Below are 117,244 nucleotides of genomic sequence, written 5' to 3'. Positions count from 1 at the left end.
GGGGGGGGTGAGGGCGAGCGGGGAGGGGGGGTGAGGGCGAGCGGGGAGGGGGGTGAGGGCGAGCGGGGAGGGGGGTGAGGGCGAGCGGGGAGGGGGGTGAGGGCGAGCGGGGAGGGGGGTGAGGGCGAGCGGGGAGGGGGGTGAGGGCGAGCGGGGAGGGGGGTGAGGGCGAGCGGGGAGGGGGGTGAGGGCGAGCGGGGAGGGGGGTGAGGGCGAGCGGGGAGGGGGGTGAGGGCGAGCGGGGAGGGGGGTGAGGGCGAGCGGGGAGGGGGGTGAGGGCGAGCGGGGAGGGGGGTGAGGGCGAGCGGGGAGGGGGGTGAGGGCGAGCGGGGAGGGGGGTGAGGGCGAGCGGGGAGGGGGGTGAGGGCGAGCGGGGAGGGGGGTGAGGGCGAGCGGGGAGGGGGTGAGGGCGAGCGGGGAGGGGGGTGAGGGCGAGCGGGGAGGGGGGGTGAGGGCGAGCGGGGAGGGGGGTGAGGGCGAGCGGGGAGGGGGTGAGGGCGAGCGGGGAGGGGGGTGAGGGCGAGCGGGGAGGGGGGTGAGGGCGAGCGGGGAGGGGGGTGAGGGAGAGCGGGGAGGGGGGTGAGGGAGAGCGGGGAGGGGGGTGAGGGAGAGCGGGGAGGGGGGGTGAGGGAGAGCGGGGAGGGGGGTGAGGGAGAGCGGGGAGGGGGGTGAGGGAGAGCGGGGAGGGGGGTGAGGGAGAGCGGGGAGGGGGGTGAGGGAGAGCGGGGAGGGGGGTGAGGGAGAGCGGGGAGGGGGGTGAGGGAGAGCGGGGAGGGGGGTGAGGGAGAGCGGGGAGGGGGGTGAGGGAGAGCGGGGAGGGGGGTGAGGGAGAGCGGGGAGGGGGGTGAGGGAGAGCGGGGAGGGGGGTGAGGGAGAGAGTGGGGGGGGTTAGAGAGAGAGTGGGGGGGGTTAGAGAGAGAGTGGGGAGGGAGGGGGGTTAGAGAGAGAGTGGGGAGGGAGGGGGGTTAGAGAGAGTGGGGGGGGGTTAGAGAGAGTGGGAGGGGTTAGAGAGAGAGTGGGGAGGGAGGGGGGTTAGAGAGAGTGGGGGGGTTTAGAGAGAGAGTGGGGAGGGAGGGGGGTTAGAGAGAGAGTGGGGAGGGAGGGGGGTTAGAGAGAGTGGGGGGGGGTTAGAGAGAGTGGGGGGGGGGTTAGAGAGAGTGGGGGGGGGTTAGAGAGAGAGTGGGGAGGGAGGGGGGTTAGAGAGAGAGTGGGGAGGGAGGGGGGTTAGAGAGAGAGTGGGGAGGGAGGGGGGTTAGAGAGAGAGTGGGGAGGGAGGGGGGTTAGAGAGAGTGGGGGGGGGGTTAGAGAGAGAGTGGGGAGGGAGGGGGGTTAGAGAGAGAGTGGGGAGGGAGGGGGGTTAGAGAGAGAGTGGGGAGGGAGGGGGGTTAGAGAGAGAGTGGGGGGGGAGGGGGGTTAGAGAGAGAGTGGGGAGGGAGGGGGGTTAGAGAGAGAGTGGGGGGGGGTTAGAGAGAGAGTGGGGAGGGAGGGGGGTTAGAGAGAGTGGGGGGGGGTTAGAGAGAGAGTGGGGAGGGAGGGGGGTTAGAGAGAGTGGGGGGGGGTTAGAGAGAGAGTGGGGAGGGAGGGGGGTTAGAGAGAGAGTGGGGAGGGAGGGGGGTTAGAGAGAGAGTGGGGGGGGGTTAGAGAGAGAGTGGGGAGGGAGGGGGGTTAGAGAGAGTGGGGGGGGGTTAGAGAGAGTGGGGGGGGGTTAGAGAGAGTGGGGGGGGGGTTAGAGAGAGAGTGGGGAGGGAGGGGGGTTAGAGAGAGTGGGGGGGGGGTTAGAGAGAGAGTGGGGAGGGAGGGGGGTTAGAGAGAGTGGGGGGGGGTTAGAGAGAGAGTGGGGTTAGAGAGAGTGGGGGGGGGTTAGAGAGAGAGTGGGGAGGGAGGGGGGTTAGAGAGAGTGGGGGGGGGGGTTAGAGAGAGAGTGGGGAGGGAGGGGGGTTAGAGAGAGTGGGGGGGGTTAGAGAGAGAGTGGGGAGGGAGGGGGGTTAGAGAGAGTGGGGGGGGGTTAGAGAGAGAGTGGGGAGGGAGGGGGGTTAGAGAGAGTGGGGGGGGGTTAGAGAGAGAGTGGGGTTAGAGAGAGTGGGGGGGGTTAGAGAGAGAGTGGGGTTAGAGAGAGTGGGGGGGGGTTAGAGAGAGAGTGGGGAGGGAGGGGGGTTAGAGAGAGAGTGGGGGGGGGGTTAGAGAGAGAGTGGGGAGGGAGGGGGGTTAGAGAGAGAGTGGGGGGGGGTTAGAGAGAGAGTGGGGAGGGAGGGGGGTTAGAGAGAGAGTGGGGGGGGGGTTAGAGAGAGAGTGGGGAGGGAGGGGGGTTAGAGAGAGAGTGGGGAGGGAGGGGGGTTAGAGAGAGAGTGGGGAGGGAGGGGGTTAGAGAGAGAGTGGGGGGGGGGTTAGAGAGAGAGTGGGGAGGGAGGGGGGTTAGAGAGAGTGGGGTTAGAGAGAGTGGGGGGGGTTAGAGAGAGAGTGGGGAGGGGGGGGTTAGAGAGAGAGTGGGGAGGGAGGGGGGTTAGAGAGAGAGTGGGGGAGGGAGGGGGGGTTAGAGAGAGAGTGGGGGGGGGGGTTAGAGAGAGAGTGGGGGGGGGGGTTAGAGAGAGAGTGGGGAGGGAGGGGGGTTAGAGAGAGAGTGGGGAGGGAGGGGGGTTAGAGAGAGAGTGGGGAGGGAGGGGGGTTAGAGAGAGTGGGGAGGGAGGGGGGTTAGAGAGAGTGGGGAGGGGGTTAGAGAGAGTGGGGGAGACCAAGGCGGGGGAGAGGGGTTTAGGAGACCAGTAGATATGGTGAGGGGGTTGGGGGGGGGGCTCTCTCCCACCCCCCAGCCCCCCCACCCGGCTTCAGGCGGCCTCACCTCCAGTCAGTGCCCCGCGGCCTCTCTTTCCGCCGCTTAAACCTCCCGGGCGGCTGGAGGCGCGGGGCCTAGTGGCCGCGGGGCCCGGAACGGGCCTCCCCAGGCGGAGGGGGATCGGAGTTCCCCGGCGCCGGTTGACTCCCGGCCTCCCCCCCAACCACCCCCTCTGCATCCCGCCCGCGGGCCGGGTGCTCCCTCCCTCCATCCCTCCCTCTCCCCGGGCCCTGTACCCACCTCCGACCCGGTACATGTTGGCTGCCATCCTGCTGAGGGGGGGGTGGGGGGGGGGGGGGTGGGGGGCGGTGGAGGAGGGAGGCCCTGGCGCTCCGGCTCCGGCTCCGGCTCCTCGGTGTCGCTGAGTGAGTGGCTCCCGCTCGGCAATCTCCGCCCGCACTCGGCTCCGGGGCTCGGGGTGTGAAGGGATGAGGGAGGGGGGGAGGTGGGGATGAGGTAGGTAGTTGGTGGGGGTGGGGGGGGTGGTGGTGGGGAAATCCCTCTCAGAAACTCCGCCTCTCAGCCCCCCGGGGGTGTTGGGGGGGGAAACAGGCCTCGACCTCGAGTAGCGGCCACACCCGGCCTGCTGCACCCCGCCACCCGCCTGCCTCTCGGCGCGACGCCCTGGCTCCCGTGCGGCCTAGCGGTACCCTCGGAGCCTCCGCCGCCGCCTCGCTCTCTCTTCAGCCGCCGCCGCCGCCGCCGCCTCTCCCGCTTCCCGTCTCCATGGAGACCCCGCCTGGCGGCACCCGGCCGCCACCTTAAAGCCGCAACGCCCCCTCGCCCATTAACGGTTGTACAACCATAATTCAGGCATGCGAGGGAGAGCTCGGGTACACTCAAATACCAGCTCAGAGAGGCAATCCCCTGGGTGCCCTCTTTGGGGAAACAGGGTCAAGAGGGAATTGGATTATTGTTATTACCATTGCCAAGTCACTGAACATATTTAAGAAGGGAGTAGACAGATTTCTGGACTCTAAAAGCATTGGAGGGGAGAGCACAGGAGTACAACGTCGACATAGAGTATCAGCCATGATCACATTGAGCAGGCTCGAAGGGCCGAATGACCTAAGCTTGCGGCTATTTGCTATGTTTCAATTATCCCAAAAGGGAGAATGTGCAGAACGGGACATGGGTGCCGGCCGCTGGCTCGGCTCGCAGTTTTATTGCCCGTCCCCAGTTCCCCTTGGGAAGGTGGAGAGAGAAACAGAGTTCATGTTTCGAGCCGAATATAACTCCTCTCCAGAACTTCGGAAGAATGTGCAAGGTTAGTTGGGGGGATGGCACTGGGTGATTTTATCATTCAGAGAACCAACGCAAACATGACGGGTCAAATGGCCTCCTTCTCTGCTGGAACAATGCTATGATTGGTAGAAGTAGTTCCTTTCAACTCCTCTTTCATAATAGAATGGTTTATGGCACAGGAGGAGGCTATTCAGCCCATCATAGCCATGCCTGCTCTCAGCAAGACCATCTTTTTTTCCCTTCAAGTATTTATTTGTCTCTCTCTCCGTTACCCCCATCCTTACTCTGACGTCCCTATTAACCTTCAAGCTTGCACATTCCACCCTATTCAAGTTGCAGCACGTTATAGAGCATGATCTAAAATCTCCATTTCTCTGTTGCATCTTACGGAATCATAAAATGGTTACAGCACAGAGGGAGGGCGACTCAGCCTGTTGTTTCCATGACAGCTCTCTGCAAGAGCAACTCACCTCATCCTACCAGCCCCCATGCTTTCCCCATAGCCCTCCAAATTTTTCTCTTCAGGTGCTTATCCAGTTCCCTTTTGAAAGGGTGATTGAATCTGCCTCCAACTCACTCTCGGGCAGTGTATTCCAGATTCTAAAACAAAAACAGAATTACCTGGAAAAACTCAGCAGGTCTGGCAGCATCGGCGGAGAAGAAAAGAGTTGACGTTTCGAGTCCTCATGACCCTTCGACAGAACTATTTTCTTTGTTCCAGATTCTAACCGCTTGCTGTCTAAAATAAGCTTTTCGTCCTGTGGCTGTTACTCGTTTTGCGATTTGCCTCTAATCTGTATCCTCTGGTTCTCAATCCTTCCACCAGTGAGAGCAGTTTCTCCCACCAGTGAGAGCAGTTTCTCCCTATCTGCTCCATCTCAACCCCTCATGATTTTAACACCTCTATCAAATCCCATCTCAACCTTCTCTTCTCCTAGGAGAACAGCCCAGCTTCTCCAATCTATCCACATAACTGAAGTCACTCATCTCTGAAACCATTCTTGTGAATCTTTTCTGCACTTTCTCTAATGCCTTCACATCCTTCCTAAAGTGCGGTGCTCAGGATTGGACAAACTATTCCAGTTGAAGCCAAATCAATGTTTTAGAAAGCTTCATCATAACTTCCTTGCTTTTGTTCTCTATGCCTCGAATAATAAAGCCCAGGATCTCATATGCCTTTTTAACCACTTGGTGTCAACTTGCCTTGCCACTTTCAATGCACATATACCCCAGGTCTCTTTATTCCTGAACCCCCCTTTAGGATTGCACCCTTTATTTTATATTGCCTTTCCTCACTCTTCCTACCAAAATGAATCACTTTACACTGCTGCGTTAAATTTCATCTGCCACATATCAGCCCACTCCACTAGCCTGTCTATGAATTCTTGAAGTCAATCACTATCCTCCTCACAGTTCACAGTTCTTCCAATTTTTGCGTCATCTACAAATTAACTTGAATTAATTTGGGTTGTGCAATTGAAATTCTGCAAGTCCAACCACCTGCACGCTGGGATACTGTATTTTAATATTTCTATATCTTCATGTCTATGTACAATTATCAGTCGAGTTTACAGCATCAAATTGTAAACTGTAATTAACCAGAAACTCAATTGGACCAGCCACATAATAACGTGGCTACAAGAGCAGGCGAATATTCTGCGTTGAGTAACTCGCCATCTGAGTTGCCAAAGTCTGTCCACCATCTACAAGGCACAAGTCAGGAGTGTGATGGAATACCCTCCACTTGCTTGGATGAGTGCAGCTCCCACAGCACTCAAGAAGCTTGACACCATTCAGGACAAAGCAGCCCGCTTGATTAGATGCACTGCAGGAATTCACCAAGGCTCCTTAGACAGCAGCTTCCAAAACCCATGACCACTACCATCTAGAAGGACAAGGGCAGCAGATGCATGAGAACACCACCACCTGGAAGTTCCCCTCCAAGTTACTCACCATCCTGACTTGGAAATATATTGCCATTCCTTAACTGTTGCCGAGTCAAAACCCAGGAACTCTCCCTAATAGCACTGTGGGTGCTCCTACATCACATGGGCTGCAGCGGTTCAAGAAGGCAGCTCACCACCACCTTCTCAAGGGCAAATAGGGATGGACAATAAATGCTGGCCCAGACAACGAAGCCCACATCCTGTGAATGGATTTTTAAAAAGCCTCACCCACCACTTTAAACATTTGCTCCCCTCATCACCGATGCACCACGACTATATAATATCTGAAGGATTAAATGCAGTAACTGACCCAGGCTTCTTTGAAATCTAAAGAATGCCAAAGATTGCAAAATGTTTTAATGATTTAAACACCAAGTCCTAAATTATATCTGTCTCATTCTGTATCCTCGTATACCTTAAATATTTTGTATTCATATCTGAATTTATCACTCTCTGCAGTTGCTTTACAATAATCTGAATCATTTACTTTTATGTCAAACCAATTAAAGCGGCAAGTTTTTAAGAATGCAGAATGAACATGGGCCTCTTGCAAGTTCTGTCGAAGGGTCATGAGGACTCGAAACGTCAACTCTTTTCTTCTCCGCCGATGCTGCCAGACCTGCTGAGTTTTTCCAGGTAATTCTGTTTTTGTTATGGGCCATGTTTAGCCTATTACTTAAATTCATAAGGAAGTAAGCTGGTTGATACCAAAGCTCACCCTTTGGCAGGACTAACTGAAGAGGCACGTTCGCATGTTCCTAAGTTCCTTTAATACTCCAATTTTCCCACTAAAGTTCATCCCTCCAGTATCCTCGTTTATTCCCAACAACAACCATCCCTCCGATGCCTTGACTCACCCACTGAAACTTCTAAACCCTCCTACTTGCTGCATTGATCTCAGCCCTCTCTGATTTTTACACATCCCTAGCATTGTGTGATGAGCAGGGCTGGACAACTGAGTCCTGACCCATGTACGGTATGAGTTCAGAATGCCCTTGCAATCCTTTGCTTGCAACGTTGTGCTTGTACATCCCAGGATTTTCATACTCACAGCCACTGTACCCCCACCCATGGTACACAAACCCATGGTACCCACGGATAGGGTACCAAGGTACTGTACTCCCACCCACTCCACTCTATCCCACCCACTGTATCCCCACACATGGTACTCTAACCCAATGTACCCTCCACACTTTACTTCCCTACTTCTACCCACAGTACCCCCACACACTCCAATCCACATTACCCCCACATACTGTACGCCCACACACTCCAATCCACATTACCCCCACACACTGTATTCCCACACACTGTACCCCCACAGACTGTACTCCAATCCACATTCCCCCCACACACTGTACCCCCACCAACTATACCTGCACACATTGTACTCCAACCCACAGTACCCCCACACACTGTACTCCTACCCAAAATATCCCCACACACTGTACTCCAACCCACAGTACCCCACCATACACACAATCCCCAAACACTGTACTCCCAACCACAGTATCCCCGCCCACTGTACCCTGACACACTGTACTGCAACCCACAGTATCCCTGCCCACTGTACCCTGACACACTGTACTGCAACCCACAGTATCCCCGCCCACTGTACCCCGACACACTGTACTGCAACCCACAGTTCTGTCGAAGGGTCATGAGGACTCGAAACGTCAACTCTTTTCTTCTCCGCCGATGCTGCCAGACCTGCTGAGTTTTTCCAGGTAATTCTGTTTTTGTTTTGGATTTCCAGCATCCGCAGTTTTTTTGTTCTTACCACAGTATCCCTGCCCACTGTACCCCGACACACTGTACTGCAACCCACAGTATCCCCGCCCACTGTACCCCGACACACTGTACTGCAACCCACAACATCCCCGCCCACTGTACCCCGACACACTGTACTGCAACCCACAGTATCTCCACACAATGTACTCTGACACACTGTAACTCCACACATTGTATTCCAACCCACAGTATCCCCACACACTGTACCCTCACCCATTATCCCCACACACTGTACCCCCACACACTGTACCCTCACCCATTATCCCCACACGCTATACACCCACCGACTATACCCCCACACACTGTACTCCCACACAAAGTATCCCCACACACAGTACCCCCACATACTGTACTCAAATCCACATTACCCCCACACATTGTACCCCCACGGACTGTACTCCAATCCACATTACCCCCACACACTGTATCCCCACACATTGTACCCTGGCACGCTGCACTCCAACCCACAGCATCCCCACCCACTGCATTGACATCCACTGTACCCCCACCCACTATAACCATTAGCACACACAAACTTAACACTCCTTTAGCTCACTACCGCAATTCACATTCATAATCTCACTTGCAAACCTCACCTGCAATTGCATTCTGGGGTGTAGAAGAACAGGAAGTAAAACTAGTGTGGGTGGAGATTAGGAATAACGATGGCCAGAAAACGTTGCTGGTGGTAGGCCCCCTAACAGAGCATTAAATAAGAACTAATTGGAGCTTGTAATGACTTTAATATTGATCTGGTCTGGATCAATCAAATTATAAAGGTGGCCTGGAAGGCGAGTTTATAGAATGCTTTTGAGGCAGTTTCCTACAATAATACATTGTGGAACCAACTAGGGATACAGCCACTTTGAATCTGGTATTGTGCAATGAGGCAAGGTTAGTTAGTAAAGTCATAGTCAAAGAACATGGGGGGGAAAAGTCATCATAATACAAGATAAAAACAGAAAATGCACAATAAAAACAGATTACTCCTCTTCAGACTCTTCTTCAGTCATCTGAACCCGAAACGTTAACTCTGTTTCTCTCTCCACAGATGCCGTCAGACCTGCTGAGTTTTTCCAGCATTTTCCGTTTTATTTCAGATTTCCAGCATCCGCAGTACTTTGCTTCTGTCATCGTAATACAACTGAATTACATCGGCGAGTGACATGCTCAAGTCCAAAACAAGAACCTTAGGCCAGAATTTTACGCCGGTTGTGCGGGTGCGCGCCCAACCGGACGGCGTGTGAAGTCACATGAGAAGATGTCGGGCGTGCGTCCCGCTGTCATCGCACACCCGCGCGATATTTCACTCAGTGGGCGCGCGCAGCGGTCAAGAGTTGCGCCCGCCGACAATTAAGCCCATTAAGGAAGCAACTGAAATCAATTTTATGTGGGCCATCACCTTTACGGTTAGCAGACGGGCCAATTGGCCAGGCAGCCTTTACATTTTTGCTGAAACCTCGGTCCAGGGCAGGATGAAATGTCCGGGTTGAAATATAATGAAGGAAAGATACCTGGGGACTGATGTTTTTGGGAGCTCAGCTGTCAGGTGCTTGAATGTGCTGCATAGACGCAGTTTGGTGCATTTTTTCCTTGTCATTTAATCTGTCCAGATCTGCAGCTCCCCGAGGCAGCTGCACAGCAGCTGTCTGCCTTCAGGGAGCTCGCTAGAAGTGCCAGCCCGCACCCTCACTTTTGTCAGGGCCTGCCCTCTTCGTGCCCCTCCCCCCACCCCCAACCACAGCAGCTGAGGCTTTCTCAACGCGGGTTTCACGCTGACTGGCCGTTAACTGGCCAGCCGGCGTGAAATTGGTTCGGGGGCCGAACACAGGCTGAAGCTCATTTCGCGTCTGCTTCCAGGCCCACCGATCGCACGCGCCTGAACGAACGTTAAGATTCAGGCCTTAAACTTAAAAGACCAATTACGTAGATATGAGAGGTGAGCTGGCCAACTTTGATAGGATAAATAGCCTGAAAGGTTAAATTACTAGTGAGAAAAGAAATGATTCACAATCTTCAACAATGAAACATCCATTAAAAAGGTAAAAGTATAATGTTGCAAAGATTAGTGGTAGGCCTGATGATTAGGAGAGTTTTAGAAACCAGAAAATGTTGGTAAAAAGGAAAATAATAACATTAAACTGGCCATATATATATATATATAAAAACACAGGTTGTAAAAGCTTTTACAAGTATATAAAAGGATGAGAGTAGCTAAAGTAAACATTGGTCCTTCAGAGGCAGCAACAGGAGAAATTATCATGGGGAATGAGGAAATGGCAGAGGCGTTGAACAAATATTTTGTGTCTGTCTTTGCAGTAGAAAACACAAGTTACATACCAAAAATAGGGGTAACTGAGAGTCTGAAGACAACGAGGAACTGAAAGTAATAAATATCAACAGGAGATCAGTACTGGAGCAATTATTGGAAATAAAACCAAACAGACCCCGAAGACCTGATGGCCTACATCCTCATGTTCTAAAAGAGGTAGCTGCAAAGATGATGGATGCCCTGATTATGATTTTCCAAAATTCCCTAGGTTCTAGAATGACACCGGCAAATTGGAAGTTAGAAAATGTAACATTCCTATTCAAGAAAGGAGGGAGGGTCAAAATAGAGAACGACAGGCCAGTTAGCCTGACATCAGTCATCATGGAAAAGGCTAGAATCTATTATTAAGGAAGTCTTAGCAAAGCACTTGGAAAACCATAATAGGATTAGACCAAGTCATCGTGGTTTTTATAAAAAGGAAATCATGTTTGAGAGATTTATTAGAGTTTTTTGAGGATGTAACAAGTAAAAGAAAAAAAAATCAGTTTATATACTTCTTTCACAATCACCGGGTATCTCAAAGTGCTTTACAACCAATACAGTACTTTTTTCCCCAATCCCAACTCTAAACATATTCAATGATGGAGCATCCACAATGCTCTGGGATAGAGAATTCCAAAGATTCACAACCTCTGAGTGAAGAAATTTCTCCTCATCCCAGTCCTAAATGATCCTGCGACCATGCCCCTGTGTTCTGGATTTTCTAGTCAGAGAAAACAACCTCTCAGTGTCTACCCTGTCAAGCCATTTTTGACAGATTTTTGGTCTCTTAGGGAATCAAGGGCTATGGGGCATGGGAGTTGAAGCTCAAGATCAACCATGATCTTACTGAATGACAGAGCAGGCTCGACAGTTCGTATGGTCTACTGTTCCTACTGTGTTTTTAAACACAGATGCATGACCACACACATATAAACATTAACACAGATATACCCTATTTCAACATAAACACAGATATGGTTCACATATATAAGCAGTTGTATAGGAAAATATACATAAACATAGGTTTATATATATTAAGAGACATAAGCACATATAGGTCAGCATAAACACAGATATAGTGCCACATACATCAATATAAACCCAGATATGTACATAAACACATGTACACATCGATTTACATAGACTGTGATATACATTTACACATATATATGTACGCATACATAAACACTTTATTATATGTATTTCATTTTCACTCTTCCTTCCCTTAACCTCCCATACCTTCAGTCACCCCTCCCTCAGTCTCATTCTCACTCTGTCTCCCCCTCCCTCAGACTCCTGTGTTAATCTCCCTTCCCTCTGTCTCTCCTCCATTACTCCGCCTTCCTCAATTTTCATCCCTGAGTCTCCCCTTCCTTCAGTCTATCTTCCAACAGTCTTGTTTCTCCCATCCTCCTTTTGCCTCTCCCTCAGTCTCTCTCTGCCTGATTCTCCCTTTGTTTTACTCCCCTCTATCTCAGTCTCCATAAGTCTCCACCTCCCTCTCACTCCCCTTCTTTCAGTCTCCTTCCCCCATCTTCTTCCCCTCTCTATTACCTCAGTCTTCTCCCTCAGTCTCCCTCTCTCTCGGTTTCTGCTTCTTTCAATCTTCCTTCCCTCAGATTCTCTCTCTCTCTCCCTTCCATCAGCCTCCCCTCCCTCATTATCCATGTCCCTAAGTCTCCCTGCCCTCAGAAACTAGCTCCATCAGTTTCCATTTCCTTCAATCTTCCCTCCTTCAGTCCCCCCTCCCTGATTCCCTCTCCCTCATTTTCTCCCTCCTTAATTCTCTCCCTCAGTCTCCCACTCTCTCAGTCTCCCCTCCCTCAATCTCTCACTCCCTCAGTCTCCCCTCCCTATAGGTGACATATACAAAAATATTGATATTTCCCTGTATATGTGTGTTGATGTATATGCAAATATATGTACATATATGTACATATATCTGTATTTAGGTTTAAGTGTGTGTGGTTGCATTATTGTGTTTATACATCCCTGTTATGAAGCCATGCTTTATAAAAGTAAAGACTTTATGAACTTACTGGCTGGAAACCACTAATTGAACTTTTAAAAAGCCTAAAGCAACTTTCCAATGACTTGAAATCACAAAAATGGCTGCATGTTTACATCGCTATACCTTCTATATTCCAAAGCCATTGAAATGACGACAACCTGTCTGCAAAGCCTCACCAGAAACAATAACCCTGAGAGAGGATGAATGGGTGCCATTTTTACCCCATTCACAAAGTTTCCTGACAATCACCTGGATACTCAACTGGGTGGGGACAAACCATCGGACATGATCACTTGGCATATGGGAATCTGGCTATGAAAGGAATGTGCCCAGATGTTATGTAAGCATGTAAGCCAGGTAACTGGAATCCAATAGAGATGACCATATTTGCATCACTGGGCAGTTGGGGGGGTGAGGGTTGTCAGCTTTTTTTTCTGCAGACATACAAGCAAGTGAAATGCTGAGAAAGACCCTGAAGTTGGTTCCCCCTCTCTCTCTCCCCCTCCATTCAACTTGCCAGTTTTGAACCCTGTCTGCTGTTTTTGACTATACATTTGCTGTAGGCAGAGACCTTTTCAAAGAATTCAACCCAGCAGCTGTTATCTTCCAAAGAACAGATAGGTCATCCATCTATATCTTTAAAACGCATCAATGCTAAACTCAGAGGGACCACCAAGTTCAGCCTGACGCCAGCCAAGTCACCAAACTTCAATTCCATATACCCTCCGTAATCTATTTGTGTGTGTGTGAACTTCGAGGTCGGAATTTTACCCTCGGGATGCACTCGAAGTCGGCGAAGCCAGAAGCGGATGTAAAACCCGCTCCTGGCTGAACTCACGCCGTGACCGCGATTTTACACTGGCTGGCCAATTTATGGCCAGCCGGCGTGAAACATGCCTAGTGAAAGGCTCAGAATTGCTGGTGCGGGTGAGAAGAGGGTGGGCACCGATATCATGCCGGGTGCTGGTGAGCACTTCCATTGAGCTCCCTGAAGGCAGACAGATGCCTCAGGGAGCTGCAGACCTCCAAATGACAAAAGAAAGCACAAAAATGCTGCAAAAAATGTCCATGCGGCACAGTCAATCACCCGAAAGCATTCTTCATAAAAACAAAACAGCCCCCAGATATTTATTTTAATTTTAAATCCTAACAGAGATTTCATCCTGCCCTTGGAAGAGGTTTCATTAAAAATGTGAAGCCCGCCTGGTCCAACTTCAGGGTCTTTCTCAGCATTTCACTTGCTTGTATGTCTGCAGAAAAAAAAGCTGACAACCCTCACCCCCCAACTGCCCAGTGATGCAAATATGGTCATGTCTATTGGATTCCAGTTACCTGGCTTACATGATTACATAACATCTGGGCACATTCCTTTCATAGCCAGATTCCCATATGCCAAGTGATCATGTCCGATGGTTTGTCCCCACCCAATTGAGTATCCAGGAGATTGTCAGGAAACTTTGCGAATGGGGTAAAAATGGCACCCATTCATCCTCTCTCAGGGTTATTATTTCTGGTGAGGCTTTGCAGACAGGTTGTCGCCATTTCAATGGCTTTGGAATGTAGAAGCTATAGCGATGCAAACATGCAGCCATTTTTGTGATTTCAAGTCATTGGAAAGTTGCTTTAGGCTTTTTAAAAGTTCAGTTAGTGGTTTCCAGCCAGTAAGTTCATAAAGTCTTTACTTTTATAAAGCATGGCTTCATAACAACTGTAAGGTTGGACGGGCCATGAGAAATCGCTTACAATTGGGCTGTTAATGAGCTTAATCAAAAATAATAATAATAATAGTAATAATAATAATAGATTTTCAGATTTCCAGCATCTGCAGTATTTTGCTTTTATGTTAATGAGCTTAATTGCCCGCTTAACTGTCGGCAGGCGCTCTTCCGACTCTTGAGCGTGCCCGCCCAGTGAAATATCGCACAAGTGTGTGATGATGTCAGGATGCTCGCCCGACGTCATCTCGCGCAATTTTACGCCCGTTCGGGTCAGACGCACGCCCGGATGTAAAATTTCAGCCCGTGTGTGTGTGTGTGAGCATGTGAAAGTTGGAGCGTTTTTATTATTTTTCTTAGATCGGGTTAAGTACAATAAATAAAACTGTATTCTTGATCTTTTTCAAAACATCTCAAGGAAACCTATCAGTTTGCGTCTCTTATAGTCATTGCATATAAGTAGTAAAACACTCATTGAATTTGCAAGCACATCCAATAAAAATCTTGTTGCAGTCAAACAAGGAGAGGGGAAAGAGAGAGAAGTCATCCTTATCTTACTCAAATGGTCGTAACAATCCCAGCATGTAACTGTATGTAAGATTTATGTTTCTGTGTGTGTATTGTGGGTGTGAAACCTCTATCTCTGTGAGTATATAGCTGGTGTAAGGTTTGCATACACAGGTGAAGGATGTGAATGTAAGTGAGACCAGAAGGTAAATTGATCTTGAGACCACAAAAAGTTTTCTCATATCTTGTCCAAATGTGAAGGGTTTGGAATTTCCCCAGATATGGGAATACTATTCAACTCTTGGACAGACTTGAGCTGTATAGAGAGTTGGGAATTGTTGAAAATCAAAGAAGTATTTATCTTGAAAGGAAACCAGGTTTCTTGTCTGCAGTCCTACTCAAGAAGACAAGAAATAGGAGTAGGAGTAGGCACGTGGCCCATCGAACCTGCTCGGTGATTCAGTACGATCATGGCTGATCTTGGGCTTCAACTCCATTTTCCTGTCTGCTCCCCATATCCCTTAATTCTCTGAGAGACCAAAAATCTATCTGTCCCAGTCTTAAATGTATTCAGTGACAGAGCATCCACAACCCACCAGGGCAGAGAATTCCAAAGATTCACAACCCTTTAAGTGAAGAAATTTCTCCTCATCTCAGTCCTAAATGATTGGCCTCTTTATCCTGAGACTGGGCCCCCATGTTTTAGATTCTCCAACCAGCAGAAACAATCTCTCAATGTCCACCTTTTCAAGCCATTTTTGACAGAATTTTGTAGGTGTCAATGAGATCGCCTCTCATTCTTCTAAACTCCAGAGAGTATAAGCCCAATTTACTCAGCCTCTCATCATAGAACAATCCCCTCATCCCAGGGACCAATTTAGTGTAAGTTCGATGTGCCGCCTCCAATGCAAGTATATCCTTTATTAAAAATTAATTCCATTTGAGCTCATGAGCAATGGTGAGAACAAGAACATCAACAGATGGAGACAGGACTAAACCATGGGATATTGATAAGTGATATTGCTGGTTGCCCCAAGTGTGTTTGTATATATTTCTTGTCTTAGTTGTTGGGTGCTGAACAATGAGTGTTATACATTCCTGTGTAACCCCTGGCCAAACAGAGAGAAAGTTTCCAATTGTGGAAAAGAGCATAACTAGAGACCATCAATATAAGATAGTCAGCAAGAAATCCAATAGGGAACTTAGAAGAAACTTCTTTACCAAAAGAGAATATGGAACTCGTTACCACAGGGAGTGGTTGAAGTGAATGGTACAAATGCATGCAAGGGGAAGCTAGACAAACACATGAGGGAGAAGGCAATGGAGGGTTACGACGGATTTAGATAAGAAAAGATGGGAAGAGGCTTGTGTGGAGCATAAACACTGGCATGGACTGGTTGGGCCAAATGGCCTGTTTCTGTGCACATATCCATTGTAATCCTAGCATAGCCTTCTTCAGAAACTAAACATCCTTTGAATTGGCAATTGTCAGTGAAGCACTGGCAATCAATTTTGGCCAACATACTTTCCACTGGTCACTCATATGTCAGACTTGCCTTTCTGGAGTTCTCCGTTCTCGGTAACAGTGTAAGTGATGTTAGATAATGGGACTCTATTTCAATCAGTGTGACGAAGCTATGTACTGCTCATCTTTTCTTATATTCGATCAGGGTTGTGTATATCTACCAGAGTGTATAGCTACATTTTGTCTCAATGTGTGTCTGTATACTCCCTTTCTCAGCATCTCAAACCTGTGGAACTCCTTACCTGCCCCCATCTACCTCTCCTGCACTTTACAAACTTTAAAAACCCAAACTTAACGTCATTGATACCTCATCTTCTTTCTTATTGTTTTCACCCTTGAGCTATCATCCGCGATACCCATAAGACTGGGCTGTCATCCCCTATATCCATTGGACACTTTCATCCCCTATAACTATCATACTGAGCTATCATCCCCTATAACTATCAGATTGAGTTACAGCCCTCCACACGCTTGTCAAGCTGAATTGGACAATTTGTGCGACATGACCGACAGGTTGTCCTCAGTGTCCCACCCACCTTCTGCTGTGGCACCAAATACTGTCAGACATAGAATAATCCCGGGCGACTGATGTTCAGACACTCACTGGTGTCACCACTTCAAAACTAAATATGTTGTCAGTACTCACTGAGACAGATTTTATGGTGCAGTGGGTAGCATCCCTATCTCTGATCTAGAAGCCCTGGGTTTGAGTCCTACTCCAGGACTTGATGGCCAAGGAAGGTGTGCTCATAATGTGACCGAACAGGTTGATTATCAAATCCTTCTAACATATGCCAATGGCAGGCAGTAAGAGCAGCAGGGATTCCTGGTCAGTCATGAGATTCAAAGAAATTTGGAGCCTCTCCCATCACTACCTATAGCTCTGCAACATGCATGTAAAAGTTCATGTTGCTACAGCAACGTGGACTCCCAGAATGAACCGTAAGACACACTCACTGAGAAATGCCTACAGCACAGAACAGGCCTATGGTCTCACGCTCCATGTTTATCATCCTTCCATCCAGCTTCATATCACTTTATCAGAACATCCTTCTCTACCTTTCTCTTTCATGAACTTATCTAACTTCCTCTTAAATGCATCTGTACTATTCACTTCAACTACTCCCTATGGCAGTAAGTTCCACGTCACCACTCTCTGGGTAAAGAAGTTTCTTCTGAATTCCCTGTTGAATTTAACGGTGATTATCTTTTGTTTATGACCCTCAGTTCTGGTCTCCCTCACAACTGGAAATAACTTTATTGGGGCAGAATTTTAAACTCTGGACCCGCAGGGGAAGCTTGCAGCATGTCGGGAAAACTAGAGATGGTGGAGCAGGCTTTGCCGTAGATCTTGAAGTCAACCAGAGCATCACGATCCTGCACTTGGGCTTCCTGCCCAGTCGGAGCAGGCGGGCGTGATCATGACAAAACTTAAGGGGATTCCGGCAGAGGTTGGAATTGGCCCATTTTGCAGCACTGCAGAAACCCACCAAGGCTCCTTCGACAGCACCTTCCAAACCCACGACCACTACCACCTAGAAAGATTAGGTCAGCAGACAGATGCGAACACCACCACCTGGAAGTTCCCCTCCAAGTCACTCACCATCCTGACTTGGAAATATGTCACCATTCCTTCACTGTCGCTGGGTCAAAATCCTGGAACTACACCCCGCCCACCCCCTACCCCGCCCCTAACAGCCCCACACCACCCCTAACAGCACTATGGGTGTATTGACACCACCTAGACTGCAGCTGTTCAAGAGGGCAGCTCACCACTACCTTCTCAAGGGCAATTAGGGATGGGAATAAATGCTGGCCCAGCCAGCGACGCCCACATCCCGTAAATGAATAAAGAAAAAATATTGCCAGGACAAAGACAGAAACATTCCCGATGGTGTTTCAAAATGGCAAAGTTGCCCCATGCCTCCTTCTCTAGAGCTCTGAGGGATCCCTTGGACTGTAAGGGCCTGCAGAGTAATATTAATCCTGGTGGAGGGGAGGAAGAGGCCAATATCTGAGTGCAATTATGGAAGTTAGGGAGGAGGTGAACATCGGGTGTTTGGTCCCCTGCTCATGGTTACGGTCGCGCAAGAATTTCAATAACCTGATCACTGTAGGAAAGGTAAGCAACATGCCACTTTCAAGTGCACAACACTTCTCAAACCAACACACATATGGTTCCAGCCTTTCCTCCCTCCCAAGGCATCTCCTCAAATTCCCATGGGAACAGTCACCACTGATAGGCATCTTCATCAGACTGACTCTTCACTCAGCCTCATCCTCCATAAATGTTCCCATTCAATTCTCTCCACACTTTGCAGTTCTCACACTCCTAACTCTCTGCTTTTCAGGAGAAGAGGGTGCACAACTCCAGAGAGAGAAGGGAGGAGGGGGATGGCCCTCCAGTCATTACCATCCAGACCGTTGTGTAGGAAATAGCCATGACAATCTGCAGAGTTTCAGAATTGATAGCTATTTGAGATGGAGAGACAAGGCTTCCCAGATACCTGGTGAGGGAATTAGATATTGCACTGCCACACGGCACATACCACCTAGAAGGACAAGGGCAGCAGATGCATGGAAACACCACCACCTTCAAGTTGCTCTCCAAGCCACACATCATCCTGGCTTGGAAGTATGTCACCATACCTTCACTGTCACTGGGTCAAAATCCTGGAACTCCCTCCCTAATAGCACTGTGGGTGTACCTACACCACATGGACTGCTGAAGTTCAAGACGTTGGCTCCCCTTCTCAAGGGCAGTTAGGGATGGGCAATAAATGCTGGCCTAACCAGCGATGCCCACATCCTGTGAACAAATAAATTAAAAAACTCATGTTGACTTGATCTCACCAGTAACTGAACACCAGTATCTGCACAATGATAACTCCGAATCCATTCTCCTTGTCAGTTTGAATTCATGGCTTTGATCTCAGGTCTTTTAAGCATGATGCAGGAGCTGAAGCAGGGGCAGATGGAGAAGCCCTCACAGCAGGTTTTGCCCACAGGAGGCACCGTCACACAACTCACACACCCCCTCCACCAGCTCAGATCCGCACCTCAGTGGGGCCTCCAAGGCAGGTAGTTGGGTGGTTACATGGTGAGCAGGAACATGGGTGGTGGTGAAGAGTTCCTGTAGAGGGCATAGAATTCTCCAAGCTCTACTCAGCTGGAAGCAGATGCTGTGCCTTGGGGTGGGGAGGTGGGGTGGGGGGGCTGGTGGTGGTGGGGGGGGTGGTGTGGGTGCGGTGGGGGGGGGTTGCACAGGGGCAGGGGTTAGAATCATCCATGAGGAGGACTGTTCTGGAGCAATACCAAAAAATGTGTGTGTGGTCCTGTCGGCACTTCAAGAGACAGCACACATCCTTGGAGCAGCCCATCTTTAGCGCGACTGCCATGGTGTCTTGGGCCTTTGCACTGATGTTCATCTCCTGGGAAAGAGTGGACCACCTGAAAACAGCATTCAGGCTCAGGCCAGTGATTGTGGGCTGGCTCAATCCAATGGCCTCCACATTCAGTCTACCTGTTCAAATAGGACAGAGAAAAGCCTCACGTTGGCCATTCAGCCCCCTCACTGAAGTGCAGCCAAGAGCTCTCCAACGCGTGGCAAGCCAGGAAGTGCTAGTGAACCATAGGAGGGAGGATGGACACAGTTGAGTGGCTGCAGGAACCCTGGTCACATCAGGCTTCTCCTCCGAGGATGTAGAATGGTCGTCACCTTCCTCCTCCTGTAGCTCCAATCCTCTCTACTGCATTATGTTATGCAAGGCACAGCACAGCACTATCATTCTGGACGCCCTCACTGGTACATACTGAAGCCACCCTGGCACCTGAATCACATCTTCAGCAGCGCAGTAGCTTGCTCACTGACCACTCTCACGCTCATGCGGCTTCTGTTCTACCTCCGGTAGTCGGGCTCCTCACAGGTGTCATCAGCCACATCTTTAGAAGGTAGACTTATTTTCAAGGAGCGACCCACTGCCTCTGTTTGAAGGTGCGAAGATCTGTGCCAGGCTTCACTGCCGCAGAATGAAGGCACCATGACAGCTTCCTCAATATCTTGCACTGAGGTGGAATAAAATAGAATCATAGATTGGTTACAGCACAGAAGGAGGCCAATCAGCCCATTGTGTCTGTGTGAACTCTCTGCAAGAGCTGCTCGATAAGTCCCATGCCACCGCCATTTCCCCATAGCCTTGCAGTTTTTTTTTCTATTCAGATAATTTTCCAATTCCCTTTTTGCAAGACACAACTGAATGCACATGAATGTCTTTTGGTGGTTACATACCATTTGAACATTGATGGAGTGGAATCCTTGTCCATTGACAAATATACCAGGACGATCTGAGGGTCCCTTGATTGCTACATGTTTGCAGCCTATGACTCCCTGGACCCGTGGCAATCCAGGCATTACAGCAAATCTGAGGGCCCCCTCATTCTGACTGGCCTCATCATGGTGGACAATAACTGGCAACCCTGGCGATCATGGCGCCTGTCACCTGGGAGATGCACTTGCGGGCAGCATCCTTTAGGTGTCACCAGTAGGTCCCTGGAAGGTACCGGAGGTGAAGAAATTCAGGGCTGCGGTGACCTTGACAGCCACTGGTAATGTGTATCCACCCGGTGCACTGGGAAGGAAGTCTTGTTCCAGGAAGCCACAGATGTCAGCAGTGACCTGCCTTGAGTGTTTGAGTCTCCCAAGGCACTGGTGCTCAGTCAAGTCTGGAAAGCTGATCCTCTTGCCTGTAGATCCTGTGCTGGAGGCATTGCTTCTTTGGTGGAGCTCTGGTCCTGTTGAGCAGCTGGTGGCTGAGGCAAGGTGGTTGCAGCTGCTGATTTTGCTCTTGCTGCCGCTAATGTAGCTGCTCCTTTTGTTCATCATCAAAGGTCCAAGGTCGAGCTACTCCAATGCTGCAGTGAAGGCTGACAGGTGGGAAATGTTGGTCAAAGTCATGGAATAAAAGCAAAATACTGCCAATGCTGGAAATCAGAAATAAAAATAGAAAGCGTTGGGAAAACTCATAGGTCTGGCAGTATCTGTGGAGAGAGAAACGGAGTTAACATTTAATGTCCACCATGACTCTCCTGTGGAACAGTCATACCGACTCGAAATGTTAACTGTTTCTCTCTCCACAGATGTTGCCAGACCCCTGAGTTTTTCCAGCATTTTCTGTTTGTATTTCAAAGTCAAAAAAGCCAGAAATCACCTCCACAGTCTTGGAAATCACCTCCAAAGTAGTGAAAGCCACATACTCAGAACATGTGTCGCCTTTCACTTATGCAATAAGTCAGCTGTCATCACTCCATATGTAAAGACTTCCCAGCCTGTCAGTTCCACAGCCTGTCAATCCCCTCTGTCCTCTCGCCTTGTTGACCCTGGCAAGTTTCTGACAGTCCAGAAAAAACACCTGCCTTGACATGAAAGTCTGAATCCAGAGTTAAGTCCTCAGTCAATTGGATTTTGCACATTTAAATTGCAAACACATCAGCCCCGCAAATGTTTCTCATGGACTTCGATATCTGCCCCAGTTAAATGTATAACCCAGTGAGTTCTTACTGGTTTCCTGACTCAACACCACTTTTTGAGGATTTAACCCTGTAAACACATGGATACTTACCCCCCACCCCCCCCCCCACCCCAAACCTTGGGGATTAAAATTCCTTCCTTATGATGACTGCCCTATCTACAGAACAAGTGGTGGCTCTTTTCTCCAGAAGGCTGAGAGGTGAGGTGATATTTTGTTGGAAAATTTAAATTTTATAAGGTTTTAAGCAGAAGGGGGAATAAGATCAGGGCGTACTGAACAACATTATTTAAAAAAAATACTTTAAGGCCTAGGTCATCAGTGTTCACGGCTCTGCACAGTGAGGGACATTTTTACAAAACATACTAAACTCAGGAACAGGAGAGGCTTCACGAGATTAATCCAATCACATAGTGAACAACTTTACACCTCTCCATGTCAAGCCTTTCAGCAAATTAATATTTTTTATTCTCTCATGGGATGTTGGCATCACTGGCAAGGCCAATATTTGCTGCTGATCCCTAATTGCCCTTGAACTGAGCAGCTTGTTAGGATCACTTCAGAGGGGCAGTTAAGAGCCAACCCCTTTGCAGTGGGCCTGGACTCACATGGAGGACCAGGCCAGGTAAGGATGGCAGATTTCCTTCCCTGAAAGTTTTTACAACAATTGATGATAGTTTCATAGTCACCATTACTGGGACTAGCTTTCAATTCCAGACTTTGCCTGTTGTGGTGGGATTTGAACCCATATCCCCAGAGCATCAAGCCTCCAGGTTTCTAGTCTAGTGACATTACCACTAAACCACCCCCCCCCCTTTCATTTATATAGCACCTTTCACAACACAGGAAGTCCCAAAGCCCTGTACAGCTAATTTTTGAACTGCAGCCACTGTTATAATGCAGTAAAAGCGGCAGCCAATTTGCACAGAGCAAGATCCCACAAACAACAACGTGATAATGACCCAGGCCATCTGTTTTAGTGATGTTGGTCGAGGGATGAACATTGGCCAATACACTGGAGGGGGGGGGGTAATTTCCCTTGCTCTCTTCAAAATAGTGCCTGCCTGAGAGGGCAGGAGGGGTCTCAGTTTAATGCCTTACCTGAAAGACGGCCCCTCTGACAAAGCAGCGCCCTCCTCAGTACTTCAGTGGGAGTGTCAACCTGAAATATGAGCTCAAGTGCCTGCAGTGGGACTTGAACCTCTGACCACCAGAGGTGAACAGTGGTTCCCAATGAGAGACAAGTGAGAAATAGATTGCAAGGAAAAAAAGTTTTGGATGCTTTTCACTGTTTGCATCTTCCCAAACAGAAGTTTTGCACTGAGATGTGGTTGTACCATGTTACAGGTACCTTAATGTTTACAGGGGAGGGGGTAGTAAGTGCAGTTTGAGGGGTTGAAAGGGAATGAATCTAAAAGGAACAGAAGTCTTGCAGAAACGTTGCAAAGAGAAGGAGGCACGTTTGGAACTTTTGCATTGCACCAAGGTGGGTGGTGGGGTACAGCTTTAAATCTGGGGTGCAAAGGGTTAATCCCAATCCTGCAGTTTTCCTGGATGCAGACGTCACCAATAGAGGTGAGGTCAGATCTGTGGGACAAACACTTAACTTGACGAATGCACCGTGAGAAATAGTTAAAAACACGGTCAGTGCAATTGCAGTCCGTGCATTGCACCTAATGCAACATCCCACAGCAGCAACTGGCTTTCCAGGACATGTGTAAGGAGCAAAAAATCAATTAAACAGAACAAAGATAATCAGGGGATGAGGAGCGCTACATATTTAGAAACAAAGGTTGTTGGGTCCTCCTGCACGCAGAGTGGCTGATCACTCCGCCTTCAAAGTCAAGTCCCTCTTCTCTTGGCACTTTGTCAGCACCATCCAGGGAAAGGACTTGAACGAACTTCCTGTGCCTGGATGGAGCTGCAGTGTTAATGTTATCCCTCACTGGGAGACGGAGGCAGTTGACTGCACCCCCACCCCCTGCAGAGCATCCCACAGTCACAGCCAAGTTCAACACCCCTTTTCCACAAAACATTCACATCGATTAGGCTGAAAACTTGCAACTTGTGTCAAAACTTTCAGGCTGACTGCTTTCCACCCCCCACCCCCTTCACATTCCTATGGAATTACCTGAATCCAGTGGAAGGCAGCCTCTCCATGACATGTGCAAGGTTTCTGACTCCTGGAGTATTTGTTTTCCTTGGGATTCAATATTTGTTTTGTTTTCTAGGCTTTTGAGGTTCATTCTCTTAACTTTTGGTGTTCATTTTTACTTATTTTCCATGTTTGTTTATTCAATATTGTGATGTTTTATTTTTCCTGCCTTTTAGTACTTGTTCCCCACCCCCCCCCCCCCCCTTCACGCCTTCACTGGATTTTGGTGTCCGTTTTTCCTGAATTTCAGTGTTTAATTTTACCTGGAGTTTCGGAGTTTAATTTGTACTACTTCTGGTGTTTATTTTTTCAATTTTCAGTGTGAGTTTCAGTGTATATTTTCCGAGTCTCAGGGTTTATTTTTCCTGAATTTCAGTGTTCATTCACTTATTCCACCCCCCAACAATTTCCAGTTTGGGTGAGGGATCCAGACCAAGCACAGAATCGACTCAGAAAACCTGGCAGCTGTCAGCTCCAGAGAGTGAGCACATTTTGCAGCACTCATTGTGGGCCAGGAAGGACAGACAGCATTAGCTACCCAAACAGCCCCTCAAAGCAAACCACTACCTATCGCGCCTCTCTGTGCCCCCACCGCAGTCAGGTACGGCCTTCACCTGAATGTGAAGCCTGTCCCTGCTGCGTGAACAAGACTGACGGGGAGCATTCCCGAAGGCTGCTGGTTTCCCTGCTCGGCAGCCTGTCAGTCTGCCTGCACATGCACGGAAAACAGAAGGGAAAAAATGATAATGAGGTGCTGCTGTTGGATCTCCGCAGCCCCACTTTTTGCTGGGTCCCACCTCCTGAAACCCCCCTGCTTCCCTTTACAGACTGGGGCCAACATGTTTAATGTAGTCCTGTCTGAGAAAATGTCAGGAACAGGTATGGGAAGTAATCAAAAAGGCTAATGGAAAGCTGGGCTTTATATCTCGACCAGATTACAAAGGGGTAGAATTCATGCTTCAGCTATACCAAGCCCTGGTTAGACCACACCTGGGGAACTGTGAGCAGTTCTGGGCACCACGCCTTAAGGCGGGTATAATGATCTCAGACGGAGCGCAGTGTAAAATTACCAGAATTACCTGGACTCCAAGGGTTAAATTACGAGGAGAGATTCCATAAACTAGGGGTGTATTCTGTGGAATTTAGGAGGTTAAGGAGTGATTAGATTGACATGTCACACTCAGTGCAAGCAGGAATATATTGGATATGATGGTCTGTAAGATTGTACTTTGTGAAAAAGGTAACAGACACCATTAAGATGGCTGCAACTTAACATGTGACTAAGGACATTTAAATTGCAGACAGCTTTCAATTCTGTGGCCAAAACTTAGTTAAACATGGATCTGAATAAGGATACTTCAGAGCCATCTGTGAAATTTGCACGTCTCATTGTTTAAGGATGAACCTGCGCTTGTGGAATATGGGATCTCTGTGTTGGTTTTTAAGTGCCGCGTTTAACAAAGGAGAATATTTGAGCTCAAGTTGGGTCAGAGATAAGAATGAATTCCATTGTCAACTGCTATTGTGTCATGGTGGTCTGAATCCCAGAAGTGTTAATCTTGCAGACTGAAACTAACTTTCAGGGACTGTAATATGATACAACCTGAACAAATAAAATCTGGCAGTGAGAAACACCTGAAACAGCTTGAACCATCATAAAGACTGAATTATGAATTACATTTTTTTATTTACGGTTTTAATTTAATCCGTATCTAGTCTTTCCGTGTGCGATAGTGTGATTGAAATGTTGCATTTTAAACATCTGGGCCAAATGTGTGCTAATAAATAACCTTCTTTATTTTCAAACACCACCAAAAAGCCTGCTACTGGAATTTGTTTTAAATTAGGAAAAATCACTTTGAGACTAAGGAAATGAACACACCCTTACAAAAATATACCCTGCTTATGGACTGGAAGGGATCACACAAATTCCATCTATAGCAGAAGTGTTCAAGATATTAAGGGGAACAGTTAGGGTTGACACAGAGAAACAATTTTCACTGGCTGTGGAGTCCAGGACTTGAGCCAGATCTTTCAGGAGAGAAATTAGGGAGCACTTCTTCAGCCAAAGGTTTTTTTGTTAAGTTGTGGGATGTGAGCATCACATCACAGGCTAGGCCAGAGTTTATTGCCCTTTGTTCATAGGGCATTTAAGAGTCATTTCTCACATTGCTGTGGGTCTGGAGTCACGTGAAGGCCAGACCAGATATGGACATCAGATTTCCCTCCCTAAAGGGCATTAATGAGCCAGATGGGGTTTTTAACAACAATTTTACTTTTAATTCCAGATTTTTTTTTCAATTTAAACTTCACCATCTGCTATGATGGGATTTGAACCCAGGTCCCCAGAGGATTACCTTGCGTCACTAGAATACTAGTCTAGTGACTATGCCACCACCACCTCCCTCTCTTCTATAAATGGCAAATGAAGCTAGAAATATTACATTTTAAACATTGATAGATTATCATTGGCCAAGTGGTATTAAGGAATATGGGTCAAAGGCCGGTATCTGGGGTTAGCTCACAGATCAGCCATGATCTCATTGAATGGTATAACAGGCTTGTCCACTCCTGTTCCTATGCTCCTATGGAGGTAAAAGTAGGCAATCTTTGTAGGATAGCAGATAAGTGGTCAGAAGGTGTCCCATAATACAGAGACAGTAGCAGTGTAGAGAGAGAGGTGGTGGTTGGATCGAGCTGGGTATCATAAGAACATATGAAGTAGGAGCAGGAACTCGGCCCTTTGAGACCACTCCACCATTCAAAAAGACCATGCCCATGGCTGACTTGACTGTAACCTCAACTCCACATTCTCACCTACGCCCGATAACCTTTCACCTCCTTGCTTATCAAGAATCTATCTACCTCTGGCTTAAAGATATTCAAAGACTCTGCTTCCACTGCCTTTTGAGGAAGAGAGTTCCAAAGACCCAAGACCTTCTGAGAGAAAAAGATTCTCCTCGTCTCTCCCTTAAATGGGCGTCCCCTTATTTTTAAACAGTGACCCCACAGTCAACGACGTACATGTGAAAACTCACCCCAGGTCTCAGAACAAGTTTGCGTAGCGGCAACAGAGCATGTAGCTCTCTGAGGTGCCTCACTACACTTACAATTGCAGCTTGTATTTACAATATTCATACCATGTCAAACAGACATGGGGGGGTTTACACAGATTACCCATCAAGTCACCCATGCTGGAAAGTGCATATGTGTGGATACTGGATGTCAACAGGAGCAGGCTTGTTTGGATGTCCTTCACAAATAGTCTACTGACAATGTCCAGATTTTACACTCGGACAAGATCCGTAGCAGGGCTAGATTGGAGAATGCTTTGCATGCGCCACTGTTACCAACACGGACCAGTTTCTAGGGTGAGTCTTATTAACATGTTTCAGGCACGGCTCCACCTGTCAGAAACAGCTGATTTGGGGTATTCCCATTGGGAAATAGAGAGTGATGCATTGCTGTAAAGGGCTGCAGCAGCTTAGAGGGCTCAGCTCAAAAACAGGTTCTCAGCAAGCGCTAAGTTCAATTCAGGTCAAGCCGGAAGAGTATCAGCTGCAGTGGGGGAAGGGCCACAATCAAAGGCAGGCAGAGAGGGGAGGCCCTGATTGGCACAGCACTGGGACAATGGAAGGAAGTGACCAGGGTGGTCACTGGGGGAGACAGCATCAAGGTGGTTTAGTGGGGAGTCAGGGTGTGGGGACGAGGTGGTCAGTGTGGGGGGGCAGCGAGCATGGTCAGTGGGAGGGCAGGGTTGTCAGTGGGAGAGAAGGGTGGTCAATGTGTGGGGTCAGGATGGTCAGTGGAGAAGGCAGAGTCAGGGTGATCAGTGGGGAGTCAGTGCCAGGCAGTGAGTTTGGGCCGATGAATTGCTTATTGTTTCGTCAGTTGGTAAAACTACCTCTCATATACGAAATTACCATCCAGTCATTGAGTCGGCTATTCTGTTTAAATGTGCGAGAATACGCTTGACTTGAAAATACGATAAAAAATTATTTTTCCTTTCAAATCTGCCTGAGGGGAAACGATCAAAAAAGCAATACCCAAAATCCTGATTAACCTTCACAAGCTGGGATTTGCTGGTTTTCCACCAATGAGAAGCCCACTGGACATGTCTTAACACCACAGAGTGCTGCATTTCCATTGGAGGAGCCAGTGATGTAAACTCTGTAAAATGGGTTTAATCTGCTGGGTTCCTTGGAGATTGAGGGGAGGTCTGATTGAGATGTACATGACAGGTTTGGATAAGGTAGACATAGAAAAGCTGTTTCCATTGGCTGATGGTACAAGGACGAGGGATCACAGATTTAAGGTTTTCAGTGAGAGATGCAAGGGGAAATGTGAGGAAGAACTTTTTTTAGGCAGCGAGTGGTCATGACCTGGAACTCGCTGCCCACGAGGGTGGTGGAAACGGAGACGATTAATGATTTCAAAAGAAAATTGGATGGGCACCTGAGGGAAATAAACCTGCAGGGCTATGGAGATAGAGCTGTGGCATGGGACTGACTCAAGAGCCGGAATGGACTTGATGGGCCAAATAGCTTCCTTCTGTGCTGTGATGACTTTAAGGCTGAATGGAAATTGAGAACAGCTTTGAAAAAGGCAGTCCTGGTGGTATTTTCCAGCATTAGGGTTTGAGCAGCAGGTATAGAAGGCACTAGGTTGCATTGAGCTAGACAAGGTTAGGCCTGGTTGGACTGAACTGTGCTGAACCTCTCTACCAAGTCTCATCAATCCATTTGAGAATGCCAGACACAGAAGCAGGCGGCACAGGGAGTGAAACCAGGGACCAGCACCTGGCACTCACAAAGGATTTTCACCGACTCTGACCTGCATGGAGGAAGGTTATGTCTGGAGAGAGATGGTTGTGAGTCTGTGGCCGAGGACCTGTCAATTGGAAGGTGGGGGGCATTGACAGTGAGCGCCAACTCTCTCACCCCCTGAATGATCTCAAGGTGTTAAACAATCTCAACAGGACAGGCAAGATGACCCACAGGCCACTCTTTCTTGGTTACTTGTCCATCCTGGAGGGCAGAATCGTCCCAGCTTTGCACAAAAGTGGCGTAGTGAGCGGGATAAATGTCATTTTACTCACTGGCTGCAATGGCGCATCTAGCGCCGTATTGTCCCATTCCCATCTCACTAATTATGTAGCCTCAGGAAACAGAAAACCTTGCTGGCAGGCGGCCTCTGATTTGCCCGCCATGCTGTCACCTCACCGCTTCATCACGCAGGGCGCCATATTTTTAGGAACTAGAGATAGTATAACTAAGTTGTATTTGTATTTGTGTGTGTTAGGAATGAGTTTTATATATTTCTATATTTGCATGTTAAGAAAAGGGGAACTGGAGTTTTAGTTTCACTTTAAAAGATTCCCATGTTTTAATGAGGTCTTATGACTCTTGAAGGGGAGTTAAAACAAACACATGGCAGAAAATAAACTGTGCTGTTGCCGAGCAACAGAGGTACAGAGAGAGGGGCCTCACACAGACACAAAGAAACCAAAAGCTGTTGGAGTTCAGTTGGTCATTCTGCTCTAAGATGAAGGGAGCAGATTAACTCTCCCAAAACAAAAACAGAATTACCTGGAAAAACTCAGCAGGTCTGGCAGCATCGGCGGAGAAGAAAAGAGTTGACGTTTCGAGTCCTCATGACCCTTCGACAGAACTTGCGTTCGAGTCCAGGAAAGAGCTGAAATATATGCTGGTTTAAGGTGTGTGTGTGGGGGGCGGAGAGATAGAGAGACAGAGAGGTGGAGGGGGGGGGTGTGGTTGTAGGGACAAACAAGCAGTGATAGAAGCAGATCATCAAAAGATGTCAACGACAATAGTACAATAGAACACATAGGTGTTAAAGTTAAAGTTGGTGATATTATCTAAACGAATGTGCTAATTAAGAATGGATGGTAGGGCACTCAATGTATAGCTCTAGTGGGGTTTTTTTTATAATGGAAATAGGTGGGAAAAGGAAAATCTTTATAATTTATTGGAAAAAAAAGGAAGGGGGAAACAGAAAGGGGGTGGGGATGGGGGAGGGAGCTCACGACCTAAAGTTGTTGAATTCAATATTCAGTCCGGAAGGCTGTAAAGTCCCTAGTCGGAAGATGAGGTGTTGTTCCTCCAGTTTGCGTTGGGCTTCACTGGAACAATGCAGCAAGCCAAGGACAGACATGTGGGCAAGAGAGCAGGGTGGAGTGTTAAAATGGCAAGAGACAGGGAGGTTTGGGTCATTCTTGCGGACAGACCGCAGGTGTTCTGCAAAGCGGTCGCCCAGTTTACGTTTGGTCTCTCCAATGTAGAGGAGACCACATTGGGGGAGATTAACTCTCCCTCTACCTGACTACTGAGGAAAATAAGTCTAAGAATCTTAGATGAGTTGCTCTAAAGTTAAAGTAAAGGTGAATGTCATGTGAGTTCTGGATCTCAAGGGCGATACCAAGTTGTCAGCAGTCTACTGGGAGAGGAAACTGCAGGAAGCAGGTCCTAAAGAAAAAAGAGAAAGCCCCAAGAAGCTCTTTAAGTTAAGTCAAAGGACAAGGACAGGAATCTGGAAAAGTTCCTGTAAAGTGAAGTCAAGAGTGAGGAGCAGAGAAAGGCTCCAAGCTTAAAGGGAGAAAACTGCAGGATGCAGACTTGAAGCAAAACAGGCTTCGAGAAGCCAGAAGATCCAAGGAGACAGCTGAAGGTCTGCAACTCTATTATGGGCATGTGAAGCAGTGGTGTTCTGTTGGCACAGCTGAGCATTTGAGAGAGAGCGTGTGGAAGGCAAAGCTTGAATGCACGTGGAGATCCAGTGGGGAGGAACATCGGAAAGAAATTTCAAAACCCTGGAGGTGGACCCTCGTGGAAGATGTCTGAGAGAAAGTGTCATTTGGGAGAAGATTCCAAAGCGAGTTCTTGGAGAATGGAGATTGGAAACTCCATGTGAAACACGGAGTTCAGTGAGACTGGTTGGCTCATGGTGTGATAAACATCTGGGTAGAGTTGATAAGAGATCCATAGCATCTGTTTGGGGTGGCATCTGTCACTTGGTTTCAGGGAGTGTGGTGTGCCTGGCCACAGATTGGCTTACATGGACTGTGTACTTACTATGAACATTGGGGTATAAAATAGCTTTTGTAATTTGTGTTATCCTTATGAATCTATATATTATCTGTAAAGGTATAATTGTGGGTGAGGGCGTACTGTAATATAGTTAATCTTTCAATAAATGCTTTATTATTTCGTTAAAAGCTTATCAGCTGACTCCTGTGACTCTGTTCAGTAGCCACCATCCACGTTTCTAAACAAAAAATAAAAGTTAGGATCTGTCAAGCTGGGTTCCAGCCTGGGATCGGGCTTGTCCAATAGCAAAACAGCTGGGATCATAACAATATTTATACTGCAGGTGCACGTACACTTCTCAATTCTTGCAGCCCATGACTACTCCAGTGAAGATATGGTGCTAAAAGCCAAGAAGACTGCAGCCCCCCGATTCAGTGATACATCCCTGGGATGCCTTCTGGACATCGTGGAGGCCCACCATGATATCCTCTACCCCTGCTCTGGCTGCAGGAGGCCCAGCAGTCTCACCAGTCTGGCTTGGGAGGCGGTGGCAGGGATGGTCAGCGCCAACACTGCACACAAGAGGTTAGCCATCCAGTGCAGAAAATGGATGAATGATCTCATCGGTGCTGCCAGGGTAAGGCAACCATCTCATCACTCTAAACTCTCACACTCACAAGCCCATCACACATTCACTGGCATCTCACTCGCTGCCAGCTCAAGGGACATCACCACTCACTCTCACACACACACCCTCACATCTCCATCTGGCCTCATCTCCTCTGGAGACAACCTCCTCAGCCCTCACCCTCTTGAAGCCACTTGCACAGGTCAGCATGTGCCCCACACACACCCTGGGATACCCCCTTCCCCAGTACAGCCCTCACCCTGCAGCCTCTTCCCTTTCCTGAGGCCACTTCTCCCCCTTCCCCAAGCAAGCCCTAGCCCTGCAGCCATTGAAAAGCCACCGCCTGCCTAATGGCTGGTCTGGTGGGTAGAGACCTGCCCGTGAGCCCCTCTAAAAGTGATGTGGTGCTGCCTGTGAAGCCTGGCGCTGATGATCGTGAAGCAAGGTAGGCAAACAAACCTCAAAGTCCCGAGTGAATTGCAGCTCGCCAGGTGCGTGTTACTTATGTCTGGTTGTGAAACCCGTCAGCGTGTAATCACACTGACGTGCCTGGATGCTCCAGCGTGGTGGGGGGGGGGATGATTCTGGTGAGCAGGGCTTATAATGAGATGTTAAAGTATTGAAATTAGGTTCCCGATGTGCAGCGGTGGGAAACATGGCCCAGCATTGACGGCTGGAGCGGACGATCACAAACCGGTTTCACGACAGCATGAAACTGATTTTTGGCCTTCCCACCATATTTCTCCCACTCTAACTACCTGCCATGATGCCCGACATCAATGGGGCCGGGAAATTCCGGCCCAAGACTCTTCCCTATCTTAAATTTGCACAACTATCCCTTCAGAATGCTCTCTTTTTAAAGGGAGAGATCCTGCATTATGGCTACCCATCTCCCCGAACAGCAGTTCCATCTGTCCTTAAAGCCCCTTACTACACCGGATCAGACTGACCTCTCCACATCTCTAACATTAGCTCTCCCACCTCACTGGGCACACAAGCCATTACCAAGAGCCCTCACCTCAACATTGCTGGTGTAGGAGAGATTGGTGAAGTATGCCAAACTTCAGACAGTTTGGAACCTCTGAAAAGGGTATAGACATCATTACAAAGCTCTCTGTTGCTGTTGTGAGAGATGGGAAAATGGGGAGTTGATTGCCAGCGCAATTTAGTGACTGAACAAGAAAATTGTCACCCTGGCATTCCTGGACTTGTGCCCAACTGAGATTCAGTACATTTTTACCCCAGTGAGAGTCAGTGTGTGTGGAACCCATACCCCAGTGAGAGTCAGTGTGTATTGAGCCCATACCGTTGTGAGAACTGGTGTTTGCGGAAGCCGTACCCCAGTGAGAGTCAGTGTGTGTTGAACCCACACCCCAGAGAGAGTCAGTGTTTGCGGAACATCTATCCCAGTGAGAGACAGTGCCTGTGGAACCTGTACCCTAGTGAGAGTCATTGTGTGTGGAACCCGTACCCGAGTGAGAGTCAGAGTGTGTGGACACCCCAGTGAGAGTTAGTGTGTGTGGAATCCATACCCTAGTGAGAGTCAGTGTGTGTGGAACCCATGGCCCAGTGAGAATCAGTATGTGTGGAACCCATACCCCAGTAAGAGTCAGTGTGTGTGTGGAACCTTTTCCCAATGAGAGTCAGTGTGTGTGGGACCTACACCCCAGTGAGAGTCAGTGTGTGTGAAACCCGTACCCCAGTGAGAATCAGTGTGTGTGGAACCCATAACCCCAGTGAGAGTCAGTGTGTGTGGAACCCATACCCCAGTGAGTGTCAGTGTGTGTGGAACCCATATCCCAGTGAGAGTCAGTGTATGTGGAACCCGTACCCTAGTGAGAGTCAGTGTGTGTGGAACCCATATCCCAGTGACAGTCAGTGTATGTGGAACCCGTACCCTAGTGAGAGTCAGTGTGTGTGGAACCCGTACCCCAGTGAGAGTCAGTGTGTGTGGAACCCGTACCCCAGTGAGAGTCAGTGTGTGTGGAACCCGTACAAACAAAAAACTGTGGATTCTGGAAATCTAAAACAAAAACAGAAACAGAAATACCTGGAAAAACTCAGCAGGTCTGGCAGCATGAGGACTCGAAACGTTAACTCTTTTCTTCTCCGCCGATGCTGCCAGACCTGCTGAGTTTTTCCAGGTATTTCTGTTTCTGTTTTTGTGTGGAACCCATACCCCAGTGAGAGTCAGTGTGTGTGTAACTCATACCCCAGTGAGAGTCAGTGTGTGTGGAACCCATGGCCCAATGAGAGTCAGTGTGTGTGGAACCCATACCCCAGTGAGAGTCAATGTGTGTGGAACCTGTACCCCAGTGAAAGTCAGTGTGTGTGGAACCCGTATCCCAGTGAGAGTCATTGTGTGTGGAACCCATCCCCGAGTGAGAGTCAGAGTGTGTGGACACCCCAGTGAGAGTTAGTGTGTGTGGAATCCATACCCTAGTGAGAGTCAGTGTGTGTGGAACCCATGGCCCAGTGAGAATCAGTATGTGTGGAACCCATACCCCAGTAAGAGTCAGTGTGTGTGTGGAACCTTTTCCCAATGAGAGTCAGTGTGTGTGGAACCTACACCCCAGTGAGAGTCAGTGTGTGTGAAACCCGTACCCCAGTGAGAATCAGTGTGTGTGGAACCCATAACCCCAGTGAGAGTCAGTGTGTGTGGAACCCATACCCCAGTGAGTGTCAGTGTGTGTGGAACCCATATCCCAGTGAGAGTCAGTGTATGTGGAACCCGTACCCTAGTGAGAGTCAGTGTGTGTGGAACCCATATCCCAGTGACAGTCAGTGTATGTGGAACCCGTACCCTAGTGAGAGTCAGTGTGTGTGGAACCCGTACCCCAGTGAGAGTCAGTGTGTGTGGAACCCGTACCCCAGTGAGAGTCAGTGTGTGTGGAACCCGTACAAACAAAAAACTGTGGATTCTGGAAATCTAAAACAAAAACAGAAACAGAAATACCTGGAAAAACTCAGCAGGTCTGGCAGCATGAGGACTCGAAACGTTAACTCTTTTCTTCTCCGCCGATGCTGCCAGACCTGCTGAGTTTTTCCAGGTATTTCTGTTTCTGTTTTTGTGTGGAACCCATACCCCAGTGAGAGTCAGTGTGTGTGTAACTCATACCCCAGTGAGAGTCAGTGTGTGTGGAACCCATGGCCCAATGAGAGTCAGTGTGTGTGGAACCCATACCCCAGTGAGAGTCAGTGTGTATCTAAACATGAATGAATCCTTGGCCTCCTGCCAGGGAGCTCCCCGTTTTGCTAAACAAGATGGAGGGGTTTGTGCAGCGGGTGGAAATGTCTACCTCAATAATCAGATGTCAGGTGAAGACACGATTAGGCTGGCTGTGATGCTGTCTGTGGTTGAGTAGCCCATCACTGCATGCTATCTGTACTCACTCAGGATGAACGGTCACTTAATGTGTCAGTGGAGACAGAACAGGAAAAGTGATTCCATACTTAGAGTCATTGATCAACAAAAATACATACAATTCAATTAGTTTACTGAGCTGACACTGAATTTCAATCATAGAACTGACCAGACAGGGCCAAATTGGGTTGAAAAGGGCTAAACTGGGTCAGACAGAGCCAAACTGAGTCAGATAGGGCCAAACGGACCAGATTTGGCCAAACTGGGTCAGACAGAGCCAAACTTGATTAGATAAGGCCAAGCCAGGTTAGGTAGGGACAAACTGGGTTAAACGGGGCCAAACCGGATCCGATAAGGCCAAACTGGGTCAGACAGGGTCAGATAGTGTCATACTGGGCCAAACTGTGTCGGATAGGGCCAATCTGAATTAGTCAGAGTCAAACAGGGTCAGGTAGTGTTGGACAGGGCCAAATTTGGGCAAGCAGAACCAGGCAAGGGAAAGGTGGTCCAGACAGAGCCAGGCAAGGACAAGAAGGTTAAACAGGGCCAAGGTGGTCAAAGCACACCAGACAGAACCAAACAAGAAGAGATAGACCAAGACAGGGCCTAACAGAACCAAAGGAACCAGTCAAGGATGGACAGGGTCAGATAGAGCTGGGCTTTATGAGTCAGACAGTCAGGCAGAGCTGATAAAAAGCAGACAGAAGAGGCAGATCAGCAGAAACAAATGAAAGGGCCATGTTTCACCTCACCCTCATCGCCCAGCGTGGGACTGGGCCAGTGGAGAATTATGAAGCAGATGATGAGTCCAGAGGTGCATTGGATGGGGGTTGGTCGGCCGTCCGTGGGATTCACCAACTTAATTATCTGTCACAATGGGGAGATGGTAGGAGATGGATAGAAATCAGGGGAGGCCCCACCTCAGCTGCTGTAGCAAACTGGGATCACCGAGGGATCTGCCCTTGATCTTTTCATTGAGAACTGTCGGCGTGACAGCGGCCAACTCAATTTCTCTGCCCCTCTCACCCACTCTAACCTGTCTCCTTCTGAACTTGCTGCACTCTATTCTCTCAGGTCCAACTCTGACTTTGTTATCAAGCCTGCCGACAAAGGTGATGCTGTTGCTGTCTGGCGCACTGACCTCTGCCTCGCAGAGGCTGAGTATCAACTTTCAGACACTTCCTCCTACCTCCCCCTGGACCATGACCCCACCACCGAACATCAAGCCATTGTTACCAGGATTGTCACTGACCTCATCTCCTCTGGAGATCTTCCCTCCACAGCTTCCAACCTCATAGTCTCCCAATCTCAGACGGCCCGCTTCTACCTTCTACCCAAAATCCACAAACAGGACTGTCCAAGTAGACTGATCATGGCAGCCTATGCCTGCCCTATGGAACTCATTTCTTCCTGCCTTGACTCCATTCTCTCTCCTCTTGGCCAGTCTCTTCCCATGTACATCTGCAATTCCTCTGATACCCTACATCATATCAGCAATTTCCAGTCCCCTGGCCCTAACTGCCTCATCTTCATCATGGGCATCCAATCCCTCTACACCTCCATCCCCCACCAGGATGGTCTGAGGGCTCTCCACTTCTTCCTTGAACAAAGGCCCAAACAATCCCCAACCACCATCACTCCCCTCTGTCTGGTTGAACTTGGTCTCTCACTGAACAATTTCTCCTTTAACTTGTCTCACTTCCTCCAAATAAAAGGTGTGGCTATGGGTACCCACATGGGCCCCAATTATGCCTGTCTCTTTATGAGATATGTGGAACATACCTTGTTCCAGTCCTACTCAGGCCTCCTCCCACAACTCTCTTTTTTGGTACATCGATGACTGTTTCATGCTCTCGTCTGGACTTGGGAAAATTGATCAATTTTGCTTCCAATTTCCACCCCTCCATCACTTTCACATGGTCCATCTTCAACACTTCCCTTCCCTTCCTTGACCTCTCTGTCTCAATTTCTGGTGATAGACTGTCCACCAATATTCATTACAAGCCCACCAATGCCGACAGCTAACTCAACTACAGCTCCTCACACAAGAAGAACAAAAAAACCTGGAAAAACTCAGCAGGTCTGGCAGCATTTGCGGAGAGGAACACAGTTAACATTTCGAGTCTGAATGACCCTTCAACAGAACTAAGGAAAAATAGAAGAGAGGTGAAATATAAGCTGGTTTAAGGGGGGGTTGGACAAGTAGAGCTGGATAAAGGGCCAGTGATAGATGGAGATAATCAAAAGATGTCACAGACAAAAGGACAAAGAGGTATTGAAGGTGGTGATATTATCTAAGGAATGTGCTAATTAAGGGTAGAAAGCAGGACAAGCAAGATACAGATAGCCCTAGTGGGGGTGGGGTGGGGTGAAGGAATCAAAAAAGGCTAAAAGGTAGAGATAAAACAATGGATGGAAATACATTTAAAAATAATGGAAGTAGGTGGGAAAAGAAAAATCTACATAAATTACTGGAAAGAAAAGGGGGGGGAATCGGAAAGGGGGTGGGGATGGAGGAGAGAATTCACGATCTAAAATTGTTGAACTCAATATTCAGTCCGGAAGGCTGTAAAGTGCCTAGTCGGAAGATGAGGTGCTGTTCCTCCAGTTTGTGTTGAGCTTCACTGGAACATTGCAGCAGGCCAAGGACGGACTTGTGGGCATGAGAGCAGGGTGGTGTGTTGAAATGGTGAGCGACAGGGAGGTCTGGGTAATACTTGTGGACAGACTGAAGGTGTTCTGCAAAGTGGTCACCCAGTCTGCGTTTGGTCTCTCCAACGTAGAGGAAACTGCATTGGGAGCAATGAATGCAGTAGACTAAATTGAGGGAAGTGCAAGTGAAATGCTGCTTCACTTGAAAGGAGTGTTTGGGCCCTTGGACGGTAGGAGAGGGGAAGTAAAGGGGCAGGTGTTGCACCTTCTGCAGTTGCATGGGAAGGTGCTGTGGAGAGGGTTGAGGTGTGGGGGTGATGGAGGAGTGGACCAGGGTGTCCCGGAGGGAACAATCCTTGCGGAATGCCGCCGGGGGGGTGAAGGGAAGATGTGTTTGGTGTGGCATCATGCTGGAGTTGGCGGAATCATGATCATGAACTCTCTCCTCCATCCCCACCCCCTTTTTGATTCCCCCGCCCCCTTTTTTTCCAATAATTTATATAGATTTTTCTTTTCCCACCTACTTCCATTATTTTTAAATGTATTTCCATCCATTATTTTATCTCTACCTTTTAGCCTTTTTTGATTCTTTCCCCCCACCCCATCCCCACTAGGGCTATCTGTACCTTGCTTGTCTTGCTTTCTACCCTTAATTAGCACATTCCTTAAATAATATCACCACCTTCAACACCTCTTTGTCCTTTTGTCTGTGACATCTTTTGGTATCTCCACCTATCAATGGCCCTCTATCCAGCTCTACTTGTCCCACCCCCCCCCCCCTTAAACCAGCTTATATTTCACCTCTCTTCTATTTTTACTTAGTTCTGTTGAAGGGTCATTCGGACTCGAAACATTAACTGTGTTCCACTCTGCAGATGCTGCCAGACCTGCTGAGATTTTTCAGGTATTTTTGTTTTTGTTTTGGATTTCCAGCATCCGCAGTTTTTTGCTTTAATCTACAGCTCCTCACACCCTGCTTCCTGTAAGTTCCTTCACCTCTGTCGCATCTGTTCTGATGATGCCACTTTCCAAAACAGTGCTTATGACATGTCTTCCTTCTTCCTTAACCAAGGTTTCCCACCCACAATGGTTGACAGGGCCCTCAACCGTGTCCAACCTATCTCCTGTGCCTCTGCCCTCACACCTTCCTCTCCCTCCCAGAATCATGATAGGGCCCCCCTTGTCCTTACTTTTCACCCCACCAGCCTCCACATTCAAAGGATCATCCTCCGCCATTTCCGCCAACTCCAGCATGATGCCACCACCAAACACATCTTCCCTTCACCCCCTCCCTGTCGGCATTCTGTAGGGATCGTTCCCTCCGGGACACCCTGGTCCACTCATCCATCACCCGCTACACCTCAACCCGCTCCCACGGCACCTTCCTATGCAATCGCAGAAGGTGCAATACCTGTCCCTTTACTTCCCCTCTCCTCACCATCCAAGGGCCCAAATGTTCCTTTCAAGTGAAGCAGCATTTCACTTGCACCTCCCTCAATTTAGTCTACTGCATTTGCTGCTCCCAATGCGGTTTCCTCTACATTGGAGAGACCAAACGCAGACTGGGTGACCGCTTTGCAGAATACCTTCGGTCTGCCGCAAGCGTTACCCAGACCTCCCTGTCGCTTGCCATTTCAACACTCCACCCTGCTCTCATGCCCACATGTCCATCCTTGGCCTGCTGCAATGTTCCAGTGAAGCTCAACCCAAACTGGAGGAACAGCACCTCATCTTTCGACTAGGCACTTTACAGCCTTCCAGACTTAACACTGAGTTCAACAACTTCAGACCATGAACTCTCTCTTCCATCCCCTTTTTGATCCCCTTTTTCTATATTCATTTCTATTTTTTCATTTTTATGTATTTCTTTCCACTTATTTCCATTATTATTATTTTTTAAATTTATTTCCATTTTTATTCATTGTTTTATCCCCAGTTTTAAGCCTATTTTCGATTTTTTTTCCCATCACCGTCCCCTCTCCCCACAACACCCCCACTTGGGTCATCAGTCACTTTCTAGAGTGTTTACCCTGGTCTGGCCATTATCACATTCTGCTTTCCACTCTTAATGTCACCATTAGCACCTCCTTTAGCCAGTACCACCACTATTAACAACCCTTTGACCTTTCGTTTATGACATCTTTTGCAATCTCTCCTTTGCCTCCACCTATCGCTTCTATCCAGTTTCACCGTTTCCACCTCGCTTAAACAGTATATATTTCACCACATTTCTACTTCCCTTTAGCTCTGAAGAAGAGACATATGTACTCGAAACGTTAACTCTGTCTTTCTTTCCACAGAGGCTGTCAGACCTGCTGAGCTTTTCCAGCATGTTTTGTTTTTGTTTCAGATTTCCAGCATCTGCAGTATTTTGCCTTTGTCACCAAGGGGCGGGGAATAGCTTCCTGCTCTAAAATTGATCCACAGGCAAATTCTTCAATGTTTTTGACTCCTCCCTGAAGTGTTGAGTTCCCAGTCCTTTCATTTGCATATATTATAATGAGGGACAATGACATTGCAGCTCCCAGTTTCCCAATCACAACACATTTGGTGTAACTTAGGCCAAGAATTGTTGCCAGGGTGAGAGGGAGGAAACTGCCAATCTTACTTGTAATTTCTGCAGCTGTGAACAATTTTCTATTGCCGTTGCAGAAAGGGAAACTTGCATCAATATAGCGCCACTCATCTTCAGGATGTCCCAAAGTGCTTTGCATCTAGTGAAGTACTTTTGAAGCCACTTTTGTTACAAATGTGGGATTTTATAAGACAGTTATGTTTTAAAATGTTGTTTAATTTAATATGAAACAGAATGTTCTGAATGGGGAAATGGTGGTCATACAGCTGGAGACAGGCCCATGTGATCTGGTTGTCATGAGGAAAGAAACCCAAACCAAAACCTATTGAAAATCAAGTGCCAGTTTTCAAATCTTGACAAAGAATGTGGGAAAGTTGCTTTTTGGAGACAGAGAGAGAGAAAGAAGCAGCTATTGTATTAGTTGCCCAGCAAGGAACATTTAGTCTATGTTGATTTTAGTTTGTTTGTTACAGTAAAAATCTTAAAATGTGAATTCTTGTCCTTCAGTTATCTCCATTGGGCACTGGCAAATTCATCTCTTTGAGGAAAAAAGATCAGTCTGTACGGGGATTGTAACAGTGTTGTAATGTAGAAAATGCAGCATCCAATTATGCACAGCAAGCTCCCACTAAAAACAACGTGATTATGACCAGAGACTTTTGGTTGAGGGATGAATTATGAACTCCCCTGCTTTTCTTCAAATTAGTGCCATGCTCCTTTTACATGCCCTGTACCAGTCATACGCACCTCTCAGGAACTCCTGACCTCCTCCCCAGGCACCCTGTCATAAGCCTTCTCCAGATCGATGAATATTGTTATTGTTACAGTCTTATTGTTGTCTTGGCCTTTTGGATAGTTCTCCATCACTTGTCTCAAAACAAAAATGGCATTGATTGTGCTTCCTCTGAGCATGAATCTGAATTGACCTTCATGGATTTCCACTATTTTTCTCAATCTCTGGTCCATAAATCTCCCCGATAACTTGAAGGTATGTGGTAGGAGTTTAATTCTTTGGTGGTTTTTTGCAATCTTGAATGTCCTTCTTTCTTGTGAATATTGTTGCTTTGCCTCCATGCTTTTGGGATTTCCTCTCTTATCAGAACACAGTTGAGTAGCTTGACCAGGACCTGGACCCAATATTCACGTAGGCAGGTCCATACTTTCTCTGGTATCTAATCCGGTCCGACTGCTTCGCCATTTTTAGTTCCTTTCGGTGGTATTCTGATTGCTTCCAGATTGATGCTCGCTGTCATTCCTTGATTTGCAACTATCTCTTCTTGTCTTTATTCTTGGGTTTTCTGCATTGATAAGCCAGTTAATGTATTGGCCTGACCTGTCTTTGATTTCATCCTCTTTCACTAAGGTTATGCCACCTGCATACTTGATTGTATATACATTTCCCACACCTTTTGTTCACCTTTTTCGAGTAGCTCAAATTCTGAAGATAAATTTTTGTCCCTCATTGACTTTCATGTATTTATTTCATAGTCACATGCACTTTCTTTGCATTCCTTTTGGCCTCTTTGTAAGGTTCTTTATCTTCTTTGAGACGTACATACGAATATTACAGGACCTGTACAAGGAGTGCGAGACAAGACTTAGAAGCAGGGTAGGGGAGTTTCAAAGTCAAACTTGGATAGCACCAAGGATCAGCACTGAGTCCCTTCCTCTTCCTAATTGTCATGGATATTTTAACTGAACGATTGAGATGGGAAGTGCCATGGTCAGTGACATTTGCAGATGACATTGAGCTCTGTGGTGGGGATGATGAGAACATGGCTGAATATCTGGAGAATTAGAGAAAAGCACTGGGAGACAGGAGTATGAAGATCGGGAGACCAAACACCCAATTTATGGACAGCCTAGGGAAGAGGATCTGCGTGAAGGTGTAAAGATTATGGGTGAAGACTTGGAGAAAGTGAGTAGCTTCAAGTATCTGGGGTCAGTGGTGACAAGAGATGGAAGTATGGGAATGGAAATTAATCAATTGGTTAGCTCTGGGCGGAGTAATTGGAAGAAGTGCTCTGGTGTGTTGTGTGATAGGAAAGGTACCACTGAAACTGAAAGGAAGAATCTACAAGACAGTTGTGAGACTGGCCTAGTTATAAAGTGCAGAAACCTGGGCAACATCAAGAAGAGACGACCAACAACTGGACACTAATGAGATGCAAGTGCTGAGTTGGATGTGTGGAGTAAACAGAAAGGACAAGATTAGGAACCAGCAAGTCAGTGAAGATAGTGGGAGCTTTGAAGAGCTGAGAAGAGATTGAGGGGAAATGTGGTGAGGGGAGTGATGGAGATGGGCCTGCCAGGAAGGAGGAGAAGAGGAAGGCCTAAGACCAGATGGATAGATGTGGTGGCGAGAGACTTAAACATAATAGGATTGGAAAGGGAATGGGTGACTTACAGAAGGAGATGGAGAAGGGTGATGAATCAGTAAAATAGGAAAAGCTGAAAGAAGATGAGTGCCATGGAATCTTCTACATTCACCTGAGACAACAAATGGGCCTCAGTTTAATTTCTCATCCAAAAGATGGCACTTCTGACAGTCTAGCAGATACTCAGTGTTCTATTCCAGAAAGCCAGCTAGCGAAAGATAGTACTGGAGTTTATTTACAGAGTTAAATATTACAAGCACACACCTCCCCTAACACCATCACATCACAGGTTTAATAAGTTTCTCCTTATATATGCTCAAATGAAACCCCAATCAATGCCATACATCTGCCAATAATTAAATACAATTAATATATAATTATCACTCAGTACTGAACCGAGGAGTGTCAGCCTAGTCTTGTGCTCAAGTCTAACTAAGGAAAAGGTAGGGACCATTAGGGATGTACATGGTAACTTGCCTTTGGTGCAGAAGATGTGGGAGGGGTTCTCAATGAATACTTTGTCTCTGTTTTCACTAAGGAGAGTTCTAGTTAAAGAGGAGGAGTGTAAAATATTAGATACAATAAACTGGGGGTGCTGGCATTCTTGAAGAGGGATAAATCACCAGGGCCAGATGGATTGTATCCCAGGCTGTTGAAAGAAGCCAGGGAGGAAATAACAAATGCTCTGAGGATCATTTTCCGATCTGGGCGAGGTCCCAGAGGATTGGAGGTCTGTGAACATTGTACCATTGTTTAAAAAGAGATAGGCCAGAAAATTGTAGGATGGTCAGTCTGATTTCAGTGGTGGGCAAATTATTGGAAACAATTTTGAGATATAGGATAAACTGTCACTTAGAAAGACATTGAGTGATCAGGAATAGTCAGCATGGTTTTGTTAGGGGAAGATCTTGTCTTACTAACTTAATTTTTTGAGGAAGTAGCAAGGAGAATTGATGAGGGTAGTGCAGTGGATGTTGTCTACATGGATTTCAGTGGGGCATTTGGCAAGGTCCCACATGAGAGACTAGTCAGGAAAGTGGGATCTCATGGGATACAGGGGAAGGTGGCAGGTTGGATCCAAAATTGGCTCAGTAACAGGAAAGAAAGGCTAATGGTCAATGGATGTTTTTGCAAATGGAAAACGGTTTCCAGTAGTGTTCCACAGGGCTCAGTGTTGGGGCCCTTGCTGTTTGCTGTATATATTAATGATTTAGATTTAAATGTGAGAGGTATGATTGGGAAATTTGCAGATGACACAAAAATTAGCCATGTAGTTGAGGACAGCTGTCAACTCCAGAATGATATCACTGGTTTGGTTGAGTGGGTGACGAAGTGGCAAATGGAATTCAATCCGGAAAAGTGTGAGGTAATGCATTTGGGGAGGGCAAACATACAAAGGAATACTCAATAAACAGAAAGTTATTGAGAGTGGTTAAGGGAGTGAGATAACTTGGAGTGCATATCCACAGGTCCTTGAAAGTAGCAGGACAAGTGGACAAAGTGGTCAAGAAAGCATACGGAATGCTTTCCTTTAACGGCCGAGGGATTGAATACAAAAGCAGGAATGTGATGATGGAACTGTATAAAATACTGGTTAGGCCACAGCTGGAATTTTGTGTACAGTTCTGGTCACCACATTACAGGAAGGACATAATTGCTCTGGAGAGAGTGCAGAGGAGATTTACAAGAATGTTGCCAGGGCTTGAAAATTGCAGCTATGAGGAGAGATTGGATAGGCTGGGTTTGTTTTCCTTAGAACAGAGGAGGATAAGTGTTGATCTAATAGAGGTGTACATAATTATGAGGGGCCTAGATAGGGTAGAGAATAAAGACTTATTTCCCCTAGCTGAGGGGTCAGTTACCAGGGGGCATAGATTTAAGGTGATTGGTATAAGGATTAGAGGGAACATGAGGAAAACCTTTTTCACTCAGAGGGTGGTGGATGTCTGGAATGCACTGCCTAAGTTAGTGGCTGAGGCTGAAACGTTCAATACACTTAAAAGGTACCTGGATTTGCATCTGAAATGCAGTAACCTGCAAGGCTACAGACCAGGTGCTGGAAAGTGAGATTTAAATGAGCGGCTAGTTTCTTTTTTCTGGCCAGTGCATACACAATGTGTTGAACGGCCTCTTTCTGCACCGTAACTTTTCTATCGTTCTATGGTCTCTAGATGAGGACTTGAACCCACAATTTTCTGGCCCAGAGGCAAGAGTTCTACCCATTGAGCATGGCTGACAACAATGTAGAGAAACACAGGGCCCATGGGGACCTTACTAAGGAGATGTGTGAGAAAGAAGCATGCATCAAAAAAAGAGGCAACAGGAGAGAACTGCCAACTCGTGCACAAGGGCAGAGGACAAATTTCAAAAACTTTACAAACCTCTTCCTCCTCTACAACTGTTGTCCCAACCTCTCACCACAGAGAGATCCACTTAATGGGCTACAGCTCCAACGAGAAGGAAAGAAGAGACAGAGAGGAAGTGTAACATGACAACAACTTACATTTATGTGGATCCTTTAACGTACCCAAATATTATTAGACGGAATTTGACACTGACCCATATAAAGAGACATCAGGACTGATGATCAGAAGCTTAGGCTATGAGGTAGGACTAAAGAGGAGAGAGAGGTAGAGAGATGGAGAGGACATTCCAGAGCATGGACCACTGGAATCTTAGTTGCTAATGGTGGAGCAACTATAATCAGTGATGAGCAAAAGGCTAGAAGTGGAGGAGCGCTGATGTCCTGGATTTTTGCAGGGCTGGAAGAGATCACAGGGATAGAGACGGTTGAGCCCATGGAGAGGTTTGAAATCAAGGATTAGAATTTTAACATTGAGGCATTGCCAGTCTAGGAGCCAGTGTAGGCCAGTGAACACAGAGATGATGGATGAACGGTACTCGGTGTGAGTTAGGATGCAGGCAGGGAGCTGGGATAACAGAGCCCGCCCCCCACCCCCCTCACTCTCCAACAGGGAGCTGGGAGAATTTAGGGAGTTTTGGAAGTTTAGGGAGGTAAGAGGGTGAGCAGGAGAGAATAGATAGAGAGAGAGATGGAGAGAAAGATAGAGACTTCCATTTACTCTGTGTCAGAGCGTGGGCGGATTCTCAAGAGTGCAGGCAGATAATCTCGGGAATCTCTGAACTCTGAAGTAAATGAATCAGAAAGGGCTGCTGACAGGAAAGATAAAGTTCCCCAGCTCCATCATTCTATCTGCTCCCGGGAATTGTCATGATCCATTTAATAGTGATCAGTCTTGGGCACATTTCCTTCTGTCGTCATCTCAAGTGTTGAATCATTCAAGAGACATTTTTAAATTGTTTTATTCCTCTGTGCCTGTTTTAACATTCCAATTAATAATTAGCAAGGTCACGTCATGCATGAATGTCACTGTACTGACTAAGGCCTCTGAGACTTCTTCCATTTACTCTGATATATTTTTGTTCTTAACTCTCACCTCCCCAGGTCCCAGCCCCCAACTCCCAGCTCCTGACCTCCCAGCCTCCAGCCCCCTTCCCCTGGCCCTCAGCACTCAGCTCTCTGTCAAAGTGACTCCGTGACTCCTGGTGAGGGAGCTATGTATAGGGAAAAGAACAAACCTTTTTCAATGAATTCAGGGCAAAAAGATTGACAATATTGCCCATCACACTTTGCAATGAAATGATCAAGAATGAGAGGGCACAGACCTAAAGTGATTTGCAAAAGAAGCAAATGTGAAGTAAGAAAATTTTTTATCACACAACGAGTGGTTCAAGTCTGGAATGCACTTTCTGGAAGTGTGGTGGAGGCATTCAAGAGGGCATTAGATGATTTTTTGAATTGAAACAATGTGCAGGGGTACGGGGAAAAGGCAGGGCAATGGCACTAGGTCATAATGCTTATTTGGAGAGCCGGTGCAGACAGGAAGGGCCAAATGGCCTCCTTCTGTGCGGTTAAAATTCTGTGATTCTGATTCTGATTCTGATTCTGAGCTGGACTGAGTGAATGTCTCTTGTGCAGTTTTCTAAAATAAACCTGGGGAGCTTGCTAAGCCGAGAGACGAAGACAACAGAGAGAATTCAGGCCAGCGAGAGACACTGGTGCTTTAGTTTGTGAAGATTAGGCCTTGGACCTAGATAAGATGCATGCAGCATAGTTTTCCAGAAACATGCAAACATTTTTTTTTTCTGGCAAGTTGACAATCAGGGGCTTCACACAATGGAAGATTACTGGAGAGCACAAAAGAAAGGTACTTTCTGAGCGTGGTTTAAACAAAGAGTGCAGAACATATTCGGGAACTGTGTTTTGATAAGAAATTTCACAGGACGGCATTGCTTGTTGATATGGTTAACTACTCCCTTTCCCTGAAAAAGGATATAAAAGGTTGAACACATTGGGAACTTTTACTGCAGTCGAAGGGAGAAGGCCACCGTGGGATTGTTGGAAGGCAGTCTAAAAGCGGGAGCCTGGCTGATCTACAGGAGAAGAATCTATAATCAAAGAAGCCAGTCACTTTGGGTAACTGTGTGACCACAGTCGATAGCATATTTGAACCAAATATTGGGGAAGCATGAAGTTGCTGGAAGTAAAGTAACACATTTGAGCTCTGGATATCAGTGAGAGTTCTTGTGGCACAGTGGGCAGCGGTCCTTCCTCTGAGCCAGAAGTTCCACGTTTCAATACATGTCCATGGCACACAGTAAGAGCAGGAGAGATTCCTGGTCAGCCTAGTCAAGGAAAGAAAATTGGAGCCCCTACCATCACCATACATGACCATACACTACAACATACATGTAAAAGTGTGTGTTGCCTTTGTGGGCTCAGTTGGCTATATGGCTGGCGTGGATGGGATTGGTGCTAACAGCACGGGGTTCAAACCCGTTCTGGCCGGGATGGATTCGTGACCTGGCTCCTTGCTCTACCCTCTGGAGGTTGCAGCGCGATGGCTTGGACTTGACTTTGGGCAGAGAACTCAAGATGAAGATATCAGTGAAATATTTGTTTCCTGGGATAAAGTAACGGAGCAGTTGTTATTTTATGACAATTTTACTTTCCTTGTTTCTCAACTTGTTAAACCTGTAATCATTTAAATTTTTCTGTAACCCTTTTAAACTGGTGCCCATTTCAAACCTGTAATCCTGGCTACAAAAGAAATTAACTGCATTAAGCATCACAACCTTTTGAGTGAGTCATCAGTTTGTTCCTTTGGAATTTGGGGGTCAAAAGGAATAGAGAGGAGGGTGCGGGGCCACTGTTTGATTGATATGAGGAGGGTTGGATCAGTAGATGATTGGCAGGTGAAAGGGCAGGGCCAGTGAGTGATTGACAGGAAGGGGGTGGGGCCAGTGTGCAATTTACAAAAAGGGGTGGGGCCACAGAGTGAGTAAAAGGAGGAGGATGGGGTGTGGGTGATTGACAGGAGGAGGGGCAGTGCCAGAGAATGATTGGTATTAGGGACATGGTGAGTGAGTGATTGACTGGAGGGGTGTGGCCAGTGGATGACTGACAGGAGGAGTGGCGTGGTCGGTGAGATATTATCAGAATGGCGGTGTCAGTGCATGACTGACAGAAGAGGGAATGAAGCTAGCTTATGATCAACAGAGGGAGCGGTGAAGATGAGGGTTAATTGACAGGGGAAGGAGTGTGGCAAGTGGGTGATTGACTGGAGGAGGGGACATGGCCTGTGTGTGATTGACAGGAGGATGGGGGCAGGGCCAGCAAGTGATTGACAGGAGCATGAGGTGGGGCCAGTTTGGTGATTGACAGGAGAGGGGCAGGGTCAGTTTTGTGGTTGACATGAGAGGGGCAGGGCCAGTGTGTGAGTGACAGGCAAAGCAGGTGGGGCCAGTGAGTGATTGACAGGAGGAGAGAGCCGGGCCAATTGGTGATTGATAGGGGGATGAGGCAGGGCCAGTGGGTTATTGAGAGTAGGAAGGAGTGCGGCCTGTGGGTGATTAACAGGAGGATGAGACAAAACAGTGGTCGATTGACAGTCAGATGAGGTGGGGCCAGTGGGTGATTGACAGGCAGATGAGGTTGTGCCAGTGGGTGATTGAGAGGAGGATGAGGCAGTGCCAGTGGTTGATTGACAGGAGGATGAGGTGGGGCCAGTGGCCGATTGACAGGCAGATGAGGTTGTGCCAGTGGGTGATTGATAAAGGGATGTGGTGGAGCCAGTAGGTGATTGACAGGGGAATGAGGTGGGATAGTGGGTGATTGACGGGGGTGTGAGGCAGAGCCAGTGAGTGATTGACAGGAGGAGGGAGCAGGGCCAATTGGTGTTAGGAAATCCAGAAGGCAGTCTCGCCTCTTAGAATAGGATCATCTGTTTTGGTCAGCAATGAGGGGCAGGAGGATGTGATTGTGAGTGAGGCAAACAGTTGTGGAGGAGCCTCAGACCTTGCAATTGTTTAACAGGTTTGAGGTGTTCGCAACCTGTGTGGAAGAAAGCGAGGTCTGCAAGGTGGATGAACAGGCTGGCCATGGCACCATGGTACAGGAAGCCATTCAAATGGGGGGAGCAAAGAGGAATGTAGTGGTAGTATGGGATAACATAGTGAGGGGATTGACATTGTTCTCTGCAGCGAAGTGCAAGAGTCCAGATGTCTATGTTGCCTGCCCGGTGCCAGGGTTTAGGAAATTAGCTCAGGGCTGGAGAGGAACTTGCAATGGGAAGGGGCGGATCCAGTTGTCGTGCCCATGTAGGTACCAATCTGAGAAATGAGGGTCAGAAAATGGCAGCAAGGGACAGAGAGAAAAAACCTAAGAATACATCAGTCAAGACTAGATGTTACAAAGGTAACAAAAAGACAAAACTGAAGGCTCCCTATCTGAATGCATGTAGCATTCATAACAAAGTAAATGAATTGATGGCTCACACTGAAGTAAATAAATATGTTCTGATAGCAATTACGGAAACGTGACTGCAGGATTACAAGGATTTGGTCCTGAAAATTGAGTGGTACATGACCTTCAAGAAGAATAGGAAGCTAGGTAAAGGTGGAGGGGTAGCACTGTTAATCAAAAAGGGCATTGGTGCAATAGTTAGAGATGACCTTGGTTCAGGAGATCAGGATGTAGAATCGGTTTGGATGGAGATGGGGAATAGTTGGGGAAAACAGTCATTACTGGGAGTGGTCTACAGGCCATTTAACAGCAGCCACAGTGTAGGACAAAGTATTCAAGAAATATTGGCTGCTTGTGATGAAGGGATGGCAATAATTTTGGGTGTCTTTAATCTACACATAAACTGGAAAAATCAAATTGGCAGTAGTAGACTGGATGACGAGATCTTAGAATACTTTTGAGATAGTTTCTTAGAGCAGCATGTTCTAGAACCAACCAGAGAACAGATTATATTAGACTTGGTATTGTGTAATGATAGGATTAATTAATAGAATAAAGGCACTCCTAGGTACCAGCAATCACAATATGATTGAATTTTACATCCATTTTGAAAAGGAGAAGAGTGGGTCTAAGACTAGCATCTTAAACTTAAATAGGGGCATCTATGTGGGTTCCAACAAATTGGAAAATAGCAAATATAACCCCTCTATTCAAAAAGGGAGGGAGGCAGAAAACAGGAAACTATTGGCCAGTTAGCTTGACGTCTGTTGTGGGGAAGTTATTAGAATCGATCATTAAGGAGGCTACAGTTGGGCACGTTTATCTACGCAAGATAATTGAGAAGAGTCAGCATGGTTTTGTGAAAGGAAAATCCATGTTTAACTAATTTATTGGAGTTTTTTGAAAGAGTAACGTGCTGTGACAAAGGGCAGCCCGTAGACATACTGTACTTGAATTTCCAGAAGGCATTTGATAAGGTGCCACATCAAAGGTTATTGCGGAAAAGAAAAGCTCATGGTGTAGGTGTTAACATATTAGCATGGATAGAAGATTGGCTGGCAGAAAACAGAGAGTATGTATAAATGGGTCTTTTTCGGATTGGCAGGATGTGACGTGTGGAGTCCCACAGGGGTCTGAGCTGGGGCCTCAACTTTTTACAATTTACATCAATGACCTAGATGAGAGGAGCGATGGCACGGTAGCTAAAGTTGCAGATGGCACAAAGGTAGTTAGGAAAATATGTTGTGAAGAGGACATAAGGAGGTTGCAGATGGATATAGATAGGTTGAGCGAGTGGGAAAAGATCTGGCAAATGGAGTTTAAGTGGGAAGGTATGAAATTGTTCACTTTGGCAGGAAGAATAAAAAAGCAGAGTATTACTTAAATAGAGAATGGCTACATAATTCTGAGTTGCAGGATTTAGGTGTTCTAATACATGAATCACAAAAATTTAAAATGCAGGTACAGCAAGTAATTTAGAAGGCTAATGGAATGCTATCCTTTATTACGAGAGGAATTGAACATTAAAGTAAGGATGTTATGCTTCATTTATATAAGACATTAGTGAGACCATACTCAAATACCATGTGCAGTTTTGGTCTCCTTATTTAAGGAAGATATAGATGCATTGGAGATAGTTCAGAGGAGGTTTACTGGAATGATACCTGGAATGAGCTGGTTGTCTTATGAGGAAAGGTTGGACAGACTGGGTTTGCTTCCACTGGAATTTAAAAGAGTGAGGGGTGATTTGATTGAAGTATACAAGATTCTGAATAATCTTGACAAGGTGGATGTGGAAAGGATGTTTCCTCTTCTGGATGAGTCCAGAACTAAGAGGCACTTTTTTAAAATTAGGGGTTGCCCTTTTAGGACAGAGATAAGGAGAAATCTTTTCTCTCAGAGGGTTGTGCGACTTTGGAACTCTCTGCCTCAGAAGATGCTGGAGGCGGGGTCATTGATATTTTTAAGGCAGAAGTAGGTAGATTAGATTTTTGTTAGGCAAGAGAATCAGAGGTTATCGGGGAGAGATGGGAATGTGGAATTCGAAACACAAGAAGGTCAGCCATGACCTTATTGAATGGTGGAGCAGGCTTGAGGGGCCAAATGGTCTACTCCTGTTCCTATTTCTTATGTTTCTTATGAATGACAGGTGGATGAGGCAGAGCCAGTGAGTGAGTAACAGGGGGTGAGGTGGGGCCAGTGGGTCATAGACAGGGGATGAGATGGGCCCAGTGGGTGATTGACAGGGGGTAAGGCGGGGCCAGTGGGCGATTGACAGATGGTGAGGCGGGACCAGTGGGTAATTGATGGGGGTATGAGGCGGGGCCTGTGGGTGATCAACAGGGGTTCAGGCGGGGCCAATGGATGATTGACGGGGGTTGAGGCACGGCCAGCAGGTGATTGGCAGGGATTGAGGCAGGGACATCAGATGATTGACAAGGGGTTGAGGCGGGGCCAGTGGGCAATTGGTGGGGATTCAGATGGGGCCAGCAGATGATTGATGGGGTTGAGGCGGGGCCAGTGGGTGATTGACAGGGGGTTGAGGTGGGGCCAGTGGGTGATTGATAGGGGGTTGAGGCAGGGCCAGTGGGTGAATGACAGGGGGTTGAGGTGGGGTCAGAGGGAGATTGACAGGGGTTGAGGTGGGGCCAGGGGTGATTGACGGGGTGGGGAGCGGGTGATTGACAGGGTGTTGAGGCGGGGCCAGCGGGTAATTGACAGGGGGTTGAGGCGGGGCCAGCAGGTGATTGACGGGGGGGGGGGGCAGTGGGTGATTGACAGGGATTTGAGGCCGGGCCAGTGGGAGATTGACAGGGTGTTGAGGCGGGGCCAGCGGGTGATTGATCGGGGGGGGGGGGGGGGGGGGGGGGGGTTGAGGAGGGGCCAGTGGGTGATTGCCAGGAGGTTGAGGCGGGGCCAGTGGGTGATTGACAGGGGGTTGAGGTGGGGCCATTGGGTGATTGACAGGGGGTTGAGGTGGGGCCAGTGGGTGATTGACGGGGGGGGGTGGGTAGCGGGTGATTGACAGGGTGTTGAGGCGGAGTCAGAGGGTAATTGACCGGGGTTGAGGCGGGGCCAGAGGGTGATTGACAGGGGGTTGAGGCGGGGCCAGCGGGTGATTGATCGGGAGGGGGGGGGTTGAGGAGGGGCCAGTGGGTGATTGCCAGGAGGTTGAGGCGGGGCCAGTGGGTGATTGACAGGGGGTTGAGGTGGGGCCATTGGGTGATTGACAGGGGGTTGAGGTGGGGCCAGTGGGTGATTGACGGGGGGGGGTGGGTAGCGGGTGATTGACAGGGTGTTGAGGCGGAGCCAGAGGGTAATTGACCGGGGGTTGAGGCGGGGCCAGAGGGTGATTGACAGGGGGTTGAGGCGGGGCCAGCGGGTGATTGACAGGGGGAGGGAGCGGAGCGGGGCTGAGCTGAGGGGCCGGGCCGCCGGGCTGAGGGAGAGCCCGGGGTGTCCGCCTGAGGAGCGGCGCCGCTCGGGACTCACGATGCGGCGACTGGGAGTTTGATGAAAAGTCCGGAGAGCGCGAACGGCCCGGGGAAGGAGGGCAGGGAGCCGGGCCCAGGCCCAGCGGAGTCCGAGGCCTCGGGCCCCCGGAGGCCCATCCCGCAGCTGATCGTGACCCAGGACGAGTCGCTGCTGCTGGGCCCCGAGGAGCATCCGGACGAGGAGTCCCGGTCCTCGGATAGCGGCTGCGGGGGCTCCCCGGCCCCGTCGCTGCTGCTCCGCAAACTCTCGGGATCGTCCCTGTCCTCGGCCGGACTCTCCTCATCCTTCGAGGAATCCGAGGATGATTTCAGCCCCTCCAGCGACGCCGAGACGCAGCAGCAGCAGCAGCAGCAGCAGCTGGGCCTGGAGGACGGCCCGGGGGTGAGTGACCGGGACCATAGGAGAGTCGGACCCACAACACTTGCACACCCCCCGTCCCACTCTCCCCACCGCCCCCCCTCTCCCCCCCCCCCCGTCCCCCTCTGTACCCCCCCTCGTCCCCCTCTGTACCCCCCCCTCGTCCCCCTCTGTACCCCCCCTCGTCCCCCTCTGTACCCCCCCTCGTCCCCCTCTGTACCCCCCCGTCCCCCTCTGTACCCCCCCTCGTCCCCCTCTGTACCCCCCCGTCCCCCTCTGTACCCCCCCCGTCCCCCTCTGTACCCCCCTCGTCCCCCTCTGTACCCCCCCTCGTCCCCCTCTGTACCCCCCCTCGTCCCCCTCTGTACCCCCCGTCCCCCTCTGTACCCCCCCTCGTCCCCCTCTGTACCCCCCCTCGTCCCCCTCTGTACCCCCCTCGTCCCCCTCTGTACCCCCCTCGTCCCCCTCTGTACACCCCCTCGTCCCCCTCTGTACCCCCCTCGTCCCCCTCTGTCTCCCCCCCCGTCCCCCTCTGTCTCCCCCCCCGTCCCCCTCTGTCTCCCCCCCTGTCCCCCTCTGTCTCCCCCCCTGTCCCCCTCTGTCTCCCCCCCTGACCCCCTCTGTCTCCCCCCCCTGACCCCCTCTGTCTCCCCGCCTGTCCCCCTCTGTCCACCCCCCTGTCCCCCTCTGTCCCCCCCCCGTCCCCCTCTGTCCCCCCCCCCGTCCCCCTCTGTCCCCCCCCCCGTCCCCCTCTGTCCCCCCCCCCGTCCCCCTCTGTCCCCCCCCCGTCCCCCTCTGTCCCCCCCCCGTCCCCCTCTGTACCCCCCCCCGTCCCCCTCTGTACCCCCCCCCGTCCCCCTCTGTACCCCCCACTCACCCCGTCCCCTTCTACCCCCCCCTCACCCCGTCCCCTTCTACCCCCCCCTCACCCCGTCCCCTTCTACCCCCCCTCACCCCGTCCCCTTCTACCCCCCCCCTCACCCCGTCCCCTTCTACCCCCCTCACCCCGTCCCCTTCTACCCCCCCACCCCAGTCCCCTTCTACCCCCCCAACCACCACCCCCCCCCCATCCCTCACCCTGCAGACTTGGTGCTGGGGCCAAGCACTGGCGGGGTGCACAGGGGAGGATGTGATGAGGGACCTGCATTTGGTCAGGTGGGAGTAGGTGAGGATGGAAATAGGGTCACGGCAAGCAGTAGAGTGGGTGACCTACCCGGGCAGGAGGTAGTAGGAAGGGTGTTGCACCTGTGCTGGGAGATAACATAACTATTGCAGGGGTGAAGAGGGTGGGTGATGGAGTCAATGTGGGGATGTGACATTCCTGCAGAGAGCAGAGTAGTTGAAGGTTACAGACACAGTGAGAGTTCAGAATTGCAGTTTGTGTCAGGCTGGCCGGCTCAGCTGTGTAAGTTAATGTTTCAGAGATGTGAGTTCTTCCTCTGGGCTCAAATGGTTCCTTTTCTGTTCTGTTTTCTTGGCTTTAATTTCTGATTTCCACCAGTTTGCTGTTTTACATTTGCCATTTGGGTTATATCCTGACTGTTTCAGCCTTCATGACACCGAAATGGTGCATTTAAATTCTGTGCAGCAAATCAATTCTGGGTTAATGGATGTTAATTAAATGGAAAGTGGAGCCAGGAGCCAAGAATCTCTTGCACTGTGCCATATTCTGTTGCTGGTAAAGGGAATCGTTCTAGTTTTGGGTGTTTGTTGCTGTTCTGCTTGGCGAACTGTACTGAGGAGCAGGAGGAGGCTGGCCTTTGGAGTCTGCTCCGCCATTCAATAAGATCACGGCTGGCTGACCTGGTTATGGTCTCAACTCTGCTTTCCCGTCTTCAACGCCCCCCCCCCCCACCCCATAACCTGTGACTCCCTTCTCTGTCTTGTTGCTGCTGCTGCTTGTAGCTTTTCCTGCCAGGTAATCTGCTGTCATGGTATGTCACCGTTGCCTGTCTTGCGCCATCTTCATACTCGTAACTTGTCAGCAGCCACTCTGAGGTCCGTCATCCAATCTATGCCTAGATTGACCCTTCTTCCTGCTGCAATCCACTTTGCCCTCTGGAAGAGATCTCTAGCTTTTCAGCTCTGATCAAATGGCCAAAATACTGACATTTTCTTTTCTGCATGTTACTTTTTAAGAGTTCTTTTTGCTCTTGCAATTTGAAGCACCTCTTCATTTGTCTTATATGCGGAATTTTAAGCAACGTTTTAGCATCCGCGTTTCAAAAGCTTCTATTTTTTTCTATGGATCTTATTGTCCCAGGTTTCGGAGGCATCCTTCTGTCTTGTACCTAACCTATTATTTATGTGAAGACATACTGATTGGAAATATTTATTTCATGCTGTGTGGAAGCACTAAAATTGTTTTAATGTTTTTGTTCTGTGGGTATGGGTCCACTTGTGGCACAGATCAAGAACTTGGTGGAGGGATTCAGTATTTGTGTTCCCCTTTTCAGTGTTGATCACAGAGCAGCACTTTCTTGAGCTCCAGCTTGGGGCTGCATTGAGACCAGGTGTTGTGATGATGTTTCTTCGCCCTTTATCTCCCTGTTGTTGGTGTCCAGTTCTGCTGATGCTGGGGCCTTCATGGGCCGCCTCCAGGTGATCCTTGTTCCCACAGGATGCTTCACCATGGGGCGAGTTGGAACCAAACCCGATGCATTCCTTTTCTGACCCCAAAGGATTTACTGCTTAGTGAGCGCTGTCTGACTTTTCCCGAACTCAGGAACTGAAGCCAGTTGCAGTGCTCCAGCTGATGTTAATGAACCAAGCACAGACTGTGAATTGAAATGGGCTCAGTGTTGCACGAAATCTCTTCAGGTGCTCCTGGCTGGCCTCCACTTTGCACTCCCTGTGAACCTGAGCTCATTCAAATCCCTGCTGCCCGTTTCCGAACTCTCAGCAAATTGTGTTCGCCCATTACCCCTGTGCTCGCTGACCCACATTAGCAGCTCGTCCAGCAGCACCTTGATTTTAAAATTCTCATTCTTTCCAGCTCTGTCACTGGCCTCCCCACCTCCCTATCTCTAATCTCCTACAGCCCTCGAAGATCCCTGTTCCCCTTCAATTCTGGCCTCCTGTACATCCCTGATTTTAATTACCCTGCCATTGGTGGCCATGCCTTCGGCTGTTTGGGTCTTCGGCTTGGGAATTTCCTCCCTAAACCTTTCCTTAAAGACCCTCCTCAAAAATCTCTTTGACCTAGCTTTTGGCCATTGTCTTAACATCTCTCCTTGTGTGGCTGAGGGTCAAATTCTGAGTTGGTAGTGTACTCATGCCAGACAGGTGGTAGAGAGTTTAAATCCTACTCCAAAGACATCACAGAGTCTAGGCTGAGACTCCAGAGCTGCAGTGACAGGGTGAGATATTAACCTGAAGATCCCACAAGACTGTTAAAGGAGGGCAGGGGCATTCTCCCAGGTCAAGGGCAATATTTATCCTTAAACGGACATCACTATTTAAAAAAAAACACACAGTTGACCTCATCATTATGACATTGCTGTTTGTGGGGGATTTTTTGCCTGCCACATTTCCTGCATTACAACAGTGGCTGCATTTCTAAAGTGCTTCATTAGCTGCAGCGTGCTCCAGAATGTCCTAAAGTTGTGAAAGTCACTAGATAAATGCAAGGCAACTTGATTGGGCTGGAGGAAAAGCCATTTGTGTTTGTTCTGACTGGGTTGTGAGATTATCAAGATCTGGGTGCGTGAATAATATCTTCCACATTGCAGCCAAGATCGTTCTCTCTGGAATCATGCTTTGTATAATTGCTTGGTATATCATGATGAGTTGGTTTAAGTTGTTATCGTAATGCCCTTAAAAAAACACCCTTGTTGGTTAAGAGTAAGAAAAATGACTGTACATTTTACACAGCGTAGCAATATTGCTGGGGAGCTCAGTGTCTCAGAATGGGGGACACTCTGTCACTGTCTTTATCATATGTAACTTCTAAATAGAAAATGCTGGCAGCACTCAGGCGTTTAAGCATTGTCTGTGGGGAGGAGTTGACGTTTCAGGTCAACGATTGTTACCGTGATGAGCTTGGCATCTGCAGATGAATGTATCATAGTTTGAAAACCCACTGTGTGTACATGCATGTATTTGAGTTGGTTAAGTCAAATGTTTTTGTTGTGATGAGTTGCTGTGATTCAGCTCCCCTCAATTTGAGCAGTGTCTTAACTAACAACCTGCGGCACTGCTATTAATAAACCATGTGCCAGGGCTGAGACTTCCAAAGGAATTCCAGGTATATGAGTAATCACTAATTGAACTGACTGTAGTTTTCAGTAAAGAAGCCTCCTTTTTTTTGGGATGACTCGGAGGAATGAAACATTTTAGTTTAAGATTGCGTAATACGGTATACTAGATTATCCTGGCACGAATTGATTTAACACAGTCCCTGGTGAATTATCACTATATATGAGTGCTCAGTGAGGTAAAGGTGAAGGGAGTTTTACTTAAACTGGTCTTCAGTGCTTCACACAGCTGGGTTTGTTTTGGGAGCTGTGACTGTTATTTATGTTTGGAGTAATTCTCTTGTATCCAGGGCTAGGACCTAGCCCCATCTACGTCAACTCCATCCCACCACAGGATGAGCGGGTTAGAAGTGGGCCACTGAGAGCTTGACCTTCACTCCATCTGTGACCATGCTGTGAAAAGACATGATGACTATGGCAACAGGCAAATTAGCAGCCTGAAACAAGTTTTGAGGCAATTGACCTGAGACCTGATATTCAACATACTTTTAAATAAGGCATGATTCCTTTTACAATCAACACTGCAACCTAGCAACAATTTTAATTTGTGAACATTCAAGCTGAAATGAACATCTTAAATTCTTGTTGCCTTGAGGAAATAGATTAAAGAGTTATTTATGCTCCGTTCCAAGCCAATAATGGCTAACTATGAAAGAAATCACCAGTGCTTTGCTGAATCAAAAACATCGAGGGCACTGTTGGCATGTTACATATTATTTTATTCATTCATGGGGTGTGGGCTTCGCTGGCTTGACCAGCATTTATTGCCCATCCCTAATTGCCCTTGGGAATGTGGTGGTGAGCTGCCTTCTTGAACCGCTGCAGTCCATGTGGTGTAGGTACACCCACAGTGCTGTTAGGAAGGGAGTTCCAGGATTTTGTCCCAGCGACAGTGCTGGAACGGTGATATATTTCCAAGTCAGAATGGTGAGTGACTTGGAGGGGAACTTGCAGGTGATGGTGTTCCCATCTGTCTGTTGCCCTATTCCTTATAGATGGTGGTGGTCGTGGGTTTGGAAGGTGCTGCATGAGGAGCCTTGGTGAATGCATGGACTACATCTGGTAGATGGTACACACTGCTGCTTCTGTTCGTCAGTGGTGGAGGCAGTGCATGTTTGTGGAAAGGGTGCCTATCAAGAGGGCTGCTTTGCCCTGGATGGTGTCAAGCTTCTTGAGTGTTGTGGGAGCTGCACTCATCCAGGCAAGTGGGGAGAAATCCATCACATTCCTGACTTGTGCTTTGTAGATGGTGGACAGACTTTGGGGAGTCAGGAGGTGAGTTACTCGTCACCGGATTCCTAGCCTCTGACCTGCTCTTGTAGCCACAGTATTTATATGGCTGGTCTAATTCAGTTTGTGGTCAATGGTAACCACCAGGGTGTTGATAGTGGGGGGATCCAGTGATGATAATGCCATTGAAAGTCAAGGGGCGGTGGTTAAGATTCGCTCTCGTTGGAGATGGTCATTGCCTGGCACTTGTGTGGCGCGATTGTTACTTGCCACTTGTATCCCAAGCCTGGATATTGTCTAGGTCTTGCTGCATTTGGATATGGACTACTTCAGTATCTGAGGAGTTCTGATTGGTGCTGAGCATTGTGCAATCATCAGTGAACATCCCCACTTCTGACCTTATGATAGAAGGAAGGTCATTGATGAAGCAGCTGAGGATGGTTGGGCCTAGGACACTACTCTGAGGAACTCCTGCAGTGATGTCCAGGAGCTGAGACGACTGACCTCCAACAATCACAACCACCTTCCTTTGTGCTAAGTATGACTCTAACCAGTGGAAAGTTTTACCTCTGATTCCCATTGGCCCCAGTTTTGCAAGGGATCCTTGATGCCACACTCGGTCAAACGCTGCCTTGATGTCAAGGGCAGTCACTCACACCTCACCTCGGGAGTTCAACTCTTTTGTCCATGTTTGAACCAAGGCTGTAATGAGGTCAGGAGCTGAATGACCCTGACGGAACCCAAACTAGGCATCAGTGAGCAGGTTATTGCTAAGCAAGCACTGCTTGATAGCACTGTTGATGACCCCTTCTGTTACTTTACTGAAGATCGAGAGTAGATGATAGGGTAGTAATTAGCTGGTTTGGATTTGGCCTGCTTTTTATAGACTGAACATACCTGGGCAATTTTCGACGTAGTCGGGTAAATGCCAGTGTTACAGCTGTACTGGAACAGCTTGGCTAGGGTGAGGCAAGTTCTGGAGTGCATGTCTTCATTACTGTTGTCGGAATATTGTTGGGGCCCATAACCTTTGCATTGTCCAGTGCCTTCGGCCATTTCTTGATATCACATGGAGTGAATCAAATTGCCTGAAGACTGGCATCTGTGATGTTGGGGACCTCCAGAGGAAGCCGAGATGGATCATCCATTTGGCAATTCTGCTTGAAGATTGTAGCAAATGCTTCACCCTTATCTTTTGCACTATGTGCTGGGCTCCCCCATCTTTGAGGAGGGGGATATTTGTGGAGCCTCCTCCTCCAGTGAGTTATTTAATTGTCCACCACCATTCACGACTGGATGTGGCAGGACTGCAGAGCTTAGATCTGATCCGTTGGTTGTGGGATCGCTTAGCTCTGTCTACCACTTGCTGCTTATGCTGTTTGGTACGCATGTAATCCTATGTTATAGCTTCACCAGGTTGACACCTCATTTTTAAGTATGCCTGGTGCAGCTCCTGGCATGCCCTCGTGGACTCTTCATTGACCAAAGGTTGATCCCCTGGCTTGATGCTGATGGTAGAGTGGAGGATATGCCAGGCCATGAGGTTACAGATCATGATCGAGTGCAATTCTGCTGCTGCTGATGGCCCACAGCGCCCCATGGATGCCCAGTCTTGAGCTGCTAGATCTGTTCGAAATCTGTCCCGTTTAGCGTGGTGGTAGTGTCACACAACACGATGGAGGGTGTCCTCAATGTGAAGGCGGGACCTTGTCACCACAATGACTGTGTGGTGGTCGCTCCTACCTATACTGTCATGGACAGATGCATCTGTGGCAGGCAAGTTGGTGAGGATGAGGTCAAGTATGATTTTCCCTCTTGTTGGTTCCCTCACCACTTGCCGCAGACCTAGTCTAGCAGCTGTGTCATTTAGAACTCGGTTAGTATTGGTTCTGCCGAGCCACTCGTGGTAATGGACATTGAAGTCCCCCACCCAGAGTACATTCTGCACCCTTGCCACCCTCAGTGCTTCCTCCAAGTGGTGTTCAACTAGGAGGAGCACTGATTCATCAGTTGAGGGAGGGCAGTGTGTGGCAATTAGCAGGAGGTTTTCTTGCCCATGTTTTGACCTGATGCCATGAGTCTTCATGGGGTCCAGAGTCGATGTTGCGGACTCCCAGGGCAACTCTCTCCCGACTGTATACCACTGTGCCGCCATGTCTATTGGGTCTGTTCTGCTGGTGAGACAGGATGTACCCAGGGATGGTGATGGTGGTGCCTGTGACATTATCTGTAAGGTATGATTCCGTGAGGATGACTATGTTAGGCTGTTGCTTGACTAGCCTGTGAGACAGCTCTCCCAATTTTGGCACTAGCCCCCAGATGTTAGTAAGAAGGACTTTGCAGAGTCGATGGGGCTGAATTTGCCGTTGTCGTTTCCGGTGCCTAGGTCGATGCCGGGTAGTTCGTTCAGTTCCATTCCTTTTTTGGAACTTTTTAGTGGCTTGCTAGGCCATTTCAGAGGTCAGTTAAGAGTCAACCTCATTGCTGTGGGTCTGGAGTCATGTAGGCCAGACCAGGTAAGGGTGGCAGATTTCCTTCCCTAAAGGATGTTAGTGAAATAGATAGATTTTTACAATAACCGACAATGGCTTCATTAGACCGTTAATTCCGGATTTTTATTGAATTCAAATTACACCATCTGTGCAGGATTTGTACCTGGGTCCCCAGAGCACTACCGTAGGTCTCTGGATTACTATCCAGTGACAATACCACTACGCCATCACCCCTCCTATTATATAATATATATCATATTTTATTTTGTTATTTTATATTATATTTCATTTACTGAAACAGGGCACTAGCACAGGTCCCTCTCATGCTGGGGGCAGTGTAGGCACAGGTCCGTCCCACACCGAGAGCACCTCAACCCCCCGCACTCCTCCTCCTCCTCCCCCATCGTAACGTCGAAATTACATCACAGAAAAGGCCATTCTGCCTAACCAGTTTGTGTTGGTGTTTATTGTCTACAAGAGGGGTCTCCTAATCCTACCCATTTTCCTCCCTCCTCGTCAGTTTGCTATCCTTTGCCCCCACACCCGTAATTCCACACCCCTTTATCTTCTCCAGTAGTCTCCTGTGTAACCCCATGCCTGATTTGCTGACAGTTTATGGATGTCACATCCGCTGCATTTCCCCATCCGCCATGTTCACTCACCTTCTCAAAGACTCCAGTGTGTTTGTCAAGCACAGTCTTGCTTTCTGAAATCAGTATTGGCTGCTTCTAATCTTCACATTTAGATATACCATCAATTTTTCATTCAAGATGCAAAAGCATTCCATATAACTGATCTGCTGTTCACCTGTGCTGAGTGCACTTCCTTGATTGCCCCTGAACATTACCTTAAAACAATTACTTGAAACACTTAAAACATCCCTGTTTCAAATGGGCAATCGCTTCTATTGGCCAAAAAGCGATGACTATTATCCATTTCAACGTTGCAGCTCATAGTGTATTAAGTGCTTGATTTGGGCAGAAACAACTGATTACTTACTTGTTAACACCGCACTAAGGTACACTGAACGGAAAACGAACAGGGCACCTTGTGAGTAATTGCCAACTATCACCGTCCTGGGGGTTACCATTGACCAGAAGCTGAACTGGACCAGCCATATAAATACAAGAGCAGGTCAGAGGTTGGAAATTCTGCAGCGAGTAACTCACCTCCTGACTCACCAAAGCCTGTATTGAAATGTTCTCCACTTGCCTGGATGAATGCAGCTCCAACAACATTCAAGAAGCTCGACACCATCCAGGATAAAGCAGCCTGCCTGATTGGCATCCCATCCACCACCTTCAGCATTCGCTCCCTCCACTACCAACGTACAGTGGCTGCAGTGTGTACCATCTGCATGATGTACCACAGTAACTCTCAAAGACTCCTTCGACAGCACCTTCCAAACCTGTGACCTCCTCCACCAAGAAGGACAAGGGCAGCAGTTACATAGGAACACCACCACCTGCAAGTTCCCCTCCAAGCCGCTCACCATCCTGACTTGGAAATGTATCGTCGTCCTTCACTGTCGCTGGGTCAAAATCCTGGAACTCCCTAACAGCACTGTGGGCGCACCAACACCACGTGGACTGCAGCGGCTCAAGATGCTAGGGATGGCCAGCAATGCCCACATCCCATGAAAGAATAAAGAAAAAAATTGCCTTTTGTGTTCGTAAAACCTTCTAAACCCCTGTTGGTTTCAGGGATCTGGTTTCTACCAAACACTTGCTGCACTTCATTGTTGTTTAGGTTATTCACTGATAAATCTGCAACATTCTGGTTCATTCCTGTCATAGTGCTATCCTGTTATACCAGCGATTGGGCCTAGCGGGAAATCCATTTACTGGTGTGAACACGCTTATCCGTTGGGGACTGTATACCGGCCTTCTCTAATGTTCTGCCTCTCAGTTGCATTGAGCAGAGCCGGAAATAGAATATCTTACGCCTTTGCTAATTCTTCCCCTATTTCCTTGGCACTCCTGTTTATTTACTCTCAGGTCCCAGCGTTTTGTCCATCTTTGGATAACTCACTGCTCAAATCTTTCCCTTTTATTTATTACAATGTCTTTGATTCACTTTGATCCAATTCAGCAAACTCTTCCCAAACTCCTGTGCAAACACTAAAATGAAGGAGTCGTTAAACATCCCTAGACAAGTTCTGCTCATCTCAGTGAGCTCGCTTCCTCTGCACCTAGGGTCCTACCTCACATCCAGCAGCTCAATTTTTGTTGATATATTTGTACAATAATTTACCATTGTGAATACCTTTCATTTTCCTTTTCTTTAGCTGAAAAGCTTTCTTTAATTGTTCAATCACTTAATGATTTTTCATGACACCTACAGTTCCTTACAAGCTTCGTTGGCCTTAATGTGATACCAGTGTCCTCGAGAAAAATGGCGTAAGTCTCTACCCATCAGTACTGTAACCCACAGAGTTACACATTGACGGACCTGTACCCACCAGCACTGTATCCCAGTGTGATGCAGCGACAGACCTGTACCCGCCAGCACTATATCCCAGTGTAATGCAGAGATAGACCTGTATCCTGGTTTATTGGGCCAGGACTGTGTTTCAATGTTATAGAATGACAAATCTGAACCTGGCACTATTGGAAGAATAGAGTTTGGACTGCAGATCAGATGAGGTGAAAGGCATCAACTCTTAGGGATTCCATTGCTTACAGTTTGCCTGCATTCTTGGCTATTCTTGTGCATTGGAATGTAGAATTTGACTGATACTCCCTCAGTTCTTCCTAGTCCTTTGTGGTTATTACAAATGGTATTTCATAATTCACCACAGCCTGGCTCTCTGCATCTCCAAAAACGGCTTGACAGCACATTATACTGGTTCAAAAATTGAACCCTGCTCCCTCCGACAAGTGCGTTCCAAGGGGAGGGAATACTGGAGACTCACTTCAGGTCAAGGAGGACCTGCGGAGAGATCGGGTGGGATCTTGTCAGTGAGGACCTGTGGAGAGATTGGGCAGACCATTGAGACAGGTGTAGTCCCATAGTCTCCTCTTCTCACTTAGTGGCTGCATCTCCGTTTTTTGTTGTCGAATTTTCAACAATTGAAGATGTTTCCCCTTGTTTTAGATTATGTGACAATAGTGAAATGGACTGTTCCTCATGTCTCACTTAATAAGCTGCTCAAGCCTCTGGAGTGGAGACTTGAACCCGCAACCTTTGGACACTTGGGTGAGAGTGCTCTCATTGAGCATCAGCTGATTTAGTTTTTGGCCAAATTAAAGCATATTATTAAAGGGAATTTAACTGTGGATAGAGAGATGGTGGGGGGTGATGATTAGAGGTAAAGAGATGTGTTCTGGAATGGTGCAGCAGTGATGTGCTTCCGGAATCTGACCTGGGGCCTCTTTTTATCCATTTTTAGAAATGACTTGGGCAGAGGCATGGGGGTGGAATAAACTGGGGAGTGATGCAGGAAGAAATGGGCACGCAGAGTGGGTAGATACAGGGAAGTGAGCAATTAACATTAAATATAAAATCAAGGAAGTGGTGTGGCATTTGTGTAGGACATTGGTTGGACCCCAGTTGGAGGATTGTGTATGGTTCTGGGCACCTCGTTGCAGAGGAAGGAGGAGAGTGAAGATTCACTCAGGTGATCCCAGGGCCAAGGGATCGTTGTTCCGAAGGAAAGGCTCAGATAATTAGGGATTTCTTTCTCCTCTGGAGCCGAGAAATGGCTGGGAGGTTGAAAGAGTTTCAGAAGTTAGGAAAAGTTTTGAGAAAGGAATTGAGGCCAAACTAGTTTTCATATGGGAATAGTAAAAATCCCAACAAGGATTGGTTGGGCTAAATGGACTGTTTCTGAATTAAAATTCTATGTATTCTCCAGTGAAAGATTGTTTCTGTTGGTAACAAGAATTTGTGTTATGTAGCTGCTCCCACGGCATAAAACATCCCAAGATGCTTCGTAGGAAGATTCTCAAACAAAATACACTGAATCTTAGAGATAATAGGGCAGAAGCTTGTTCAAAGAGAGGAAATGAAAACGCATCTTCGAGAGAGCGACAGACAGACGGAGGGGCTGAGGAAAGGAATTCCAGAGTTTGGGGGCCAGACAACGAAGTACAGGCACAATGGTGGTGTGATTAAATGCGCAAAAGGCCAGAATTAAAGAAGCGCAGAGATTTCAGAGGGTTGTTGGGTGGAGGTGCTTATTGAGAAAGGTGGGGTTGGGGGGTGCTGACTCATAGAGTAATATGAAAACACGGATGGGAATTTTAAAATTGGGCAAGGCAATATCATGGGGACATTGGCTGAGGGCTAACACCAGTATCTTAAAGTGAGAAGGTGGAAGAATTGTTTCTCCCTGGGTTTTTCGGAGAAGGAATTGAGACTTTTCTTGGCCTTTAATTTTTGTTGCCAGCTGCAGAAGACCCGTGTCAGGAGCAGGTGGCACTAACAGAAGTTTGCAGCAGCATAACATGGGATAGGAGAGTGGTTATGTTGCTGGACTAGAAATCTGGAAAACTGAAATAATGACCTTGAGGCATGAGTATAAATCCCAGCACAGTAGCCGGGGAATTTAAACACAATCATAATAGTTACAGCACAGAAGGAGGCTATTCGGCCTGTTGTGCCTGCGCTGGCTCTTTGAAGGAGCAGTTCACCTAGTGCTACTCCTTCCATCTTCTGTGCTGTGCCTTGTTCTGCTCACCAAGCAATGAGACATTCAGGCCCCGGGGGGGGGGTGGTGGAGACTGACGAGAGGCTGAAGGCCCAGATGAGAACAATTGGGGAAAATTGAGCTTTTTGAGATTGAGAGCGAATAAGAACAGTCAATCTTGAATTTTGCTTCAAATATAGTTGTGTTCGACAAGGGGACATATGTTCAAATGATTAACAATTCAATTTCAGGCTGAACTTGGGAAGATTGTCACACAGTAATGACATTAGTTGGACCCTAGCTGGAGCAGTGGAGGTAAAACCCTTCAATTGTTGCAATGTGGCTCACTGCATGATTTAAGATGGGCTAATTAGCCTCGTTCATCTGTGTTTATTTTTGTGTGTGGTTTGTTCCTCTGATCCCTCTCTCTCAGAATTCCTCTCCTGCCCTCTTTTTGCCCTCTTCTCCCATCTTGTGCTCCTGCTTGCTTTGGTTCATTTCCACCCTCCCTCTCTCTGGCTACCACCCTTACTCCCTTCCACCTCGCTCTGACTCGTTCTGGGACCTGCCCATATTTGTACAGCCTGTGTGTCTGTCTGTGTGTTTCTGTGTGACATGCTTCTATTCTGGTCCTTCACTTACTCGGGCACTTGGATGATTAAACAAGATGAGGGTGGAACTATCTGCTGGAAATGCTGATTCAGGGATTGGAAGGAAGTACTTTATCTCATGTTCCTCCGCCTTATTCAGACAGGAAATGACTATGTAATTGGAATGGCGATCAGTGACAGAGCAGGAATGATCTCTTTTTAAAAACAAAAAACTGCGGATGCTGGAAATCCAAAACAAAAACAGAATTACCTGAAAAAACTCAGGTCTGGCAGCATTTCTTTTTAGCTATTCAAGATTTTGGGGAAAACCACACACCTTCCAGACTAGCTGCTGCTTAAGTGTTAGATCAGTAACCGTGCCATCGTAGACTGTGTGCTCAGGATGTTCTGCATTTAGGGCACACACAGCCCCATTTTCTGTTGAAGCTCATCTTAACCTACCACGTGCAGCCCTCTCCCGCCCCTGGAGGTGTTGGGCGGAAAGAACAGACAGCTCTTTCAGGAAAATGTGAGAAAACTTCCTCCTAAACCCCAGGAGCCCTAAACCCTTTGATCATTATCCACAAACTACTGGAATTTAACTTCTGGAAAAGCCAGAATGAGTCAGTTTTTCTCCCCACCTCTGGGAAGCTGATCCAATAGCTTGTCTGTCATTGGAGAAAAACGAACATTCAAACATCCATGGTCATATCATTCCCTGCTTCCTGAATTTCCATGAGTGGCTCCTTATTCTACATAGCTCTGTTACCTCATAAAGAGAAACCAAGAAAAAAAAATTATCATTTGTATAGCGCCTTTCACCACCTCAGGGCATCCCATAATATTTTACAGCCAATGAAGTACTTTGGAAGTGTGTTGTAATGTAGGGAAAAACTCGAACCAAATTGTGCACAGCAAGCTCCCACAAACAACTCTCTGATGTCCAGATAATTGTAACTTTAGTCACGTTGGTTGAGGAATAAATATTAGACACCAGGGAAAACTCTCCTGTTCTTCAAATAATGCCATGGGATATTTTAAATCCACCTATGAGGGTAGGTGGGGTCTCTTTAATGTCTGTCTGAAAGTTGGCATCTCTGACAGTGCAGCAGTGTCTTGGTGCTGAGAATGTTAACAGAGAATGGCATTGAACAAACTACCCACTGAGCCTTTGCTGATATGATCTATCCACCAGCATGTTATCCATGTCCCGAATAATTTTAAAGCTCTGAATCAGGTTTCTCAAGTGTGAATGTCTGCAGCAAATCTACACCATGATGGGTGTCTCAGTGGCTCCGTGATCCGAGGCTTGGCTTTGTCTAATAATTACACAGATCAGGTCTCGCCAAAACTGCAATGACAACTTATATTTAAAAGCACCTTTAACAGAACGAAATGTCCCAAGGCACTTCACAGGAGCATTGTAAAAGCAAGTATGATACTGAGCCAAATTAGGAGATATTAGGTCAGGTGATCAAAAGCTGGGTTTATGAGGTAAGTTTTAAGGAGCGTCTTAAAAGGAGGAAAGCAAGATAGAGAGGCAGAGAGATGTAGTGAGGGAATTCAAAGAGTTTGGGGCCCAGACAACTGAAGATATGACCACTAATGATGAAGTGATTCTGATAACTGTAATAGCCTAGCCTTGGTTTCATACTCAGTAGTCAGGACAATATAGGACCTGTGCTTGAACAGTGTTCATAGTATATTGCTGTCTGCTGGTTGTGGACAGGATTAGGGCAAGGTTGAATGGGCAAACTCCAGGAGGCCCCAAATCTAGTTGTGATGCCCCCCCCACCAAATGGCTGAACACCCTGCTGATACTTAATCTTGGATTGTGGTTGGTGGTTTATTGTACCAGTTCTTTGAAAGAGCTATTCAAATAATCCCAATTCTTTTGCTTTCACCCCTCAACTTTTTCCCCAAACCCCATTTTTTTCCCTTGTAAGTTAGCGTTGCGTGGGGGGGCTGTTCATTCTCTCCCTCACACTGATGGGGCCTGGGCTGGCTGTTCTCTCCTCCTCATGGCGATGGGGCCTGAGCTATCCATTCTCTGTGCCTCACACTGATGAGGCCTGGGCTGGCCGTTCTCCCCCCTCATGCACAGAGTTAGTTCCAGTTGCAGTTATGTTTCTGTGCCCTGTTGCAGAGTGCTAGTCAGGGACTCCCCTCCTTGGAGCGAGAGCCCGCAGGCCCCATTGTTGTAAAGGGGCCCTCTGACTGGAAGCTGGGGTAACAATGATGCTTGATCCTAGTCTCCTCTGTTTTAGTAGGAGGAGAGGGAAAGAAGCCAAGATATGAATGAAACAGTGAGGCTTCTGACAGCTGTCATTGCCTTCACTGATGGCTGTGTATTTTTAAAAAGTTGCGCTGGTTTCATATTCTGAGATGTTTATCTGGCTCTGTCTTAATGAGCTGAATTGTGTAGGCTGTTGGTGTTTTTGACTGTGATAATTTCATAATCTTGATACTGTTGTACATTCTCCCTTTATTGTGTAATCTTCTGGAATATGTTGTGGTTCTACCATTGCTGTCTATAGCTCTGGGGAGTGTTTTACTTGTGATCATGTTCTCAGTGTGGTTGGACTGTTTTTCTATCCAAATTTGTCCCATTGCCATCAACAATAACTTGTGTATACATATCCAGACACACTCGTGCGCACACAAAACAATGGAAGACCGGGTCTTTGAGACATTACTTTCATGGTTCCTGTGCTACTATTCACTGACTCTCACTTGTGGACCTTAATTACTTTCCATGCCTGCCATCAATAGATCATACTGAAACAAGTACAGTACCAATGAATATGTGTTCTATTCCAGAAAGCCAAGCAATGGGTTATAGAACTGGAGCCAATTTTTTACATGCTTTTACAGAGATATACATTACAAGCATGCACCTCCTAAACCCAACAGTCCCAGTTTCAGTATTTTCCTATTCACAGGAGCACAGTCCTCAGTTAATGCCCCCCAAAACTGCATGCAGTTAAACATAATTAATATCCAAATAACAACATGAACAGAGCAAATTGAATTTAGCCCTTCTCAATCACTTCCAATCAATTTATGTCCATGTTGTATTGCCCTCCTGAACTCAGGCCAATTCACCATAAACACGAGTGATTAAGCCGACATATTCCAGACCATCACTGAATGACTTTCATTATATCACCCGCCTTAACTGTGGCAATAGCCTTGCCTTACACCCCCTTACACAACACGTAGCTTACAATCTCATGTACAGCAGAAAGCTTGTTTCACTTATTGGGTACTGGCTCCAAGCTTGCCTAAGACATTGAGGTACTTGGATAGTGTGGCGTCTCATTGATTGGTGCCCATGATTACATCAGTCACACTTCAGAGAGCGGCTGAGATGGCTGAGTGTTTGTGGAATGCTGCAAACCTCATTGTTGGTGACAGCCAGTGTGGCCCACTCAATGCTGTGAGCAAGTCTGCGTTTCCTTCCCACCAAACCCACCCAATACTTTGGCAACAGCTAGTGTGGGCGCAGAGCTGTATTGGTTATTCAATCGGTGCTGCTGGAGCCAATCTCGGACATGGGCTATGCTAAAGCGAAGTTGGTCAATGTCTGTCCTATTTTTGGACAGGAGCTGGAGATTGCCTTTATGTAGGTTAGGAGTGCTGTGGAGAAGTGAGCGAGACCTTGATGATTAAAAATGTATTCTGTGGATTTATAAAAGGCTTTTATTTGTTCAGTATCTATAAAGTCTATGTTTCCAACAAGTGTATGGTAGAGATGGGATGAAAGTTGAAACTTCTGGGTGCTGCTGTGAGCAGACCAAGAGCAAAATCATATCAATATTTGAAATAGCTCTTTTTCATTTTCGCTTGATTAGTTCTCAAAGTATTGGAGATGGGGAAAAATCCTGCAGGAACATAGCTGTGCTGAGTTGGACATCCTTTTCTCCTCCTGTTTTGTTTTTGTGCCCTTTCCCACAGTTCTGTCGCCATGCAGCATTGCCCAGGTGCATTAAAAGAGGCAGGACTGGGTTAAGGGTTGAGGACAGTAGGAAGCCCCTGTGAACTCTTGCTAGCGAAAGTGCTGAGGTTCTGGATACAGAGAGGCTGAGGTTCCCATTGCATTTGCTCCCTTGGTAGTTCAGCCATATTGAGAGTCTCTCATTGAATTAATTTGCTTGCTTTGGGAGAGACTGTACTTAGTTTGCAACAGTTTATCTCAGCACCTGTAGCCAAGGCAGGTGTAGAAATCAGCCAGTGCTTTTTCCTGGATGGAGTTTGCCACCCTATCCCATTCCTCATTGAACACCTTGTCAAAGTACACTGCCTAGCGTGACGTACTGGAAGGGTGGCTATACCCGAAGACAGTCTTAGTCTTCAGGATAGATGGTCAAGGGGACAAGAGATCTGATCTTAAGCTCAGTGCAAACATTTTTATCAGTGTCTGTATTCCTCAGCATGTAGTATGAAAGCCTCTTTCAAAGTCACACTTAGTGCAGAGAAACAGGCCATTTAGCTGATGCTGGCAGGCAACTGTGGAGCCCTGCAGCAGTACAGCACATGCCAGTTTGCTCCTAACTCCTGCAAGCTGGCAGTACAGACCTATCTATGCTGTGCCCGCTGCTTTGAAGATAAATCCACAAACAGGTACATGGAGATCCTGTCAGGGAAACACTTCACAGCACAAGGACTAGAAAACAATGGGTTTCAGTTATAATCGAGTCAAACATCCTTACTGAACATACCAGTGCCCTGTTTTCTGTACAAAAAAAATGTGTTTAGGATAGTGGTTGTGGGAGTGGATGTGCAACTCTTGAGGTCAGGAGTTCAATCTCACCGAGGCAAGTTGTAAAATTAAATTCACTAAATTAACCACCATCTTGGGACAATATATTTTGGCCTTCCTAGTAAGGTCCACATTCTGAAAATGAGTTTTTAAAAAAAGCACTTTAGTTTGAGGAAAGTTTCCATACGTCGGCTTCCAACTCCCCTTCCTGGACACAATCTGTGGCTCCATAAACCATTCCTGTGTTGTCAGACAAAGTCATATGTCATCCAGAACCTTCTAAGTGTGACACTGGGAAAAGTGTAGCCATCTCACTTGGCTCCCATCAAAAACTCTGCAGCTTTGCTCCAATCCCACCTCTCTCCCCTAACTGGATTTGGGCTGAGCAGCACTGGTGGCCTGCCTGATCCTGATCTTTGCTTTAAATGCCATATTACAAAGTTTATAGCACAGAAAAAGGCCACTTGATCTAATGTGTCCACATGAGTGTTTATACTCCATACAAACTTCCTCCCATCCTTCTTCACCTTACCCCAACAGCATATCCTGTTCATTTCGCTCTCATGTGCTTATCTAGCTTCCCCTTAAATGCATCTATGCTGTTTGGCAAAACCACTCTTTGTGGTAGCGAGTTCCACATTCTCACCACTCTTTCTGGGTAGAGGTTTCTCCTGAATTCCATACTGGATTGACGAGTGACTATCTTATATTTCTGGCCCTTAGTCTTAGTCATGCTTGCAAGGGAAAACATCTCAATGGCAACCCCTTGCAAAATTTGAAAGACCCCAATCAGATCACCCCTCAGACTTCTCTTTTAGACAAGTGCTCCAGGCTACTCAATCTTCCCTCTCTGTTCTGGTACATTCCACTGAACTTTTTTTTTGCACCTTCTCCAGTCCTTTCTATAATATGGAAACCAGACCAGATCAGAGCAGTCCCTCACATGCTCCATCCTGACATTGTTTGCCCAGGTGTCCTACACTCACCACCCCCCCTCCTCCATTTCCTGCAGCTCCACTCGCCGACCCTTGAATTGCCCTCCACCTCACTTGTTTTCTAACTGATTGAAATCTTCACCCCATCTATTGTTTCCCATTTCTGTCTTTACCGAGAAAAATGACGCTACCAGAGTCACAATGAAAGAGGAGATAGCTGAGACACTGTGGGTTTAAAAATTGATAAAAAGGAGGCATTAAAATGCTGGGTGTACTTGAAGTTGGTAAATCATCAGGACTGGACGGGATGCATCTGAGGATGCTGAGTGAAGTAAGGGTGCAAATTGCGGAGGTGCTGGCCGTAACCTTCCAAATCCCCTCCAACATGGGCGGTGCCAGAGGGCTGGAAAATTGCAAATGCTACACCCTTGTCCAAAAAGGGGTGTTAAGGTTAAACCCAGAAATAAGAGTCACTTTAGCTTTGGCGTCAGGAAAACTTTTAGAAATGACAATCTGGGACAAAATTAACACTTGGGCAAGCTTGGATTAATTAAGGAAAGCCAGCACATATTTGTTCAATGCAAGACATGCTTAATTAGCTTCATTTGAATTTTTTTGATGAGGGAAGTGTGGCTCAGGACTTCCAAAAGGTATCTGATAAAGTGCCAAGTAGAACATACGAACTAGAGCAGGAGTAGGCCACTTGGCCCTTCGAGCCTGCTCCACTATTCAATAAGATCATGGCTGATTGGATTGTAACGTCACACCTACTCCTGATAACCTTTCAGCCTCTTGTTAATCAACAATCTATCTAACTGTGCCTTAAAATTATTCAAAGATTCTGCTTCCACTGCCTTTTGAGTAACAATTCCAATGACTCACCCTCTGAGAGAAAAAAATTCTGCTCATCTGTCTTAAATGGGTGACCCCTTAATTTTAAACAGTGACACCTAGTTCTGGATTCTCTCACAAGGAGAAACATCCTCTCCACATCCACTCTGTGAAGACCCCTCACCTCTTACTTTTTTAAACTCCAGTGGATACAAGCCTAACCTGTCCAACCTTCCCTCATAATCCCATTCCTGGTATTAGCTGAGTAAATCTTCTATGAACTGCTAACACATTTACACCTTTTCTTAAATAAGGAGATGAATACTGTACACAGTACTCTAGATGTGGCCTCACAAGTGCTCTGTACAACTGAAGCGAAACCTCCCTACTTTTGTATTTAATTTCCCTCACAATAAAGACAGCATTCTATTAGCTTTCCTAATTACTTGTTGTACTTACATACTAGCCTTTAGTGATTCATGCACTATGACACCCAGATCCTTCTGAATCTCAGAGCTCTGCAATCTCTCACCATTTAGATAATATGCTTTTTTATTCTTCCTGCCAAAATGGACAATATCACATTGGCCACTCACTTAACCTACGTATGCCACTTTATTGCCTCCTTATATCCTCTTCACAACTTACTTTCCTACCTATCTTTGTGTCATCAGCAAATTTAGCAACCATAGCATCTGTCCCTTCAGCCAAGCCATTTATATAAATTGTAAAAGGTTGAAGCCCCAGCACTGATCTCTCAACACCACTCATTATATCCTGCCACCCAGAAAAAGACCCACTTATGGCTATCCTCTCTTTTCTGTAAGCTAGCCAATCTTCTATCTGTACCAATGTATTACCCCTTACACCATGAGCTTTTATTTCCTGCAGTAACCTTTGATGTGGCACCTTATCAAATGCCTTCTGGAAATCTAAGTACAGTACATCTACCAGTTCCCTTTTATCCTCAGCACACGTGACTCCTTCAAAGAGCTCCAATAAATTTGTTAAATGTGACTTCCCCTTTACCAAACCATGTTGACTCTGATTGCCATAAACTTTTCTAAGCGCCCTGCTATAGCTTCTTTAATAATAGCTTCTAATGTTTTCCGTGTGACAGATGTTAAGCTAACTGGCCTGCAATTTCCTGCTTTCTGTCTCCCTCCCTTTTCGAATAAAAGAGTTACATTCACTATTTTTCAATCTAATGGTACCTTCCCCAAACCTTAGGGAATTTTGGAAAATTAAAACCAATGCATCAACCATCTTAACTAGCCACTTCTTTCAAGACCCTAGGATGAAGTCCATCAGGACCCAGGTATTTGTCAGCCCACAGCTCCAATAATTTGCTCTATACTAGTTCTCTGGTGGTTGTAATTTTCCTGTGTTCCTCCCTTCCTTCCATTTCCTGATTTACAGCTATTTCTGGGATGTTACTCGTAACCTCTATGGTGAAGACGGATGCAAAATACCTGTTCAATTCATCTTCCATCTCCTTCCCATTATTAATTCCCCAGACTTGCTTTTTGTAGGACCAATGCTCACTTTAAGTCTTTTCTTATTTAAATATCTATAGAAACTATTATCTGTCTTTATATTTTCGGCTGGCTTTCTCTCGTACTCTAATTCCGCACCCCACCCCCCCAATGATATTTTTGTCCCTTTGCTGTTCTTTATATTTTATCCAATCTTCTGACCTACCACCCGTCTTTGTGCAATGCGTTTTCTTTAAGTTTGATACGGTATTGAATTTTTTTAGTTACACGGATGGTGGGTTCTCCCCTTGGAAGTTTTCTTTCTCATTGGAATGTATGTATTCTGTGTATTCTGAAATACCCCTTTAAATGTCTGCCACTGCATCTTTATGGACCTGTCCCTTAAAGTGGCATGAAATTTAATGCAGTAAGTTTGAAGTGATATATTTTGTTAGGAAGAATGAGGAGACGCAGTATAAAAATAAAGTGTACACCTTCAGATGGGGTGCAGGAACAGAGGGATTTGGTGAGTATAAGTATATAAGTCACTGAAGGTTGGGCATTTTGAATAGGAGCATAGAGTCCAAAAGCAAGGAAATTATGGTGAACCTCTATAAAGTGCACGTTCAGCCTCAACTGGAGTGTTGTCCCATCCTGAGCACCACACTTTAGGAAGAACGTGAAGGCTTTCTAGCAGGTGCAGAAAAGATTCACGAGAATGGTCCCCGGGTGAGGGACTTCAGTTATGTGGATAGTTTGGAGAAGCTGGAGCTGTTTTCCTTGGGGAAGGTTAAGGATATTTGATAGAGGTATTCAAAATCAGGAGGATTCTGGACAAAGTAGATAGAGAGAAACTGCTCGCGTTGGCAGAAGAGCCGAGAAGCAGCGGACACCATTTTAAGGTGATTGGCAAAAGAACCAATGGCGACATAAGGGAAAATCTTGTTTCATGTAGCGAGTGGCTAGGATTTGGAATGCATTGCACTGAGTGTGGTGAAGGCAGATCCAACTGTGGTTTTCAAAAGGAAGCTGGATAAGCACCTTAAGATTAAAAAAAAAATTGTGGGGCTATGGGGAAAAGGTAGGGGCGTGGGACTAGGTGGGTTGCTCTTGCAGAGGGCCAGTACAGACACGATGGGCCAAATGGCCTCCGGTTCTGTAACCATTCTGATTCTGTAACACTGTATACGGTGCAGAATAAGGAGTAATTCATCCCCTTACACCTGATAACACTGACCCTGTGTACAGATTAATTGTATAGCCCTGAACAGGATTGTCTGTGAGAGGAGCTGCTGGTAGATGATGTTTTAGTTACACTGCCACTCTGTCCTTTTGTACATTTTGATCAACTTGTCACAGAAACCACAACATCACTGGCGTGTAATGGAAACTTTTTTTGTGCAGGTAACTAGTTGCCAGGCAACCAGGTTACGTCACCTTGCCTTTTGTGGTGAACAGGACCAGATGAGGAGGGTGTTGCAGGAAATTGCCAGAAGAGGCGAGCAGATAGCGAGCTGAGCTTCTCTGCTCTATCAAACATTCTGTGTGGTACCTTGGGGTTGAATGGGTCAGCAAGAGTCTGCCTGGTTAAGAGAAATCTCTGTCGATGCTGCAGGCAGGTGACTGTCCATTGCCTGCATCTCCGTATGCCTCAGATGCTGTGAAGGTGAGCTGTACTTTTCCCAGATCATTAAATCCAGATTTTCCTGGCATTATAACAGCTTCACGTTTGCTTTAGGCTAGACCATTGCTTTTACTTTTTAATTTATCCCCAGGCCTCATCTAGGATCATAAATTATGGGAGATTTGATGCTTCAGTTGTAACTCTTCATATCTACACCTGTTTCTGGAGGGAAGGCGTATGGAAGAGCTGAGATCCAGATGGCCATCTACAGAGTACGAAGTTATGCAGTGTCTCTCTCTCTGTATTTTTCTTCCTTTTTAGATGCATATAGCCTATTTGATTACCATGGTTTATCACTTGCAGGGTTGTAGTCAAAATCCTCTGCTATGAGTATCTGGTATTCACATGACTTAAAGAATGGCCTAAATGGGACAGGAGCAATTCTGTTTGTTGTATAATTGCAGATCAGTTGCTTTGTATGGTGTGTTAGGGGGTGGAGGGGACACTAGGAGCTGACAACCTGTTTTTTCTCATTCCGATGTACATGAAGCATTAATTCTGAATGCTGTGGTTCACTGTTGTTCCACAGAGTGCTATCACATTGCATTTATGTCAAAATACAAGTGAAAGTATTTGTCACTGCATTCACTGTCTAACTTGGCTCTATTCCTGTTTTGAACAGGGTAGTAATTACTCACAAGGTAACTGTACAGAGTTCCTATTTACCAGCAGTTTAAGGGTTACTCACTGTGTGACTGTACAGTCACTGATTATTTAGCAGGTTAAGGTTACTCACTATAATTGTATGTGGCCTCTGTTTATTCAGCAGGGTAAGGATTACTGTCTAACTGTATAGAGTTCCTGTTAGGCGGTGTAAAATTGATCTGGAGGGTTTCCCTTTTTCACAAATATCTACATCCTAGGGATAAGCTGCTGGTTGTCAATGTTGGTTTTGTTCATCGAATTCTATCCTGATTCCTTGGGGACTGTTGAAAGGACCTTTTGCCTAAGCTGCTGCCCAGACCATTCTTAGCCTTGTCTTGGTCCATAGCTGATTGTCAGGGGGGAGTATAGTTATTGCTGAAATGTTGATGGGCCCTGTTCTTGAGATGGGGTTGGCATGGAGGGCCCAGCCAGTGTCTCTGAAAGATTGAACTTTATGCAGCACAGCAGTGCCCCCACTGGCAGGAGAGTGCAGTCACAGTGTGACAAGTTTACACAGTTTCCATTTTAACTGGGGATAGGAGAATTTAGAATGGAAATAGAAAACTTGAAGGCTTGACTTTTAAATGAGGATTATCAAATAGAAAATATTGAAATCCTCGGTTCAGACAATATATGTGGAGAGAGAAAGAGTTAATGTTTCAGGTCAGTGATGTTTCATAAGAAGTGCAAGACTCAGCAGCTGTTAAGCAAGTGCTGAGACGGAAAGGGGACGGGAAGAAAAGATGATAGGGTAATAAAAGCAAAATACTGCAGATGCTGGAAATCTAAAATAAAAACAAAATGCTGGAAAAATGCAGCAGATCTGGCAGCATCTGTCGAGAGAGAAACAGAGCGAATGTTCCCAAGGATCATATGGACTCGAAATGTTAAGGGTGGTAGGGTGACAGAAGAGATTAAATGACAAAAGGAATGTTGTTGCAAAACAAAAAGGGGCTGATAATGGGACAAGTAAACAAACGAGGTGGGTCCAGTGGGGCTGTTGATAGCAACAGCAGAACTTTTACTGTCATTTTGTTTTTTAAAAAAAAGGAGCAATGGTTACAATCTGAAATTGATGAAGTCAGTGTTGATTGGTGGTTGTCAAGAACCTTGACCTTCACTGGAACAGGGTAGAAGGCTAAGTTGGAATGGGATGGAAAACTTAAGTGACTCTCTGTGTGCAACGGTCGAGTTAAAATACATTTTTTAGCACCTTGCAATCGCCCCAAGCCCGTGCAGCGTTGAAACTCTGGAAGACTCCAGCTCAACAATGCAGTTCTTTATTTTTAGCTCGTGTTCCACTGTCAGCTGAAAGTCTCAGTGGACAGAAAGGGCGGTTGTTTCGAAGGAAAATGGCCTTTGTTGGAAGGTTTAGTCACATGATTTGGTCACACAGGAGGGCATTTAGAAATGGCTGCTTCTCAACGCCCTGCTTTCTCATTGCTTTGTGGAAGCTTGGAACGCTTCTGCAAACAAAGCTCTTGAGATTCTGTTGCCAACTTCAACCCTGTAAAGTTTCTCTGGGAGATTGGATATGTATAGGCTGTGATTGTGTGCAGATTATGCTCCAGTGTGGCTCAAGTAATTGAGCAGATTGTTCCGATGCCTGAGGGGCTGGGAGTGTCACTGGCTGTAACTGGATTCACATTTCAAAGCAGTCACAGGAACAATTACAGGCTGGATTTGGAATTTTTCACTGCATTATTGGGAGGGATAGGCTTTAACAGCACAGGTCCTGACAATGGTCTAAACATTGTGATAAGGGAGGACTTGCAAGTGTATGATTCTGCCAGTGTGTGAGCTGGCATTTATTTACTGTGCTCGTCCCTTTGAGTGGGGACTCTGTGGGTAAGATTCCAGCAAGTGCACATTTGCCCTATAAAGCATGTTAGTTTTTCGTTTGAAATGCATCGCCTTTGGAACCTGTGAGCATTGTGACTAGCCTGTGTGGAGGGAGCAGGGGTCTCACACAGACATAATTGTTGGCCTCAGTACCTCTGTTCTTGCTCAATGGTCCCTGCTAGAAAGCGTATGTGTACAAGCGTGTAAATTGGTTAAGGACAGGATTTGGTTCAACAGCTTTCCTTCCCTCCCCAACCCCCATAGAACTGTAGCATCGTCAGACACCGCACCTCTCAAAGATGAAGGGAGAACATTAAAACAATCCCAAAATGATGAACATTGAATTCTTGCTGACTGATGTTTTTAATTTATTTTGATGAATCTGCCATCTGAATCTCAGTTGATGAACAGAAAATTTGCTGTCGGGGTCGGATGTTGTAAGGTCTGGCTCAACACGGATTAGATGTAGGAGAAAGCTGCTTTAAAATCTAAAACTGTCCCCTGGCCCCAAGTCTTCCAAGAGGAGACATACTACTTGTCTGTCTTTCAGGTGGGATATTAAATTGAGACCGTCTTCCTTCTCAGCTGGATGTGAAAGATCCCTTGGCCACTATTTCGAGAAGAGCAGGGAAGTTCTCCTGGTGTCCTGGACCAAATTTTATCCCTCAACCAACTTCATTAAACCAGATTATCTGATCCTTATCATATTGCTGTTTGCTGTGCGCAAGTTGATTGCCAAGTTACCTACATAATACCAGTGACTGCATTTCAAAATGTACTTCATTGGCTTAAAATTTTTGGGATGTCCTGAGGTTGTGATAAGCGCTGTGGAAAAGCAAGTCTTTCTTTCTGGGCTGGAGTCATGTTGCAGAGATGAAAGGTGGGTTGCATGTTGCGTGTCTGATCAGTGTCTTTGTCCACTGTGGAACATTGTATCAATATCTTTACTCTCTTTCAAATTACAGAGCAAGAGCTCACCCACAAACACGTGGCAGGGATGGTACTGGTAATCTGGTGTGGTCCCCCACCACACACTATAAGTTAACTTTACAATGAGTTTGCTGGTTTTCCGTGTAGATATGCAAGTTACAGGGGAGTGAGATGAAGTGGATAGGTTTACTAAAGAGCTACCACAGCCAGGATGGGCAGAATGCCCTCTTGTGCTGATTGATACTTTGATTAATGTCAGGAAAGTTTGAGAGTAACTGTTCCAAAATTCAGCCTGTGACTTTGGAAAAGAAATGTTTTGGACTTTTAGTTGGTGGGTTAACTGAAATGTCAATGACTCTGACTTTCAGGGCTGATCTGTAGGGGTGTGTGTGTGTGTGTGTGTGTGTGTGTGTGTGTTAGCGTTAGCGTGCATAATGAGTCTCTAGTTGCAGTTAATCTATTACATTTTGAGATGTTTTTCTTCACCCCCGCCCCAGTTCATGTCTTCAGAACTGGGTGGAAACTTTCTCCAGGGTATTTCAGCTCTCCGCCTGAGCTCTATTTCTGGGTAGATTTTGTGCGTGGCTGGGTAGGAAACATGGTGAATCGAATGTTCCACAAGTGAAGGAAAGCTGCAGGCCTCCTTTGGTGCTGCACTAAATTTTGCCATCCCTCCTTCACAGGTGGAATAAAGGGTGTTTGTTTTGATGTGTTGTGCCCTATTGATTTGCATACTTTTTTCCAAGTGATTTTGTTTTTTTTTGTACAAATAAACCCAAGTTCCAGAGTGAGGCTTTGTCTGAGATCCTGGCATTTTACTCTAGCATGGATTGGTTGCTGTGCCATTGGGCTTTAAAATGCTCAGCAACTTTCACTGCACCTTGACAGTGGCAGAAAAATGGACTGTGTATTGGGGATGCATGTTATGTATAGGCTTTTGGTAATTGTGTGTGCCCATTCCTGCGCAAAGAAGTGTTGGAGTAAGAGTGTGATTATGCATTGGTTTATGAAGGGGAGAGGCAGTGACAGAGCATGTTAATTTTGTATTAATTGCATTAGAAGCAGTTCAGAGAAGGTTCACCAGGCTGATTCCTGGGATGAAGGGGTTGTCTTTTGCAGAAAGATTAAGCAAGTTGGGCCTTTGCTCATTGGAGCTTAGAAGAATGAGAGATGATCTTATTGAAACTATAAGACTGTGAGGGGTAGATGCTGGGAGGATGTTTCCTGTTGTGGGGGAGTCTTGAACTTTGGGGCATAGTTTAAAGATAAGGGATCGCCCATTTAAGATAGAGATGAGGAATTTCTTTTTTTGAGGGCCATTAGTCTTTTGAATTCTCTTCCCCGGAGTGGAGACTGGGTCATTGAATATATTCAAGGCTGGATAGACAGATTTTTGATCTACAAGGGAGTCTAGAGTTATGGAACACAGGCAGTAAAGTGCCACAATAGAACAGCCATGATTTTATAGAATGGCAGATCAGGCTTGATGGACTACTCCTACTAATTATGATCTTATTTTTAATGGTATTCAGGTGGTGAGCATTAGTTGGGATTCACCTGTGCTCAAACATATAGGTGCAGGCTGAAACTGAGGTGCATGCTTTGCATGTGTGTCTCTGCATAAAAGTGTACAGAGACTGGGCTTTAGTTTGATCCTTCACCGCCTGGCCGTCTGAGTTGTAGCAGAGAAGTATGTGAAGTTGTTACAGTGTACTGATTGTGAGAACTGGTTATCTGGAGTATGATGCAAACACCACTGAAACTGGCATTTGTCACTAGGATATGGCAGGACAGGTTGTTCAAGTTCCCGGTGTTGTGATCACTGTGACAATTCTTGGTACAAAAGTCAACGCGCAACACTCCGTCAAGTTAGAGAATGTAACAGGCCAGGAACGGATCGATGGTTCAGCCCATCAATTCTGCTCTGCTGCCTTGAACCTGAATCTGAACCTGAACCTCTTTGCCTAATCATGCTGCCTGGCTGTTCCCCATTCCCTTAAATTCTTTTTTCCATTCTCCCTTCAAAGCAGTTTATGCGCTTGGCATAAAGAACAGTTTGTGCCAGAGAATTCCACATTGTAAGAACCATCTGTGCAATAAAAAAGCATGGCATTCTTTCAAGGGTTGCCAGTATTATTTTCCTGTGATGACACTTCCTATGGCCCAGGAAAGTCTCTAGTTCAATAACTGGTCTGTGACGAGTTAGGTGGTTTCAGCAGGAATAGCTGCAGTCGGCCCAGGTGTTCCTGGGTTCGGGAATGGGGAAAAGTGACAAAGGTACCTGCTGCTTTGAAAGAGCTTTGGTTAAGAAAATTAATTCAGTAGCATCAAAGGGAAAGTGTGGGTCAGGACTTAGATAAGGCTAAGATTTGGGGTAAATGGCTGTCTCAGACTGGCGAAAGATGGCTAATGGGCTATCCTAGGGGTGATGCATAAATGATTTGCACCTAGACCGAAAGGGGTGACTTGCTGATTGTATCAAACAGTGGAGCAGCAGCAAACTGCTGGGAAAAAGAGATTACAGAAGGACACAAATACGCTGGGAGAGCAGGCAGCCAAGTGGCAGACACAATTTAACATACAAGTGTGAGGTTATCCGTTGTGTGGAGGAGGCAGGAATAAAGAAGGAAATATGTCTGGAGTGATAAAGTTCTCGGCATTCAAGAAAATAGATCTTGGCACGCAGATAAATCCTTGGTTTAAGAAACATGGGATTTTGCATTTTATATTTTTCAAGAGGTCATGATAATTTGATTAGGCCGTAGCGTGAGCATTGCACAAGGGCTGGAATTTTCCTGGAGGAACAGCAGACTTACCAGGAGTGAAGGATCTTGGTTATAATGAAAGACGGGAGCAACTAGAACTGCATTTTCACAAACTCGGGATATTGGGGCATTTGACAGGGGTGTTCAAAATGGTAAAGCAATGGAAAAAAAGTGGGGTCTTTATTTGTAGGGATATAGAAAGCAGGCAAGTATGACCTGGAGATGGGCAACTAGATATATGAAGATGGAGGACCAAAGATGGTCTTCATTGTCATCAAAATGTGGAATGCTTTGCCACAATTGCTGAACAATTTAGAATTGAATACAGCTGCGGGAAGAAGCTGGGAATTACTGTAAAGGGAAATTGAGTGAAGTCAGCCCTTGAGATGAAGCTCAATCTGGTTCAGTTAAGAAGGGCTGAAAGCCGCCGCCTCCTGGGGTCCTGTCTGTTTCCCAGTGATTTCCCTGGCTCCCTGATTCAATGTATGTGTGTAAATGAGCTGAGGATAGGATCTGATTCAGTGCTGCACTACCATAGCCTGAGATCCTGCTGACACTCCACGTGGTGGTGTCTTACAGTTCACTCAGCGAGCCTGAGCTACTGTGGCAACATACACTTTTACATGCATGTTGTAGCCTGGAGCTTTGGATAGTGATGGTAGAGGCTTCAACAACATTCTTTCTATCACATGGCTGACCAGAAATCTCTCCTGTTCCTAGCACCTGCTATTGGAGTGTTTTGGGAGGATTTGCAGGTTGATACCCCATCTGTTTGGCCACGTTATGAATGTACCTTCTTTGCCCATCAAGTCCTGGAGTGGGACTTGAACCTGGAGCTTCTGGCTCAGAGGCAGGGACACTACCCACTATGCCACAAGACCTCCCGATACTCCATGTGCCACCTTAGGTACCAGAGGTGCTGGAGGGAGGATTGATGGCTTTAGGAAAGACTGTTTGTGGGAATACCTGCTGACACTTATTGAGAACTGTTAAAGCCAGCAGCCTAAGGAATAAATTCTGCAGTCTGTGCATGTGAGGTAATTACTTATGTCCTAGGAAATGGGCATTGCACATTGTTTGATCTTGGATTTCAGTGGCATATAACAATTACCCTGTGCAAGTACCCAGCAGCGCAGTATTCTGTCCCTTTTGTACTGTTGTGTCTACAGTGAGCCCTTTGCTCTTTTATTCTGGGCTGACACTGATGAGTAGAGCTCTGGTACAGGTGATTGCTGTGGTTGGAATATTTTGAGGTCGTGAACTGAGTATTGCACAAGAAGTATATCACCCGCAGTGAAGTGAATGGGCTTTCTACTGCATTGCAGTGGGATTTAATGTGCGCACTTGGAGTGGAGTCAAGGCTTGCTGTGTTTTGTCGTAAATCTGTGATTCAGTAGTTAATTTGTTAACAAGTTATCATTTAGAAAGGAGGTGAGGTGGATCCTTTCACCAGAGGTTGATCGAGTTGTGATGTAAATGCCCAATACCTTGGTGACAGCTGTGGTTGAGTGGGTTGCACTGCTAACACAGTCAGAGATTGTGGGTCCAACTCACGCTCTCGAGAGGAGCACAAAATCTAAGTGTGCATTTCAGTGCTGAGGGAGAGCTGCATTATCTGGGAGTGCTGTCTTTCAAGTGAGACATTAAACTGAGGCCCTGTCTGCCCCCTCAGGTGGCCAGAAAAGATCCCATAGCACGATTTTGAAGAGCAGGAGAGTTCCTCTCTGTGTCTTGGTCAATGTTTATCCCTCAGTCAACATCATTGAAAAACAGATAATCTGGTCGTTTATCACACTGATGTTTGTGGCATCTTGCTGTGTGTAAATTGGCTGCCTCATCTTCCATATTACATCAGTGACTGCCCTTCATCGGGTTGTTTGTCCAGAGTTGCATTGTCCATGACTGTTCCTCACCTCAATCTCCTCACCCAGTGCAGCAAAGGTAACTTAGCTCCCTAAAGCCCAGCCATTGGTTCCTCAATACCTACTCCCAGTCCTCCCTTTGCTGGGCTTTCCTACTTGTTGCTCTTTTCCAATAGTCTTTTTCTTTTTCCTCTGCTCTCCTCGCTTTACACCTCATCTTATCCAGTGGTCCCAGTTTTTACAGTCACAACTGTCTCCAGAACCTTGATGTTGTTTGCATCTCCATATGTAAGTCTTCATTCTTGGTGACTGCTGATGTGCTATTCAGCTACATGGGCATCACAGCTCGATTCTCAAAATTGGCATTGCCCTTACACCACCCAGCAAGAGTCACTGGACAGTGAACAGGAGCTGTATGTCAGTCTTCATGTTGTGCATGAATCTCCTCTTGCCCTGCTTCATAGAATCCTATCAACTCTTGTACCTCTTTCTTCCCATCTTTATCTAACTTCTTAAATATATCTATGCTATTAATCTCAACTGCTTTGTGCTAGTGAGTTCCACATTCTATCCAATCTCTGGGTAAGGAAGTTTCGCCTGAATTCCTTATTGGATTTATTAGTGACTGCCTTATATTTATATCCCCTAGTTTGGTGGGGGTTATATTTTCTCCATGTCTACCCTAGAAAACCTCTTCATAATTTTAAAGATCTTTCTTTCTCAACCTCCTTTTTATTTTAGAGAATTTGACCCCAGCCAGATAGGTATAACCTCTCCATTCTGGTAAATATTTAGATACAACCTGAACTAAAGAGAGGTTGTGTAAAGAATCCAATTTCTTTCCCTCTCCAGTCACTTATCAAAGGGTAATCATTCTAAAATACAGAATCATTCTTGGCCACTGATTATGGTATTACTTGTTCTGTGACCTCCTGATGGTTCTCACGACTCCTTTTCCAGTAAAAGTGAGCGTGAGACTCCAGGAATACTGCAGGTTCTGCTTCAAGGTTAACCCTAATCCCAGTTGAAGCACTGAAGCTTCTATCTGGTTGTAGTTTCAGCAAAATGGCAGAAATCTGGCAAACTGTTCATTGTGGAACTGGGAAATTCCACCGTCAATTCTGAAACTGAGCTCATCGAACTTGAGGGAAAATGATGCTTTTGTTCTTGTGTGATCAGTATGGACTGTTTCAAAAAATGACAAATGAGAAAGGAGATACTAATTCAGTGGATGGTGCTTCTGTCACAAGCACAGTCAAATTGGTGATAGCACTACAGCATGTGCATTGTGTTGTACCCTTTGGGTTTTACAATAGTTTTCCTCCCCCTCACCCCTGCCCGGCTCTCCTGCCCTTTCCCCGTCCTGTAACATCTTGTAGATCTGTGGTAAATATGCGTGTTTGGACAGTATAGGACTGACAATAACTGCTGAAGAAGCTGCAAGTGTTAAAATTATAATATTTTGACTGTCTGAAATGCATGAGACATTGAAAGTAGGTGTTATTACCTTTTGAACAATAGCCCACAGAACCTGAGAGCAAAACTATAGCAAAACGTCCCGATAAAACCAGGAATCTTTCTGTAGTGGAATGCACTGAGTGGTGGATAATTACATCCACCCTATATAAAACAAGGCCCAGTCATTTAGAGTAGTCATTGATGGGGATTTAGCCAGTCATCACCATTCTGGCTGGAGCTTGTAGCACTATCTGCAGCTGGCTCCATCCCTTCCGAATAAAAGCTGTGGCTGTAGATATCCGCATGGGCCCCAGTTATGTCTGTCTCTTTATGGGGTATGTGGAACATTCCTTGTTCCAGTCTAACTGAGGCCCCCTTGCACACTTTTTTTTTCGGTACGTCGATGACTGTTTTGATGCCGCTTCATGCTCTCATCTGGTCCTGGAAAAATGTATCAATTTTGCTTCCAGTTTCCACCCCTCTATCACCGTCACATGGTCCATCTCCTGCGGTTCCCTTTCCTTCCTGGAACTCTTGACCTCCATTTCTTGTGATAGACTGTTCACCAATATTCATTACAAGCCCACTGACTCCCACAGCTACCTTGACTACAGTTCCTCACAAAACAAAAACAGAATTACCTGGAAAAACTCAGCAGGTCTGGCAGCATCGGCGGAGAAGAAAAGAGTTGACGTTTCGAGTCCTCATGACCCTTCCACAGAACTGAACACCCTGCTTCCTGTAAGGACTCCATCTCATTCTTTCTGTTCCTTCGCCCCCGTCACATCTGTTTTGATGATGCCACTTTCCAAAATGGCGCTTCTGACATGTCTTTCTTCTTCCTTAACTAAGGTTTCCCACCCACTGTGGTTGACAGGGCCCTCAACTGTGTCCGACCCATCTCCCGCACCTCTGCCCTCACACCTTCCCCTCCCTCCCTGAACCATAATTGGGTCCCCCTTGTCCTCGCTGTTCACCCCACCAGCCTCCACATTCAGAGGATCATCCTCTGCCATTTCCAGCAACTCCAGCATGATGCCACCACCAAACACACAATTACCTCCCCCCTCCCCCCCAAAAACTGGGTCAACATTCTGTAGGGCCCGTTCCCTTTGGGACACCCTGGTTCACACCTCCATCACCCCCAACTCCTCATCTCCTTCCCAAGGCACCTTCCTATGCAATCGCAGAAGGTGCAACACCTGCCCCTTTACCTCCTCCCTCCTCACCGTCCAAGGGCCCAAACTCTCCTTTCAGGTGAAACTGTGCTTTACTTGCACCTCTTTCAATTTGGTCTACTGCATTCGCTGCTCCTAATGTGGTGGTCTCTACATTAGAGAGACCAAACGCAGACTGGGTGACCGCTTTGCGGAACACTTTCGGTCTGTCTGCAAGCATGGCCCAGACCTCCCTGTCGCTTGCCATTTCGACACTCCACCCTGCTCTCATGCCCTCATGTCTGTCCTTGGCCTGCTGCATTGTTCCAGTGAAGCTCAACACAAACTGGAGGAACAGCACCTCATCTTCCGACTAGGCACTTTACAGCCTTCCAGACTTAACATTGAGTTCAACAACTTCAGGCCATGAACTCTTTTTTTTCTATCTAACCTTTTTTTTTATCCCTTTTTTCAATATTACCATTTTTATTTTTTATCCACTTATTTTTATTCATTTTTATTTTTATTCATTGTTTTATCCCCCCCACTTTTTATCCCATTTCCGATCCCTTCCCCCCCCCCCAACCACTGTCCCCTCCCCCCACCCCACAAAGGCCATCTGTTACTGTTCATGTTCTTTTCAGAGTGCTTACCCTTGTCCTGCTATTATCACATTCCGCTTTCTTACCTTTACGCCACTATCAGCGTCTTTTATAACTCTTACCATGACCATTAACTCTCTCTTTGTCCTTTTGTTCATGACATTTTTGTCAACCTCTCCTTTGCCCCACCTACCACTGATCTTGTATTCAGCTTCACCTGCTCCATCTTCCCCCACCACCCCTCTAAACAGTATAAATTTCATCACATTCCTACTTCTCTTTAGCTCTGAAGAAGAGTCATATGGACTCGAAATGTCAGTTCTGTTTCTCTCTCCACAGATGTTGTCAGACCTGCTGAGTTTTTCCAGCATTTTTTGTTTTTCCTTCTATTATTCTGTTGTGGCCATTCACAAATCCTCCAGATATCCCTTTCCTTTGATCTCTCTCATTATCACCTCCTTTTAGCTTGCACCGGCATCACTTTGGTGATTTAATAATCTCCACCCCATTCTATCTCTCATTACCCTGTCCCTTTTCTCTGGCTCATACAGTGTCCATTTATAAACTGTTCACCTGTAATATCGTGCAGTTCATCGAATAGCAACATGAAACTCTGTGTTTTTGTCGTCTTGGAGTCAGCCTGAGAATCTGCGGTATTTTTTTTCATTCTCTTGGCCTCTGAGATTTGCTCCATGTGCTGGAAATTATTCCTTCCTGTTTGTTTTTCCTCTGTTTACTCCGTCCCCTCAAACAATGGAATGGACATTACTTACTTTCTGTTACTCATTTTGTTTTTTCAGTTTTTCGGGAAGGATATGATTACAGTTGAAAGTCATCAGATGTTATCGTAGTAATTCCTTCTAATGTTTTGAGTTTACCTCGCCCATTATCAGCCTCCCGCTACCCCCCTGCCCCCAACCTGTTCTCCATTTCCCAGTACCCTTGCCTGTTCTGACTACGGTAACTCTAACCCATCAATTCCTTTAGGTTTGTAATGACTTTCCCTACAGCTCTAGGTTTTGTGAACTGTTGTAATGTAATTGCTGTAATGTGTGCCAGTCCAGGCTCTTTGCAGCTCACTGATAGGAAGCAGCATGGTTCATACTGACATCAGCCTTTCTGCTCTTGCATTGCTTCCAGTCACCAACATTTGGGGACTTTTTTATTCTTTATTGGGATGTGGGCATCACTGGCAAGGCCAGCATTTATTGCCTATCCCTAATTGCCCTTGAGAAGGTGGTGGTGGTGAGCTGCTTTTTTTAAACCACTGCAGCCCACCTGATGACTTCCTGGAGAGGCTCAGTACAAGTGAGCGGCTTGCTAGGCCATTTCTGAGGATAGTTAAGAGTCATCCACATTGCTGCGGGTTTGGAGTCACATTTAGGCCAGACCAGGTAAGGATGGCAGATCCTTCCCTATAGGACATTAGTGAACCAGATAGGTTTTGTTGACACTCAATGATCATTGTTACTGACTTCAGCTTTCAATTCCAGATTTCCATTAATTTGAATTTAAATTCCACCAGCTGGCATAGTGGGATTTCAACCCATGTCCCTGGGGCACTAGCTTGGGCCTCTGGATCACTAGCCCAGTGACATTTCCACTATGCCATTGTCTCTCCTGTCTGTTGCAGTCATGAGGTTTTCTTTTAAAAGAAGTTCAGAGTATGAAGTGCAGCAAGTAGTCCTCCTTGGATAATCGATCGAATAGTTAGCTTACGAGGTTGAAATTGCAGCCCAATGCAAAAGAACACTTCGATAGATCAGGATAAATGTTTCCCAAATGGCTTGGTAATAAATGTTTCCCAAATGGCTTGGTAATGCCTTGGTATTCCTGAGACACCCAAATCCAGAGGTCCTAGGTTCAGTTCCTGTTCTAATCTTAGTCCGATGCTTGAATTGATCTTAGTGGGTGGGGTAGGTAAGTAGAGTCTGTGCTTCTTGACTCAAACTGTGACACACACTGCCCCAAACGCTCTTTAATCGAACTTCTGTCTAACACTGAGTCGTGATGTCTCTTCCTGTCCCTGATGTGCCCACCAGTGATGCCAGCCTCATGGTGATATCCAATGAATACCAGATTCTTTAGCAGTGTAGCTTAACCTAGTATTGCCTTTTCAGTTTGGATGTGTAGCTGCTCACCTGGTGTCGGCAGAACTATCCCTAAAGGCACATCAATCAAGGAGCGTCAGTCGTTCCCTCTGAGACACTCTGGCACAGTGGGTTTTTTTTGTATTGTGCACACACACCCAAAGCACCCAACACCGTAGGGCAGGTCAGCATATGGTAATTCTCACATACTGTTACACTTGAGTATTTCATTACCGTGCACACTGGTGTTTCTACCACAACTTCAATCATCTGTGGGCCTGGGGCTGGAATACGTCAGATTGACTGCTTTGTTTAATGTATTGGAAGTATCTTGCTCTCTTTCCGTACACTTCAATGCAGTGTTGATGGTACTGAAACATTAAATTGAAGCCCCACCTCACTTCTCAGTTGGAGGCAAAATATCCCATTGTTTTGAAGAAGAGCAGGGGATTTCTCCCTGATGCCCTGGTCAATATTTACCACTCAGCCACCAGCATTAAAACAGAACATCTGGCCATTATCTCATTGCTGTTTGTGGGATCTTGCTGTGTGCCACATTTCCTCTGTTACCACAGTGACTGCATTCCAAAAGATGCTTAATTGGCTGGAATGCACTTTGGGTGCCTTGAGGTTGTGAAAGGTGCTACATTAATAGTTGTGTACCTTTTGTATTTGGGCGTGGAGGCAAAGCTGAGGAAATAGCTATCATGAGCTCATCCATTTCCAGAAACTACATGAAAAAATCCTAACTTAGTAATTAGGAACTAGAATAACAATTTCTGCAGTCATACAGCCATTTTCAGTCCTGTGGTTTGAATTGGGCACTTTATAATAAGTAATTTTACAAGTCCTGAGCCTAAAGAAGCTTAGCTGTATTTTTTAATGCTGTGTACGTACTGTACCAATCTCTGTTGTATAGTGACTGCCGTGTAGTTTGTTGGGTAATGGGCTGGTAATTTGTATCTCAGTTTCTTGCCTAAGAAGAATTGGACTTCAATCTTCAGTGGGAGGCGGAATCATCAAATCTTGTGAAATTGTAATTTTTCTGAGCATTTGTCTCAAAGCTGCCACAACTAGAAACTTGCTTTCCCTGGTAGAGAGAAAGCAATTGTGTTTAGAAAGATCCTTCTCATTGAGTGCAGAAGCAGCTTGGGCAGCTTGGCCACACCTGACAGTTTGGGTGCATATGAGATTATTATAGAAGCTCTGGCCAGACAGGGCTGGTCAGTGAGGTTCGACCGAAACTCGGTGCCCTGATCCTGTCCATAAAGTGGTGAGTTAAAAACAAACAACCGAGCCAAGGTCGCTTTCTGACATCATCAGTCATGAGCTGTTGCAAGCGTCACTGCTGTCTTTCACGTACTGAGGGGAGTGTCTTAGTGACGTTCCCTGAGACATGGGATAAAGCCAGGACTCAGGCTGCACCATTAACTGAGGGGGCACTCCTAGTCGCAGCAGCTGCCTTGCAGCATTCTCTTTGTTTTTCATCTGTGGCGATTGTGATCTGGAGTTGATGATTTTTTTTCCCCTGGTTTTGCCTCTGAATTCTCCGCTCAAATGCTCAGCTCTTGTGGAATAAACCTTCAAGGATTTGTGATCGCTTGTAATTGTTGAAACCATTTTCTCCTGGAGCCTGTCAAATCAGTGAGTAGTGGAGTTTTACCACTGAATGGTTTTTAATCAGACTGTTAGCCACATGGAGCAGGAATGCTCCGTGTTCTCTCGGGCAGCTGAGGTCACTAGTTGAATCATGCTTGGTGAAGCTGGTTAATGCTTTGTCCCTCCTGTATGTGTTGTGACTGAAAGCACCTGTCAAGTTAGGGGGTATGATGGGAATGTTGGATTATTTTTCTTGGCATGTTGGTGAAGCCCAATTTTTAATGCTTGTGTTCGCAGTGGCACACAGGAGGTGATAGACCTGCCTGAGCAGTGATTGTTGTACAACATGAGTCACGCTGCTTCAGATTGCATTGAGAATCTAACACCGTGGGACTGGAGTCACTGGGTAAGGACGATAGGATTCCTTCCTTAAAGGAAAGCTTGGATTTCTACATGTTTTTGTGCTCATTCACTTCTGGTTCCAACCCTCAAGTTACCAGATCTTGATTGCAATCTATCACACAGGGTTTTTGATCGAATAAATAAGGAGAAACTGCTTCCACAGGCAGGAAGGAGAAGTCACCAGAGGACACAGATTTAACATATTATCAAAAGAGCCAGAATGAGGATCAAGAGAATGCTTTTGCGCAATAAGCTGCAATGATCTGGAATGCGCTGCCTGAAAGGGCGGTGGAAGCAGATTCAATAGTAACTTCCAAAAGAGAATTGGATAAGTACTTGAGAGGGAGAAATTTGCAGGGCTTTTAGGAAAGGAACTAGTACAAGCAACAACGGACTGAATGGTCTCCTGTTCAGTATTAATTCTATGGTTCTTTTGATTTGAATTTCACAATTTGCTTCGGGATTTGAACTTGTGGCTTTTGAGTTGCTGTTCCGATCCCATAACCACCAGCCTGATGTACTCTTGTTTCATATGGATAGCAGGGCACTGGTACAGAAACAAAATACCGTGGATTTTAGAAACCTGATGCTTTCAGTGTGGAGGATATGCTATTATTATAGATACTGGACCCCGTATCCGGGAAGCTTGGGACCAGACGTGTGCCGGATTTGGGGATTTTACGGATTTTGGATCCTAGGCCTAGCATGTACTTATAATTCATAAAATAAAGTATGAAAAATAAATAATAAAAGGGTTTTATTCCAATTGCTACCCAGGGCGCCAGCTTTGAATGTAGCTGATTTTTGGGTCCTTCAGGATTTTGGATGCTGGTTAAGGGACCTGTAACTGATGCTTGTTTTTTTGTGGTTCTTTCTGCTGATGCGTGTCCCTGTTTGTGGCTCTTAGATTCAAGGCAGTGGGAAGGGTGTGGGCAGGTCTGTCCTGCCACGTGGGGTTGAGATGGAAAATACCACTCCCCATACCCTGCTATGCTGCATTGCTGTACAGAAGGTTCCCTGCGTATGGGTGTGGGGTGCGGTGTCTTGCGAAGTTATCTCAAGTACCCGTTCTGCTGAATTCTAACCTTCCACTTGTGTCGGATTGCTTACTGCGGGGGTGCAGGATTTTGCTGCTGCGTGGAAGGGGAAGGGAGTCTGACTGATCTGCTGGTCTGGCTGATGCTGAAGGCAGAAGAACCCGTTGCACCTATCACTTGTTCTAGCCATTTCTTCTTGGAATATGAGTTGGCCTATATGTTGTAACAAAGCGGGACTGGGGTGGAGGAGAGGCAGCAAGGGTCGTCAGAGATATGCTCAACTTGCTGAAAGCTTTGCTTCGTATTCTCGTCTTGTTCATTTACATCTCAGCATCAAGGGCGTCCTATGAAATATCCAAAGGGGACCATTTCCACAGCTTTGAAAGCAGAGGGGTGTTCTGGTCTCCGGGCTGTCACTGACAGTGTAGCTGACTCTGGTGCAAAATGCATTCTGCTCTCCTTTTCCACTCAAGGTTTTGCCAAGTATCTCCAGAGTTCCACAACCTTCTCCAGCCCAACAACCCTCTGAGATAGCTGTGCTGCTCCAATTCTGGCCTCTTGCGCATCCCTAATTTCCATCACTCCACTATTGGCAGCCATGTTTTCAGCTGCCTGGACCCTAAGCTCCGGAATTCCCTCCCTCAACCCCTCTACCTCTCTTTCCTCCTTTCATGATGCTTCTTAAAACCTACCATTTTGACCAAGCTTTTGGTCATCTACCCTGAAACCTCTTTGTGACTCGGTGAATTACTTCTGTGAAGGGCCCTGGGATGTTTTGTTATGTTACAGATGCTATATAAATGCACATTGTTGTTAAGGGCAGCTCAAATACATGCTTATCTGAATGAAGAGATTGCTGGCTGCAAGTTTATAATTCCTAGTTTAATGTTTCAAGTGACTGGCTTGTCCCAACATGTCTCGGTGTTGCTGTGTGAACTCGTTGACCTGGCAGTGAATGGCGTTTTATCAACCCAACAGTTTGCGCTGTTCCTGAAGGCCTTTTTAAATCCATGTTTCAGTTCACAGCTGTGTAGATGGAAAATAAAGCCTTCGCTGTGGATGTGGTTTCTGCCAGATTTGCTGCAACTTATGCTGTGTTTATTGTGTTACAAAAAAAAACCTTGAGAGATCCGCAGAAACCACAAATGGGCTGTAATGGAAAAGATGTGTCATCACTGGTTACAGGCAAGCTGCAGCAGAGCTGAACCAGCACTCAGCTTGTGCAGGGCAGGATGATAACAGGGTGAGAGACAGGTTCAGGATCACACCAGATGGAGACTGAAGCTCCCCCCTGCCACTTGGATCTTATCCTCACCATGGCTGACTGAATTGTACTAATGTGTTGGTTTGAGAACAGGCCACTGGGCTTTTTTCCGACTTATTTCCTGCACCAAGTTACACATTCAGAAAGCAAATTCCTATTGATTAAATGTGACACCTCGCTCCCAGTGGCAGTTCTGTATGAATGTTGAGTGAGTATTAGGAGCATGGCTATTGTCGTGGTATTGGATATGGACAGATAGAGGAGGGAAAGGCAATTCAACCCTTGTTACCTCATCCTTCCATTAAACCCCAGAGTGTCTGTCCCCCTTGCCTCAATTCCATTTGGATATTTCATTGTTCCTTATGATTCTAGGGTTTCCTGCTCGACATTTTCAGTCAGCACACGTCATTGTCTAGTGAGGAGCAGCAGTCCTAGCTGATTTTTCTCTCTCTCTCTCTCTTTCCCTCCTTTGCCTCTGTGCTCTTTCCCCTCTTTTCCCTATGTCCTTTGCCATCCCTGTGCTTTCTCGCTCTTTCCCCATTGCCCTCGCTGACTTCTGGTTAAGCAACATCTCAATTTAAAAATTCTCATCCTTGTTTTCGAATCCCTCCATGGCCTCACCCCACCCTATCTCTGTAATCTCCTCCAGCCCCACAACACTCTGCGCTAACTGCACGCCTTTAATACTGGCATCTTGAACATCTTAGCTGGGTGTGCCTTCACCTGCCAAGGGTCTAACCTTTGGAATTACCTCTATAAATCTCTGTCTCTCATTCCTCCTTTAAGACTGTCTTTAAAACCTGCCTTTTAGACCAAGCTTTGGGTGATCTGTCCTAATGTCATATGTGTTGGTATCAAATTTTGTTGGATAATACTCCTGTGAAGCACCTTGGGACATCTTACTATGATAAGGGGTACAAGGGGAGCAATACCTCCCTGACTCTTAGTGCTACCTTGGTACAAAGTTGAAAGTGTGAGAGTGGTGTATCAGAGAGAGAATGCTGCTGCCTATGTGCAGATAAAGCACCATATCTCAGAACAGAAGAATGTTGTGCTACTGGCATGTTCCATTTCATTGCTCGTCTTCTCAACACAAGGGAGGAGTCCCATCTCCTAGAGGTCTGACTTTGCGTGCATGAAACATTCCTCCTGCGCTGTGCAATGGTACAGTGGGTCTGCTGCAATCTGAAGGCTGTTCACATGACGAAAGGTGCAGTGCAGACTGGGTGACCGCTTTGCAGAACACCTTCGGTCTGTCCGCCAGCATGACCCAGACCTCCCTGTCGCTTGCCATTTCAACACTCCACCCTGCTCTCGTGCCCACATGTCTGTCCTTGGCCTGCTGCAATGTTCCAGTGAAGCTGAACACAAACTGGAGGAACAGCACCTCATCTTCCTACTAGGCACTTGACAACCTTCCGGACTGAATATTGAGTTCAACAATTTTAGATCATGAACTCTCTCCTCCAACCCTACCCTCTTTCCGATCCTCCCCCCTTTTTTTTCCAATAAGTTATATAGATTTTTCTTTTCGCACCTATTTCCATTATTTTTAAATGTATTTCCATCCATTGTTTTATCTCTACCTTTTAGCCTATTTTGATTCCCTTGCCCCACCCCCACTAGGGCTATCTGTACCTTGCTTGTCCTGCTTTCTACCCTTAATGTCACCTATTAGCACATTCCTTAGCTAATATCACCACCTTCAACACCTCTTTGTCCTTTTGTCTATGACATCTTTTGCTTATTTCCACCTATCACTGGCCCTCTATCCAGCTCTACTTGTCCCACCCTCACCCCTTAAACCAGCTTATATTTCACCTCTCTTCTATTTTTACTTAGTTCTGTTGAAGAGTCATACGGACTCGAAACGTTAACTGTGTTCCTCTCCGCAGATGCTGCCAGACCTGCTGAGTTTTTCCAGATATTTTTATTTTTATTTTTGTTTTGGATTTCCAGCATCTGCAGTTTTTTGCTTTTATCTTCATGAAAAGTGCAACGTGTTGGATCTCAGCAGCAGAGGACATCACAAGAGTCGGCATCTGCCATATGTGTAGAGATGTCTGTGTTAAAATATACAGTGGTGCATTTAATGTTGCACCTTAAGTGTGAAACACCCAAAATTGCTTCACGCGTTGATCATTTGTGAAAATGGCTGACTTATTCAGACAAGCTCCTGTGAAGCAATTGATGGGGCTGCTGATTAATTGTTTATTGGACTGAACTTGTTGGTTACATGGCCTGTGGTGCCTGCCTACTACCAGATGTGGAGTGGGCAGTTAATGGGACTGAGCTCACTGTCTGATTAAACTTTGGAAAGCACAGCCACCAGGAATCCTCAGGACCTCATCCATGAACAACTTGCATTTATATAACACCTTTAATGCAGTAAAATGTTCCGAGACGCTTCACAGGAGCGTTATCAAACAAGATTTGACACCAAGTTGTATAAGGAGATATTGGGACAGGTGACCAAATCTTGGTCGAAGGGAGTGGTTGTAAAGAGCTTTTTAAAGATGGGGAGAGAGGTAGAGAAGTTCAGGGTGGGAATTCCAGAGCTCGGGGGCACAGGCAGCTGAAGGCACGGCCACCAATGGCCAGAGACCTTCGAAAGGCAATTTGTTTTTTCGACATCCCAGCCAATCCCAATCTTTCATTCGCCCAACACCCAGATGTGCACCTCCCGGATCGCTGCATAATGAAGGACCCCAAACTGGGATCAAACATCAGAAAAACATTGGCTCCTTTCATCCAGCCAGCAGGAATGCTGTCGAACTTTAACAAAGCAGCTTCGAGGAAATGATGGTGGAATGATTAAAGTTGGTGAATGTTGTGAACTTGGATTTTTCAGTCTTTGGCTGAAGTGCAGCATAGGTGAGGTGGGGGGCAGTGGGGTGGGTGTTTGTCAATGAAAGTTAAGGCACAGGGTTTTATAGGGGTGGCAGGAATAGGAGCTGGTTAAAGGACATCCAGTCGTGGTCAATGGATGCTTTTTGGACAGGAGGGTTGAAATTTGCTGGTCAGTGTTCAGACCTGGATCAGCATTAAACTCTTCCCAGTTCGTGTAAATAATCTGGAATTGGGAAAGGCGGCGAACAGTAGATGGTGTGTTGTTATCTGGGGATGGGGGAGCTAAGTGATGGTACACGATTGTTAGTAGGTTACACAGATCGATGTAATTTAATGCAGCAGTATGTGTGTGAGGCTCTGCGTGCATACAGGTATGCAAGGGACTGCCCACATTGAATAGGTGAGTTAGGCTGCGCATGTAATTTAGGACACTTGCACAGGGGAGACTGAGCTGGCAGAAGGCAGCATCAGCTTGAGAAGACTCACCGTTGTGTCCAGAAGCGTCCGAGTGAGGCAGTGCTAGGATGACATGCATGGCGACTATTCAGGCAGAACGTGTAGCACATATTAGCGATAGTCACCGGAAATCAAACGCGTGGTTACATAATAAACGCTTCCTCTTGGCACCTTGTCCTCTGAAGACCAACTCTCATGAGGAAAGCTGTGTTTAGCTTTCCAGAAGTGACACTGCAGTCTTAGTAAGAGGCTGTGTGGTTTGTGTGTTTATCTCTAGGGTTAGAAGTAGCTGGCTAAGTTTTTAAGTTAGTTCAGAACACAAGGGAATGCCACAATTTTCAGTTGTGATCTTGGCTGCAAGAGTCCTCGAAAAAAAAAAACAGCTTAAATACTCACAGTTCTCCAAACACAGTATGACAGCATCTGGGGTTCAATGCTCCTGTTTTCCCTGTTGTTTGTATAGGCCTGGTTTATAATTTGTTTCATTTTTTCAACTGAAAGGCAAAGGTGAGGGGACATTAAACTACTGTTCTCTGCATTGTTTATCCAGTAACATGACCACTACATTATCTAAAGTCCTGGTAAAGACTGAGGTAGATGTTCCTATGCAAGAGGAGAGAGTGGCAGCAGGACTGTGTTTGGAGTTTGAGGAAGATTCAGAGGAGCATTAACCTCAGCAGTGTCAATAAAACACACACAGATGGGGAGGACTGTCTGTCACTGCTGATAATAGCAGATTGTTTAGTTAGTAGTCCAAAGTTCTTAGAGGACTGTAAGCCTCATTCTTGTCTCCAAATTCCTCCATGACCTTGCACTCTCCACCCCCCCACCCACCACCTGCCCATTTGTGTAACCTCCTTCAACCTCACAATCCTTGAAGATCACTGTGCTCCTCTAATTCTAGCCCCTTGTACACAGATTTTCTTAGCTCTACCATTGAATACTGCCTGTACAGTCGATTACTCAGGACTGAAATATATCAGTGTTCAAAATATGGAACAACCTTCAGCTGCCTGGGACCAAACTTCTGTAATTCCCTCCCTAAACCTTTCTGTCTCTCTCTCTTCCTTTAAGGTGCTCCTTGAAACCTATCTGTTTAACTAAGTTTCAGGCCATTTGTCCTAATATCTCTTTATGTAGCTTGGTGTCAAATTTTGTTTGATAATCACTTCTGTCAAGAACCTGGGGCTGTTTTACTGTTAAAGAGACTAAATAAGTACGAGTTGTTCTTACTGTTGCCTTGCGAGTTCACCCGTTGCTGGCTGCTTTAGTTGCAGGATAGGGTGGGGACACTTGGGGGTGGGACAGAGGTTTCCATGTGGGATGGGGAGAGTTGGCTCAGTGGTTTTGGGGGTGGAACGGTAGTTTTGGGTTGTGTGTGGGGGGGGGGGGGGGTGTTCAGTGGTTTTTTTTTTAGTCTAAACATCATTTTTTTTTTGCAGAACAAGTCGTGGAAGAAGCTGAAGACCATGGTGCACTGGTCCCCGTTTGTTGTCTCCTTCAAGAAACGCTACCCCTGGGTGCAGTTAGCAGGTCATGCAGGTAAGGCACCCTGGATACTCTATGTCAGTGTACGCTCCCCTACCTCAGCGCTTGCCCAGAGAATGACTAGCAGTGAGAGCTGGCAGCCCAGGTTTCCCTAATAGCTCACAGGGTAAACGTGTCTCCTGGGGTGGTGCTGAGTCAAGCAAACAATGAAACCTCTCCCTTTCTAGTTTGTTTGATCACAGCCTGCATCATTGGGAGTGATGGATTGTCTGGATTAGGAGGAGTTTGATGGGTGGGGGAAGGCTTCCCACTCCCGATCTCAGTTTTCATTAGCTTGAAATCGAGAATCTGCATTTGTTAGGACAGAATCAGACTCAACTGTGATGCACCCTGTGGTTGAGCAGCCTGGCATTGCTCCATTCAGCTCACTCCTGAAGCATGTCCACTTTGGTGTCAGCAGGCACTGTGGAATTGTGCAAGAGGGATGCTCCTGCTGGAGGAAGGGGAAAGTAGTGACTGATGAATGGGACAGACGGCACATGGATTCAATACTATTTCTTTTGATACTGTCCTGTGACTTTGTAAAATACTGCCAGGCTGAGCCTCCTCATCTTTCCCAGGACAGTAACCAGCAGGTTCTTCGAATAAGCTGACCAGTACACACATCTAGGGTTAATTCCACCCCAGAATAGTGAAGCTATAGTCAGGCACGTATCCTGCATCTGTGGTAATGTCCTTTCAAGGATGTGATGTCCAGCTGGGATTTCTCTTTTACTCTGTCAGTTACCCTGAAAGGAAAGCTGGTGATTAGACAGTTCCTTTCACATTCTCCGGATGCCCCAAAATGCTTTACAGCCAATGAATACAACTCTTGTGACATGTAAGAAACGAGGCAGGCAGTTTCTTCAGCGCAAGATCCCACATACAGCAATGTGATAATGACCAGATGATCTGATGATCAGTGATGTTGGTTGGGGGATAAATATTGACTGGGGGATAATCCCCCCCAGCCCCCGCTCATTGTGAAATATGGGATCGGGTGCTGTGGGATAGTTGACATTCACCCAAGAGGATTTAATGTCTCATTTGAAAGACATCACCTCTGACAGTGCAGCACTGCATTAGGACATCAGCCTAGATCTTGTGTTCATGTCTCTGGAATGGAGTTTGAACCCACAAACTTCTGTCTCAAAGCTACACGCTTGAGGTGCAGCTGTCATTAGTCCAGTTGTATTTGACTGATATTTACCATCCCTTGGGATGGGGGAGGTTCAGTAACAGACCTCCTCTTCACCTTTCAAGTAATGTCATTCCATGCTGCCCAGCCAGACACTGTCAATTAGAGGGAGGTGGTTGGAGGGTGATTGTGGGTGGGGGGGAGATTGGAATGTGGGGGTGAGATGGGTAGCAGCAGAAATGCGAACTGTTGAAGCATGACCAGTGGTGTTCACAAAGCTGCCTGTTTGTTTCAGGTAACTTTAAAGCTGGAGATTATGGAAAGATCCTGAAGAAGTACTGTGAGTGTGAGCATCAGTGTTTGGAGTCCCTGATGAAGGATCCTTTGCTGCGCCCCTATGTGCCAGGCTACTATGGAGTGGTGGACAAGGATGGCGACAGCTACAACCAGATGGATGATCTGTTGGCAGAGTTTGATTCCCCATCAATCATGGACTGTAAGATGGGGGTGAGGTATGTTGGACTGTTAACACTCAATTTTAATGCACTGAATGGGCCTTCAAGTGCCATCTGGTAGTGAGTGTGCCACTGTGTCCTTTTGCTGTAATGTCCTCTAGCCCTGTCACCCTCCCTGATCTACATAACTTCCTCTAGTCCTGTCATCCTTTCTGATCTCTGTAACCTCCTCCAGCCCTGCCACTTTTCCCAATCTATGTAACCATCTTCAATTCTGGCCTTTTGAGCATCACCAGTTTTTATCGCTGCATCATTGATGGCTGTGGCTCCTGCTGCAGAGACACTAAGCTCCAGAATTCCCTTCCTAAAACTCTCTTTTCCTCTTTTAAGATGCTCCGTAAAACCTTTTCCTTTGACCAAGCTTTTGGCCATCTGTCATAATATCACCTTATGTGGCTCATTGTTAAATTTTGCTTTTTAACACTCTTGTGAAGCACCTTGGAATGTTTTTATTAGGTTAGAGGTGCTATATAAATTTAAGTCGTTGCTCTGTCTCAGAATTTAACATCCTGATATATTGATGCACCACAGCAGGCCCTCGATCAGAGAGCTTGTGTGGATGTCAGTTAAGAAATTGGAGAAAGTTACTGTTTCGGAGCCACCCTGAATGCACAGGATCCAGATTTGATTTCCAGTCTGCGCAGTTCGTGATATTGGGCTGAGAGGTTGCGATTTGACTGAGTGCTCTTGGGGTTAGTGTGTGGAAACCCCCTCACTATCTCATGTCTTTTCTGGAAAATGTGCTCGGATGGAGGGCGAGGACTAGTTCTGATTCCCCTGTGGGCGAATAGCTTATCAGTGCTAGCTGTCTAGGTTTGCATGTGAAAAATAAGCACTTGGGCAAGATGTGGTGGGCTCATTGCTCCACAAGGGGGGCATATCCTAGAGAGAGTATCTTTGAGCGAGAAGCTGGAGAGGATGAGAAATTTCCTTTGTGATATTACCAACACCCTGTGGAGTTTTCAGATTTCCCTCCACTCCCACCATGCCTGTCCTTTGTATTCCAATGTTCCAGCCTGGATATAGCTGGCAAACCTGTGGAAACACTGGATGGCAGCTGTGAAGTAACTTTTGACAGCATCGAGGAACATTTCTGAGACTTATGAGCATGGGGTTTACAGCACGCTGGCTGTGAACCACCAGACCAGAATGCAAATGTGTGGTTTGCAAAGCAATTTCAAACTTTCCACTCTGCTGCATTTCAAGGCACGGTAGCATTGTGTCTCCTCTTAAACCACAGCTTGTTCCTTAGTTGTTAACCTGCCTAATTCTCTGTCTTTGACAGGTCCTAATCTCCAAAAGTATGAGAGGTGCAGGGAGTGCTGCTATGTGTTTAGCTGCAGCTGCTTGCTCTGTGTTACACACCTAGCTTTGTGATTCTTTTTTCACTCCACATGCTTGCTGACTTGCTGTCTCTCAATGTGCCGTGTTTACCCAGTTTTAGCACCATGTTCATACAGGCCTATCAGAAACAATCCTTTGTTGTAACAGTCAGAAATATTCCAGCCAAGAGGAGCTTTAATTAATTCTAACTCTCCTCCTTGTGCACCAGCCCTTTACAAATAGCCCTTTACTCGTAACGTCTTCACCCACCCCACCCCTGCCTGTGTCAGAACATTTCTTGCTGGAGATTCTTTCTGTGGTCACTTGACCAGCTTCCAGCCCCCAATCTGAGTCACCACACTTAGTGCAAGAACACTTGTGCATTGTAGAGTTACAGTCAGAATATTCCTGTGGCCTGGCCCTTTTTTCCCAGGGCAATACCAACTACCCCCTCATCAACCTTCCGAACTCCACCCTACACACATTCCAGCTCATTCGGCATGGCCTTCAATAAATAGAGGACAGTATCTCCAGTTTTCAAAGACTCCCACTCCTGCCCTATCCTCCAATTCTTTCAACCCCTACTCTGACCTCGGGGGAACTCTCTCCACTCATTGATGGCTGAGCAGTCAGCTGCTGTGGCTCTGCTCCCTCCTCAACAGTTTGCCTTACTGCTTCTCTCTGATATATAAAAACCACATGAAGACTCACCTTCTGGATCACGCTCTTGATCATTGCACCTAATTCTGGTTGCTGCTCCAGGCTTGTCCCCTGTTAGTGTCTCAGGGGATTTAGCATGTGCAACTGCCACATCAACAGTAATGTGTATTTATATGGCACCTATAACATAGTAAAAGTACCCAGGTGCTTCACAGAACCTACTCACACCAGGAAAGGATTGGCAGACTGGGTCTCGTTTCTCTTTTTTTAAAAAAAGGCTGAGTGGGTAACCTAATCGAGGTCTTACAGAGTGAATGTGGGGAAGAGCATAACTAGACGCCATCAATATAAGACAGTCACCAAGAAATCCAGTAGGGAATTCGGAAGAAATGTCTTTACCCAGAGAGTGGTGAGAATGTGGAACTCGTTGCACAGTGGGTGGTTAAGTGAATAGTATAAATGTATTTAAGAGGAAGCTATACAAGCATATGAGGGAGAAGCGAATAGAGGGTTATGATGGTGGATTTATATGAGGAAAGATGGGAGGAAGCTTGAGTGGAGTAAAAGACCAGCATGGACTGGTTGGGCTGAATGGTCTGTTTCTGTGCAGTATATCTAATGTGATGTAATCAGTCAAAATTTGACACTGAGCCACATAAGGAGATATTTGGGCAGATGTCCAAAAGCTTCATAAAGGGATGTTTTAAACAGCGCCTTAAAAGAAGAGAGAGGTAGAAATATTGGGAGGGAATTCCAGAGCTTTAGGCCTTGTCAAATGAAAGCATGTCTGCCACAAGTGGAGTCATGGAAATTGAGGAATGGCAAGAGGCTAGAATTGGAAGAATGCAGAGATCTCAGTTTTGGGAGGTACTAAGATTGAGAGGGGTAATGAGAGGTGATACGAGATTTGAACAGGACAGGTACAATAGCTATCTCTGTGAATCGCAGTTAATGTTTTTTGTGCTTGTTTTGTCCATTTATATTTTTCTGACACTGGATTCCAAATTTGCTTTTGAAGGACATACCTTGAGGAGGAGTTGACCAAAGCTCGCGAGAAGCCCAAACTGCGGAAAGACATGTATGAGAAGATGATCGCAGTGGATCCAAACGCACCCACACAGGAGGAGCACGAGCAGAAAGCTGTTTTAAAGCCACGTTACATGCAGTGGCGGGAGACGCTCAGCTCGACTGCAACACTAGGGTTCAGGATAGAAGGCATCAGGGTAAGTGGTGAGCTGTATGTACCAGTCAACATCCAGCACTGGCAAGGACATGTCGAAGAAACATAGGAAAAGCAGTGGCATGGCTGATTTGTGACCTAACTGCATATCCCAATACCTTGGTCACAGATCAGCCATGCTACTCCTTTTCTTATGTTTCTGGGATGAGGGGCTTATCCTATGAGGAAAAGTTGAACAAGTTGGGCCCATACCCCAACCTTTGCCCCATATCCCTTAATACCTCTGGTAACAAAAACCAATGTTGGTTTTAAAATTAACAACTGACCCAGCATCAACTGTAATTTGTGGAAGATAGTTCCAAATTTCTCTCATCCTTTACGTGTAGAAGTGTTTCTAATTTCACTCTTGAAAGGTCTTGCTTTAATCTTTTGACAATGTCACTTAGTCCAGGACTCCCCAACAGGTGGAAACAGTTTCTCTCTATCTATCCTATCTATTCCCCTCAATGTCTTTTCTGGGATGAAGGGCTTATTCTATGAGGAAAAGTTGAACAGGTTGGGCCCATACCCATTGGAGTTTAGAAGAATGAGAGGTGACCTCATTGAAGTATATAAGATCCTGAGGGGTCTTGATGGGGTGGATACCGGGAGGATGTTTTCACTTGTGGGGGGGTCTAGAACGAGAGGACACAGTTTAATAAGAGATCTCCCTTTTAAGACTGAGATGAGAAATTTCTTCTCAAAGGGTTGTTAGTATGTGGAATTCTCTTCCCCCAGAGAGCAGTGGAAGCTGGGTCATTGAATATATTCAAGGCTGAATTAGATAGATTCTTGATAGACAAAAGAGTTGAGGGTTATGGGGGGCAGACAAGAAAGTGGAATTGAGACTACAATCAGATCAGCCATGATCTTATTGAATGGTGGAGCAGGCTTGAAGGGCTGTATGGCTTACTCCTGCTCCCAAGTCCTACGTTCCTATCTTGAAAATTTAGACCCAATCACTACTTAACCTGCTAAATTCCAAGAAATTTGTTTGTTTGTGTAATGTCTCCTCGTCATTTAACTTTTGCATTTCAGGTCTCATTGCAATGAATCTATGTTGTACTTCCTCCAAGGCTAATATATCCTTCCTAAGGCGCAGTGCTCAGGACTGAGCATAGAAATGTTAGCTAGTCACAGAATGGTTTAGGGGAAGTTAACAGGAAAGGAGATAGCATGACATGGGGGACCGTGGTCATCAGTCCCAGCTGCAGGGCACTTGTATCTGTTGTTGATTGTGCTCAGATCTCCTGTTAAAGATTTCTTTCATTCCCCCAGAAGGCTGATGGCTCCTGCAGCACAAGCTTCAAGAAAACCAGACTCAAAGAGGAGGTTATGGAGGCACTGGAAGATTTTGTGGACAGCAACAGAAACATCCTGGTAACTATTTACCTTTTGTTATTACATTTTTTCAGGTATCAGATTCTCAGCATCGTTTCAGAGATCAAAGTTTCCCCCAGATTCTCTCTCTTTCAATAGTCTGAGTAGTTTAGGTTGGGCCTCCTCCCACCACCCACAATTAGGCTGGTTCCTTTATCCTAACACTGGGTCCGTGTATCACTAATGTTCCTGTTCTATTTGCAGAGAAACTACTTGACACGATTGAAAGAACTGAGGACAGCGCTGGAGGGCTCCGAGTTCTTCAATACGCATGAGGTAATGTGTTTTCCCTGTCCGCCCTCAGCTTAGTGTACAGAGCTCAGTCAGCTAAGATCACTGTGCTTCTAAAACAACTGCCACAACAAAAGATTACAGTGGAAGATGCACAGCAATCCTAGCAGCAGCTGGAATGGAAAAATAAACCTTCAGGGTTTGTGACACTTTCAGAATCGAAAACATCTGTCCAGATGTTAAAGGAACTGCTATCTCTGATTTGTTTTTTATCTGGTTATCTGGGTGTCTCGTACCTCTGCCTAGTGATCCTGATTTGGGCTTCTCTGTGTGTCAGTTCCTAAGGATGCTGAAGTGTCAGCCTGAGACTCCTAGTCTTTGGCTTGGGGTTAGCGGGGAAGCTGCTGCTTTGTGTATCTCCATTTCATGTCATCACTCTGTCCATTTGCTTATGCCAGTGTTTGAGGCTTGGCAACTATTGGTACTGGTTTTTGGAGTATGTTTATTGCCCGAGACCCCTCGGTGGCTGGGAAGGAGTAAGAGTGGAGCTGGGGTGTGGGTGGTTCCCCAACACTTGCAAACTCCACGTATGCTGAAGATTTCTCAGCAGTTGGATTTGGAGGCTCTTCAGTCTGTTGATGGCTTCTACACGTATCAGATTCCCAGCTGATTAAAAAATAATGTCACTATGCTGGTTAACCATGGAGTGCATCACTGTCACCTCGCCACTCCCTCCTCTAGAGTCCATTTGAGTTGGAGCTCAGCTGTTGGTTCCCTTTGCTTCTTTCACCCCTTTCTTCCTAACAGCACCGTGGGTGTACCTTCACCATACAGACTGCAGTGGTTCAAGGTGGTGGCTCACCACTTCCCTCTCAAGGGCAAATCAGGATGGCAGAAAATTTGGACCAATAACTAGCCACATCCTGAGAATGCTTTAAAAGAGTATTATCAATTATCTCCCGGACAGTTTGGACTGAGATGAGGGGAAATTTCTTCACTCAAGAGTTTGTGAATCCCCAGAGGGTTGTGGATGCTCCATCATTGAATGTGTTCCACTGAGATCGATGGGTTTTTTGGGGCTACGGGATCAAGTGAAATGGGGATAATGTATGAAACTGGGCTTGAGTTAGATGATCAGCCATGAAATTATTGAATAGTAGTGCAGCTTGATAGGCTGAATGGCCTACTTGTATTTCTTCCAATTGTAGCATTTTCTGACTACTGACTGTGGAATTGTCTCTCTCTTTGTTCCCTTGTTTCCAGGTGGTGGGAAGTTCTCTCCTCTTTGTCCATGACAAGTCAGAGCTGGCAAAGGTTTGGATGATTGACTTTGGGAAGACAGTGTTGTTACCCAACCATGAGACACTGAACCACAGGGTGGCCTGGGTGGAGGGCAATCGGGAGGACGGCTACCTGTGGGGGATGGACAACCTCATAAACATTATCAACCAAATGGTGGAGGGGTGACTGTTTCTGGCAGCCCTCAGGACTTCCGTTCTCAGCTGGCCAAGTCTGCTGCTTTGAGGATGACGCACTGGCCCTGGCACAGGGAGTGAGGTGGTTGGACTCTTTCTGGAAACGACTTCTTCCCTCCTCAACACCTCTGACAGGACCTGAAGCTCGGTGCAGTAACCAAGGAGGGACACAGTGCATCACTCGTTTGGGAGGGTGGTCCAGGGCAGGGAGGGGGTGGTTGGTGGTGTCGGTTCTAAAAACGGGTGATGAAAGCTGAGCCGAGAGCATGCTTGTGATTTCCGGGGTTTGATGTGCTGTGATCAAACTATAAAGCTGTCATTCCTGAATACTGTGCCAGCCCTCTGACCTCAGCAGGGGAAAGTGGGAAAGGGGAGTTTGAACTTTGAACTATGGGCACTGCTCCCTGTGGGTTAGTGCAGAGCAGACACCATGACTGGTGGAGCCAGTGAACACTTTTTTTTCCAATGTGCAACTCGAGCAGAAACACTGGACAGAGGCCGAGATGTTTCTAATTCATTCCTGAGTCTGTTCAATGGTTTTAAAACTGCAGAACAGAACAGCAGTAAAACCCGCCAATCTTTCACTGACACAGGGACCTGTGGCTCTTGTACAGATTAGAAATATTTTTCCGTTCTTTCTCAACTTGCCACATCAGGCCCCAAATGATATGCTGTCACTCAACCGAATTTCCCTGTTGGCCAAACCCTCCCACTCCCACCCCAGCAAGATGGGTTCCCCACTGCACTGATAAACTCGGGAGAGACCCCCAGGCAGTTGGGGGGGGGGCGGTGAGGTGAGGGCCCCTGGACGGGGGATGCTGAATGAAAACTGGGTGGAACAATCCATTGCTAGTCTTCCTGAAACTCAGGTGAGAGTCAAACACTTTTTTTTTTAAAAATTGAAAAAAATCTCTAAACCTGCCGTGAACACAAACTGGGGAGTGGGTTAGCTGAGTAGAAATAGAGAGGGTCCATGCAGCCAGTTTCATTTTATTTCAATCTGATTCCGCAATCAGCTAGCCACACTGATTTGTCCTTTCTCTGCAGTATCTCTGTGTCCAGGAGAGTGCACCCCTTGCACTCCGCTGTTTAGACTTTACTAGCGGGACAGGATTGTGCACCAAGTCCTGTCTCATGATGATGTGAGGGCGTCTTATCAAAGGAGATTGGTTAAGAGTGGGGCAAGGGAGCTTAACCATGAGTGCAGAGCTTTCTTGATCTAGTTTCTGCTCACTCCTGGAATGTGGTGCTTGAGGGCTGGGGCTCCGGCCTCAAACAGTAAGAGAATGTCAGAGAGCAGGTGAGCCCCAGAGGACAGGGGGTAGGTAGTAAGTGCTCTGTGTGGCCTTGCCACTTACAGCTCACTGTTAGCGTGGCAGTCTGCCCTGGGCAGTGCCATTAGATTGGGTGGATGGTGCCCCTTGCAGCACAGGTATGGGTGTAAATCATAGAGCAGGGAATGAGGCCATTCGGCCCTATGCATCTGTGTCGGCTCTTTCCAAGTATTTATCCAATTCCCCTTTTAAGGCTATTATTGAATTTTTATCCACCACTTTATCAGGCAGCACATTACAAATCCTGACTCCTTGTTGCGTTTAAAAAAAAACGATTTTCCTCATGTCGCCTCGGGTTCTTTTGTCAGTTACCTTAACAGGTGAAGCCAATGCCCCCTTGTGTTCAGGGTCCGAAGAGGTGCAGGTCTGTAGTGGGATAGCCAGAGTCTCTGCAGTTTCCACATTGCTCATGGTGGCACGGCTGCTGATGACCAAGGAAAGACGTGCCGAAACTCAAGAGCAAATCATTCTAGCATTCTGTAGGGCATGGTTTAGTATTAATCTACTTGAGTGTGGAAACAAGTATAGAGTCAATGACACTGACACAGGGGATCTGGAAGGCAAGAGTGGATTTATACTGTGCGGTCTCTCCTTTGGGATCTGTTTTTTGACTGGAGAGCGAAGCAGATTTGATCTGACGATTTCTCCTGTTTCTGATGCCAGTGCTGCCCCACCTTGCTACTTCAACAGGGTATAAAGGCCCCAACAAACTGTGACACATTCCCCAACACTCAGGAGATGGGATAGTTCCTGGAACGTTACAATCATCTTGTTGGAAGGATGGTTCTGAGTGCTCAGAGTTTAGTTCTGGGAAAAGTATCTGGGTATGCTGGACTTGATACCTAAGGGCCTGTTCTATAACAGTGGAGGGTCAGTGATTCCAGACGGGGGAGGGAGGGGGATCTAATTGCCCAGTGCTGCTATTCACTAATTCAGGGAGGCAGGTGCCATCTGCGGCCAGGCTTAGAAACTATACGTTTAAAAATTATTCTGCCCTGACTCTGGTTCTTCCAAACCCTCAGGACTTGAGAATTTGGAATGGGAAGCGCTCCTGGGAATGCCTCCCACATGATTGCAAAGTGGGAGAAGATGCATCATCTGCAGGTTCCAAATGTTCCCAAAGTGTTAACTGAAACCTCTGAATCGAGGCTGAAATAAATGGACAAGTGGGGGTTCTGGGAGATGGTGGGTGGCGGGGGGGCAGCTGAGTGTGAATGGGTCTCCTGTCTGGAATGCAAACCTGGATGTTCCCGGTTCTGGACTGGCTGCAGTATTTCGATGCGTTTTACTGTCCCGTGTTTCAGTCTCTCCCGAGTCTTTTATGAGCTGAATCTCAGGCTCTGGGAAATTCCCATCATTCAGTACACAGGGCAGCAGACTTGGGACAGTTAGGAACATGGTTCAACCAACAGAGTCTTGACCCCCAAAGGCAGATTTTAATTCCAGGTTTCTGCAGCTGGGGATTGTTGCTTTCTGTGGATGAGTAGTTTTAGACCTAGTTTAAATCCCTTTCCAGCAAGGTGTTTTTATTGAATTCTGTGTAATATTCCAGGTGGCATTAGAATTATTTCCAAGAAAGGTCAGATTTTCCCTTCATTCCACTCCGGTCCAAAGCAGTTCCCGTGAACTCCTGGCACTATTTCTACAGGGATTTGTTTCTGGAATTTGGTTGTAATCAGTTCTGGGCCCGTACTTGCTGCAACCTCAACAGGAATTTAATTAATTGATCCTGGGAGTAAACTGGATTTTTTTTTTTAAAGACAGAACGACCATCTGTGCCTCTATCCATTTAAGCCTGTATTCTGCCCCTCTGTCCAACAGGACAATGTGAAACTGGGACCAATTCCTGGACTTTCCTGTGTGGTATAGGTGTAAAAGGAGTGACGGCGTCCTGTGGGTGCTGTGGAGAGGGAAAGCTGCCCTCAGCAGCAGACAGGTTCAGACCAGCCCAGTCACTCCCTGTCTCTGCAGGGCTTCTTCAAGCTTCATTTTAGAACTAAACCCATTTGTGGTACATCAGGGACCACAGTAGCAGCAGAAACTCAGTATGTTCACTTAAAGCAACTCTGAGTCTGCAGCAAGTTGCATCTTTATGTTGTCCTTAATGTACAAATACCTGCCTAAAATGGAAAGGGAAGAACAGACACTGGAGATATTTGGGGCGGTGACTAAATTTTAGAGATCATCTCCAATTGTCCCTTTACTGAGGTGGACCAATTTCCACCAGCTCTCTGCCCCAGTGTGAAAGAGGCCCGAGGGATCCCTCTGCCCATGTTTTAACTGGCTTGGAGAGATTCCTTCTCTCACAGCCCAGCTCTGAATGGGTAGGTTTGTAGTTGTACAGCAGGAAATGTGTCTCAGCCTGCATCTCTCCATTGAAATTCCGGTGACAGCACTGAAATATCAGAACAAATTAATCCTGTTGATGGTATAATGAGTTCAGTCATTGTAAATATTTCTGATGTCTCGCCTTGTTCAGAGGGCTCCTGCCTTATATACGAAAATCTGTTGTACTATATGGATCTGTGTACATTGAATCTTAACTGCAATGTGTCTTAACTGAATATGTTTCCTGCTGTATACCTTCTTCACCTTTCTGGCCAAGGGTTTTATATCTAATATTTGGTTCTGGTCAGATGCTGAGGGAACGGCTGCAGAATGGGAAATTAACCAGTTGAGCAGCCTGTATCGTGGTGGAACCGTTTTTATTTTAAATCCTGGAAGCTCTTTTGTTCTTTCATGGGATGTGAGCATTGCTGGCAAGCCCAGAATTTGTTGCCCATCCCTAGTTGTCCTTGGTGCTGAGTTCTTGGAGGACTAACACATCATTTATTTTTAAAAAGAATGGTAAAATGTATCCCCGGGACTGGGGTGTAACAGGGTCGTGTCGGAGAGAGAGGGAAGGTAGGGTCTAAACCCACCTTGGGTTTCTCCTTTCAGGGCCATCAGTGACCTTGGCACAGGTGGTCAGACTTGATGTGATCTCTCTCTTTTCCCCCATGCTTTCTCCACAGACAGCAGGAAGAGAGTTATTTAACATTAATAAGCCACAATTGCAGTCACAATTTGAAAACCTTGTGTTCAGGGAGATGAAAGCACAGAATGCTACCTGGCCCCTAAAGTATTAATTTAGTCCGGTACACTTTTGGAAGTGTTTTCCTCCAAGTCCTCACTGCCGTTGAGATTGAAAGGTTTGAGAGTGTTAGATTCTGCCTGCCCCTTGTCAGGTCATGAGTTGCAGTTTGGCACTGGTACTGAGTCAGGTCTCTTAGTGCTGATCAGAAAGAGAGTGTGCACCTTGGTGCAGAGTCCGCCTGACTGAGCTACAGCTGAACATAGTCAGGACAGATGGAGGGAGGTTCACCTCAGTTGTTGCAGGTCTGACTGCGCTCACCAGCATTGCAGAGATAGCAGGGCCCAGTGCCCTGAGTACTGAGAGCTTCCCAGAGTCTCATTGTCTGCCAGGTGAATGCAGGGAGAGTAGAAGAGCATAAGTCCTACCCTCAGACTTTCACCAGTCAACGAGTGTATTTTGAGTGGATTCTGGTTTTGAGATTCCTGCCAGTAAAACACTGATTGGGACATTTGACTAGCTAACCAGACTGATCTAAAGTCCCAGCACAGCTACCTGTGCCAGACTGTCCAACTCTCTTCCAGTTTTCGTTATATTTCCTGCAAATAGAGAGCCCAATCCCCTCATTTGAGGTCTCGTCTTCCGGCTCCCAATACACACAAGCACACGTTGTTTACAAAGCTATCCTTGAAAAAGTGTTAACCCTCCTCTTTATATCTTTGTGTTTATGAACAATTGCTGGAAAATACTGGAATTTGCATGTTTTTCTAATTTATATTGCATTAAAATTGTATTGCTGGACTAATTTGCATACAATGTTAACTAGCCGATTCTTTGTCATAATAAACCTGCCTCTAGTGGGGATTTCTACATATTTACACACGTGTCCATCTGTTTCATATTCCAAAAGGTTTTAATTTGCTATCAGCACCTTACTCACTCCCTCAGGCACAAAGCCTACCCAGACTGTCCCAGTGAGTGCAGCCTGGAGCTCGTGCTCTGAATTTTGTCCAGGATCCAATTCACTATTCAGCTGTGGGAACCATCCCACTTTTATCCGACTAGTTGTGCAAAGCCAATACAACAATCTATCTTATTGGCTGGTCTTAAACATTTAAAATTATTGGTGGACAGTCTAGAGGGGTGATGAGATATTTTGTTTCACTGGGATGGGGTTAGATTCAGAGTAAAACGCTCCCTATATAGTTCCCAGGACAGGTACAGCACGGGGTTAGATACAGAGTAAAGCTCCATCTACACTGTCCCCATCAAACTCCCAGGACAGGTACAGCACGGGGTTAGATACAGAGTAAAGCTCCCTCTACACTGTCCCCATCAAACTCCCAGGACAGGTAGAGCACAGGGTTAGATACAGAGTAAAGCTCCCTCTACACTGTCCCCATCAAACACTCCCAGGACAGGTACAGCACGGGGTTAGATACAGAGTAGAGCACCTTCTATATTGTCCCCAAAGCCTATCCACCACTTACAAGGCACAAGTCAGGAATGTGATGGAATACTCTTCACTTACCTGGATGAGTGCAGCTCCAACAACACTCAAGAAGCTTGATACATCCAGGACAAAGCAGCCCGCTTGATTTGGCACTACATCCACAATCTTTAACATTCACTCCCTCCACCACCAACGCACAGTGGCAGCAGTGTGTACCATCTACAAAGTGCACACCATCTACAAAGTGCACTGCAGCAGCTCACCAAGGCTCCTTAGACAGCACCTCCCAAAACAACTACTTCCACCTAGAAGGACAAGGGCAGCAGGTAAATGGGAAAACCACACTACCTGGAAGTTCCCCTTCAAGCCACTCACCATCCTGACTTGGAAATGTATTGTCGTTCCTTCACTGTCACTAGATCAAAATCCTGGAACTCCCTGCAACATAAAGGACTACAGCGATTCAAGAAGGTCACTCAAAAGTACCTTCTCAAGGGTAATTAGGAATGGGCAAAAATGCTGGTCGAGCCAGCAATGCCCACATCCCATGAACAAAGAATAAAAACTTCCAGAACAGGTACAGCGCTGGGTTAGATACAGAGTAAAGCTCCCTCCACACACTCCCCATCAAACACTCCCAGGACGGGTACAGCACGGGGTTAGATACAGAGTAAAGCTCCCTCTACAGATTTGTCCAACCCGTGGGCCCACGGCCAGATTGTGGCCCCAGAAGCCACCGTACAAAATGCCGTTAAGACGGGTAAGTGAAGTTGAAGATTCTGCAAGGGGTTGCTCCTCCAATCACAGGCTGTTACTTGCGGGTGTTTGCTGCTGATAGGCTCATTAGTGAAAGAGAAACAGTATCTGATTGCAGGAGCAGTGAAGACTGGCGGTGGTAAGAGTGTTGGGGAGAGAGAGGGGATGCCGGACTAGGGAGGTGAGGAAGAAAGATCGTGGGGCCTGGGTGGGGAGTGAAGCGAATCTCTACTGTGTGTGTGTGTGTGTGTGTGTGTGTGTGTGTGTGTGTGTGTGTGTGTGTGTGTGTGGGAGGGGGAATGGGCGCGAGGGGGAGTGGGGGGAAGGATGCGTGCGAGAGGGGGAGTGGGGGTAGAGGGCACGAGAGAGGGGGGAAGAGTGCGTGAGAGGGAGAGTGCACGAGAAGGAGAGAGAGGGAGGAGAGAGGGAGGAGAGTGCACGAGAGAGAGGGAGGGGGATTTGTTTCTTTAACTGGTTCATTGACATGATTAGTGCTAACAGACACAATTCAGTGCTACTATGCAGTGAGATCGACACAAACTGAAGGATGAAGAATTCTAATGTAAATTGATTGATAATAGTTTTTATATTCTTTTGTGGGGATGTGGGCATCACTGGCAAGGCTGGCATTTGCAGCCTGTCCCTAATTGTCCTTGAACTGCTACAGTTCACGTGGGCGCGGATACACTCTCGAGTTCCAAGGTTTTGACCCAACATTAGTTATCAGGCAAACACGCAGTCAGCTTATCCATAAAGGGTATTGGTGCAAAGTTAGGTTACAGTATAATAAATGAGAAAAGTAGAAATCCAGCAGGGGAAGATTGCAACCATCTTGGATGGTGACTGAGAATAAATATGACAGTTCCCCATAAATAACCCACCAGCTCCTTGCAGGTTACATTGCGTTCTTTGGACACTGCTTTCTGATTCATAAAACTGAGGATAAGGAAGAATTCACTGAGGCAGGTGGGTGAAAATGTTGGAAGTGGTTCAGCAAACTGCTCCGACAAGTGGTGGGCTCGTGTCCACAGTGTGTCCTCAGTCTCCACTGGGCTGTTGGGAGAGGGAGGGGGATCAGGCAGAAGGTAGGGAGTGAAATGAGAAGGTGAGACAGCGTAGGCTACTGTAGAATGGCATTGCCTGAGAGCAGGGAGCTTGTGCAGATTTCATCTTCGTTGGGGAATGGGATAGTTTGTTTGCAAGTATCTAAAGGGAAAAACACAAAGCTAAGGAAGGGAAACTTAAAAAGGTTTTCCTTAAATAAATAAACCTACTTGGAAAATAAAAGCAGACGGTTCTTATAATAAAATCTATTCTTTATTCAAAAAATAATTTTACAATAATGAGATTAGTGAAATGGTGCAGCAGTGGTATTGTCACTGGACTAGTAATCCAGAGGTCCAGGTTAATGTCCTGGGGATATGGGTTCAAATCTCACCATGGCAGCTTCAATTAATTAATCAATAAGAGTCTGGAATTGAATGCTAGTCATGAAACTATCATCAATTGTTGTAAAAACCCATCTGGTTCACTAAAGGGAAGGAAATCTGCCATCCTTATGTGGTCTGGCTTACATGTGAATCCAGACCCACAGCAATGTGGTTGACTTTTAAATGGCCAAGCAAGTCACTCATTGTATAAAACCACTACAAAGTGGACTGCAGCACTTCAAGAAGGTAGTTCATTATCACCCCCTCAAGGGCAATTAGGGAAAGGCAACAAATAGTGGCCTTGCCAATGACAGCCGCATTTCTTGAATGAATAATGAATTTCGGTATCCCATTTATCAAGGTGGTAGTGCCACATAATATGATGGAAGGTATTGACAGTATGAAGATAGAACTTTATCTCCGCAAGGACTCTGCAGTGGTCACTCTTACCAGTACTGTCATGGACAGATACACCTGCAACAGGTAGATTGGTGAGGAAAAGTTCTAGTAGGTTTTTCCCTCTTGTTGGTTCCATCATCAGTCTGGCAGTCATGTCCTTTAGGACTCCCGCCAGCTCAGTCAGTAATGGTGCCATCTGTCACGACCCAGCAGTTGTTAAAGCTGAGTTATTTAAAAATCCTAGAGGGAAACTTATAACACCCGTCATAAGCTTTATTTTTTACTTTTTTTGTTTGAGATGCAGCACTAAAATCAGGAATCAGACTACCAGTTCTTGAGAGGTTTTATATTAAACTAAATGAAACATTTTATTAACTTACACAAGTTAAATATATATACATGGCCACAAATTACTGCTATCATAACTTTTAACAAATTCCCAAACTAATCTCCGTTAAGGCAACAGCAACTCCTAGACTTAACCAGACACCAGGCAAAGCATTTTCACTGTACAAATTCAAAGCGAGGTTTATTTCACTTTGGTTCCTGCGGAGACGTTGCAGGTTTACAGCTGCTTTGATCTTATATTGCCTCTGCCCACACACGAAAACTGCTATCGGTTATATCCTGCACATCTCATTGAATGTAAATTCTCATTGTATCACCAGCCTCTTTGAGCTCCACCTCTTCTAACAATAAAACCCCTTTCATAGTACCAATTTTATTAATAATATAAGCATTGCTTGGTCCCTGCTAGCTAGGTGCCAGAGTTCACCCCACTTCTTGAATGCTCTGTTCAAAAAATGCAAATGCACTCTATCTCTCTTACATCTCAAAACTAGTACACATCAAAGCGCCCAGACTAGCTGGCTTTAATCCAATAAAGACACACCTACAGACTAATCCTCTATTTTTAAAAGGAAAATATTTTCCAATAATATATACAATAATAGCTTCATGGCACTATCACTGAGCACTCTTGGTGGTTGGCAGTGAAGTTCCCCACCTAGAGTACATTCTGTGCCATTGCCACCATCAGTGCTTCTTCCAATTGCTGTTCAACGTAGAGAAGTACTGATTCATCAGCTGAGGGAGGGTGGCTGGTGGTAATCAGCAGGAGGTTTCTTTGCCCATGTTTGACCTAATGTCATGAGACACTGTGGGGTCTGGAGTCAATTTGAGGACTCCCCAGGGCAACTCCCTCCTGAACATATACCACTGTGTTGCCGCATCTGGCGGGTTTATCCTGCTGGTGGTACAGAACATACCGGGGGGGGGGGGGGCGATGGTGATATCTGGGATATTGGTTGTTAGATCTGATTCAGTGAGTATGACTATGTCAGGCTGTTGCTTGACTAGTCCATGGGACAGCTCTTACAATTTTGGCACAAGTCCCCAGATGTTAGCATGGAGTACTTTACAGGAACATAGGACTTAGGAGTAGGTGTAGGCCATTCAGCCCTTTGAGCCTGCTGTGCCATTCGATAAGATCATGGCTGATCCGACTGTGGTCTGAACTCCAATTTCCTGTCTACCCTCCATAACTCTTAACTCCCTTGTCTATCAAAACCTATCTAGCTCAGCTGTGAACAAATTCAATGACCCAGTCTCCACTGCTTTCTGAGGAAGCAAACCCCACTGACTATGAACTCTGAGAGAAAATATTTCTCCTCATCTTCATCTTAAAAGAAAGACCTCTTATTCTTATCCTGTGTCCCTTAGTTCTAGTCTCTCTGAGGAAACATCCTCCTGGTATCTACCTTATAAAGTCCCCTCAGGATCTCATGTTTCATTAAGATCATAGAGATTGGTTTCACTAGTCGGATACTCAGTGACCAATTGCTTCAGATAATCTTGCACTTAGTTATACAAGCCTAATGGGTCCCACCTTTGAAACTTAGTGTTACCTGTGGCTCAGTTGGTAGCACTCCTGCCTCTGAATTAGAAGAGTGTAGGTCCAAGTCCCAAGTAAAAGATTCACAACCTAGGCTAACATTCCAGTGGAGCTATTTAAATGCATATTGTAACTCTTTCGAGTACAAACCCGTTTCCATCTGTTTCAGACGAAGTTACGTTGTTTCATAGTTTGCCATTGTGAGATTTGAACTCTTGATAATCTTTTAAATGAAAATCAAATCAACAAAATTGGGATAAATCAGGCACAACTCCTAATTCAGGTCAGCTGTAAAACCAAGGACAAAAGTTTAAAGGAACCTTACAAACTTTAAATCAAAATTTGATTAAAGGGGTCAACAAAACACCCCAGTCCCCGCGGTGCCCACCGAGCATGGAAGGCCTCGAGAGTGCCAGCAGACACCACGTGCTCCCTCTCCAGGGACATCCGGCAGCGAATGTAGCCGCGGAAGAGGGACAAACAATCGGGCGGGACTCCCCCGTCGATCGCCCGCTGCCTGGACCTGTTAATGGCCAACTTGGCCAGGCCCAGGAGCAGGTTCACGAGGAGTTCCTCCTCCTTCCCGACCCCCTTCCGCACCGGGTGCCCATAGATCAGGAGCGTGGGGCTGAAGTGCAAACAAAACATCAATAAAAGGTTTTTCAAATAACTAAAAAGGGAGTGCAGCCTACAACACCCTACGTATAC

General features: G+C 46.6%; 2 protein-coding genes across 4 annotated transcripts in view; one reads left to right on the top strand and one right to left on the bottom strand.

Moving 5' to 3' along the window:
- Positions 1 to 3,110, bottom strand: part of LOC121272605 (metastasis-associated protein MTA1-like) — a 123,515-nt gene extending 120,405 nt beyond the window's left edge. For all 3 annotated transcript variants that reach the window (XM_041179268.1, XM_041179269.1, XM_041179270.1), the window contains exon 1: positions 3,071 to 3,110. In XM_041179268.1, the coding sequence (XP_041035202.1) occupies positions 3,071 to 3,098 (28 nt within the window). In that variant the 5' untranslated portion in view covers positions 3,099 to 3,110. The remainder of the gene's footprint in view (positions 1 to 3,070) is intronic.
- A 49,329-nt stretch (positions 3,111 to 52,439) lies between these two features.
- LOC121272533 (inositol-trisphosphate 3-kinase C-like) lies at positions 52,440 to 111,482 on the top strand. Its single transcript, XM_041179151.1, has 7 exons — positions 52,440 to 52,909; positions 98,172 to 98,271; positions 99,690 to 99,906; positions 102,911 to 103,115; positions 104,390 to 104,491; positions 104,696 to 104,767; positions 105,986 to 111,482. The coding sequence occupies exons 1-7, from the start codon at positions 52,547 to 52,549 to the stop codon at positions 106,187 to 106,189; spliced, it is 1,263 nt and encodes a 420-aa protein (XP_041035085.1). The 5' UTR covers positions 52,440 to 52,546; the 3' UTR covers positions 106,190 to 111,482.
- The last annotated feature ends 5,762 nt before the right edge of the window (positions 111,483 to 117,244 follow it).

The sequence above is a fragment of the Carcharodon carcharias genome, chromosome 34 (genome assembly GCF_017639515.1).
Source record: "Carcharodon carcharias isolate sCarCar2 chromosome 34, sCarCar2.pri, whole genome shotgun sequence".
Classification (NCBI taxonomy): domain Eukaryota; kingdom Metazoa; phylum Chordata; class Chondrichthyes; order Lamniformes; family Lamnidae; genus Carcharodon; species Carcharodon carcharias.
Note: the sequence above shows the minus strand (reverse complement) of the source record. Positions and strands in the feature narration are given on the sequence as shown.

What these genes read in the sequence shown, in the direction of transcription:
- LOC121272533 (XM_041179151.1), top strand. Translation starts at nt 52,547, where the DNA reads ATGAAAAGTCCGGAGAGCGCGAACGGCCCGGGGAAGGAGGGCAGGGAG. An exon ending in GCCTGGAGGACGGCCCGGGG is followed by an intron (nt 52,910 to 98,171) that starts GTGAGTGACCGG and finishes TTTTTTTTGCAG; the next exon opens with AACAAGTCGTGGAAGAAGCT. An exon ending in AGTTCTTCAATACGCATGAG is followed by an intron (nt 104,768 to 105,985) that starts GTAATGTGTTTT and finishes CCTTGTTTCCAG; the next exon opens with GTGGTGGGAAGTTCTCTCCT.